At 37.2% G+C, this 144,179-nt stretch overlaps 2 long non-coding RNA genes across 2 annotated transcripts; one reads left to right on the forward strand and one right to left on the reverse strand.

The window, feature by feature from the left end:
- Positions 1-21,905: 21,905 nt before the first annotated feature.
- LOC140622763 (uncharacterized) lies at positions 21,906-55,515 on the reverse strand. Its single transcript, XR_012022442.1, has 3 exons — positions 55,416-55,515; positions 25,033-25,206; positions 21,906-21,956 (listed from the first exon to the last, which is right to left on the reverse strand). It is a non-coding gene; the product is annotated as an uncharacterized lncRNA (long non-coding RNA).
- A 60-nt stretch (positions 55,516-55,575) lies between these two features.
- Positions 55,576-97,656, forward strand: LOC140622819 (uncharacterized). Its single transcript, XR_012022481.1, has 6 exons — positions 55,576-55,692; positions 56,812-57,029; positions 60,182-60,360; positions 79,587-79,654; positions 80,215-80,419; positions 97,555-97,656. It is a non-coding gene; the product is annotated as an uncharacterized lncRNA (long non-coding RNA).
- Positions 97,657-144,179: the final 46,523 nt, after the last annotated feature.

Consider the following 144,179-nt stretch of genomic DNA (forward strand, 5'->3'; position numbering starts at 1 on the left):
ACCTCTTATAAAAACTTGCAATTAACAGCCCCTCTTGTTTTTCCCATCAATAGTTTTGGGGAAGTGTTTTTTCCTTGTGCAATGCCCTGTGCCCTATCTCTCTCTTCCTTTTTCCCCTGCTCCCTGATTAGGGCACCCTCCCCTTTGCAGCACCAGTGATTGTTTTAAATATTGTTAAGGCCTCTGTGTTGGTAGAAGTTTTGATTACATAATCAGATTCTGTCACTTATTTTACAGTTTTTGTGAAAGGTATTTATTAATATGATGATACTTAAGATCACCTTTCAAACGTGGAGGGCTAAAGTGGCAGAATTGGGTGGAGGGGTAGTTGCTCTTTCAGCTTAGGCATGGCCCCCCAGACGGGTGGCAGCTACTTCACTTCAGGCCTAACACGTAGGAAGAGAGATTTTATAGTCTGCTGGAGCTCCATGTAGCTGGTGTCTGCTACTGATGGGAGCAGTTGTGTATCTCATATTTTGAGAAAGATTTATGCACCAATTTCTAAATTTGTGGCTGTATTAACTAACTTCCAATATACATATATACATATTTTGTGTGTTACACCTACGTTCCAGGCCCTGGTTGTTTGCTCAATAGAAGGCTAGGAATGATTGTGCTTAGAACTGATTTCTGTTCTTTTATTTCTTTTTTTTTATATTTTATTTATTTATTAGAGAGAGAGAGAGAGAATGACCAGGGGGCATGGCAGAGGGAGAGGGAGCAGACTCCCTGCTGATCAGGGAGTCCAATGAGGAACCTGACCCCAGGACCCTGGGATCATGACCCGAGCCAAAGGCAGATGCTTAACCAACTAAGCCCCCAGGTGCCCCTGTTCTTTCATTTCCTGATGCCACCAGCTATCTCATAATGGGACCAGGATTTGGCACAGTTTCCATCATACCTCCTTAGTGAGAGCTACAGTGGTTTAAGCATCTAGATCCAGTTCAACCAGATCCATAGAGACTATATGACTCCTCACACTTATTTCTGGACTCCATGGCAGCACAATGCTGGTAGGGTGTGAAATATGTCTTCTACAGTGCCTTTCTAGAATGGCTAGGGAGCAACATGGAATGATGGTATAGTTATCATACCATGGGACCCACTTCACTGGAGGAAGGGAAAGGGTGGTATTTATCAATTGCTTTTTTTTGTTTGTTTGTTTGTTTTGAGTTTCTCAAACATAATCTCATTCTGAGGTAGGGTAGTTTGATTCATGTGTTCTGTCTGGGAGAATTATCATGGGATCCAACAACTGGCTATACTTTATTTTGGAATTGCTGTGAGTTTGGTAATATCTCTGCTTTTTTTATGCTTTCCTTCCTTCTCTGGCTCTTATCACTCTTGTTATGCTAGGATTACACCTTCCATCTCATGAGAGTTTGAACTAACTCCCGTTTCCTCATAGTGAGAGAACAGTTTAAAACCTGGTAATTATGCTTCCAAATGCTAGAGAAAAATAGGAATTTTGTAATTCATGGCAACCAAGTCATTGCTATAAGGCCCACTTTTATAGCTTGTATAAAAAGCCCTAAAAGTTTTGAATTCTTTGGGCTTCTGCTCTTCTGTCCATGGAGGTTTCTGTTCTTGCGATGCCTTAAGAACACCTGATTGAAATTAGAAAAGATCAGTATTTATTCTGCTCTTCCATCAGATGTTGCTCTGGACTGTGCCATATCTGATGATTCAGCCAGATTCTGGAAATCATTCTCTTAGGATGTCCGCAAATAATTACTACAGTTTACCATGAGCCCAGGGGGACATGAGGGCAAGCTGTATACATGTGAATCTAATGATGGCATCAAGCTTGGAGGAAGGTGCTGAGGATCTCTCTCATTAATTCTATAAGTTTCATCAATTGTTACCCCACTAATAAAATTAAATAGAGTTTAGCATTCTTCCAGTCTACCTGATTCTGCTAACTTCTCACGGTTGAAACTTTATTAGATAGTAGGTTGAAATAACAATCCTGTTATTGAATGATATACTAGACTACTTTGAGAATTATGTTTACTCCCTATCAGTTTTCTAGGTTTACTGAATTTTCTTTTTTACACACGGAGAAGGTCCCAGAGGGGAATTTGAGGAAAGGAAGGAACAGGAAATAAGAGGTAGCAGGAAGAAAGTTGGAGCAAACATGAGCTAGATGAGCACTACAACTTTTCTGTCTGGTTATAAAGACAATTTACATTTACTTATTTAAGGGAAGGATTTGACAAGTTGGGACTCAGGCTGAAAGGGCTAAGCATGGTGTAGAATGGGGGATGTCACCCAAATCAACCATAAAAAGCTGATCTTTCCATGAAGTTGATTAACCTGGCTTGTTTACATCATTTAAGTTATTCCCATAGACAGAAGCTATTTGTCTTGGAGACAAGCTATGGTCATGGTACCAGCTAGTAAGATTTAGGTAGTAGATACTATGGTGTACCATCCATATTCCCTACAGGAACGAAAGATGTATTACTTAGCTGCTGGGAATGTTGTGTAGTAGTCCTCTGCTGTCAGCCCCCATCAAGATTACTTCAGCTGAAGATAACTTCCTGAAGGTCATCCCCTCTTCCTGGCACGGACTATATCCAATGGCTGAATGATGTGGAGGTATAAAGACTTGAATCTCTTTCCAATTCAGGGAAGTTTTGAAATATGCCAAATTTAGAAAGCCATACAGTTTCAGCTGAGACTTTCTGTTCTTGTGATATGATCATTGGTTGATTTCCACCTCTGCCACAACTGGGTTTTTGTTTTGTTCTTTGCAGGTATTGATCCAAAGAGCACTTACTAATAGTTGTGCTCCCTACTAATCTTTGTTGAAGGTTGAATTCCCTGGGAAGCTGATATTAAGTTCACACATAACTTTTCTACCCAACTTAAAGGGCTGGGACTCCAGATGTCTTTAGTATCATGATCTTTTACAAGGTACCAGCTCATTCAGAGTGAGTCTGCTGATCCCAGGGAAGTTGGTGGGACTGTGGAATAATTTTTCTTCCGCTATGGATAGTTCCCCTTTACCTGGCTAAGGGTAATAAATTACTTCTCATTTCTTTGGAATGGAACTGATATATTTCTCATGTCACTCACTTTCAAATACTTTTACATATAAAACTCTTTTCTGCTTCAACTTTCAAAGCTTCTTTACACCTCTGTGGCCCATCTGTGATAGTCTCAAGGTTTCAACCAGTACTGAGGTAGTAAGAAAATCCAGCTTTGTACCAAATATAACTACAGGATAGGTTGAGATCCTTTTGTCCCAAAGCCAGCCTTTATTGGATGAAATTGTATGGTAGTGAATATACACAGAGGTAACACATGGCTCTCTTAGCATTAAACTCTATCCTGAGGAAAATCTAGGGGTTATAGCTATGAATGGTTGAATTAGCTTTTATCCTTGACCCAGATTTTGTGACTGTTGTACATTTAAGCCCAGCCATAAGTCTTGAATATTGGCCAAGCAGAGTTCATCATCTTTGGAGGTCCTAATCCATCTGTGAATTTCACCTCAGGATGATGAGAGCAGGCTAGATTTATATCAGTCACCTTTGTGAGGGTGGATCAACTCTGAGGTATGGAAAACCTTTAACTATATGAGAACCCAGATCTTTGGGACACAAGTTTTATTGGCTTGTGAGGAGAGAGTTGGTTAATTGGTCCTTTTTTATTTGAGGGCTTCAAAAAGAGGCAGTGGGAAAGCAGATTCATGGAGAGAATGAGGTGGACTTTAATATGGGAATCTAGGACTAGATGGACTTTGCTATTTTGGATCTTGCGGTATGTCTCACAAGTACTTGAATTGGAAATAAGATTTTTGTGTCTTAAAAAATATTTATTTCCTAGGTCTGTTGATTGAATATCACCAGCTAGAGATGTTGATCAACGTCCATTGCCCAGACTATAATCTCTAAATATTCCAGGTCCACTTTTATGCTCTGGGATAAGTCTGGAATCCTGCTAAGTGGATTTAGCTTAGCAGGATGTACATGTACATTTTAAGAGGTAAATATCTTGTAACCTTCCAAAGCAAGGAAGCTGTCTGTAGTGGAAACTAGAAGAGCTCCATGCATGTCCCTTTGGATTACCTGTGCAGTTTCTGTGAGTCCCTCCCCTGGCTTTATGCTCTTGTTTCTTGCAGCCTGTACCTGTAGCTCTCATTCAGAGAATTGCCATCTGCTAGTGCTCAGAATGAGGACATAGGACGTCAGAAAGACCTGGGGGTTTACTCTGTCATTTCCCTCAAGGGCTCTACTTCATCAGTTGTTCCTTAGTGTTTATTCTAACTTGAAGCAAGAGATTTAGGCTTTTATAGTCTCTGCAGTCATCTGTGTTCCCTGACTTGGCTTCTTCCTTATACCCTAACCTGCTTCCCTACTTTCTTACTGTGCACATAATTCTTCTCTAGGGGTCTGCTTCTGGGAAACTCAGGAAAAGTCATAGGTACTCTAGGATCAAAAGCACAAATATTTCTTTGACAAGTTTTTAAATTTTCTGTACCTATGTTATGGAATTCAGTATGGCCACATGTCTTTTGGTAACTTAGAACCTTAAAACTATTACCATGAATACAGAATGGAGACTACTTCAAAGCCATAATAAATACTCCTGAGGTTGTGCTTACTCTAGGCTGAATGTGAGTAAACAAAATTGGTAATCATAAAAATACTAACCCTGGGATCTAAAATAGTGACTTTGGGATCTGTTCAATGAAATTAGACTTCTTATCAAGTTGTACAATTTAGTCTCTTTAAAAATATCATACGGTGAATCTGGAGATGTTCCAGCAAAGAAGGGACACAGTTTATTTTGGATGTAAATTAAGAAAAATTGGGATATTATAGAGCCAGCCACCTTTTTCTATTTTTTTTTTATTTTTTATTTTTTATTTATTTATTTATTTTTTTTTCAGCCACCTTTTTCTCTTTGTCTTTCCTATGTTTCTGGATTTGGAGGCAGAAATGTCTCCAAATGCCACACCATGGAACCTGAGAATTTACCTCCTCAAAGGCTGCATAGGGGCAGGGTGATGCCTGGAAGAGTGACAGGGCTAGCTCCCTTATAGGATAGATCTATACCTCGAGGAAGCAGAGAACTGAGTAAATAGAACCTTGTGAAAAGGCTTCAAAAATACATTTTCTCCACACATACTTTTCAGAGAAATTTGGATCATGTCTGTTAAGACAGCTGGTAATTCTCCATGGCACCCTGTGTAAGGTGGTGGCCTGCACAGTAACCTATCAGGCTGAGTCTTTGCTTACCTCATTTCTCTTCTTTTCCTCATTTTTTATTGCCCTGGCCTTTCACCTTCCATAAGATGTCATCTGTTAAAGATTAATCTCTGACTGGCTCTGCTTTCTAGAGGATGCAGGCTGACATTTATTGATTATTACCTTGGAGGCAATCAAAAGACACTAAAAAATGGAATTCTAAGGAATTTGCCAAGAGAAAGTGATTAAGTCTATAATTTTATATTCAAATTATTTAAGTATGAAGACGATGTAGGTCATTTCAGAAATATGACTTAGTTTACCTGCATGCTTCTCGATTCTGAAGGATATATAAGTACATTTTTATCTCTCAATTTCCAGGAACAGTACTGAGGGAGGAAAAAAAAAAACTTATTTTTTAAGTATTTGTGGATAATATGGTTGTAAAGGTTAATACAATCATTACAAAAGGATTCCTAAAATAATAGATTTAAATCTAAGGAAGAAAAAATAATTTAAGTAGGGCCCTTTAAATAAAATGACAGAAATCAAAGTAAAAGGATGCAAAAAAAATGTATCAAATAAAAACTAAGTAAATATTTTATTTCATTCAATATTAATACTATCACAAGGATATAAATATTAAAGGAGGCTGAGAGGTAAATTTGATATGATGAGAAATATATCTTACCAACTTGTCAAAAATGTGTATGGGGAACATGCCAAAATAAACAAAGCCAAAACTTTTAGAAATGAAAAATTGACAAAACCAATCATACTGTAATATTAACGTATTTCTCTTGGAAAATAGAAGGTCAAAGTAGACCAAAAATAAGAATATAAATGATATGAGCAACTAACTACCTTGGCATATTTGACTAAGGAAAGTCAACAATCCCCCTAAAACCTCCCAAAAGGAGAAATTACAGCATCACATTCTATGTCCATTGCAGTAAATTAGTAGTTAACAAAGTAGCAAAAAACAATCCTGGAAATCAATTGCCCTTCCAGTTAGTCTAATTTGCTTTTTTCTTAAGACCATTCAGAAATTAACAAAATAAAAACATGCTTTTAAGGATGCAGTTGAAGCAGTACTAAGAAGAAAATTTTATAAAATCATAATTTTTTTTATAAGAAAACAAAACAGATAGAAAATAAATCAAACATTTGACTCCATCTAGGGAAAAAATTAACCCAAAGAAAGTAAATGTGAGAAATGCTAAAGACAAAAGACATTTCTGAGGTTGAAGAGATAGAGGAAACAAATATATGATCAATAAAACCATGAAAGCTGCTTCTTATAAAATATTAGTACAGATGAATTTTGGTTCATGTAATATTGCTTTTAAACATTAAAAAACATAAATATTACACAAATCAGGTTTTGCAATGAACAGAAAGTCTATGACCATGGTCAGAAGAAAAAGAAAAAAGAAAAAGAAAACAAAGAAAGAAAATATCAGTAAAGACACATTCCTCTGGCAAAACCAACTGTTTACCAATGAATTTGAAAATATGGATGGAATGCATAAGAATAATATAAAATTATTTAAAACTGACTTGAGAAAAGATTAAAAGTCCCTGCCAGGACCACTACTGTGAGTATTGGTTAGCATCACACCTGGTCCAAGCCTGCCTGACAGCTGAGTTCTCTTTGGAAACTATAAAGTTAAGGTCAATATGGACTACATGGTTATGCTTGCACCATGAATATCCCAATTTGGGCAACTACTCTGGACTGGTGGAAATGTAAGCTTGCATCCAGGCCTTGGTCCTATATGACTGAAATGGCATAAAATACTGTTGGAAATAGAAGGTGTAACTTTTATACATTAAGGTGCCCCATACGTTGGCTTTCATTCAGGGCAATCATACACACCTCAAATGTGTGAGAGGAAAAGGAACTATAAGCCTGGGTAGCTCTTGGTCCTCTGAACGAGGTACAAGTGCTGCATTTCCTGAGGTGTATCCTTCAATAGAGTTAAATAAACACATCATTAGACTAAAGCTATTTTGTCTCCTGAATCTCATTGCCAATTAGAATCTGTAATAACTACTGACATTATTGGTAAAGAACTACCTCTATTTTTTTTTTTTTAAGATCTACCTCTAAAAAAAAAAGCATGAGCCCTACATGGTTTCACTAACCAGTTTTAAAGTTACTTCAAGGAACAGGGTTTTCCCTGTTATTTAAATGGTTCTGAACCATAGAGTAAAATGCAAAGCTTCTCAATTCATTTAATGGGTCTAGCATAATCATTTTACCTAACAGGACAAGATGAGCACATAAAATAAAACTGTAGGCCAATTTCACTTTTGATGAGAGAGATGGAAATCTTAAATAACATTAGTAATCCTAAATAATATTAGTAAATTTTGCTTATCTTTCAAAATAAAAAATATACAATCTATTTCAGCAGCAATTCTATTCCTAGGAATTAGTTCTTTTTTTTTTTTTTTTTTTAAATATTTTTTCTTTATTTATTTATGATAGTCACACAGGGAGAGAGAGAGAGAGGCAGAGACATAGGCAGAGGGAGAAGCAGGCTCCATGCACCGGGAGCCCGACGTGGGATTCGATCCCGGGTCTCCAGGATCGCGCCCTGGGCCAAAGGCAGGCGCCAAACCGCTGCGCCACCCAGGGATCCCTATTCCTAGGAATTAGTTCTAAAGAAGTACCTGTATATGTACATAAATGGGTAACTAATAATAGCTTTGTAAGTAGGACAAAAAGTGAATTAACTCAAGTGCCTACCAACAAGACAACAGTTAAATAAAACACATTATATCCATTCTATGGAATTTCATAGAGTCCTTAAAGTGGTACAGAGTTTTGAGAATTGAATGGGGATGTATATGTGTATGTGTCCATACATATAAATAGACATACACATATACACATATTAATTTATTTGTGTTTAGACCCTGGGATGTAGAGTTAAAGGCTCAAGGTTTTTTTTTTTTTTTTTTTTTTTTTTTTTAAGATTTTATTTATTCATTTGACATAGAGCACAGGCAGGGGGAGCTGCAGGGAGAAGGAGAAACAGGTTGTCTGCTGAGCAGATAGCTTGATGGGGGGGGGGGTTCAACCCTACTACCCTGGGATCATGACCTGACCTGAGGGCAGACACTTAACCAACTGAGCCACCCAGGCACCCCAGGCTCAAGCTTTTGTTCAGGCTAATCAACCTTGTGCAAATCACCTAATTCTTCCAATCCTGAAGTTTTTTGACTCACACGTATTTCATGAACAGCAATAGAGAGTATTATGTTCATGTATTTTTAGATTATAATATACTCTCCAGATATTAAAGATCAGAATACCCAGAGATAATAAAAAATTATGAATTTAAATGATGGCAGTTTTCCAGGATTATCTTGGTTCAAATTAATACCCAGTAAAGGAACAGAGCCCATGTTAGTAATACCTAAGAGAACATTGACTGGCATATTAGAATGTACTAGAAGAATTAGCCAGTACATCACACTGCCTTTACAGACCATCTTCAGGTATCATATTAGTCTATTTGATTTTAACTTTCACCATGCCCTTCTTATTATAAAAAAAGAGGGATGTAAGTCCATCTATAGTCTAGACCAATAATGATATTTTCCAAGATCATTTTCTAAGGCTATCTTTTGTCTGATTGTTATTTTCTTGGGGCTCAGTACAACATCTTCTCTTCAAACTGTGATAGGGCAATTTGATTTGTTTCTTAGTAGAACATTGCAGGAGTTACTGAAAGACATCGATATTTATGGTCTTAAGTTAAACTAGGGTCAATTTGACAAAACATAATGATAGAGTAAACTACAAGTCATACAATAGAATACTAAAGTTTTGTGGTGTGAAGAGTCTATTGGTAAAGTCCAGTTTTGAGGAGTGGAACAGTTCTGAAAGAGTGTTTTGAAATACTCGCTGTGCTATGGCTATGATTTATTAAGTGTAGAAGACATTATTTGTAACCTGGTACAAGTTTGAACCTCTGACACTGATGTGATACAACTAGGAAGTGAAAGTCAAATATCAAGTCTTACCCCTTAGAATGGCATTTAAAGAATAAAAATGGTTTGTTAAACCTTGAAGAAAGTACTGGCAGGACCAGGAAGGTTTAGCATATGATTGATTCTATGATTGAACAGTCTCAATATTTAATTAAGTCTTATCCTCATCTGATCTGAAATATCTGAGTGGACAGAGGTCATCTCTTCTAACACTCTGATTGTAAAGAATGAGGAATAAGAAACAAGATTTGTTACTTGTTAAAGTAACCTACTTCTACCTACAGTTAGCTAACCCTCAGATCAGCTTAGCCCATTTCTCTTTATGCTGGAAATAACTCCCCCTAGCTCTACTTTAGCCACATCTGTTATGGGTTGAATTATGTCCCTCCAAAAGACATGTTCAATTTCTAACCCCATGTACCTATGGATGTGATCTTATTTGGGAGTAGAATCATTGCAGATATAATTAGTTAAGAGGAGAGTCATACTAGAGTAAGGTGGGCCCTTAATCCAATATGACTGGTGCCCTGATAAGAAGAAGGAAGTTTAGACACAACCACAGAAGGAAGACAGCCATGCGAAGACAAAGGCAGAGATAAGAGTTATGTTGGCACAAGTCAAGGAATTCCTGATACTCCCAGAAGCTGGACCAGGCAAGAAAGCAGCCTCCCTTATAGGCTTTGGATGGAGCATGGCCTTGCCAACACCTTCATACCAGACTTCTGGCCTCCACAATGGCAAGAGTTAGTTCCTCTTGCTTTAAGTTTGTGGCAGCAGCCCTAGGAAAATAATACAACATCTAAAATAGATTTTTGTGACCTTATATGAAAGTGCCATTATATATGTCATAGCAGTAGCTAGATTTCAGCACTATAGGCTGCAGATGATGTAGAGTTCCTGTTGGATTTATTTGGTTAAACCAGAAGGTCTGATGCTTAATTAACTGATCCTCTGAAATCTTCATGTTAGAAACCTTTAGTATCTTAATAATATGAATACATAATTTTAAGTGCTTATATAATGAATTCTAATGGGTTATAACGAATGTGGATACAGCTTGATGCATATACATATTGGCTCAATGTTTGAAAGGTCTGATTACTCCAGATTGTCTCAAAATCATGCATTACACTATTATTCACACTCTGAGAGCTGCCAATAAGGAAGCAGCTCTTCTATAATTTTCATGACTCTTATCAGAGTTAAAAGTCTTCAGTTATGTTTTAATAGCTGTATAACAAAGTCATTATGAAAGATGTACTTATATATAACTTGGCCAGGTGTGCTTCAATATAGTGTAGCCAAGTAAATGTAATCAAAAATATCTGATGAGAGTCAGAGATGCCTCTGTGTTCAGAATAGAGTAGGATAGACACTGGCCTTCCCTATAAATATATGACCTAACATGGGGAATAAGTCTAACATTAGAATAATTCCTATTTAATTACAGGAGTGACAAGTGCTACAAAGATAAGTATAAGTTGGGGTTATATATAAGTGGAAAAACCTGAGCTATTTGGTGGATAGTCAGAAAGATAGAAAGGCAGAAAGATAGCAGAAAGGCATTTGAGAAATTGACGCAGATATTTTTCTGGAGAATGAGTAGGAAGGTCACAGCCCTCATCCAGTCCATCAGTAAAGCCTGTGAGCCCTCCCTTCAAATTGTACCTTTAATGCAACGATTTCATTACCTGCATTGCTTGTTGAATACCCTGATGGTTATTCCAGCACCATCATCTCAGCACCTGGTCTGTTTCAATATCTTCCTAACTGATCTCTTGCTTACATGCTTGTCTTCTTATAGTCTATTCTTATCACAACAACCAGAGTCATTTTTTAAGAATATGAGTCACATCATAGTCATCTTTCCAAAAACTCCATTGACTTCCCAGACTGGAATAAAATCTGAAACACTTAGAGTGGTCAATAAGCCACCTTTCTGACCTTGTCATCTTTTGTCCTCTGTCTCACCCACTGTGCTTTTGCCACTCTGGCCTCCTTGCTGAACTTTGATGCCCACTGAGAGTCTTTATTCTTGCTGTTCCCTCTGCCTGGAATGTTCTTACCAGGATAGCTGGTCAGCTGACTCATGCATTTCATCTCTCTGTCAGTTGTGACCTTTTTAGCAAGATCTTTCTTGATCATCCAGTATAAAGTTACAACACCCTCCTTTCCCTCAGTTATTCCCTGCCTCTCACTCCATCTTTTTTCTTTCTATAGAACCTTGTGCCATCTGACGAGCTTTCACTTGCTTTGTTGCATGATGAAAAGGGGTGATTGAGAAGATCCTACACGGGCAATTGTACAGTAAGGAAAGAAACTCCACTTGTTGAAGGAGTTGAAAGGAGGCCACTGTGAAGTGAGAGCACTGAGGTTAGGGAAAATGGTGAAGGAGAAGGAGGGGTAGGCAGAACCAGATGGGTTACAAAGGGCAAATTAGGAATGGGCCTAAATCCCCCAAGAAAAACAGGTTGCCTCTGAAAGCTTTAAATGAAGGAATAATGATACATGTACATACTACAAAGACTATTCTGTGTGGAGAACAGTTGAGAAATGACAAGTTTGGAGCAGCCCACTATAGTAATCAGGATAGAAGATGATAAGGTGGGCAAGGGAATGGAGAGACAGGGACCATCAGCAATGTTTAAGTCAATGCTTAAGACATTTGGAGAAACTATCAAGGGAGCAGGGGCTAGTGATATCTCTTACTGAACCCAGGAATCTGGAGATAGAGTAGATTTCTGGGTATTGACCCTCAGGCTGTAGAGCAGATCATGACTTCTACTTTAGACATATTGTCTAACACCAAAACTCTTCTGGCAGCCAGACCTATTTATTTAATCATCTGGTTGACATTTCTCTTCATATTTATAGGCATCTCAAAACTTAGCATGCAGCCTGTAGATGGTATTTGAACTTATAGAAAAGATCTTCTAAGGAAATGTATGAGAAGCACACAGATGAGAGCCTAGGACTGACCCCTGAGACATTGCAGCTCATAACAGAGATCATATAGAAAAAGAAAAATCCCCAGAAGATGGCCTTCCCCTTTTGAGATTGATTCGAATCAATTTTTGACAGATGAAGAAACAGATGCCGAGAGCCATGAGGCAACTTTCCTCATCTCATGGGCAGTGAGTTTAATCAAACTGTTTCTGGATCAGGGTAGGGTAGAAAGAATAAGCAAAATAAGAGGAGGTTTTTAAATTCTGATCAAATTCCTTAGTTCATATGACCACTGTTGCTTTAGACAAAGGGTCTCAGGTATGTTCCTCTTTTCTTCCACATGAAATCTATGTCTACCCCCATTTAAAATATCTAGCAAGGGGATGCCTGGGTGGCTCGGCCAGTTAAGCATCTGACACTTGATTTCAGTTTAGGTCATGATCTCAGGGTTGTGGGATGTAACCCATATTGAGCTCCATGCTGAGCAGGGATTCTGCTTAGGATTCTCTCTCTCCCTCTCCCTCTGCCCCTTCCTTCATTCCCTCCACCCCCTTCAAATAAATAAATAAATGAATATTTTTAAAATGAAAAAAATTAAAAAATTAAAATATCTAAGAAAGATACTTTCATTTATCTCTTTTTCAGAAACCATCCTCCTACCCTTTTTACACTAAAAAATTTCTTTGAGTGAAAAATCTTTTAGTTTTTAAATATCTAATATCTGTCTACTTGTTATCTGGTATCTACTTTTCTATGTGATTTCTCCTTCTTCTTATGAATGTATGAAACTCCAGTATCTGCAACTCTTAACACTGCCTGTATACAATAAATTGTTGATAGACATGTATTTAAATAGAATATGCAGAATGTGACAGAAGTGCATTTTAGAAAGTTTAATCCTAGAGACTTTTTAATGTGTTCTAGGGGGAGCTGTAATTCTCACTGTTCTGGAAAAGAACAGATTCACATCATTAGCATTCTGCTCCTCACAGTAGGGGAAAGTTTTGCAGTAAGTTATGCTCATCAGTGTTCCCACAGACTTTTATGAACAGGGCTCACTGAGCCCTTGAAAGCTGCTTCTACCGACTTTATAAAGGATGCAGAAATCCGTTAAGACAAATTGTGAACTACAAATGTAGATCCCGTAAAGGACCCACCAGATCAATGTTAGTAACCCCTCTAAATCTCCTCAAAAGAACCTTGTTATCTCTCTTCTTTAAAGTTATCACAAGATTGTAAGTTAGTACCTCAGTGCCCTTTTCAAAGAGTTTATGTCCCTTGCTCTTTCCCACAAACAACATTTTAGTCAAAATGCACTTGAGCTCCAATTGCTTGATGAAAAATAGGTTACTGCTAGTCATGTTTAGCATTCTTCTTTCTTACCCTTTGGGATAGAATCTCCCTTCAGACTATTTTTCATACAGAATAAGGATTAGTGCCTCTTTATCAATGTTGTCCATATTCTCACTCAGTATACTTTATTATTACTGCTAGAAGGTGCTTCTCAAAGACTGAGTTGTAGAGCTGTAAAAAAAATCAAGCTCCCCAAAGCCAGGGAAAATTGAAATGTCACTCTTTACAAGGAGTTTTAGGAGGGAGACTAAGCATTTACTTCAATACAGACTATCCATTCTATGGCCTAGTTTAGAAACTTTCAAAATCAATTTTAAATCTTTTCTTTATAGCTCTCACAGTCCCTCAATATCATCCCTTTTTTATTATGAAATTGCCTCAGTCAGGCAACACAGGCTGGGGCAGGCTGGGCTTGGGGAGGATAGGAGGGACACTGGTGATGGATTGCTTGTGCAGGCACCATTCCTCCTGCTATCCATAGCACCACAGACCAGCCTGGCTGCTGGCCTCAGCGCACGCCCCAGATGCATTAAGCCTGCCTGCTGTTTGGCAGACATTTCCCTTTGTTTGTGCTCCTTGTGCTGCTCTAATAACCCTCCTCAAGGCCAAATTAGATTTATATGGAAGGGGAAGTCAGCTAGAGGCTTCAGAATGACTATGCTAATTAGAAACCAAAATATAAACAGCAACTCCACATGGATGTATTAAATAGGCCAGTATTCTCCACAGCAAATCAAATTAAGAGAAATCCCATTATCTCGCTCAGGGCTTCTGCATTTTTTTTCCTGACTGCCTGTTTTGATGTTTGAAGAGAATAAGGGTACGAATATATTTCATTATAGGTCTGGTTCTAAACTGTAGTCTCCTTCCCCCTTACCCCAAATTACATTGCAACCAAGCCATTATTCACAATTAAGCCAAACTCATTTTTTTAAAAAAAATCCACTGTAAGTTTATGTATCACCCTCTAAAGATTGTAGATTTCAATGGAGCTGCAAATATTTTATTTATCCTCAATAGCATAGCTTCAGTGTAAACTAGTTACCACAAAGTATTCTAAACAGCTCTCTGAAAAGCCCCATGTATCCTATGAGAGTTTATGTTTATGAATATCTGCTACAGGAAATGAATATTCCACCCATTAATCTCTAACCCTGTGCAGTCATGCTGAATCTACAAGGGAATGTAAAACAAAAGTAACCTGTCTCCTTCTTTAAAATGAATCATTAGTGGTCAGGAAGTTTTTAGGAAATTGATATTGGAGTTGACAAAGCCGCTGGGAAGGGCAGTCACCTTTATAGCCAAAGGTTGCTGATCTAGTAACAGAGGAGGAATTGGTAGTAGAAGGTTTGCTCAAAGGATGGCGTAAGAGAGGGCAAGTCTCCAATAATCATCCTTGAGTGCTTATGTACAAGGCAGTTATGCCAAAGCTGGGGTAGAGAATCCTGGTTCCTTTCTTTCAGCTTTTTTTTTTTTTTTTAGATTTTATTTATTTATTCATGAGAAAGAGCGAGCGAGAGAGAGAGACAGACAGACAGACAGACACAGGCAGAGGGAGAAGCAGGCCCCATGCAGGAAGCCCGACGTGGGACTCGATCCCAGGTCTCTAGGATCAGGCACTGGGCTGAAGGCTGCGCTCTTTCAGCTTTTTATAAAAATATTTTTTTCACTACTCATAGCTTTTCATTAGCTCAATGTGTGATAGGTACTCTAAATGATAGAACACTGAGCAAGTGTCAGTCCATGAGGGGAGGAGTAGAATGCTGCAGAAAAATAAGCCCCAAGAAAACCAGCAGATTGGGGAGACTGGTGCTTCAAGCTGCCGGAAAAACTGTGGTGCTCATTAACTGAGTCCTTTTGGGAAAATAATGAATGTATACTTTCCACCTGATTTCTGGGCCAACTTCATCAGGTGCTATCAACTTTCTTTCCACTCACTGTGAGGACCCTCAATTCCATTGTCTTTGGAAAAGGAGTCACACCCCAAATTTACAAGTCAGGAACAAACCAATCTATTGCAACCAGAAAGGACCAGAATTGTGATAAAGAAAGCAGTGGAGAGGGCAAGCAGTCTGGCAGCAGATGAGAATTCACAAGATTTCTAAAGGACTCTCAATAATGTTAAATATTTTTCACTAGCCATTACTACCTTCAAGAGTGGTAACCATTATGAATACTTAGTAAGTGTATAGAATCTTCTTGCTGAGGTCTTTCCCTCCAAACTTATTACTTTCTATTCTACTTTCTACTCAAACTCAAAGTCCATCTATTCTACCTTTAGTCTAAAGATTCAAGGCCATATTTTTTAAAAGTCTAGACCTGTGCTGCCCAACAATGGGAGCCATTAGCCCAAAATAGCTATTTACATGTAAAGTAATTAAAATCAAATGAAATTAAAAAGTCATCAATCACCGTAGTCATGTTTCCCATTTTCAATATTCATGTGTAGCTAGTGGCTACCATATTTGACTACGTAGATAAGATTTCCATTACCAATTATTATTTGAAAGTTCTATTGGACGGCAGTGTTCTACATAATTCAAACGTGCTAGAACAAAAAGTGTAGATAGTTCTCATAGCCAGGCTTAACCTAGAGAGTACAGAAAATATTTCATACCCTCTAGTAGTCATTTACTCAGTTTTAAGGCTTGTTGAAATGTGGCACACTCTGTGAATCCTTTCCTAGTTCTCCCAGGAAAAGATTCATTAAAATTCATTCCCATTACTTATACTTGTTTGTTTTCTGACCACAAATCTGAAACTTAAGAAGAATTCCATTTCCAAATCTATAGGAAGAAGTAGACAGAGTGAATAATCGTTCTCCATAACCTGAGTATAAAGTGACTGACTAGTAAGTTTGGGAAAGCCAGTCCTTTAGAGAAGGTACAAATTGTTAGCTCTTTCACTTATTATCTGGTGTCCTATGATATTGGTAAAATTAAAGTGTCCATTTTGTAGATACCCAAACAGGCTTAGAAGTAAAAAATACCTATGTCTTAGGGCTTATAAGTATTTGGTTTTGTAATCACCTGACATGGGCTTGCTACATGGTAAGTATTTAAATGGTGGCATTATTGAATCTGAGTCTTATACTCTTAATTTTGAAAATTTTATTGGGATACCAGGAGGGAAATCAAGTTAATATTTTATTTATTTAATTTTTTTGTATATTCTTTTATTGGAGTTCAATTTGCCAACATATAGTATAATACCCAGTGCTCATCCCGTCAAGTGCTCCCCTCAATGCCTGTAATCTAGTCACGCCATCCCCCGGCCCACCTCCCCTTCCACTACCCTTTGTTCATTTCCCAGTACTTTTCTTGTATCTATTTATTTATATTTATTTTTTCAAAATACACTTCTTTCAAAACATCATTTTGGCACCACGTAAGAATTTGTTAGTCATGGGAAAATGGAGGTCTGTTTCTAGCTTGAATTTAAACCAAGCTTTGTTTTAAAACTTTTATCCAAGTTGGACGCAAAGAATAATACATTATGGTCAGAAGGATTTGTCAAAAAGAAAAAATTGAGGAATAGCTCAGAATTATTCTCTAAGCTTTAAAAAGGAGGTAACTTAATATCCTTAACATATTAGACACAGAATCATTGAATAAAGTCTCAGTGATGCAGTAGATGTTCCTTCTTTCAATTTTATCAGTTTGCAAAATTCATGAGGTTAATAAGTATTAAAAATCTCATTACTGTACCATATCAGATAGGGATGTAGCTCGAGGGTGTAATAAACTAGTTCTATTGTTGAAACTCCATCAAAAAGCAAGACTGCACTTACCCAGCATTCTAAAAACCTCCATATCTCTCTGCATACAACTTAATGTAATGAAAAATATTACATATGAAGTTTCTGAAAGCTCACAATTCAAATCCTGAAATTCATTGACTTCGCATATAAAGTTATAGCAGGTAACTATTAGAGTCTGAAAGAGATTCACTATCGGCAAAATGATATTGGTCTCGCAATATATATACACTGGGCAGCTATAGCAATAGCCATATTTTGCTTTTTTGAAAATCCCTGTGTGACTCTGCTGGAACAGTGCTAGTTCTAAGTACTTTGCACAATGTAACTATTGCTTTTTCTTCCTGTAGAGATTGTAAGTCAATATTGATAGGGTTTAATAGCTGCCTATTCCCTTTCCGGAATTAGGGAAGAAGTTTCTCTGGAATTCACCTATATTGATTCTATTAATTCTCCATCCTGTACTTGTCTGCCTCCAACCCTCTCGGCTCACTCTGGGAGCCCATATCACTCTCAGCTAGCTGTCCTCTACACTATTGCCCTGCTCAAATGTCATTTTGTTTTAATACATAACAAATTACCATTAGAAATTTGTTTGAGAGGCCTTACTTATAAAAGGAAATTGAATAGGTGAAACTCATGCATGGTAATTTAACTACTTTGCTGGAATATAAGATATTTGCTCATCAGCCCTTGGGTTATTCTAAATACAAAGCAGAGAAGGTAGGTAGGAAGATATACCACTTCTCAACCTATATTTTTTTGCCTGCTAAAGAACTCTTAGTTTTTCCTGGAGCATACAGTGCTCCATCTGTGATTTTGAAGAGGTTAGGCTCTTACCCTGGCTAATAAATCAGGATTTGTCTAAATGACTCATAGATCTATTTCCTCAGACTGATGTAAGTGGATGCGAAGGGAGGGCAGAGAACATGACTTAGTTTTGGCAAATGAGCTATAGGGGAACATTGTCCTTTTTATTCAGTAAAAGAAACCTAGTCCTCAGCAAAGTCTTTGGAGGAACAGGCCTTTTGCTCCTTCTTCATTCTTTTTGCCTGGAAGTCAAATGAGATGAGCAGAGGTCATCTAGCTATCACAAATTGAAAAGCTGTGGACAAAAACTCAACATTTTAAAAATGTAGGACTAAAGAACCTCGGCCCATGACATCAGTGTTGAGTCTACTTCTAGAATTCTAGAAGTAGAATATTATTATATGAGAAAGATAGCCAGATTAGAGGTACTTGAAAAATGAAATTTTGTGTGTTTTTGCTTTTGTAGCAAGAAGCATTCCTGGGTAATAGAATAGCTGACAAGCATTAGCATTCTGAGGTCAGATTTTATTCCCCAGTGCCAGCACAATAGTTTGAAAACTAGAATCCAGTGCTATCCACCATAGTTGAGTGTGAGTGGACAGCAGTCAAGCTTTGTTTGCATCATTGTATTAGTAAGCTTGGACTGCCATAACAAAACACATGGGCTGGGTAGCTTAAACAACAGAGATTTATTTTGCCATGGTTCTGATGGCTGTAAGTCCAAGATCAATGTGTTGGCATTGTTGGGTTCTAGTGAAGGCTCTCTTCCTGGCTTGCAGATAGCCATGATCTTGCTCCTTATGTGTAAGAGTGTGCTCTGGTGCCTCTTCTTTTTTCTTTTTTTTTTCCTCTCCTCTCCTCTCCTCTCCTCTCCTCTCCTCTCCTCTCCTCTCCTCTCCTCTCCTCTCCTCTCCTCTCCTCCCCTCCCCTCCCCTCCACCACCCCTCCACCTCCCCTCCACCTCCCCTCCACCTCCCCTCCCCTCCACCTCCCCTCCCCTCCACCTCCCCTCCCCTCCACCTCCACCTCCACTTCCACCTCCTCCTCCCCCTGCCTCTTCTTCCCCCTGCCTCTTCCTCCCCCTTCCCCTTCCTCCCTGTTCCTCCTCCTCCCCTTTCTTCTTCCTCCTCCTTCTTTGTCAAAAAAAGGCACTAATCTCACCATGAGAACCCCATTTTTATAACCTCATCTAAACGAAATCTTCTCCTGAAGGTCTTGTCACCATATCATATTGGGGCTTAGAGCTTCAAAATATGCATTTGAATGGGCACATTCTTCAGTCCATAGCAGTACATCTATACTTTTTACTTCTCAGGCTCTCAGCAGTATTCATGAGGTGTATATGAAGAAATGTTTATGTATACCCTAAAATGGGAACGCTACTCCCTGTGCTGGCTTCATATGCTTGTTGGGGCTTATATGATAAGAGGAGAGCTGTTCATGCTTACCAGGTTTGCACTTTTCCAAAGCTTCATCATATTATATTGTTTCCTTATGTAGGTCAGTCACCCATCTTTTCTTCCTGGCCTCTTGCATGGTCTACTTGTTTCCTTGCTTCATTTCTACTCATTTACCTTGTATCTAATCACCTTCCCTAAGAGTAATGGGTATGGATTTCATGGTACACAGCAAATGTGAAAACATTGCAACCTTATGTTTTTTTAGAACTGACCTAATATTTTTGAGTTCCCCATTAAGTATGATCATAAGATATTCTAAATACTTTAAACTCAAACAAGTTATCAAATTAATCATTTCAGATTTAAAGAAGGATAAATCCAGGATTTTACATTTTTTCTATTCATTCCTGGGGCTTTTGACACTGATGACAAAGATGTTGAGAAAAATGAAAAAAATTTCTAGCAGGGTTTGGAGACACCACACAGATGAAGCTGCCTATACCCTGGATTGGTCTGTGGTATGGTTCTGCCTTCCACAGCTCTTTCCTGGACAACTGCAATAGTATCCTTACTGATCTCACTGACGGGTTTTAACTATTAAAACAGTACAGAAGGATACAAAAATAGGAATTTCAAGTTTTCTTCCCAGGCTCCAATCCTACTATTGAGAAGCAATGACTTAAGACTAATTCTGTGGTTTGCATCATAACTTCAAAGCTGACAAGGAACAAAAGAATGAGTGTTTAGACAGAATTTATTGCCTGCTGGGAAAGATGAAGAATTTACTAAATTTACCCAACCTCTTATCTTTTTTACCAAATCTGTTAATTATAGTTACAGAAAAGATTGTAAATGTCAAAGCTTGATTTAAAAATAAATTGTAACTAAGTCTTCCATGCTCTAGTGTATGGATTCAACTCCCAGATAATGAATGGCATTTATCATATTATGTAAATGTTCTTTTAAAACCAATTAATATGAATGGATTCATACAGAAGTAGGCAATCCTAGATTATTGAAAAATAGTTCTTTGAAGGAGACTTTTCCATGTGTTAACATCTAATATATTCTATTAATTTCCATTATCTAACTTTTCTGGTTTCTTATAACTATTCTCTCCCTCAGACCTAGAGTTGGAATGTCTCTCTCTGTTCCTAGACCCAGAGAATATCATACATCCTTGTTTTACCTCTATACCATGTCTATATTTTGAGAAAAGTTTAATATTATTCATGGTGTCAGCTAGTTCCTATGAGGGCCTTGACTTTTAAGTCTACACACTTTTAAGTCTATACATAGCCAAACTATTCCTCGTGTGTGAATGTGGAAATCTAAGTTTTCATGCAGAACTTTGGTGTATGGATGCAAAACAACAAAAACAAAACAAAACAAAACAAAAACAATAGATGCTGTTGCTAAAATATCTGTGGGAATGTTACTTACAAAGGAATTTCCTTCTGAAAGTTGGTATAATCTAGAAATTCCAGTGATAACAAAGTTCTCAATGTATGTGTAGGTATGAATCATATTTTGTTCATCCTTTTCAGTACTTGGGGAATCCTTTCAATCAGGATGTCTTAAAATTAATAAATCATTAATCAAAGTCATGCACACATGGAGTTAAAAAGTCAAATAGTGGTAGAAGGCATAAGAAAAAAAACAATGAGGGGTGCCTGGGTGGCTCAGTCAGTTAAGCATCTGACTCATGATTTTGGTTCAAGTCACAATCTCATGGGTCATGGGGTCGAGCCCTTAGGTGGTAGGAAGTCTACTTGGGATTCTTTCCTTCTACCTCTGCCCCTTCTGCCCTTATGCGCTCTCTCTCTCTCTCTCTCAAAAATAAATATTTGAAAAGAAAAAAGAAAAAACAATGATCTTTTTTTCTATCCTATAATTTTTCCTTTACTATGACAAAGAATGGTTCATCATGCTCAAATTCCAAAGTATCAAGTTCCAAAAATTGAAAAATTTTCAATGTGGTTAATAAAGAGCAATTTTTAAGCAAAAAAAAAAAAAAAACATTAATGCTGTTAACTTTTTATTATTTAGTAGGTTTTAAAGTCAATTTGTAAATTTGCATTGGTTTTATAATTGCATAAAGTCTTCATTCCAACATTTGCTAAATTCCTACAATGTGTAGGGTAATTCTTTGTTTATAACTAAATACCAAGTATATAGCACAAAAATCTTACGTTTATACTGCAAGTGTTATTGACAAATGTGTCTTCCCAAAATTTATATATTGAAACCTAATCCCCAAATGTGAGGATATTTGGAGGTGGGATCTTCGAGAAGTGATTAGGTCATGAGAATGGAGTCCTCATGAATAGAATTACTTCCCTTATAAAAGAGACCCCATGGAACTGCCTCACCCCTTTTGCATGTGAGGACACAGCAAAAGGACAACCATCTATGAACCAGAAAGTGAGTCCTTACCAGGCACTGAACCTGCCGATGCCTTGATCTTGGACTTCCCAGCCTCCAGAACTGTGAGAAATAAATTTTGTTGTTTATAAGCCACTCAATCTGTGGTATTCTTTTATTGCAGCCCTCACTGACAAAGACAATAAGTTTATATATATATATATATATATATATATATATATATATATATATATATATATATATTTTTTTAATTGGAGTTCGATTTGCCAACATATAGTATAATGCTATACTGAGCACCCAGTGCTCATCCCGTCAAGGGCCCCCCTCAGTGCCCATCACCCAGTCACCCCATACCTCTGCCCACCTCCCCTTCCACTACCCCTTGTTCATTTCCCAGAGTTAGGAGTCTCTCATGTTCCGTCACCCTCTCTGATATTTTCCATTCATTTTCTCTCCTTTCCCCTATAATCCCTTTCACTATTTTTTATATTCCCCGTATGAGTGAAACCATATAGTGATTATTCTTCTCCGATTGACTTACTTCACTCAACGTCATACCCTCCAGTTATGAGGAAGACGTTTATTCTTAGCTAAAATCTTAGGCTATTTTTATGCATCAAACATATATTTAGCATACAAAGTATATATATATATATATATATACACACACACTTTGCATATGTATATATACATATATACACGTAAATATGCATATATATATATGCATATTTACGTATATAAACTAAGTTTAACACTGGGTGATTATAAAAGTATTTCCTGTTAATGGGATTTACTGAAGTTTGAGAAGCACTTTCATTCCTTAGGCTTTCACAAGTACCTTCTTCAAATTTCTTGCATTTTCTCTACTGACTCAGAGAAGAACTTCAAAGATTTGCTAACATCCTTGTCTTATTCTAATTCGTCTTCTAGGCACCACTTTCCTCACTGATAAGATGAGAGGCTGCAGATTTACATCAGAAGAGATAAGGCCATAGGTGTCAGAGAAACATTCTCAGAGGCATAACATTTAATTCTCTTGAGCATTAAATACCCTTTTAATACTTTTGTTTACTTATAAAGGGACAGAAGTATCTTCCTGACTGAAATGTCCATTGTTGCTCCCATAGATGACATGGCAATACATATGATCTTCTGCATTTGGGGAATACCAGTTCATACAGGAAACATGCCTGATTTTATTTCCTATCTCAGCAAGAACAAAGTTATGGGTAAGGACTGGGTTTTTGAAAGAGGTTACTATGATGATTGCTTCTATTCTACAGATTTGTTTGATCTAATTTCTTCCAGATTTTTTATCTCTAGATTCAAGAACAGAGGGAAAATCTTACCTGGTTGCCAGAGAGAACTCTCAACTTTCAACACAATGCTTTTGTCAAAGGAAAACAGAAAAGTGACAAATGCAGATACAAATGCAGAGCGGATGAAACATAGCACACCATTCTTAAAATGGAAAGGACATCTACCAGTTACCTATTTTATATGCTCTCCTTTACTTCAGTGCCTAGAGTAGAAAAATAGATTGGGGACCTTTGGGAAGTGGGGTTCAGACTATAAGAATCCTTATTGGCTGTCCTATATAGAGTTAATGACTAATGTGGATGGAGACAGTGGCCAGCCTCCATTTCATCTTAGCATTGTCTGCCACAGTAGCATGAAATCTATTCTAGGCATCTGCAACTGGAGGCAAAACATGCCAATTATTTTTATTGATCTGAGGCCTTCATAGGTAGGACAGCTTGCCAGGGCAGCATATGGAAATTTAGATAAGGAAATGATTGCAGAGACATGGAAAAGCTTCACAATTTGGAAAAGAACCTGTAGGCCTTTAAAAAACGAACAACCACTTGGTATTCCAGAGCTTAGGAGCGCCAAAGACGAATTATGCAGTCGCTGCAATGGAAATTGATTACTAAGCCTTCGATGAGTCACATGCCTTAGGAATTAAGTACTCCAATCTATTATTGTCAGTATCCTGATGGGTCAACCAGGCTGTGAATGGGAATTTGCATTAAATTGATTTGAGTGTTTTTTCTTGAACTAACATCACTCAATCAAGGGACACATTCAGACAGAGCTAGATAAGTCTGACTGAATTTGATTTGGAAAAGCAGAGTAGCAAGGGATTAGCAGGCAGAATTTAAAAGCACCATAAATCTGGCACTACGGGCTGGGCTAGGAAAGCGAGTGAGCAGTCTCTGTGCCACAATCAGGGTGTAGAGTCAAAGCAAATTTGCTTTGCAATTCTGTAGCATGTTGTTTGATACAGTCATGGATTACAAAAATCATAATCAGGTAACACAGAGGACTTTTTCCTAGAGAATTTCAGATCTGAAATGTAAATGACAGAGCATTTGCTACTTGTCCCACGACTGAGCCCATATCTAATGTATAGTTGCCATCTGATGATCTTCTGACCTCAGGTAGGTCACTCACTTTACACGTAAAGAAGCTTTGATGTAAAGAGGGTAAACAGACTAGATGACCTCAGGTCCACTAATGTCTAATGTTATATGATTGTGTGAACAGAAAAATATCAAGTGCCAAATTTTGCTCAGAATTTGATGTTTTTTTGTGGGCTAGATGATGGGATTATACCATTTACTCTGTCCTGGCACATAGATGTTGGTTTATGGAAGGTACGAGTCCTCAGGCTTGGAATGTTTTGAGATCGACTTGTGATGGGTACTAAAAGTTGTCAATGTTGGACTATCGAGTGAATAAACACCTATATCTCAGGAAGGAGTATCTCTTGATTCTTAGTAACAAACTATGAGTAAAGTAAATGAGTTCCTTTTATTTACTGCTAAGTACTCAGGTACACACACTAACAAGGATCCAGATATTTGCATGGAATGGTGGGGAAAGAGCATGTCAGATAGTCCTTTACAGTAGAGAAAAATGTGAATTCTCAGAGAATTTGTAGTATCCTTGCACCTAAACCTGTTCTGAGTAACACCAAGGGGAAATTTTATTCCTTCATTTAAAAAACACACCTAACTTTGAAATATTGTAGTATTGTTTTTAGGTGGTTGAAAGACACTTAGAAGAATCCTAACTCACTAATATTCACCTGTTCTAAGCACTAAGCTGAAAATTTGGTAAAGATGTAAGGTTCCTGGTTTATTGATCAAGCCGACTTGTGGGAGTAATAGCTGACCTCTTATCAGTGTTGAGAGTCTTTTCCATTTCCATCTTGTCTGTTCCCAGGGTTGCCATAGTAACATTATCAGAGTGTCCTTACTGTTGATTAATGCTTGCCAGAAGTCTGCGATGTATCTTAGAATGTACGGGTCTGTGTTGCCACTAGCCTCTTCCATGGCTCTTTCTGCCACTGCAAAGTACAGAAATCTGTAATACTCTGGGAGTCTTTAATCATTCTGGTGTTCATAGGATATGCATCTTTAATGTGTTAGGCTCTATCTTTGCTTGGTTTGATTAAAATACAGGAAGTACCTCATAAAGATTAATATCTTGAAAGTTACTTTGTCCCTCAAAGTTTACTCTTAAGCAGAAGTTGGTAAAGTTTTGCAGATAAGCCATTTGCACAGAAGTACTCATTGTTTGAATGTTAGTTTGGAAGATACAGTAATCAATATTTTTTGCAGCATTGTGCATTGGGGTTGTTCAATCAAATTCCATTCAACTTGAACCACAGGTTCTGTTGAATTCTTGTTTAAACTAGTAGTCTAGCTGTTAATGTTGAAATAGTACACCAAAGGTAAAATTACTGTATTACAATGCTCTAGTGAATGTATGGGGTATACTGAGCCCAAAATTGTGAAAATCTTGTAGAAGCCTGGTAAAAGAAGTTGAGAATCTACTTTTAGGATGTAAAAGTTTGGTCAGGAGGTGATTTTTGAGGGGTGCTTAGGTGGCTCAGTCACTTAAGCATCTGTCTTCAGCTTAGGTCATGATCTCACGGTCCTGGGATTGATGTCCTGCTCCTTGCTTAGCAGAGAGCCTGCTTCTCCTTCTCCCTCTGCCCCTCCTTCTGCTTGTACTCTCATTCAAATAAATAAAATCTTTTTTTGAAAAAAAATAATTTTGAAGTAGCATTAAATGTGTATATAATCCTTACCTATTAAACTTCTACAAAAAGCCTGGGAAAATAAACCCAGAGAGTGTCTTATTTGTGTGTGTCTAGTATAGAGAAGAGATAACCCTAGATTGTCAATACTCAGTGGGTCTGTGCAAGTTTTAGGTGTTCCAGGAGTGTACAGAAGAGTTGTACTAAAGGGTAGGGATTAGAATAAAAGCAAATAGCGAGGATCCATGAAGTGAAATATGGAAAGTAGTTACGAAGCAACTCCAACCAAACCTCTACTAAAATTGGGAGAAATGGAGTTAAGAGCTTAGCTAACATTTCGTCAGCCACTAGGGGGCCTCAGTTGAATGTATGATTTGTATCTAAAGTCCCTTCTCCCTCATTCTGGGCTCTGATCCTCCCCCTCCCCCATCTCCTGGCCCAAGAGAGAAGATTAACAGCTGGTCAGTGTTTATACAGATGTCACGGTCTGACTTTCCAGTTGTATCCATAGTGACCTTCAAAGAGGACAGAAATAGGTGAGAACACAAGCTTGTTTTTGTGGTACCTCCAGCTTAAGAGGGACAGTATTTCTGAACAATAAAACCCTATAGGCTACCTTTAACTGAGGTGCTGTGATGTGAAAATAAATAAAATTTACAAAAGAATAAATCTACGTTTATATTTTTACCATTAACTTCATGGAAAATAAAGATACTCGATAACCTAAAATTCAGCAAAAATAAGTCAATATAATATTATAGTCTAGGTTCTAGAATATATAACCATATCCATATTATAGGCATTGGGTTATGTCTGGCATAACTATTATAAAACATCAAGCTGTTCAGAGACTTTCCTCTGAGGTGTTTAAGCCTTTCTTTACCATGGCCCTCTCAGGCTAGGGATGTAGTAGTTGTCCATTCATAGTAAAAAATGGGCAACAAGTCCCATGAAGTGCCTACCCCCTCCTAATGATCAAGGTCAATTTCCCCTGCCAGGATTGAGACTCTTTTCTTTGCTTGCTAATTCCTATTAACGAGGGAGCCAAAGTGCTAATAAGCCAACTGTAGCTTACAATTCAATAGGATGCTTACTACATACTCTGTGAAAGTGTTAGCCCTTTGGGCACCAGGACTTTTTCATGTTGTGATTTTTTCAGGAGATGCAGAGAAAAGAGGTGTAAATTAAGGCCCCCAGTGAGTCACTGGGAGTTAGGGTAAGTGGCTATGATGAGAGTTATTACTTGATTGGGCTTTTGGTAGTCTATTGTCATCCCCAAAGACCTGTCTGGTTTTTGTAGGGACCAGATGGAGAATTATACAAGGATGTAATGATAATCACCATCCTTGTATCCTTGAAATCTTTAAAGGTAACACTAATATCCACTATCCCTCGTCCCTCAAGTTTAGTGTGATATTATTTGTGACTTACTGTTTTGGCCATCAGTGGGGCAATTTTAGAAGCTTCCATTTATCTTGGCATTAAAAGTTTCATAGTAGGGAAGGGCGTATACCAATATGGGAGTTACACTTTATCAAACATGGTAATTTCAATCATACTTTCTGGAAATGAAGAAATGACCACAGTATAGTTCTTCAGATCAAGCTGACCTATTATAAATTGGACTTTAGCCTGGACTTCATTTATTATTTGGCACTAATATGCCTCCACTCTAACAGGGACCATCATATTGCTTTGAGTTGTCAGGTTTCATGATCAATTCACACCCATTTGCCAATAATCCTCAAAATATTTGGGAATTCTCTTTTCTCAATATATAGATTCCAGAAGTAAATGACCAAAGACCCTCTGGGGAAAGGAATGATTACCATAATACTTGCTGTACCTTTGTAGGATCCTTCATGCTGGAGATTTGGCCACTTCAAAAAATGAGAGCCAAGTTTGAAAACTGGTTCAGGACCAGAAACCGCACAATGGATTGTGTCTCTTTAATGGGGTGTCATCTCACCCTCCTTGTCATCTGTTTTCCTTTTTGGTACAAATTGAAAAGTATCCTTAATGGCTGCCCATCTATCTTGCTTCTGGGTTACCACGTACCATTAACTATCACATTTTTCTGTGGGTTAGGTCCCTTTGTTACTCCAATCTTGCCACTCATTATGATCATTGTGACCCTTTGGTTTGGCTTCTGATAATTAGGGTTTTATCACCTCTATTACCATAACTGAGTCAAGTTATATAACAACTTTTCCAAATATTACCACTAATCTATATAGTAAAACTATGATTTAATATTTTAGTGAGGCTAGTGCTCTTATCAATAGCATATTCCTGCTGGCTTTGGTAAATGGTATTTGTAATGGGCTTTCATGCAGAACATAATCAGCTGCTAGGTCTTCCAACAGGATATAGTATGGCTATTCTAGCATGATTGCTTCCCTAAGCAATTTTTTTTTTAAATTGAAGTTTAGTTGACATACAATGCTATATTAGTTTCAGGTGTGCACATAGTGATTTGTCAATTATATATATTATTCAGCACGCACCATGATATGTGTAGTCACCATGTGCACCATACAATGTTACTACAATATTATGAACTATTTTCTCTGTGATGTACTTTTCATCTTTGTGACTTACTTATAACTGGAAGGATTTTTGTTTACTTCTTAATCTCCTTATTTCACCCATTGCCCCACCCACTTCCCCTTTGACAACTACCAGTTTTATATATTTAATCTTTTTGTTTACTTTTTTTTTTTTTTGGATTCCACTTATAAGAAAATCATATGGTATTTGTTTTTCCCTGTCTGACTTATTTCACATAGAATAATACCCTCTAGGTCAATCCACGTTCGCACAAATAGCAAGGTCTCATTCTTTTTGATGACTGAATAATAACAATCCATTGTAAGTGTGTGTTTGTGATACGTATACCACATCTTTATCCATCTGTCTATTGATAAACACATGGGTTGCTTCCATAATTTGGCTATTGTGAATAATGCTGCAATGAACAAGGGGTTCATAGATATTTTCAAATTAGTGTTTTCATTTCTTTTTTTAATAATAAATTTTTTATTGGTGTTCAATTTGCCAACATACAGAATAACACCCAGTGCTCATCCCGTCAATGCCCACCTCAGTGCCCGCCACCCAGTCACCCCAACCCCCCGCCCTCCTCCCCTTCCACCACCCCTAGTTCGTTTCCCAAGTTAGGAGTGTTTTCATTTCTTTGTTAAATACCTAGTAGTAGAATTACTGGGTAATATGATAATCATATTTTTTTTGAGGAAACTCCATATAATTTTCCACAGTGGCAGCAACAGTTTGCATTCGTACCAACAATGCATGAGGGTTCCCTTTTCTCCATATCCTTGTCAACACAAGTTATTTCGTATATTTCTGATACTAGTCATTATGAATGGTGTGAGGCAGTATCTCATTGGGGTTTTAATTTGCATTTTCCTATGGTTAGTGATGTTGAGCATCGTGTTTTTTTTTCAGTTTTGATTTAAATTCCATTTAGTTAACATACAATGTAATACTAGTTTCAGGTATATGGTATAGTGATTCAAACTTTCATACAACATGCTGTCCTCATCATAAGATATTTTTCATGTGTCTATTGGCCATTTGTCTATCTTCTTGGGGGAAAAGGACTTAGATCCTGTGCCCATTTTTAAAGTGGATTTTTTCTCTTTTTTAAATTTAAATTCAATTAGCCAACATACAGTATATCATTAGTTTCAGATACAGTTTTTAATCATCAGTTGTATATAACTGGGTGATTGATGGACATTAAGGAGGGCACATGATGTGATGAGCACTGGATATTATACACAACTAAAGTGGATTTTTGTGTGTGTATATGAGTGTTGAGTTGTAGGGATCCTTTATATGTTTTGGATATTAATTCCTTATCAATTATATCATATCCCCTCCCATTCAGTAGGTTTCTTTTGCTGTGCAAAAGCTTTTTATTTTTGGTGTAATCTTTTATATTATAGTTTATTTTTGTCTTTTTCTCCCTTGTCTGAGGAGACAGATCCATAAATATGTTGCTAAGGCCACTGTTCAAGAGATTAGTCCCTATGTATTCTTTTAGTTTTTTTTTTTTTTTTAAGGATTTTATTTGTTATTCATGAGAGAGACAGAGAGAGAGGCAGAGACTCAGGTAAACGGAGAAGCAGGCTCCTTGCGGGGAGCCCGATGTGAGATTTGGTCCCAGGACCCCAGGACTGTGACCTGAGTCAAAGGCAGATGCTCAACTACTGAGCCACCCAGGTATCCCTTTTTTAGGATTTTTATGATTTCAGGTCTCACATTAGATTTTTTTTCACCTTAGATTTTTAATCCATTTTGAGTTTATTCTTCTGTACAGAATAAGAAAGTCTCATTCCATTCTTTCATGTAGTTTTCCAGTTTTTCCACTACAATTTATTGAAGAGACAGTTTTTCTGATTGCATATTCTTGCCTCTTTTATCATAGATAAATTGACCATATAACTGTTTATTCCTGGGCTATCTATTCTTTTCCATTGATCTATGTGCCTATTTTTGTGTCATTACCACACTGTTTTGATTTCTGTTGCTTTGTAATATATCTTGAAATGTGGGATTGTGATGACTCCAGCTTTTTTTCCTCTTTTTCAAGATTGCTTTGGTTACTTGAGTTTTTTTTATGGTTCTGTATGTGTTTTAGGATTTTTTTTTTTTGGTGGATTTTCTCTATATAGTATCATGCCATCTGCAAATAGTGATAGTTTTACTTCTTCCTTACCAATTTGGATAATTTTTATTTCTTTTTCTTATCTGATCGCTGTGGCTAGGACTTCCAGTACTATGTTGAATAAAAGTAATGAGAATGGACATCCTTGTCTTATTCCTAATCCTCGAGGAAAAGCTCTCAGTTTTTCACCATTAAATATGATATTGGCTGTGGATTTTTCATAAATAATCTTTATTATGTTGAGATACGTTCCTTCTAAATCCACTTTGTGGAGAGCTTTTATCATGAATAGTATTGCATTTTGTTGAATGCTTTTTCTGCATTTATTGAGATGATAATATGGTTTTATCCTTCCACTTGTTAGTGTGATATAGTACAATGACTGATTTAATGGTTATCAAACTGCTCTTGCATCCCTGGGGAAAAAAATCCCACTTAATGTGGTGAGCGTTTTTCTTGCTGTTGAATTTTGTTTGCTAATACTTTGTTGTGTATTTTTGCATGTTCATCAGAGATTTTGGCCTGTTGCTTTTATTTTCTGTAATGTCTTTGTCTGGTTTTTGTATCAGGGTAATTCTGGCCTTGGAGAATGAATTTAGAAGTTTTCTTCCATCTTCTTGTTTTTGGAATAGTTTGAGGAGAAAAGGTATTAATTGTTCTTCTTTAAATGCTTGGTAGAATTCACCTATGAAGCCCTTCTGATCCTGGACTCTTGTTTGTTGGTATTTTTAAAATTACTGATTCAATTTTGTTACTGGTAGTTGGTCTCTTGAAATTTTCTATTTCTTCTTGATTCAATTTTGGAAGATTGCATGTGTCAGGAATTTATCCATTTCTTCTAGGTTGCCTAATTTGTTGCATATAATTTTTCATAATATTCTCTTAAAATTCTTTGTATTTGTGTGGCTATTTCTCCTTCATTTCTGATTTTATTTCAGTGTCTCATTTTTTTTGATGAGTTTGGCTAAAGGTTTATCAATTTTATTTATCTTTTCAAGGAACCAGCTCTTGGTGTCATTTATTCCCCCCCCCCCCGCCTTTTTTTTTTTTTTTTTGTCTTTATTTCATCTCTGACCTTTATTTCATCCCTTTTACTAACTTTGGGCTTTGTTTATTCTTTGTCTCTTAGTTCCTTTATTTTTTTTTTTTTTAGTTCCTTTATTTTTATTTATTTTTTAAAAGATTTTATTTATTCAAGAGAGACAGAGAGAGAGAGAGAGAGAGAGAGAGACAGGGACACAGGCAGAGAGAGAAGCAGGATCCATGCAGGGAGCCCTACGTGGGACTCGATCCCGGGACTCCAGGATCACACCCTGGGCCAAAGGCAGGTGCTCAATCGCTGAGCCACCCAGGCATCCCATCTCCTAGTTCCTTTAGGTGTTAGTTTAGCTTGAGATTTTTCTTGTTTCTTGAGGTTAACGTGTATTGCTATAAATTTCATCCTAGAAATGCTTTTGCTGCAATCCAAAGATTTTGGACCATTGTTTTCACTTTCATTTGTCTCCATGCAATTTTTTATTTTCTATTTTATTTCCTTGCTGACCCACTATTTCGTAGCCTCGGGAGTGTTAGAACCGTCTTTCTCAAGCATCCAGCTATTTAGGCTGGCAGAAGAAAAATAAAATGGCAACCACCAACACTTTTGTGCCTGGAGAAATTTCCTGCAGGTCCCTGCCCCTTCAGTACATGTTCTAAGATTAGTCAATAAGTTTCCTTCACATATACCTTAAGCACTTTTCAAGATTCTGCTTCTATGTTCTTAGGCTGAGTTATTTAGCAAGCTGGCTCTTTAAGGGCATAAACTTTGCTTCCTGTCACCCTCTGTCTCTCCCAGAGTTAAGCCCAGCTGATTTTCAAAGCCAGATATTATGGGGATTTGTCTTTGTAGTCTCCAGGTTCAGGGAGACTAATGTGGAGTCTAATCCTCTTGCTCCTCTTGCTCCTCTGTGCTTGTGATGTCCTCCTATTTGTGATTAGTTGCACCAGGTGCTTTGGTTCCTGACTCTGTCTCTGCCCCTTTTACCTTTCTTGATGTTATCTTTTCTCTGACTCACTGTGGAAAGTCTATTCTTCCAGGCTTCGGGTCCTTTTCAGAGTTGGTTGCATACGTATAATTGTTGCTTCAATGTGTCTGTGGGATGAGGTGAGTTTAGGATTCTTCTACTTTTGCCATCTCCCCTGTAACAATCACCAGACATTCATTTATTTTTCTGTGCTTGGAGAATATGAAATTGTGTGGAAATGTGTCCCTCTGAACCACCTCTCTCATTAGTAACAAGGGGGCAAGAATGCTCTGGCATTTCCTGCTTTTTCCTTACTTTTTGGAAGGCAAAAGTGCACAGGGATCTGCTGTGTACTTGTCCTTCCTTAAGCCTTTTAATTCCTTTCTCCACATCTTCCATGGAAGTTCTTGCATTTTAACCTCTTCAGCCTAAGCCATTCTTTTTTCCATAATTTTAGGAGTCATTGTAGAAACATGTTCACCCCATTTCCTGGAATTCTTGCTAGGGTGTATGTATTTCAGGAGAGCACTCTCAAGTCAATATCTTTCTTAACTAATTTTAACACTCTAGAGATGAAGAATTTTTTGACTTGGGAGTATTCTGGTCCCCTTGATCAAGCACACTCGTAATATAACCCCATGTGTACTCCTCTGATTCCTGCTCATACTCACTGGCTGTGCTTTGCAGCTTTTTGTCTAATAATCCTTTTCTTCCCTCTTCAAGCATATCCTCATCTGGGCCATGCTGCTAGCTTTAACAACTGGACTGCCACCTTGTGCTAGGGTCTATGTGTTCCATGTGCTACCAGTAATGGGGTCCTCATTGCTTGCCAGGCAGTCTATAGTGATTCAGCTACAAAGTCCCTTCTTGTTATCTGCTTACTGTTTCTACTACTGACTCTCCTAGGTTTGGTTCTCCAAAAGCAAATGTTAGGATGAAGTTTGGGGTATAGTTATTAGGAATCAGTATCTGTGAAAGAGAAAGGAAAGAAGCAGGGTTAGAAGCAGAAGTAAAAATGCTATGTAGACCCAACAGACCTTTGGCTAACCTAGCAGAGAGTTCTGAAGCAACTACTGCCAATCTGAATTGTCATAACTCAGAGCAGAGTTTTTATACTTCTCCTTTAGTCAGTCCCCAGATGTGGGCACTCTGGGGATAAGAATGGCCTTAGGAAAGGTGTCTCTTTGCTCTTCAGGCAGAGTTTGAAGGGTTTGACATCTGCAGGCTGTTTGCATTATTTACTATGGTTGGTAGACATGGAAAAGGACACTTTCTTTCAAAGAAAGACTTGCTGCCAGGTTGCAGTCAGCAAACAACCATGTTTTATACAAGCAGTTTCTTTTGAGAAGCTAAGGTCAAGAGTCACATGGTAAAAGGCAATGTTGAAGAAAAGGGATTGTCTTCCTAGATGAAATGTGATGGAACACTAAGATCAGTAGGTTTAGTAAATAACTAGGGTCTAGTCTGACTTGACTCCATCCTAGCTCAACTCTTGTTTCCAATATGTCCTTCCCCATTTATATTTGAAGGAATGAGTACAAAAATACCAGCTGGCCTGCCCAGAAATCAAGCTCACAAATGCTGTCTATTTATGTCACTTGAAGTGCTCCATAAAAAAGACCAACCAGTCAGTACATGGGAACTGGGAGGAAGTATTGGTCAGTGTCAATACTTTATCAGCCCAGCAGTCTTACAGGGACAAAAGAAGTGGGTTTCCATTCGTTTCTTCTACTCACACTCACATCTAGAACCCTGCACATAGTGGTTTCCTCTTGATATTGATGGAAATCTGGGGGCTGGAAACCCTGCAACTTTCTCTGATAATAATTGATAACAATCAGTTCTAGGGTTATAATACTTCCTGGGGTATAATATAATAAGAATTTGTTGTGTAGCATGGGAAGCCTTGGTATTTCTACATGAACATTTATATATTTTATGAAAGAAAAATCTCTGCAAAAGCTTATGTTCCAGATGGTTTCATATTCTGTGAAGAAGGCTACCTTATACAGCAAATCTATGAAACTATGTACTAAACGCTACTTCATTTTTGTAAAAAAAAATTGTTTAAAAAATTTACATAAATGCTCTCCTATTGTGTATCTTCTAGAATGTGCATGCTCCAGTCTCTTTTCTCCCATGTAATTTTTAAAGATTGTCCATGCTCATATACACAGTATATGAATGGGCATCTGTGTGCATGTTTATGTGTATATACATATGTGTGTGTCTCTGTGTGTGTATAACATAAACACATACATATATCTGCTGAGAAATATGCTATTGATTGTAGCCTAGTTTATTCATTTTTAAAATTGATATTGCATTTATTCCTATTTTTCACTATTATAAATTTTGATGCAATAAACATTATCGTACATGTCTGATACACATGAAATTCTCTAGAAGCATACATACATATACCCTTTAATTTATAAATTTTGGAGAAGAAATTTGGCAATATTTTTAAAGAGGCTGTGCCAATTTATAGTTCTAAGTGCAGTCTGTAACAAAATCCAGAAATTCCAACTCAGTTTTGTCAGTCTGATCAGTGTCTATCTTAAGGTAAATTTATTTTAGGTTTCTCTGATAATCACTGGGGTTGATAATGTCTTGTGACCATTGGCCATTTTGATTTCCTCATGAATTTTTCTCATTGTTTTTGCCCATTTTCCTACTGGTTGACTTTTCTTGCTAATTTCTAGGAATACTTCAGTAATGCTGAATATAATCCTTTGCTGTTTTTGTTGTATGCTTTCTTAATCTGTGGCTTGTTTTACGTATAAGGTAATTATATTTGTCACATAAAAAAACAAATAGTTTAAACAATATTTTTTAAATTAGTTTTGTTTGCTTCATCTAAGAAATCCCTTCCTATTGGGAGTTCATCAAAACACTCCCCTATATTTTCTTTCAGTTTTGTAAATTTCCTTTTCACATCCAAATCTCATGGAAGACTATTTCTTAAAGAAAATTGTATACATCTCAAAAGTTATCTTTATGCTTTGTATACATTGTATACATTGTATACATCTCAAAAGTTATCTTTATAGCAAGGATTTGGCATTTTTTGAATGGTTCTTCTCCAATAATTAGTAATGCCACCTCTGTCAGGTATTAGACATTTGGGGCCCTCTTCTGTGCATTATGTTCAGTGCAATTGGTCAGTTTATCAAAACCCGCTGTGTCTTCTCTCTACCAACACACATACTTTACAGTAAGATCAATAGATTGGAATTTTTCTTTGTTGGCCAACCTTATTTCTAAGTCTTGACAAAGATCAAAAGAACTGCAAAAGTAAACTTATAAGATACAGAGATTTTAAACACCCTATAGGTTAGAGTGTTTATTTTATTCATAAATATTTCAGTGCGTTTCCAAGGACTGATTTATTAGATTTACTTCAAAATAATACGGTAATAGGGAAGTAAGTGGGATATAGATGAAACAAAATTGGCTCCGAGTTAATAAATGAGGCTGCATGATGAGTACATGTGGCTTTATTAAATATAAAAGTAGACAAAATAGTAAAAGCTCTTTTATACTTATTGCAGAAAATTTCATTGACTTCTTATTTAATTGCATTGAAGTCTGAGACCATGGCCTACATATCAATTTTTTGGAAACAAAAAGAGACTTTATATATACTTCTACATCACACTGTACATCACAAATATATATAAATCAAATTTTATAAATGGTCTATTTTTGTTAGCTGCAGGGTTTTCCTAGACTGGGGTTGCTAATGCCTTGTGACCATTGGCCATTTTGATTTCCTCATGAATTTTTCTCATTGTTTTTGCCCATTTTCCTACTGGTTGGCTTTTCTTGCTAATTTCTAGGAATACTTCAGTAATGCTGAATATAATCCTTTGCTGTTTCTGTTGTATGCTTTCTTAATCTGTGGCTTGTTTTACATATAAGGTAATTATATTTTTTTAATATAATATACTTTTTTTAATTTAGAGTATTCTTTTTATTATTTATTTATTTATTCATGAGAGACACACACACTGAGAGAGAGAGAGAGAGACAGAGAGACAGAGAGGCAGAGACACAGGCAGAGGGAGAAGCAGGCTCCATGCAGGGTGCCCGACGTGGGACTCGATCCCCGATTTCCAGGATCATGCCCTGGGCTGAAGGCAGCGCTAAACCGCTGAGCCACCCGGGCTGCCCAAATTTTCTCTATACTTACCAATTAATTTATCAATGTGGAAGAATTATAATAGAAAAATAAGGAAAAATGGAAAAATCTATAATCATAATATAATCTGCCAGTTCTTACCTTCTATTGAGGCTATGTTCATCGCACATACAAATTCATGGTACATTTTCTATCAGTAAAAATGTATTGTTAGGGATAAACACCTCATATTAATATATGACAACTCAGTCATATATTTTGACATTAGCAATATTTTAATATTTGATAATTGCATCTCTTCTATTAATTTATTTTCAAACTCTGGTCCTAATCAACCAATAACCACTTTTTAAAAAGCCAGTCAGATTTTTTTTCCTTTGTCTTGTGTATCTAATTGATACTAGTTTTTTTTCCTTGAAGTAAGATGGTATATAACATTATATTAGTTTCTGGTGTACAACATTATAATTGGATTTTTGTATACACTACAAAGTGATCACCATAAGAAGTCTGGTCATCACCTGCCACCATACAATTGACCCACTTCACTTCATTCACCTTCAACAACTACAAATCTGTTCTTTATGAGTTTTATTTGTTCATTTGTGTTATTGTTCAGATTTCACATAAGTGAAATTATACAGGACTTTTCTCTGACTTCTATAATAATGTCAAGCTGCATCTGTGTTGTCACAAATGGCAAGCTTTCCATCTTTTTATGGCTAAGTAGTATTCCATTTATAGACACACATATCTCACATTTTCCTTAACCTCTCTATTACATATGTAACCTACGTATTAATGCATATGTAGGTTATCTCCATATCTTGGCTATTATAAATAATGCTGCAATGAATATAGGGCTGCATATAGCTTTTTCAATTAGTCTTTTCATTTTTGTCAAATAAATACCCAGAAGTGGAATTGCTGATAGTTCTATTTTTAATTTTTGGGGGAAGCTATTTTCCACAGTGGCTATAGCAACTTACATTCCCACCAATGGTGTACAGGGTTTCCCTGATAATTAGTGATATTGAGCATCTTTTCATTTGCTTGTTGGCCTTATGTGTGTCATTTCTGGAAAAATATTTAGATCTTCTGCCCATTTTTTAGTTAGATTTTTTATTAAGGTCTTCATATACTTTATTAACTCATCAGAAATATGATTTGCAAGTATCTTTTTCCATTCATTAGGTTGCCTTCCCATTTTGTTAATGGTTTCTTTTGCTATTCAGAAACTTTTTATTGTGGTGTAGTCCTAATTCTATATTTTTCCTTTTGTTGTGTTTGCTTTTGTTGCTTTTGCTTTTAGAATCATATACAAAAATTCAATGCCAAGACTGATGTCAAGGAACTTACTGCCTATGTTTCCTAAGAAGTTGCATGATTTCAGGTTTTACATTCAAGTCTTTAGTCTATTTTGAGTCCATTTTTGTGTACGGTGTAAGATAGTGGTCTAATGTTCTTCTTTTGCATGTGACCATTTTTTTTTTCCAGTACCATTTATTGAAGAGACTGTTCTTTGTCCATTGTATATTCTTGGCTCCTATTAATTGATCATCTATATGTGGGTTTATTTCTGGGCTCTCTATTCTGTTCCATTGATTTACATGTCTTTAAGGCCAATATCATAGTGTTTTGATTACTATAGCTTTGAATAGTTTGAAATCAGGAAACATGATACCTTCAGCTTTTTTTTTTTTTCTTTTTCAAAATTTCTTTTGCTATATGGGGTCTTTTCTGGTTCCATACGAATTTTAGAATTTTTCTTCTACTTTTGTGAAAAATACTATTGGAATTTTGATAGGGATGACATTGAATCTGTAAATCGCTTTAGATAGTGTGGACATTTTAACAATACTAGTCAATACTAGTTCTTTCAATCCATAAAAGAATATCTATTTATTTTTGTGGTCATCAATATCTTATGGCTTTCACTATACAGATCTTTCACCTTCTTGGTTAAATTTATTCCTAAGTATTATTTTCTTTTTAACATTATTTTGTTTTGTTTTAGTTTTATTTATTTATTTGAGAGACAGAGTGAGCATGAACTGAGGTGGGAGGGGGAGGGTTGAAGGAGAGGGAGAAGCTGACTTCCTGCTGAGAAGGGAGCCCAATGTGGGACTTGGTCTCAGGACCCTGGGATCATGACCTGAGCCAAAAACATACACTTAACTGACTGATCCACCCAGGTGCCCCAATACTATTGTTAATGGGATTGTTTTCTTTTCTCTTTCTGATAGTTTGTTATTACGGTATAGAAATGCAACAGATTGCTGTATATTGATCTTGTATCCTGCAACTTGAGTGAATTCATTTATTCTAACAGTTTTTGTGTAAAGTCTTTAGGGTTTTTAATATACAGTATCATCTTATGTGCAAGACATAACAGTTTTACTTCCCCCTCCCAACTTTTATGTCTTTTATTTATTTTTCTGGTCTAATTGCTATGGACAGGACTTCCAGTACTATGTAAATAAAAATAGAGATGTGGGGATCCTTCTCTTATTTCTTATCCCAGAGAAAAATATTTCAGCTTTTTGTGGTTGAGAATGATAACTGTGGGCTTGTCACATATAGCTTTTAATAATAAAAGCTTGAGGTACCTTCTATCCCACTTTGAGAGTTATATTATAAATGGGTGTTGTATTTTGTCAAATGATTTTTCTCCCTCTATTGAAATGATCATATGATTTTTATCCTTCATTTTATTAATGTGATATGTCATGTTGATTGATTTTTTGGATTTTGGATCATCCTTGCATCCCTGGAATTAATCCAATTTGAGCAGGGTGTGCAATTCTTTTAATGTATTATTAGTTTCAGCTTGCTAATTTTTGTTGGTAATTGTTGAATATGTTCCATAGGAATATTGGCCTGTAATTCTCTTGGTTTGTGCTGTTCTTGTCTGGTTTTTGTATCAAGATCATGCTGGCCTCATAAAATGAGTTTGGAAGCATTTCCTTCTGTGCAATCTTTGAAAGAGTCTGAGAAGGATAGGTATTACATCTTTGAATGCTTTGTGTAATTTACCTGTGAAACCATCTGGTCCTGGACTTGTTTAAGAAGGTTGTAAGGGGGAGTATTTTTTAATTACCAATGCAATATCCTTATTAAAATCATCCAAGTTTTCTTTCTTAATGATTCATTCTTGGAAGATTGTATGTTCTTAGGAATTTATCTATTTCTTTTAGGTTGTCCAATTTGTTGGTGTATAATTACTCAGAAAAGTTTCTTCTGGCCCTTTGTGTTTCTGTGGTCAGTTGTAACTTCTCCTCTTATTTTATTTGAACCTTATTTTTCCTTGGTGAGTCTACCTAAAGGTTTGTCAATTTTATTTGTGTTTTCAAAGAACCAGCTCTTAATTTCATTTGATCTTTTCTAATTTTTTAGTCTCTATTTTTAATCTGATATTTATGATTTCTGCCCTACTAACTTTGAGCTGCACTTGTTCTTTCTCTAGTTCCTTTAGGAGTAAAGTTAGATTGTTTGAGGCTTCTCTCCTGTATTGAGGTAGCCCTGTATTTTTATGAGCTTCCCTCTTAGAACTGCTCTTACTGCATTCTATAAATTTTGAAAGTTGTATTTCCATTTTATTTTGTCTCATTTTTTGATTTCTTCTTTGATTTAATGACCCATTCATTGTTCAGTACCATATTATTTAATCTCCACGTTTGTGACTTTTCCAGTTTTTTTTTTAATTGATTCCTAATTTCTTACAATTTTGTTTGGAAAAGATGCTTGATATGATTTCCATCTTCTTTTTTTTATTTTTTTATTTTTATTTATTTATGATAGTCACAGTGAGAGAGAGAGAGAGAGAGAGAGGGGCAGAGAGAGGCAGAGACACAGGCAGAGGGAGAAGCAGGCTCCATGCACCTCGGGAGCCCGACGTGGGACTGGATCCCGGGTCTCCAGGATCGCGCCCTGGGCCAAAGGCAGGGGCCAAACCGCTGCGCTACCCAGGGATCCCTGATTTCCATCTTCTTAACTTTATTAAGACTTTACCTAACATGTAATCTATTCTGGAGAATGTTCCATGCACACTTGAGAAGAATGTATATTCTGCTTTTGGATGGAATGTTTTGCATATAATTCTTAAGCCCACCTGGTCTAATGTGTCTTTTAAGGCCAATATTTCCCTGTTGAGTTTCTGTATGATTGATCCATTGATGTAAATGGGCTGTTAAAAATCCCCCACTCTTACTGTATTGCTGTCAACTTTTCCCTTTATGCCCGTTAATAGTTACTTTATATGTTTAGATGCTCCAATGTTGGATGCATATATACTTACAAATGCTATTTCCTCTTGTTGGCTATATCCCTTTTTCATTATGTAATGCCCTTCCTTGTATTTCATTATAGCCTGTTTTAAAGTCTTTTATCTGATATATCTATATAGACCTTTAGTTTCATTTGCATGGAATATCTTTTTCCATCCCTTTATTTTCAGTCTGTGTGTATCCTTAGATTTCACGTGAGTCCCTTGCAGGCAGATTATTGATGTGCCTTGCTTTTTAATCCAGACACTCTGTGTCTTCTGGAAAATTTAGTCCATTTATATTTAGAGTAATTATTGATTTAGGTGTACCATTTGCCATTTTGTTAATTATTTTTTGGTTGTTTTTGTAGTTTCTCTGTTTCTTCTTATCTGGCTCTCTCTTATAGTTTGATGACTTTCTTTAGTGTTATGTTTAGGTTCCTTTCTCATTATCTTTTGTGTATCATATATAGGTTCTTGCTTTGTGGTGACTATGGGGTTCCCATACATATAATGTATATATATGCCTGATAGCAACTTAAGTTTGGCTGCATTCTAAAAACTACATTTTACTCCACCCCTTTCATGCTTTTTGGTTTTGATGTCACATTCTATGTCTTTTCATTGTGTTAATTAATGTAGTTATACTTTATTTTACTGCTTTTGTCTTATAATCTTCATACTAGTTTCATAGGTCATTAACCAACTTTTTTTATTGTATGTTTGCCTTTTCTGGAGAGACTTTTTATGTATATGTTTCCTTGTTACTAGTTAGTGCCTTTTCTTTTCAGCTTAAAGAAGTCCCTTTAACCTTTTTTGTAAGGCTAGTTTATTGGTGATACAACCTTTACCTTTTACTTCTCTGGAAAACTATATCTTTTCAATTCTGAATGGTAATATTACTTGGTAGAGTATTCTTGGTTGTAGGTATTTCCTTGTACCACCTTGAATATATCATTTCATTCCTTTCTGGTCTGCAGAATTTCTGAAAAATCAGCTGAAAGTCTTATGGGGGTTCCATTGCATGTAACAAGTTGTTTGCTGCTTTTAAGGTTTTTTCTTTTTCTCTTGATGTTTTCATCATAATGTGTCTTGCGTGGATCTCTTTGGGTTAGTATATCTTATTTGGACTCTCTGTGCTTTCTGGATCTGCATGTCTGCTGCTTTTTCCAGGTTAGGGATGCCTCAGCCTCTATTTCTTCAAGTTTTCTGCCATTTTCTTTCTCTCCTTTTTCTAGGACTCCTATAATGTGAATATTATCTTGATTGAAGTTGTTTTATAGGTCCCTTAAGCTATCTTCACTTTCCAAATTCTGTTTTCTTATTGCTGCTCTGTTTGGGTGAGTTCCACTGCTCTTTTAGGTCACAGATCTCTTGTTTGTTTCTTCTGATCTGTTGAACCCCTCTAATGTATTTTTCAGTTCACATATTGTATTCTTCAGCTCTGTGACTTCTTGGTATTTTTTGTATTTTCTGTCTTGTTGAGTTCCTCACTGTGTTCATTTTTTTCATTTATTTTTTTCTTGAGTTTCGTGAGCATCTTTATGATCATTATTTTGAACTCTTTATCAGGTAAATTACTTATCTCAATTTCACTAAGGTTTTTTTCTCAGGGGTTTTATTATTTTGTTTGGAACACTTTGTACTTTACTCTGTACACTTTACTCTCATTTCATTTGTCTCTTTGTATCTTTTTCTATGTATTTGGCATGACAGCTATTTCTCCCAATCTAAAAGGAATGAACTTGTGTAGGTTATGAGCCTTATTATTCAACATTTCACTAACTTTTGGTTGTCTCTTAGACCTTTGAGATTGTCCAAGTAACCTGATTTATTCTTGACAGGTCCTAGCCATTGAGGGTTGGGCCAAGCTATCAGTGGGATCTCAGTCAACATCTAGTTTCTGGCTGATTGGAAGCTAGACCCTCACACAATAGCTTTTAAAGGATGCAAATATATACAGTTATGTGTGGCTAAAGTTATAACCCTTGCTGGCCTTCAAACCAGGCAATTGGGAGGTCTCCCTTTGATGTCAGTTGCAAAAATCAGGGCCCCAGATAAGTGTATCGGTTCCTTTCTGGGAAATACCAGCAAGCTGTAGTGAAACAGAGGGAAAGGGCAAAGATGGCATTTGTGGGCAATGTCCCCTGAGAGTTCCTCCATAGCCCCTAGATGTGTAGTACTCCTAAAGCATGCCCCTCAGAATGAAACTCCAGGATAAGTAAATAGGCCTTTTTCACAGGAAGACTGGGGAGTGTGTTTTAGTCTACTTCTGTGTCATGTCCAGGTTGTAGTCTGCCAGGAACTGTTTTTCCTATTGTTTCTGTCTCATGGGGTCCAGCAACATAGTCCCCACTGGCTACAAGAGCCAGGTACTCAAGGAGCATCTCCTCTGTAGGCTGTGTCCACCAGTTGGCTTTACTGGGGCTGTTGGGAAGCCCATGGTCAGGGTGAGCCTGCTAGATTCCAAGGGACTATAGGAGAATTCATGTGCAGGGCAGCCCACAAGCTGAACTTGGGCTTAGGGAGAGCATGTAGGTAGGGCAAGCTCAAAGGCTACAGTGGGGCTAGCATGCTGACTTCAGCACACAGCAGGAGATCCAGGTGGTGGTACAAGTCCTCTGGTGCTAGCAAAGTTGAGAGAGAGCAAAATGGCACCTGCCAGTGCACCAGCAAGGTGGAGTGAGAGTGTAAAAATGTCACCCACTAGTGCCTCTGTCCCTGGATAAAGTCCCAGTAGACCCATGCACCTCTAGCAGATGCTTTAAAATTAGCCAGTGAATCTCTTCCCCATATCACCTCAGTGCTTTTCAAAGTGCTGCTTTTATGTTGTATCCCCTTATAAATGAGTCTGTGTGTGAGCCCTTTATGAGATTTTCCATTTCCCATAGCTTTTTGGGCTTCCTGGTTATAAGCCTCACTGGTTTCTGTTTGGGGGGCTCATCTCTCCAGTGCAGGTCCCAAGTGTTGGGGTGCCTGATGTGGGGCTTGTACCCTTCCTCAGGGAGATACTCCATATTTGTGAGATCCCTCCAAACTGTGGGTTGTGTAACAGTGGCAGGGGTTTTCAGTGACACTGCTGCTCTGCCTCTCCTATTTGTCTCAGTGTGGTTCTTTTACCCTTTGTTGTGGAGATGTTCAGATAGTTTTCAAGTATTTTCCAGAGAAAATTCATCCATATGTAGATGTAGACTTGATATTTCTATGGGAAGAGGTGACTTCAGAATTTTCCTGTGTTATCTTGAATGGCCTCCCAGGTGATCTTTTAAAAATATACTTAATCACTACATTTCATGATTCCACCATCTTAATTTTTTAAAAACTTTTGTCTCCCCTAAATCTTTTCTTGACTTCTTGGGATTGATTGAATTCTTTATTCTACTTTTCCTGAGTTGGGATTTATTGATTCTATATCTAGCATTTTAGTTCTCTCTTTTACGTGTTAACATGAGTATTGACTTAGAGGAAGATTGATCTACACTTTGTATTAGTCAGGAAGAAGATAAAGATGGAAAGTATTCTAATGCATCTCTTCCTTCACCTTCCATACTATTGCCAATATTTTAGTTGTCTATCACTAGCCTCCTAGTCAAACATCACTTATGCACCACTTCACATGCTCTCAGCCTCATTTGTCTTTTATTATCTGTACCACAGCAACTAGTTCTATGTGGACATTGTGCCACATACCTTTTGCCTCCTACACTGAGATACTTCTTGGAGCCCTCACATATTTATCCTGGAAGTACAGATAACACCTTGAAGGGCAAATCTTTGTTCATTTCCATTGACCAAATAACCACTGCCTCTACTTTTTCCCTTCACCCACAGAAGGTCCTTAGATATGTTTTATACAGCTTTTTGGGGAAACTTTCATTGAGGAGTCAGTCGTATTGGGTTTTTCTTACCTGCTTCATTCTCCTTTTCACTCACTCCTGTAATCTAAGATCATCCTCTCCAATAAAGTAGTAGTATAAAAGACCCCATCTTGGGCTCTGGTAGTTAAAGATTAAGTCCCTGAGACCTGAGATGGGGACTTTGAGATGGATGATCTTGAGAAATCTAAAACTTTGGAATGGCAGATGCTGTTACCTAAATTCACCTAGAGCAGGGGTGGACAGTTCCCATGTATATGGATAATCTATTATTTCCATACCCATACATCTCTGCTTCTCTGCCTGAGGGCTTTCTCTAGCATTTTGGGAGCTTCCTAAATGCATGTGAAGAGCAGTCCAGAAATGCTGGGGTGAAATGCCCCTGGAAAAATCTTCAACCAATGAAAAATGATAGTTGGTGGACAACTGCATATTCTACAAGAATCTCTAAATCAGGAGGAAGCCATCATTTCTCACAGTGGTGAAACACTTAGTAATGGACTCTTCATTGCATTTTCTCCCCTGTCTCTTCCCTGTCTCACTTTCCCCACTTCCTTATTGGGAACACGTAGTTTATTTGGGAGGTGATCTCAAGAAACACAAGACTTTGCCTCTGATCTATGTTTAGGGAAATCCATACTAAGATAACCCAGATTCCTTTGCACCCAGCAGGAGGGCAAAGAAAACTCTTTGTCCTTGCCAAAGGAGAGCACACTCTTTTAGCCTAAAGCAAAGACTCTACTTTTCCCTGAAGACCGTACAAAGACTTTTTGAATTAGGTGACTTACATGATGATACTTGCTGTTCTCCAACACTTTAGACCTCCCAAGAGAATAACCAGATCTCAGCACAGCCTGAACATTGAAAGTACTACTCTTGTGTCAGGAGGAGACAGCATGCTAAAGGAATTGGAGTACCTGGCTAATATGTAGTCTAGGAACCAGGAAACCTCAGGCAGAAGAGTATCTTGAAGAAGTTAGATAAAGGAAGGAAATAATAAAGGCTAAATAAAGAAGAATTTATGGACACAGGATCCCTCAATCATGGCTTGGGAGTCAATGTACTGGCAAGGACACTTGCAGCCAATCCCAAGAATCTGTAGGGGGAATGGCTTGTTTATTTATTAATTAATTCATTCATTCATGATAGACATAGAGAGACATAGGCAGAGGGAGAAGCAGGCTCCATGCCGGGAGCCTGATGTGGGACTCGATCCCGGGACTCCAGGTTCACACCCTGGGCCAAAGGCAGGTGCCAAACCACTGAGCTACCCAGGGATCCCCAGGGAATGGCTTCTTTAAGCTTACCCTTGTGTGTTTTCTGAATAGATTCCCTTGGATGTCCCACGTTGTGATATCAGAAAAGCCCAAAGCAGGAAAAGGAGAGGGACACCATGCAATGCGGTAAATAGGAAAAAGTGGTAGATGTCTCTATGAAACTGGCACAGGGACTGGAATGGGACATGAAGTCAAAGATTTTGAAAGAACCTGAAGTGATGTACAAGAGGTGCTCCACATACTGGGGGTTTTCTTTCTAGTATGTTTAGTAGAGCTCTAAGCCAAGAGTTTGAGATTTTATGTAAGGAACTCCTTTTACTTGTTTTAAGTAAGCTATTTTTTTTAACAACAGTTTTAGATTTACAGAAAAATTAGCGATATTACAGAGTTTTCCCATTGTGTTTTGTACCCAATTTTCCCTGTTATTAATATTTTTCATTAGTATGGCACATTTGTTAAAGAGTAATGAACCAATATTGACATATTATCAATTAAAGTCCATATTTTATTCAGATTTCCATAGTTTTTACCTAATGCCCTTCACCTTTTTTGTTGTTGTCGTTCCAAAGTCCCGTCAAGGATACCATGTTACATTTTAGCTGTCATGTTTCCTTAGGTTTCTCTTGGGCATGGCAGTTTCTCAGAATTTCCTGGTTTTCAATTACTTTAACAGTTTTGAGGAGCACTGGTCAGATATTTCAGAAAATGACTCTCAATTGAGATTTGTTAGATATTTAATTCATGATTAGGTTTAGGTTATAGGTTTTGGGGAGGAAGATGACAGAGGTAAAGTGCCATTTTCATATAAAAGCTATATACTATCATCATGATTTCTCATTCTTTATTTTGACCTTGATTACCTAGTTGAGATCATGTTTGTCAGGGTTCTCCATGTTAAATTTACTGTTTTCTCTCTTAGTCTCTGCCTCCAGGAAAACTGAATCTAAGACATATTCCTATTTAGTGATCTTGTCATAAAATCTGATACTTTAAATTATACCTGGTCTAATAAAAAATAATTTACAAACTTTTTCAAATTACTATAAAGATAGATTGATAGATTAGACCAATCCATCATTGATTTATAGATATTCTTACAGATAAGATAAAGCTTGGAAAGTTCAATAATTTGGGAAGACAAAGTGGGGATAATGGGAAAATAATGCTCTACTTTGAGGAGTAGTGCCTTTTCTTTTATACCATGATTAGAGAGCTAAGCCAGAACTGAATATACAAGAAAATTGATTTTACTAGTCAACAATAATTTAAAAGTCTCTTATAATCTGGTTTGGATTTTAAAGTGATATCTTAGCTGAGTGGAATTGACAGGGGACCAATATTCCAGAACCATCAATTTTGCAATTCTCAGATCAATTTTATTTGTTGTGAGATGGTATAAGACTCTGTTTAGTCTTTAGGACTCTTTGTGATGTCATAACTATAAGTACATATGGACTAAACTATCCAATGGTTCAATTAATCAGTATGCAGATAATTCTCAATAAATCTGTTTTAGATTATAACACTGATTTTTACTTTCAGAAAATGTTTTCCATGCTATATGAACTTGTAGAAATGCAAGAAGCAGATGTCCAGGTTTTCCCCTTCTGTCAATCCTGTGGTAAGCAGTGCTGGGATGCTGATGAAAAATTCTCTCTAATCTACATGGCTTTATTCTATAGATTATCAAACTACAGCTCTGTGGAAATAGGCCAAGAAATGCAAATAAGCTACTAGCATTTGAAAAGGTTCATTATATGGACTGTGCTAACACTGTAGTCTATATTATACTAAAGAATATAATTCAAAGATTCCTTTAGATCATTTTTAAAGGAGCACACAGGGATAAAGAAGACAGATATTCCTCATAGGTTACCATATCTTCTTCTATCCTCATTGATACTAATGTGGCTTTTGTCTGAGGCCTGAACAATATATACTCCTTATTAATCTGTTCCATTATCACATTTAATTCATCCCATACTATGTTCAATTAACCTTTGTAGGACATTACATTATTCAAATAAGTCTCCTTAAACCTATGGTATCATTTTGTTTGGAGGACAGAGGAGGTGACCATCTGGTCCCAGGTTCTTCCTGTTTCTACTTCATGAGTAGTTATAGCCATATAGTTATATTGATCTCCCAGAATACTCTGAGCATTTTGAGCTTTGCCTTTGTTTGTAGTATTACCCTACCTGTCTCCCAGTGGATTCTATACGTCTCCCAGTCTTGTTAAGAGTCTCACTTTTGTAGCCTTTTCTCAAATGCCATAATTTCTTTATTCTGCTACTCATTTTACACTTCAGGATTGCTAATAGGTAAGCATATCCATATTGATATTTTATTCCCACTACTCCACACTAGTTAGAAAGAAGATATCCAATTGCATTATCATAGTAATCTATAGGAAAGCAGTATCTCTTTTTGCCAACTCTCTGCTAATTATATATAGATTTAAAGAGGTCAATCCTAAAGGCCAGTGAGTTCCTCAGAAGATGATTATTTTAGAGAACTAGTTCATTATTTGTCTTTTGAATAGATAAGTATGGATAATAAGGTTCTTTCCTTGTTTAGGGGTATATACCAATAGAAAAGGATTATAGCCCCAATCAAGATTAAAAGAGAATTTCTTTTTAGTTCATAATATTTACAAGTATTTCAACTTGCATATGAACATGAGGCACTTATCTCAGGCTACATGTCCAAATCTTTAGAAACTTGAAAATAAATATCTCCATAAGTATATATTACATAATGTGGTGGCTACTATATGTTACCAAGATCCTTGTTCAGAAATAAAGGACTGATTGCCCAGGTTTGTTGAGAGTGCTGTGTGCATATACCTTTCAGCTGTCAGCCTTCTTTATGGCTTCCCTAGTGGAAGAGAACAACCTTGTCCAAAGCCATGCCTCTTTCTTGGATGGTCTGTGTCCAATAAATAATTGTCCTGGGAGTATAAAAGTCTAGCCTTCTTTTTTCCAGCTGGGGCAGCTCTGAGGAATAATTTTATCTTTAGATCTTCCTCCAGGGTTAGCTGAGGTATTCTATTCAGACAGCACTGAAGCTTGACTTCTCCCTCTGCTCAGTTCTGCTTGATTCCTTTCTTTTTTGCAGTTGAGAATCCTGAGAATGCTCTTTAAAAAAAAAAAACTGTCTGTCTGCAAATAATCTTCATCTCTGAGTCTGCCTATTTCACATTGAGTTTTCAGAAAGCAGGAAACACAATGAACACTGTGATGTCTCCATTTTGATGAAGTTTTTGCCTTCTCTTACAAAAAATAAACCCTTTTGTCCTATGGAGCAGGACACAGTAGGATAATAGAGCAGCCTAAGCTGAATCAGAACCTTGAAATGCAGTATAACCTGAGGCCACTAGACTAGAGCCTGCAAGATCCAAATAGAACATTAGTGGTCATTATGTATCTGGTATAATAGTAGTAATACCCATGTTTTTCCCACCTCCCCTATTTAATAATTCTTAAAGAAGAACTATCCCCATTTTACATTGAGCTTAGCCACTTATAAAGTATCTGGATTTTTTTTTTTTTTTTAGAGAGAATTTATCTGCCAAGAGTTAGAGATATGCCTGCTTAGAGAAAGTCTAAATGGCAGAGAAAAATAGGTCAATCATGCTCCTAGAAATTGATTGCACCAGCAGGTTATGTGTTTGGAGAGTAAGGGCAGTTTAGTAATATTTGAAAGCATGCCCACAGAGTGGGGGCCATGAGTTTAGATGGGGTTAAGTGCATTCTCTACTTCCCTAACTGTACCATTGTGGGTGGTAAAGAGAAGAACTGATCCTTTGTACTTTTGTATGGATGAATGGTTGAATTTGTTCAAAGCTCTTTAAAAGGTCCCAGCAGGCATGTACAAAACAGAAAAGGAACATGTCAAACTGAACCTGACTTGTACATTGATCCCAAACTAGCCTTCCGAGGCTCTGGGGTAAGATGAGCTCAGGGGTGAAACTCTCTCCCTACCCTTAATGAAATCTCGCTTAGGTGATCAGAGTTGAAAATAAATAAAAGCTTGCATTAGTACTAGAAGGTAAAGAAGGCTACTACAACATCTAGTGCATTTCTTGAAGTTGTTGAAGTGTGTAACCAACGTGGTGAGATAGAAGTCAAGAGTGGCCACTGACTTGCTACTGTGGGTTAATAGCAATGGCTACTTACAGCAAGGGGAGCTCAGTCTTTTAAGTCTAAACCAGTGATGCTTCTTCCTGATGGATAGGTACTAGGAAGGAGGCAAACTATGGTTGCCACCTTAGAGTTCAATAAAACTGGATTAAGAAAGTCAGTCACTTCTGGCATGGCAACTTCAAACAGTGAAAGTCACACAGTCTAAGTCAGTTTATATACTCACTTCACTCAACCTGGAAATGTCAACAGAAAAAAAAAAATGTTGAGAAGATCTAAAACCCTGGAACATGTAAGAGCTTAGTTCTATTTCATCCAAGAAGACTCAAGACTCAGGTGACCTATTATGCAAAGTAGACTTTTCAAGGAAAAGTCTTATACCTCCCTTAGCCTTTAGACTCTTTCTATAAGAGCTATTGTCATCAAATAGTTTACCATTTCTCACTGATTAAAGATTTAGCTAGCAGAGAGAAGTTAAATATCCGGTTCAGTGAAGGTAAGGACATATGGAAAGAAGGATTTCTCTAAAATGCATACAAAAATCAATTTGACTGTTTTGTCTAAGTGACAAATTAGAATTATGAGACCCATATAGCTCAAATATTTAGGTTACTAACAGTAACTAAAGGTTACAGACTATTTTGAGTGAAGAATTTATATATTTATGAAGAAAGCCTGTTTCTTATCTAAATTATTAAATGTTGAATGATTTTTTTTAAAAAAAGAAAATAATGTACTCGTTTCACAGTAAGGCATCCTACCTCACTCATTCAGAATGATTCAGTGAAGGACTACCCATGGTGGTGAAGTACGACTCCCTAGACTAGATTAAATCCCCTCTGTTTTACTCCCATTGTGCTCCAAACATCCCCTCATATCACTCTAATCTCTCATTCTTGTAATTCGTAATTGTGTCTTATTTTTTCCTGCTAGGCATTACAAACCATTAAGTCAGGGAGTATATAATGTGTCTCTAGAGTCTAGAACATAGATGACATACACCATGTGACACTTTTAAACATTTTTCCTATGATTCTTATCATTCAAGTTTAGACTTTTGAGAGAATATGAACTTTATGGAATAGTCAGAAAGGAGAAAGAAGAGGATATATATAAAATGGCTACACTTAAGAAAGAAGGAAATGAAGCTGTAAGTTTAAAATATCATTTGATTCTTTTGCCTTAGTGGATGTATCTTGCAAGAAGTTACAGTGGCCGAGTTCAAAAAGGGTGTTGCCTGTGTTCCATTTGCAAATGACATATCAGATAAAGGGCTAGTTTCCAAGATCTATAAAGAACTTATTAAACTCAACACCAAAGAAACAAACAATCCAATCATGAAATGGGCAAAAGACATGAACAGAAATCTCACAGAGGAAAACATAGACATGGCCAACACGCATATGAGAAAATGCTCTGCATCACTTGCCATCAGGGAAATACAAATCAAAACCACAATGAGATCCCACCTCACACCAGTGAGAATGGGGAAAATTAACAAGGCAGGAAACCACAAATGTTGGAGAGGATGCAGAGAAAAGGGAACCGTCTTACACTGTTGGTGGGAATGTGACCTGGTGCAGCCACTCTGGAAAACTGTGTGGAGGTTCCTCAAAGAGTTAAAAATAGATCTGCCCTACGACCCAGCAATTGCACTGCTGGGGATTTACCCCAAAGATACAGATGCAGTGAAACGCCGGGACACCCGCACCCGGATGTTTCTAGCAGCAATGTCCACAATAGCCAAGCTGTGGAAGGAGCCTCGGTGTCCATCGAAAGATGAGTGGATAAAGAAGATGTGGTGTATGTATACAATGGAATATTCCTCAGCCATTAGAAATGACAAATACCCACCATTTGCTTCAACGTGGATGGAACTGGAGGATATTATGCCGAGTGAAGTAAGTCAGTCGGAGAAGGACAAACATTATATGGTCTCATTCATTTGGGGAATATAAATAATAGTGAAAGGGAATAGAAGGGAAGGGAGAAGAAATGGGTAGGAAATATCAGAAAGGGAGACAGAACATGAAGACTCCTAACTCTGGGAAACGAACTAGGGGTAGTGGAAGGGGAGGAGGGCGGGGGGTGGGGGTGGATGGGTGATGGGCACTGAGGGGGGCACTTGACGATATGAGCACTGGGTGTTATTCTGTATGTTGGAAAATTGAACACCAGTAAAAAATAAATTTATTATTTAAACAAAAATAAAATATCATTTGATGTAATAATAGAATGAACACTGAAGGCCATTCTTAAGAAGCTTGCTTATAGTGCAGATGAAGAGAACCTATCTTAAGTTGGAAATTAATGTGGCTCAAATCTTAAGACAGTGTCATCTTACAAAGCCAGACTTCTCAATGCAAAAGTAATGAGAAGCAATTCCATTCTTTACAATTACTCGTCTCATGAAAGACCTTAAATGGAAAGAGTGGCCCACAGAAACAGTTGCTGAAATATGCTGCCCATCTTTTTGATGCCTTTCCATCCTTCCACAATGTATAAACTTTTCTATTCACTGCCAATGGCTTTTTTTCCCCTCCTCCTGGCCTTTTTATTTTTTAATAATAAATTTATTTTTTATTGGTGTTCAATTTGCCAACATACAGAATAACACCCAGTGCTCATCCCGTCAAGTGCCCCCCTCAGTGCCCGTCACCCATTCACCCCCACCCCCCACCCTCCTCCCCTTCCACCACCCCTAGTTCATTTCCCAGAGTTAGTCTATGTTCTGTTAAGTAAGCTTGCATTGGGAGTCATGTGTATGGTGAAAGAGAGTGGTCTAGTTTCATTCTTCTGCATGTGGATGTCCAATTTTCCCGGCACCATTTATTGAAGAGACTGTGTTTCTTCCAGTGGATAGTCTTTCCTCCTTTATCGAATATTAGTTGACCATAAAGTTGAGAGTCCACTCTGGATTCTCTATGCTGTTCCACTGATCTATGTGTCTGTTTTTGTGCCAGTACCACACTGTCTTGATGACCACAGCTTTGTAGTACAACCTGAAATCTGGCATTGTGATGCCCCCAGCTATGGTTTTCTTTTTTAAAATTCCCCTGACTATTCGGGGTCTTTTCTGATTCCACACAAATCTTAAAATAATTTGTTCTAACTCTCTGAAGAAAGTCCAAGGTATTTTGATAGGGATTGCATTAAACGTGTAAATTGCCCTGGGTAACATTGACATTTTCACAATATTAATTCTTCCAATCCATGAGCATGGAATATTTTTCCATCTCTTCCTCCTGTCCTTTGGTCTTTGATCCTTTCTTCTTGGAGAAAAAGCTCATTTTCTCCCTATAAAGAAATACTAAACCTTTCTGTAAACTTTCCACTGTCTTTCCTTTAGGCAAGAACATTTATAGGGTTCTTCTTATAGGTTGGAAGAAAGAAGTCTTACTCCCAGGCTGTTAATTTTTATATTGTCATAGATTAAAGTAGGTCTGTTTACTTATTACTTCTGTTCCATTGTTATGGTATCTTCCTGAACATCTGTTCTAGCTCCCATATCTATATTTCACCCATAATATCCTCTCTGATCATTTATTTGTCATGTATCTAGGAAGTAGGTAGTTAAGAATTAGGCAAAGATATCCTGTCAGTCTATAAATCCTTTCAATCCTCTTACCCCCATGGTGCTCTCTCCTGGATTTCTATAGCATTGGCACATGGCTTGCAGCTAGGCATGGAATGCAGCAGCTTTTATATCCAGTTCCAGCAGAGAATGATTGGGACCTTTAAAGAGCTGTTATGGATGCCTAAGCAGGCAATTTGGCTAAGCTGAAAAGAAAAATCTATATGTCTATACTTATGTACCTAACAAAGACTCAATGCATCTGAGCTGAGGGAAAGGATCATGTCATAGGGTGACTTTATCTTGCTTCAGAACCTGCCACGAGAAAGCTCTCTGGACTCCTGCAGAATTGAGCCATGGTAGATTCTAGGAACTTAATTCCTAGGCCTTATAGTTTGCAAAGACACTCTATGGGCATCACTGATAGATCTGTTGTATATGGACAGTGGGTCTCTCCAGGTGGCCATAGAGTTTATGGCTTTATACATGGGTCATTCATGTTGTATATAGTCTTTGGAAAGGATAAAAGGATCAAACTGGACTGTTGGCTTTATGCTAGTAGTCTTGGATAAACAATTTTCTCTCCTCTGGGCCAGCATTGGAATGAAAACATGGTTCATTTGCCCCATGACAACTTCTCTCATTCAATTGGGTTAGTCAAGTCAGGAATCCATGACTCTTTTATTATTGCTATTATCAAGTAAGGACCAGTCTGAGATTTGGCCCTATTCCCTTTCAACCTGCCTGCAGTCAGTTTTGAGGGGTCCAGGTTTTGTAAGAAGTTGAATTTTCAGCAAAATCCCTATTCATTTGGAACTTTAAATATTAAGTCATGCTCTTTGTGTATTTCAGTATTTTCCTGGAGACTGACTTCTTCAGTGCTGCTAGAATGTTATAATACTTAATGAATTGACTTCTCTAACATGGCTTTGAAGGCAGTTTTTCCTCAAACACTAGGCAGCCTACTATAGCATAATCTCATAGGCTTTTGAGTCAATCCAGGCCCACCCTGATGAAAGAAGTGAGTTTTAGGATCTTCACTAAAAAAAATAGAGATGCCAAAAAATAAAGGCAATGGGGATATAAAGTACTTAAGAATTACCATGTATTAGTAGTAGTGCTAAGCCAGTGATTCTCCTTTCTTAGCCCATATCTTGTGATTCTCCAGTTCAGATTGTCATTCAAGGGGCTCAGGAAGTACCTCCCATTGACTCCCAATTCACTGGCCAATGTCCAGTTATCTAAACCTAGTACAAACAAGTACTTGGTATGTTTTTGTCAGTAAGCTGCTACCTCAAGATCCTATATAACCATAACATAGTTGACAGGATTACATTAACTCAGATCAATTTTTGTTACTCATAAATGCCACTCAAGATATTAAATGTACTTCTCTATTACATACTTCCCCTAGTTAAAAAGGGCTATATGTACTATTGGCACATTGGAAGATGATTAAGGACAGGACATTTACTTCAAGATGTCTAAAACCTTAATCTCTGTAGAGGGCTTGGCATCTGCTATCTCAAAATGTACCTTACCTTTCTATTATATTGCTTTCTGACTTGGCAAAGAAAATCCAGTATGGCAAGAGTGAGGCCTGGACCCTCTGTCCTTAACAGAAAGAGCTAGTTGTATGTGGTCACTGGTGTTTGGTTATCTTTCTGGGTGCCTGGCAACCCCATGGAACTTGTAGTAGGGAAACAAGCTGGGCCATAACTTATTCCATTGCTTTCTTAGCTTCTCTGCATGATCTCACTGGAGCACCACTGAGTGATTTGTGAAGAACTATAGGAGGCTTTAGCATGCTAAGGAGAGGTATATTCACATAGTCCGGCATGGAATGCCAGAATGAATAGGACAACCTCATTTCCTATGTTTGATTACTATGATTCATCCAGTTCTTCATGAGCCTCAGAAGAGTGGTATCCAAGCATGGCTATCACCTTCAAATCTAGTCAGTGTGGTATCACTAGAGCACAAACAAATGAGTTTTTATGTGGGATGTTTCCTGGGATGTTACCACCACTTTCTGGGTTTCTGCCTTATTAAAAATTAACAGCTTTATTGAAGTATAGTTGGTGTACAATAAACATTTAATATATGTAACTTAGTACATTTTGAAACATGTATATACCTGTGAAACTATCAAAGCATTATTATGACAGGAATGAATATATCTATCACTGCCAACAGTTTTCTCCTGCCACCTTCTAACCCCTCCTTCCAACTGACTTTGTCTCTATATATTACTTGGCATTTTTTAGAATGGAATCTTAGAGGATGTACTCTAAAAAATTATGGCCTATGTCATTTAGCACTATCCTATTGAAATTCAGCCATCTTGTTGAATCTATAATTTGTTCCTTTATATTGCTGAATAGTTCCACTGCATGGATATACCACAGTTTGTCTACAAACTCATCTCTTGATGTATACTTGGTTTGTTTCCAGGGTTTGGCTATTACAACTAAAGCTGATATGAACATTTGTTAGCAGATTTTTGTTTGGGTATACACTTTCACTTGATCTTACCCAAAAGGCTGAGAAGTGATTGGATAGTCACTTCCATTTATCTTGCATGAATATCTGGGTATGGAATAGCTACATTACGTAGTAAATGTGTGTTTAACTTATTTATGAAACTGCCAAACTCTCTTAAGATGTGGTTGTTCAATTTTATCTTCCCATGGGCAGTATATGAGAGAGAAATTTGTTCCATTTACTCAACACTTGATATGAGTCAGAACTAAGAGGGCAAAAGTAAACTGCATGAGTACCCCTCCTGCTTGCACTAAATTCTAAATGTACCATTCCCATCTTAGAAGGTTGGACAAGCAAAGTGACAATCACTGTGACTTAATGGCCATTCTATTTCTATCAGGCTATAGTAACACCAAAAGCTGTTTCTCAAAGGCATATAATTCTCCTTTGCAGATGATATGGCCTTTCTTCAGAACCCCAGGGGCTTTCCAGAAAATCTACAATGAAATATTTCTCACCATTGACACCATCAGGTCTGCTAAATCATCTGACTGAAGAAGTAAAACTGCTTGCATCATAGTCTGGACCTGCCAAAGAGTACCTTTCTGCTCTAGGCTCCACTTAAAACTGGCAACCTTTTGTGTCACCTATAGTCCAGATCAGAATCTCAGGTGAGGGATTTGCTATCCTCAGAACACAAGAAGGCTGACCAGACCTTGTGCTTCCTTCTTTGTGGCAAGGCATGCAAGATACAGAAATCTGTATTCTACTTTGGAGGTATCCAGGCACATTGCTGTTTACTAGATCTCTAGAAGCTTTATTAAAGTTATAGATTTTTGAATCTTGGAGGGGTTCCTCTCTTGCCTTCCAGAGAATACGGTTCTTATGAAAACTTTCCATATAGTACCCAACTCACACACATCCTGCCTCATCAGCATGTTTTCATGCATATATGGATCAATATGATATTCTTTCCGTATTCCAAGATGGACATAGTCCAGATTTCTTCTAATTATATTATGACAGGCAAGGAAGACATACATGGTTTACTTGTCCTTTCCATATGAATTAAAATTTCCCCAGGGATATTTTTGTTATTCTTTCCTAAATTATATAGACAAAAAAAATACATCTACCTAATCAATGGCTGTATACAACTTATTCATTAATGTGCTTTCACAATGATACTACCTCCACCACAGCAGCCACAATTATGGTTTCTACTTGGCTGAGTTTGCAGTACTATAGAGAGTCATTTTTTGGATTCACCTTTACCATAACATAATGAGTCATCCCATAATCTGCCTTGGTAACTCAGGCATTTCTACATTGTTCTGCATGGGTCACCATTTTCCCTAGGCTTCAAAGTGCTTACTTTAGCAATGAGTTTGCTCTATCCTCTAGGATGGAGAGCAGGGAAGGATGTTAAATCTTATGTATCCAAGTCAATAAATTATTGCTTATTTAGCAGTATATTTCATTCCTTTTGATCAAGAACCCTCAAAATCCAATACTACATATACAGCCCTGGTCAGCACCTGCTAACTACTACTTACAGTTTTCTATAGTTATAATCTCTTTCTTCCCTGTTGCCCATATATCCCTCATCTTGTTATAATGGGACAACCCTAATTATATGCCTGAAGGAAGTTTTTGCTGAAAGCTGCTGCCAGCTGGTGTTGGAGAAGACTATACCATATCTTCCCGAGGATGGGGGTGGGATTAGTTATAAGAAGGAGTGTTAAACAGTAGCTCGGGAGGCTCTAATGGTATAGGGAAGTCTGTAAACCACAATCTGTAGTAGTATCCAGCTAGCTATGCCTAATCCATATCAGATTACTAGGTTTTCCTGACCAGGGCCATAGTCAAAAGACCTGCCTTGACTGAGGGTGCAACTATCTTTGAAGCTCAGCAACTTTAATTTGGTCTATTCCTTGGCTGTGTCCACTCTGTCACTGCAGGAGATAAGAGCCTCTTTGAAAACTATAAGAGGGACCTTTTTGCACTCATATTTAGCCTTTAACTACTTGTTAATCACTGTTATTTTTCTGAGGGTATCAAGTCATCTCTGAAGATTTATATAGCCAATTCTAAAAGTGTGAGAGAACAATGCATACATGGGCAGAAGCCTGAGTCACAGCACAACAAGGATGTTCCACCAACCATGATATTTTCTCACATGATGATTGGTGAAATCTTTATTAGTGGGGCTGCCACCTTATGTCATGGATTATTCATGCCCCACATTCCACTCAATATGGAGTCATCCTTACCAGTCTGGTAATGAGTGCCCTATTCTCAAAATCCTATCTTTTTTCCTGCTTTCTCAGATAACTCCTGTTACCAACTGTATTGGTTTTGGTCCTTTGGGAAGCATATGCTAAGAGGTTAGAAGTACAATAAAATTATTGTGAAAGATGAAGGGGAAAAGAGGAGGAGTAATCAGAGAAAGACTTCATATCATGATTATGCTCTCATGCCTGTGAAAGGAAAAGACAAATAAAAAAGATTGGGAAAGCAATAACTTCAAACTATGTTGCAGTTCTGAGAATGCTCTGGAGTTCCTGTCTGGGCTGGCAAAGACTGTGATTGCTTATAGAAAAGTTCCCTTGCTATTTGTAACAACATGGATGGACCTAAAGAGTACTAGGCTAAGTGAAATATGTCAGGCAGAGAAAGACAAATACCATATCATTTCACTTATATGTAGAATCTAAAAAAAACAAAACAAATGAAGAAACTCTTAAATGCAGAGAACAACTAGTGGTTACCAGAGGAGAGGCGGGTTGAGAGAGATGTGTGGTATAAATAAAGGAGATTAAGATGTACAAAAGTCCAGTTATAAATAAGTCATAGAGATGAAAGCTACAGCATTAGGATTATTGTAATAACGTTGTATGGTGACAGTGACTACACTTATTATGGTGAGCACTGAGTAATATGTAGAATTGTTGAATATGTTGTACACCTGAAACTGATATAACATTTTATGTTAATTATACTACTTCAATAAAAAAATTAGCATACACACAAAATAAAACAATCCACGTTTAAGAAAAAGTCCTTATTGGGCAGAAATGTCTTGGGTTTGGTACCACTGCCATGCTCAGTCATTGCTAGGAGCTGTTCAGGAGAAATAGGAATACTCCAGGGGATCCTAAAGGAACTCCTTACAACTAATACAAATTCTTACTTAAAGGGAAGTTAGAATGAACATCCATGCTGCCATATGGCCTGAAGTACCAGACAGTACCAAATCCTAGTGAGCTAATGCTATCACAGGAGACAGAAGACAATTTAAGTGTTATTATTTTTAATCCAGAAAAGAGCAACAAGGTCTCTCTCTAGAACTTATAGAGACGATTTTCTATTTACACTCTTAAGTAGATGAATGAATGAGATAGTTACTGATTTTCTGGCTCACTAAAGAAAAATTTAAAAGCACATAGTAAAAGAGACAGAAAAAAGAGAATTGGAAGATAGATCTAGGACACATTAAGAGAAGTTCCAGGTGGGGTCAGGTAGATATGTACCACTGATATGGAAGAAAGGCAATTTAAATAGAACAAATTTTCCATGAAACCAAGACTAAAAGGAGTTTGAAATTTGAAAGTACTTAATAATTTCCAGGATGGATTAATGAGAAGAGATATAGTTAGGTGTATCTTAATAAATCTTTTCTGAATTCCAAAACAAGAGTTTGAAAGTTTCCAAATAGAAAAACAATGAACAAAGAAAAAATAAATGAGTAGCAATATTGTAGATGGGATATCACTTTTGTTTACCTTCTAGACTGACTGAACAATATCCTTGCTTCATATAGGACTGTTGGATTCCAGTCATTTTATCTTGGAGACAAAAAATGAAGATATAATCTGAGAATTTAGGCATATCTACTGATAGCATACATTACCACATTTGAAGAAAATATTTGAAAAAGTCTTCAAACCACCGAGCAAGAAGGGAGACCAACATAAAGGAAAATACAGAAAGGAAACAATGGTAAATAATAAACCTTGAAGTATAATTGAATCTAAATGAATATTGGGCTAAATGCATATTAAGTCACACATTTGGCATACGTAAATGCCAAATGAGGATAAACTATAAGGATAATTCCTATGGACTATTATTAAAATTACTAAACTATTTCAGCAAATCTAGAAGTTTTCAATGGGGTGGAAAGAGATGCCTACAATGAAAAGTAAAGTATAAAAGCATTCTAAATTCTTGTGGCTAGAGGCAGTGAGAAGCAGTGGTGAGGGAAAGAAAAGTATTCTTGGGTCTTACCAGTACCAAAGTAGCAACTATTCTACTAGGTTATTCTTATAGTCATATCTTTGACTTGAGAAGAAAGAAAGAAAGGTAAGCATTAATGAACTGGAAAAGTGTATAGTTAATAGCAAATTGATAAAATCAGAAAAATATTGGAAAAATGATATAAAGATGAAAGAAATGAGTTAAGTATTCATTATATTAAATACTGAATAGAATTCTCTTTCTAGAAGACTGTCAGACTGACTTAAGACAAACCCAGCTATATGCTTTCTATAGGCAATAGTCTTAAGTCAGCAAATTTTAAAAAAAGGCTTGGTCAAAGATATTGCTGACATGCAAATAAAAAAGCAGTAGTGGCAATATTATCAATGCCTAGAATAAATTAATGATATAGTATGATTATGAAGTCATAAACTCATATTATAGAACACATTATGGAATGTATATAAAGCAAAGCATTATTAGAAATGGAAGAGCTTAACACAAATATATTTATAGTAGAAGACTGTTATATCTCATAACTGGACAGATCTAAAATACTGTAAGGACATAGAAACTAAAATGATAACAGTATTATTATCTGAAGACTGCTTCTCATAATTAAACTTTTAAAATAACTTTTTAAAAGTTTTTATTTAAATTCCAGTTAGTTTACATACAGTGTATTAGTTTCAGGTGTACAATTAAGTGACTCAACACGTATATACAATACCTCGTGCTCATCACAAGTGTTCTCCCATCACCTGTTTAACCTGCCTCCACTTGTGGCAGGGGGGCCCTCTGGTAACCCTCAGTATGTTCTCTGTAGTTTAGTCTGTTTCTTGGTTTGTCCCTCCCCCCGCCCCCAATTTTTCTTCTTAAATGGCACATATTAGTGAAATCATATGGTATTTTTCTTTCTCTGACTTATTTCACTTAGTATAATATTCTCTAGCTCCATCCATGTTGTTGGCAAGATGTCATTTTTTTTTTATGGCTGAGGAATATTCCATCGTATATGTATACCACATCTCCTTTTCCATTCATCAGTTGATGGATGGACTCTTTCCATAATTTGGCTATTGTTGATCATGCTGCTATAAACATTGTGGTGCATGTATTCCTTCAGATCAGTATTTTTTTATCCTTTGGGTAAATACCCAGTAGTGTAAATGACCCATGTAAATGGGTCATAGGGTAGGTCTATTTTTAACTTTTTGAGGACCCTCCATACTGTTTCCATAGTGGCTGCACCAGTTTGCATTCCCACCAACAGTGTAAGAGGGTTCCTCTTTCTCATCCTCACCAACATCTAGTGTTTCCTGACTTGTTAATTTTAGCCATTCTGACAAGTGTGAGGTGATATCTCATATTCTTGATCATACACAAAGTTAGGAGATAGTCTAGTAAAATTATTTCCTTGTCACTTTTAGGTTATCAGCTATTGAGAGATAATCTACTCATTCATCCCTGGGAGGTAGTTCTCCAGCTGTGTTTGAGTCTTGGCCTTAATCGTGTAGTTGAAATAATCTGAGAACAGTGACTGCAACATAGAAGCCATGTGCTGTCTCTACTGCCTCACATTTGACTTACTATATCAGTTTTAGAAGGTTGAACTCTTTTTTTATTCCATTTATAAGGTGAGATCATTGATATTTGTTTTCTCTGATTTATTTCACTTAGCATAGTGTCCTCAAGGTTAATCTATGTTGTTATAAATGGAAAGATCTCCTTTTTCATGACTGAATGATATTCCATTGTGTTTTATATAGATTTAGCTATAGATCACATTTTTTTTTTATTTGTTCATCCACTTATGGGCACATTTTGTTTCTATATCTTAGTTATTATAAATAAAACTGTGATGAAAACTGGGGTGCAGATATCTTTTTGGGCTAGTATTTTCATTTTCTTCAATAAATATAGTGAAGTGGAATTATTGGACCATATGGTAATAATTATATTTATAATTTTTTGAGGAAATTCCATACTGGTTTTCATAGTGACTGTACCAATTTACATTCCTACCAACAGAGCACTTTACTCCCCAATGCTTGGCAACACTTGTTATTTCTGTCTTTCTGATAATACCCATTCTAACACAGGTGAGATGATATATCATTCTGGTTTCAATTGTTTTTCCCTGGGTTTTGCTGATGTTGAGCACCTTTTCACGTGTCTGTTGGCTATCTACATGTCTTCTCTGGAAAAATATTATTTAGATCATCTATCTTTTTAATTGATTATTTTTTGCTATTCAGTTGTATGAGTTCCTTATGTATTTTGAATATTAACCCCTTATCAGATACATGATTTGCAAATGTAATCTTCCACTTAGATTTTATTTACTTTAGTTCAGTTAATGGTTTCCTTTGTTATATAGAGGCTTTATAGTTTGATGTAGTTCTACTTGTTTTTAGTTTTGTCGCTTTTGCCTTTGGTGTTACCTCCAAAGACTCATTGCCCATCCTGATGTTAAGGAGATTACTGCCTATGTTTCCTTCTAGAAGTGTTAGGTTTCAGGTCTCAAGGTCAAATCTAATCATTTGGAGTTGACTTTTATGTATACTGCGGGATAGTGGTTCCATTCATTTGTTTATATATGGCTGTCCAGTTTTCCTAGCACAATTTATTGAAAGGACTGTCTTTTTCCCATTGTATTTTCTTGCCTCCTTTATCATAAACTAATTGACCTTATATGTATGGGTTTATCTTTGGGCTCTATTCTGTTCCATTGATATATGTGGTGTTTTTATGCCAGTACCATACTGTTTTATAACTATGGCTTTGTAATATAGTTTGAAATCAGTAAACGTGACGTCTCTAGATTTGTTCTTCTTTCTAAAGATTGATTTGGTTATTCAGGCTTTATTGAGGCTCTACTTCTGATAAAATGAGATTGGAATTTTGATAGGAATTGCTTTGAATCTATAGATAGCTTTGAGTAATATAAACATTTTAATAATTTTAATTCTAATGCATGACCATGAGATATCTTTCCATTTATTTGTTTCTTCTTAAGATTTTTATTTATTCGTGAGAGACACAGAGGGAGAGAGGGAGAGACATAGGCAGAAGGAGAAGCAGGCTCCCTTTGGGGAGCCTGATGTGTGACTCAATCCCAGGACCTCAGGATCACAACTTGAGACAAAGGCAGATGCTCAACCATTGAGCTATCCAGATGCCCCTATTTGTTTCTTCAGTATCTTTCATCAGTGTTTTATGGTTTTTAGTGTATAGGTCTTTCATCTCCTCATTAAATTTATTCCTAAATATTTTCTTCTTTTTGATGCAATTGTGAATGAGATTTTCTTAATTTTTGAATTTCTTAATTCTTTTTGAGGGTTCATTGCTAGTGTATAGAAATGGAATGGACTATTGAATTTTTCTGTCCTAAAATAGTAGGAAATTTATTCTAACACTGTTAGAGTGGAGTCTAGGATTTTCTGTATATAATGTGATCTGTCAGTAAGGACACTGGCACTTCTTTCTTTCTAATTTGGATCTTTTCTGTTACTTTTTTTCCTGCTTAACTGCTCTGGTTGGGATTTGTAATACTATTTTGAATAAGAATGGTGAAAGTGGGCATCATTTTCTTGTTCCTGATCATAGGGGAAAAACGGTTAGCTTCTCACCATTGAGTATGATGTTAGCTGTGGGCTTGTCACATATGTTCTTTATTATGTTAAGGTATATTTCCTCCACATCCAGTTTAGGTTTTTGTCAAATGCTTTTTTTTTTTTTTTTTTGGTCAATTGAGATTTTCATGTGATGTTAATTATTTTGTCAATGTAGTGTATCACGTTGGTTGATTTACAAATGTTGGACCATCCTTGTATCCTTGGGATTCCACTTGATCATAGTGTATGATCCTTTTAATAGTGAATTTAATTTTTTCGAGAATTTTTGCCTCTATGTTTATCAGGGATATTAGACTAATTTTTTTTGTGGCATCTGTATCTGGTTTTGATATTAGGGTAATGCTGGCCTCTAATATGAGTTTGGAAGTGTTTTTTCCTCTTTTTATGGAAGAGTTTGAGAAGATTTTGTGTTAATTCTTCTTGAAATGTTTGGTAGAATTTACTAGTGAAGCCATCTAGTCCTAGGCTTTTGTTGATTGGAGGATTTCAGTTACTGATTTTATCTTTTTAGTAGTAATTGGTCTGTTCAGATTTTGTATTTCCTTGATTCAGTCCTGATAGGTTGTATTTTTCTAGGGATTTATTCATTTCTTCTAGGGTAGCCATTATAATTGTTCATAATAATTTGTTAATATCTCCTCAGTTATCAGTTGTATCATCTTTTATTTCTGATTGTATTTGTGTCTTCTTTTTCTTGGTAAATGTAGCTAAAAGTTTGCCAATATTGTTTTTTCAAAAAACAAGCTCTTAATTTTATTGTTCTTTTCTATTATTTGTTAGTCTATTTGATATTTATTTCAGCTTTAATGTTTATTTCCTTCCTTCTACTAACTTTAGACTTAGTTTGTTCTTTTTCTAGTTCCTTGAGGTGTAAATTTAGTTGGTTATTTGAGATCTTTCTTGATGTAGCCATTTTCTATTATGAACTTCCCTCTTAGAACTCCTTTTGCTGCATACCATAAGTTTTGGTATGTTGTATTTCCATTTTTGTTTCAAGATATTTTTAAAATTTTTCATTTGATATTTTCTTTGACTCATTGGTTGCTCAGTAGCCTGTTGTTTAATCCCTAATCATTTGTGAATTTGGGAGATTCAAATTTTAAGTTGAAGAAGCTCATTCACTCATATGGTGAAAATTTGAATACATTTATAATGGCATTTACAGGGCCATCACTGTGTTCTAATATCTAATTAATTACTTCTAGCTTGACTTCAAACTGGGAGAAAGTAGCCAACATCGCAGAATTAATGGGAGAAATGTTTACCCAGTTTAAACAAAATCTAAGTGGCTCAATAATACCACCTGCAATTGCTTTTTCTTTTACTCTATTTTGATGTCCTTTCACCCTTCCCATGACTAAGGTTTCTACCATGAATATGGATATATATATATATACACACACACACACACATATATATATATATATATGTAAAGCAGCTTCCAGTTGAAGATTAACTAATGTGTAATGTATTGTGTCTCTTGAACCAAAGTCAGAGGATCCTTATCTTTAGCTTTCATAGACACAAATGAGGTGAAATCCTCATTCTAGACCAGACTTGGATAATATGATCATCTGTTCTCCGCTCATGTTATCACCTTATGTCTACATCATATGAAAAATTTGGGTGATATTGGCATTAAGATAAAGTAGGAAGCATACAGAGCCAAACTTGCATCTACTTTGAATTCACAATTCATTTTCAGTCACTGAATTAATATGCCTATTCTTAAAGTGACTTGATCAAACTAAAACAGAGATACCATCTGTCTGTAAACTCATTCAGGGGGAATAGTAGAGACAATGAAATAAATTCATAATAACATGGCTGACCTCAAATGAGACTAATTTTTTTTTTAAGATTTAAAAAATTTATTTGAGAGAGCTAGAGCACAAGAGGAGGGGAAGGAGAGAGAGAAGCAGGCTCCTTACTAAGTCTGATGCAGGACTTGATCCCAGGACCTGAGCTGAAGCGAGATGCTTAGCCAACTGAAACACCCAGGTGCTCCAAAATTATACTAATTCTTCAAGGAAAAAAAATCCTAAGGCCATGCAAATATGAAGTAAGCATTAGAACATGCAGAGACAAGACCAGATTGTCAGCAGTTCTGGTATTGAGATTTAATTCACAAGAGTTTCTTGTATTTAAAATTCCCCTGTACTCCAAATCACAGAGGAGTATGATTATCCCATCTATAGGACTGCCTTATCTTTAGGCAAAATTTTAATTCTCTCAAGTTGCTTCTACAAGCACTTCTAGTATTAGTAGTACTTGTACCCTCCATCTTAAGACATAGTAAGTTGATCATGCACATAGAGAGGACCCCAGAGAGTTTGCTATCTCCTATTAGATTCTCCTCTCTTGCCCTCAGGAAGATTTTCAAAGATGTCTGAATCATTTTTATCAAGAACCCTTCATGGTTGATGGCCACTATGTGTATGAGTGATGTAGGAAACACTGTAAGCTTTTTCCATAAGGTCAAGGAAAACAAGGTCACAATCTTTAGCCAATGATGAGGTGGTCTTTGGTTAGAAGATATGATAAGAACATTAGAACTGGTCTCATTTAGGAAATAGGATAGACTCTAGATTATAAGCAAGTCCAACTAGTAGACCTCTGGCTAGTTTTCCTTCTATATCTCACAGCCTGTCTCATAACCAATCGTGGATAAATGATATAGGCCATTCTACAATGTCAAGTGCAAGAGGCTAGAGAATCATGTGAATTGGGAGGTATAGCGGCTTCAGAAAGCATTTCTGAAGACTTATAATCCAATTCAATCATGCCTTCAGTGTCTAGTGGTATCTTTGTCAGAAACATCAGTAGGCCAAGCAGCAAGCCGTGAGGAAGAAAAGATATTCTGGCACATTCCATCTTACATCCAGTTCATTATCAACAGGAATGATATCACTGCTGCGGGGGTAAAAATTTGTTGTTAGGAGCAAAAAAAAAAAAAAATCCTGTTATTTTTAGTTATAAAGCACACATACGTGTACACACACACCTATATACACATACATATATAATTCATTAACAATTACACAGTATATATGTCACATTTAAAATATGTGCCCAAAAATATTCCTTGGGGAAAGATAATGATAAAAAAGGATTAAGAAACACTGATTTATATTGTAGTGATTTAAAATAGTATTAGTTATAATTCACATAACATGAAATTCACTTTTTTTTTTTTTTTAGGTGAAGTCTCTGTCACAGAATGGTAAGTCTCCATATATAGTCTAATGTTATCATGTACTAGTCTATTCACATAAGGAAGTAAGTTCTAAGTATGAAAGAGAATGATCTACCCAACTAAACAGGGGCAGTGTGCATGATGCTTAGTCTGTGTGGGAGTTTACCTGGATGAGAGTTCTGGTTTTGCCACAGACCACGAGTTATTTGGGCAATTTACTGCACCTTTCTAAGACTTCCCTTTAAACTGAGCTTTTTTTTTTATTGATGTAGAATTGACATATAGCATTATATTGGTTTCAGGTAGTATTTTATTTTTTATTGCTGTGTAATATTTCAATGCATGAATATAATACATTTATCCATCCTTCACTGGATGGATATTGGGTTGTTTCATTTTGGGGTTATTATAAAGAATGAAGCTATAACCATTAATGTGCAAGTTTTTGTGTTGTGGACTTATGTTCTTATTTCTCTTGGATATATACATAAGAGTGGAATTAGGGATCCCTGGGTGGCGTAGCGGTTTGGCGCCTGCCTTTGGCCCAGGGCGCGATCCTGGACCCCTGGATCCAATCCCATGTTGGGTTCCTGGTGCATGGAGCCTGCTTCTCCCTCTGCCTATGTCTCTGCCTCTCTCTCTCATAAAAAAAAAATTAAAAAAAGTGGAATTAATGGTCATGTTGATCTTGTATTTTGGAAATGTGCTGGACTTATTAGTGGAATCCTTAGGATTTTTTATATACAAGATACTGTCATCTACAAATATAGTTTTACATCTTTTCTTTCCAATCTGGAGGATTTTTGTTTTCTTGTCCAATTTGCCTTCGCTATAACCTCCATTATGATGTTGAATAAAAGTAGTAACAGCAGAGTTCCTTGGCTTGTTCCTGATCTTAGGGAGAAAGCATTCAGTATTTCACTACGAAGTGTGATATTAGCTGTGAGTTTTTCATAGATGCCCTTTTCCAGGTTGAGCAAGTGCCCTTCTAAGAATGTTGAATGTTTTTTTTAATCATGATAGGGTATTGCATTTTGCTAAATAATTTTTTCTGTATCTATTGAGATGTTAATGTAGCTTTTGTCCTTAATCTATTAAATGCCATGGATTGCAATTTATCCATTTCTCATATGCTAAATGAACCTTGCATTCCTGGGATATATCCCATTTGGTCATGGTGTATAATTCCTTTTATACATTTCTACATTCAGTGTGCTAGTCATTTTATTAAGGATTTTGTGTTTATATTCATGAGTATCAGTATGTAGTTTGCTTTTCTTGTGATTTTTAATTCTGGTTTAGTATCAGTGTAATACTGGACTAATACAATGAATTTGCTATATTTGTTTTTTTCAGAGTTTCACATTAATTTGTTTTTAAATATTTGGTAAAATTCACCAGTGAAGTCATCTGGGTCTAAACTTTTCTTTAGGAAAGTTGTTGTTGTTGTTCTGGAAATTTACCTCTTTCTATTCAAGTATAATTAAGTACAGTATTACATTAGTTTCAAGTATACAATATAATGATTCAAAGATTCTATACATCACTCAGTGCTCATCACCATGAGTGGACTCTTTATTCCCCTGACCTATTTCTCCCTTCTCCACACTCACATTTCCTCTGGCAACAACCAGTTTGTTCTCTACATTAGAGAGCCTGTTTTTAAATTTTTCTCTTTTCTCTTTTTTTCTTTCTTAAATTCTACATGAGTTAAATCATATGGTTTTTTTTTCTGTGACATTTCACTTAGCATTATATCCTCTAGTTTATCCATGTTGTTGCAAATGACAAGATTTCATTTTTTATGGCTGTGTAATATTGTTATGTGTATATATACATGTATATACACACACATATACATACCACATCTTTATCCATTCATCTTTTTATGACACTTGGATTGATTCCATATCTTGGCTATTGTAAATATTGTAAACAATGCTGCAGTAAACATAGGGGCACACATATTACCTTTTCCAATTATGGTTTCATTTTCTTTGAGTAAATACTCAGAAGTGGAATTACTGGATGTATGGTGATTCTATTTTTCATTTTTTTAAAAACCTCCATACAATTTTTCATAGTTGAGTATACCAGTTTATTATCCCACTAACTATCTACAAGGGTTTCTTTTTCCCCCACATCCTCATTTGTTATTTCTTTGTTTTTGATTTTAGCCACTCTGATAGGTACTAGGTGATATCTCATTGTGTTTTTTCCCCAATATTAAGCATCTTATTTTTTGTATATTTTTTATTGGAGTTCGAGTTGCCAACATATAACACCCAGTGCTCATCCCATCAAATGCTCCCCTTAGTGCCCGTCACCCAGTCACCCCATCCCCCCGCCCAAAGGAGAGAGAAAAAGTGGGAAAAATCATTCTGGTTTTGATTTTCATTTCCCTGATGATGAGTGATGTTGAGCATCTTTTCATGTGTCTGTCGGCCATCTGTATGCCATCTTTGGAAAAAGGTCTATTCAGGCCCTCTGCCCATTTTTCATTTGGATAAGGGGGAGGGTGTTGATGTGCACAAGTTCTGTGTGTGTGTGTGTACAATTTTTAAAAAGATTTTAAAAATTTATTTATTCATGAGACACACAGCGAGAGAGAGAGGCAGAGACACAGGCAGAGAGAGAAGCAGGCTCCATGCAGGGAGCCTGATTTGGGACTCGATCCCAGGTCTCCAGGGTCATGCCCAGGGCTGCAGGTGGGGCTAAACTGCTGAGCTACCGAGGCTGCCCTGTGTGTACAATTTTAATAAGTTCTTTATATATTTTGGATATTGACCCCTTATCAGATAAATCACTTACAAATATCTTCTCCTACTTAGTAGGTTGTCTTTTTGTCTTGTTGATGGTTCCCTTCGCTGTGCAAAAACTTTTTATTGTGTTGTGTGTCCAATCATTTTATTTTGCTTGTTTCCCTTGCCACAGGACATATAGAAAAAATGTTTTTACTGCTGATGATAAAGAGATTACGGTCTCTAGTTTCTTTTAAGAATTTTATGGTTTCAGGTCTCACATTTATGTTTTTAATCCATTTTGTGTTTATTTTTGTGTATGGCATAAGAAGTGATCCAGGTTTATTCTTTGGCATGTAGCTGTCCTGTTTTCCAAACACCATTTGTTGAAGAGACTATCTTCTTCCCACTGTGTATTCTTGCTTCCTATGTTGATTAAGTGGCCATATAATCATGGGTTTATTTCTTGATTCTTTATTCTGTTCCATCAATATATGTGTATATTTTTGTGTCAGTATTACTGTTTTGATAGCTTTGTAGTATATCCTGAGATCTAGGGTTGTGATACCTGAAGTTTTATTCTTTTTCAAGATTGCTTCAGCTATTATGGGGCTTTTGTGGTTCCACATAAGTTTTAGTATTACTTGTTCTAGATCCGTGAAAAATGTTGGCATTTTGATAGGTATTGCATTAACTCTGTAGATTGCTTTGGGTAGTATGGACATTTTAAAAATAATTGTTCTTCCGATCCATGAGCATAGAATGTCTTTTCATTTCTTTGTGTCCTCTTCATTTTCTTTCAGTATTTTACAGTTTTCAGAGTATAGGTCTTTCATCTCATTAATTAGGTTTATTCCTACATATCTTATTATTTTTGGTGAATTTGTAAATGGGATTCTTAATTTCTTCTTCTGATGCTTCATTATTGGTGTGTAGAAATGCAACAGATTTTGGTACATTGATTTTGTATCCTGCAACTTTGCTAAATTTATCAGTTCTAGCAGTTTCTTTGGTGGAATCTTTTGGGTTTTCTCTATATAGTATCGTGTAATCTACAAATACTGGAAGTTTTATTTCTTCCTTACCAGTTTCTATGCTTTTAATTTCTTTTTGTTTTCTTATTGGTGTGGCTAGGAGGTGGCGAGAGTGGACATCCTTGTCTTGTTCCAATCATAGAGGAAATGGACTAAGTTTTTCCCCATTTAGGATGATGTTTTCTGTGGGTCTTTCATATAAAATGTATGTAATGTAATAAATGTATTTAATGTAATAAAAATTGAGGTATGTTCCCTCTAAACTTAATTTGTTGAGGGTATTTAATCATGAATAGATGTTATACTTTGTCAAATGCTGTTTCTGAGTCTGTTGACATAATCATATGGTTCTTATCCATTCTCTTATTGAAGTGATGTATCATGTTGATTTATTTTCAGATATTGAACCATCCTTGTAGCCCAGGGGTAAACTCCACTTGATCATGGAAAATGATTTTTTGTTCATGTATTTTTGGATTTCTTTTGCTAGCATTTTGTTGAGGATTTTTGTCTCTAAGTTCATCAGGGATAATGGGTTGTGGTTCTCTTTTTTAGTAGTACCTTTATTTGGTTTTGGTATCAGGGTAATGCTGACCTCATAGAATGAATTTGGAAGTTTGCCTTCTTTTTCTATGTCTTGGAATAGCTTGGGAAGAATAAGTATTAACCATTCGTTAAATGATTGGCAGAATTCCCCTGTGAAGCCCTCTTGTTCTAGACTTGTTTGTTTAGAAGACTAAATCTAAAGTTTTTTGATTATTGATTCAATTTCTTTGCTGCTTATCAGGCTATTCACATTTAATATTTCTTTGTTTCAATTTTGGTAGGTTATATGTTTCTAGGAATATATCCATTTCTTCTAGATTGTCCAATTTGTGGGCATATAGTTTTTCATAATGGTCTCTTATAACTGTTTGCAATTCTGTGTTGTTATAATCTCCTCTCTCATTTGTGATTTTATGTACTTTCTCTTTTTTTCTGATAAGTCTGGCTAGAGGTTTATCAATTTTATTTTTTTTTCAAAGAGCTCCTGATTTCATTGATTGATTCTATTTTTTAAAGTCTTGATATCATTTTTTTCCTGTTCTAACCTTTATTATTTCCTTCCTCCTGCTGGCTTTAGGCTTCATTTATTGTTCTTTTTCTGGTTCCTTTAAGCTTAAGGTCAGGTTATTTGAGACTTTTTTGTATCTTGGGGGCTTCTATGGCTGTAAACTTCCCTCTTAGAACTGTGTCTGCTGCATCCCAAAGATTTTGGTCCATTGCTTTTTCATTTTTGTTTCCATGTACTATTTAGTAGCATGCTTTTTAGCCTTCATGTATTCATGGTCTTGCCAGATTTTTTCTTGTGGTTGACTTCTAGTTGCATACTGTTGTGTTCAGAAAAGATGAATGGTATGACTTCTATCTTCTTGAATTTGTTAAGGGCCTGTTTTGTGGCCTAATATGTAACCTATTCTGGAGAAAATTCCATGTGGCGCTTAAAAAGAACGTGTATTCTGCTGTTTTAGGATGGGATATTCTGAATATCTCTGTTAAATCTATCTGGTCCATTGTGCTATTCAAAGTCACTGTTTCCTTACAGATTTTCTGTTTAGATAATCTGTCACTTGATGTGAATGGGGTGTTAAATTCCCCTACTACTATCATATTATCATTGGTTTATTCCCTTATGTTTTTATGTTATTATTATGTTATTATGTTGTTATATGTGTTTGCATGCACCTATGTGTGTGCATAAACATTTAACAATTGTTATATCTTCTTGTTGGATAGTCCCTTTTATTATTATCTAATGTCCTTCATCTCTTGTTACTCTTTTGTTTTAAAATCTAGATTGTACATTATAAGTATGGCTACCCCAGCTTTCTTTTGACAACCATTTGTGTAATAGATGTTTCTCCATCACCTCACTTTCAATCTATAAGTATAAGGCCTGAGTCTCTCTTAGGCAGTACATAGAAGGATTTCTTTACTTATTCTATTACCGTATGTCTTTTGATTGGAGATTTTAGTCCATTTATATTCAAAGTAATTATTGATAGGTATGTATTTATTACCATTTTATTATTTGTTTGTGGTTGTTTTCTGAAGATTTTCCCTAATCCTTTATTGTCTTTCATGTTCTGCTGACCTTTCTTTAGTAGTTTATTTGAATTTCCTTCTCTTTATTCTTTGCATATTTTTAGTGATTTTTGATATATGGTTACCATGAGGTTTGTATATAACCTCTTCTGCATTTAATAGTCTATATTAAGTTGATGGTCCTTTAAATTTGAAGCCATTCTTTTCTCCTATGTTTTAGGTATGTTATTTTATCCTTTTTGTGTGAGTTCCTTGACTGATTTTTTTAAACAAGTATTCATTTTTAATGCTTTTGTATTTCACTTGTGGTCCCTCCTGCCCATTGAAAATATTCCCCTTAATATTTCCTGCAGGACTGGTTTAGTCACAATCCCCTTTAGTTTTTATCTAGGAAATTCTTTTTTTTTTTAAATTTTTTATTTATTTATGATAGGCACATAGTGAGAGAGAGAGAGAGAGGCAGAGAGAGAGGCAGAGACACAGGCAGAGACACAGGCAGAGGGAGAAGCAGGCTCCATGCACCGGGAGCCCGACGTGGGATTCGATCCCGGGTCTCCAGGATCACGCCCTGGGCCAAAGGCAGGCACTAAACCGCTGCGCCACCCAGGGATCCCTATCTAGGAAATTCTTAGCTCTACTTCTATTCTCAGTGATAGCCTTGCTGGATAGAGTATTCTTGGCTGCAGATCTTTCCCAATCAGCACTTTGAAAATATATCCTGCCACTTCCTTCTGGCTTGCAAAATTTTTGTTGAGAAAATCTCTGGCTAGCTTTATGGGATTTCCCTTGTAACTTATGGGTTTCTTTTGTCTTGCTGCTTTGAAAACATTTTCTTTGTCACTGTATTTTCTAATTTCTAGTTTTCAGCTATTATGTCTTCAGTAAAATTTTCTGCTTCCTTTTCTCTCTCTTCTTCTCTGGGACTCCTATAATACAAATGTTACTATGTTTGATTGAGTCGCTGAGTTACTTAAGTCTCTTCTTGTTTTGCAGAATTCTTTTATGTCTCTTTTGTTAAGCTTGGTTATTTTCCATTACTCTGTCTTCTAGGTCAACTAAATCATTCCTTTCCTTCTTCCATCCTACTGTTCATTCCGTTAAGGGTTTTCTCATTTTGTTTATTGAGCCATTTATCTGCAATAAGGGTCTCATTCATGTCTTCTACTCTTTTCTCAAGACCAGTGAGTATCCTTATGATCATTGCTTTAAATTCTCCATCAGGTGTGTTACTTATATCTGTTTCACTTAGATCTCTGGCTGTGGCCTTGTCTTGTTCTTCAATTTGGGATAAATTTCTCTGTCTCCTCATTTTGTTTGTTTCTCTGTTTCTTTGTGTTAAGAAAGTAGTGATTTCCCGAAAAAGAGGTTCTGGAGAGTCCCTGTTCACCAGAACCTGGTACTATAGGACAGTATTCCTATTGTGTCTGAGTTATTTTTCCTTTCATTGAAGTCATCTGTACTGACTCTCTGCCTGTTGCGGGTTGCTTGCTCTCTATGGTGTTAATGGGACCCAGGCAGGATAGCTCTGAGTGGGAACTCAGGCTGGGGAACTTGGGAGTCCAGTTGGGGTTGCACAAATGGACATGGCATGTGGTGGCTGCAGCGCACACAAGGGTTGGGCTCAGTGGTGGATGGGCACAAGGCTATGGCTTGGATGCAGTGAATGGTAGCAGCTGTCTGTGTACCTGGTAACTGGGCAGGGTGCTAACAAAATTTACCCTGAGCACAGGGCCAAAGCTAGTAGGCCCGGAGTGGGCAATTCTGCAGAAGACTTCATGGGCCCGTGGCATGGCTAGGAGGTTAGTTAGCAAATGTTTGTGTAGCCCTGCCTCCCACAGGTAGCTCTGTTTATGCTGGGAGACAGGGAAGAAAATGGCACCTTCCCTCCCTAGGTTTTTAGAGAAGTCCCCAAAACACTCAGAAATCAGTATGAACAGTTCTGTCTCCCACTTGCCCCTGATATTGTGTAAACAGCCCTTTTTATGTTGCCTGTCTGCTGCAGCCCAGCTATTGCCCTCCTGGCTCACCCAGTACTGAGTCAGCTGACTTCTAAAGTTCTAGGCTTCAAGTCCTACTGGTTTTAAAAACACAAAATTCAGCCTCTCTGGTTTTTAAAGTCAAACATTATGGGGATTAATCCTTCCCATGTGAGGTCTGTTTCTCAGCCCTCCCTGTATATGGCTCTGTCCCTCCTGTAGGCAGCCTCCCTTTGCCTTTCTGACCTTCCTAACCCTATAGATACAGTTTCTTCTAGTACAGAGAATTTTTCAGGCCACTCTCCAGTTTCTCGACTTGGAAGGGGATGATATCTGTTGTAAAGGTGGGATAGGGAGAGCTCAGGGTCCTCTTACTCTGCCATCCAAGCTCCTACTTTGAGGTTTTTTTTTTTTCCCCGCTCCAGAAGCACATAGACTGATCTTCCTCTTTTTTTTTTTTTTAAATCCATTTAGCCACTCGATCTTTTGATTGGAGAATTTAGTCCCTATAGTTAAAGAAATTACTAATAAGTAGACTTATTTACCATTTTGTTAATCATTTCCTACTTTGTCTTTCTTCCCTTGCTATGATCATGGTGATTTGAAGATTATCTGTATGGTATGCTTAGATCACTTAATCTTTTTAAAATCTTCTCTAGGTTTTGCCACGTGGTTACATGAAGCTTGTATGTTAAAAAACAACACCACAACCTAGCCACCTGGGTGGCTCAGTCAGTTAAGCATCCAGTTCTTGGTTTTGGCTCAGATCACGATCTCAGGGTTGTGAGATGGAGCCTGATGTTGAGCTCTGTGCTCAGCATGGAGTCTGCTTGAGATTCTCTTTTCCTCTAAAATTAATAACTTATTTAAGTTCAAGTGCATTATCAAGCTCTATATTTTTATCCCCACCCCATGTTTTTTTGATGTACTATTTAACTTGTGTATCCATTAACACATTATAGGTATTTTTATCACTTTTGCCTTTAGCTTTCATAGATTTGTGTTTGACTGGATCCCACCCATTAGATTACCTGACTTTATGCCACACAAAAGCTACCAGTGAAATTTATACTTTAAGCTCAAATAAAAGGGTTCTCATTAGTAATAGGAAAATATTAAAGAGTTTTATTATTTATCAGAAATCCTGCCTATTGGTGATGAACTCCTTCAGATTTTGCTTGTCTGAAAAGCTATATTTCCTTCAATTCTGAAGGACAATTTTCCGTTGTTCTTGTTGGCAGTTTTTTTTCTTCCAGTACTTTGAATATGTCATGCTACTTGCTTCTTCACTGCAAAGTTTCTGCAAAAAATCTGATAACTTTATAGGTGTTTTCCTTGTATGTAACAGGTTGCTTTCTTTTGCTGTTTTTTAAGATTCTCATCTTGGTTTTAACTTTTGACAATTAAAATGTGGTTTGGTGTGAATTTCTTTGGATTTCTCTCTGAATCAGGGTGATTCTTTTTTTCTTTAGCCATTATTTTTTCAAGTAAGCTTTCTGCCATTTTTCTTCTCTCTCCACTTTCTAGAACCCCAATAATGCAAGTACTGGTCCCTTTTGTGTTATCCTATAAGTCCTTTAAGTTATCTTCACTCTTTTTCTTTTTTATATTTTATTTAAATTTAATTAATTGCCTCTGAAACTAATAGTACACTACATGTTAGAGTCAGAATGGCTAAAATTAAGTCAGGAAGCAATAAATGTTGATAAGGATGAGAACAGGGAATTCTCTTACCCTGCTGGTGGGAATGCAAGCTGGTACACCACTCTGGAAAACAGTATGGAGGTTCCTCAAAAAGTTAAAAATACAGCTACCTTATGACCCAGCAATTACACTCCTGGGTATTTACCCCAAAGATACAAAGTGATCCAAGGGGTCACTTGCACCCCGATGTTTATAGCAGTGATGTCCACAATAGCCAAATTATGGTAAGAGCCCAGATGTACACTGACAGATGAGTGGATAAAGAAGATGTGGTATCTATATACAGTAGAATATTACTCAGCCATCAAAAAATTGAAATCTTAACATTTTCAGTGATGTGGATAGAACTAGAGGGTATCTTGCTAAGTGAAATAAGTTAATCAAAAGACACTTATCATATGGTTTCACTCCACATAGGAATTTAAGAAACAAAACAGAGGACCATAGGGAAAGGGAGGGGAAAATAACTTCATTTTTTAATTCCTTTTTATCCCTCAGTTCCATTGGTTTGTCTTCAAGTTCACTTATACTTTTTTCTGCTTCATCTAATCTTCTGTGACTTCCTCTATTGTATTTGTGATTTCAACTCTGATTTCTCTTTGATATTCTTATATTTTCTATCTCATGTTGAAGTTCTGTTTGTTCATGCATTGTTTTCCTGACCTCAGTGACATTTTTAGGACTATAATATGTAACTTTTTATCAGATAAATCATTTACTTAAATTTCACTAAGGACTTCTTAGAGATATTATCATTTTCCTTTCTTTATTTGCTGCTTTGCTACATTAGGTAAACTACTGATCCCTCCTAGTCACGAAGGAATGGCCTTGTATAGGAGGTGAAACTTCATTTATCCTTGTCCTAGATTATTATTGTCACCCAAAACTTTGTTATTGTTCAAATAACTCTGTTTTTAGGTCTTATGTATATTCATAATTGGGAGGCACTATCAGTGCCCCAGAAGGTAAGATATTAGTAAGTACGTAGATCCATACTGATTTGAAGCCAGACCCTCAGGCAGCAGCTTTTAAAGTGTACCAATGTACTTCTTTCAGTGTTTGAGTGGAAGATGGGTATTTTTTTCTGCTCCTTCTACATTTTGCTTGGGGTAGATAACCAGTTAAGAAATGTTTATTTGCTGACATCTTGTTTAACCCATGAATATAAGCCCTACTGGCCACCAGAACCAAGCTACCAATGAATATGTCCTCTGGTTTATAACCACAAAAGTCAGTATGCCCAGTGTGTGCAAAAGCTCCTTTTTGGAGACACTGATGACCTGGGATGAACAGAGTATAAGCACAAAGATGACACCTGTTAGCCTCCCTATTCTCTTAGAGGACTGCAGTAAGTCCTGAGATGTGTGTTTAATTAGAACCCTGATTCTTAGGTTATAGGTGTAAAAAATAAGGTAATAAACCTCTTTCATAGAAAGATGATATTTCTGTCTGCGGCCTCTGTACTGTGCCTGGGTGTGTAGCCAGTTAACTATTTACCTGTTTGTTACAGTTCCCGGGAACTCTTGAACATAAACTCCACTGGCCATCTGAGCCAGGCAATCAAAGGGCATCCATTGGTTGGCAGCCACAAAAATGGCAGCACAAGATTTGTGCATAGCTCCTTTCTGAAAAATGCCACTAATCTGAAGCAAGGCAGAGAGCATGAAGACTGTGCCTGCTAGCCTCCACTGCAGAGTATTGCCGTTGTCCTCATATGTACATTTAATTAGAAGCTTGCCTGTCAGACTGAAGATTTTAAGATAAGCAAATAGGCCTATTTCATGGAAAGACTGGGTGCATTTCAGTCTGCTGCCTATGTGCTGTACCATAGTGGGTTAGCCATGATGAATCTATGAGAGCTCTTTAAGAACTGCTTCTCAGTTTACTATTGGCTTCTTCTCATGGCAAACCTCAAAGGCTTTCAAAGCTAGATATTTTGGGAACCCATATTTCAGTTGTAGATATTAAATTTTAGGATGCCAGATATGGAGTTCAAATGCTTAACTCCTCTGGAAGGATTTGGGAGTTGAAAGTTTCCTTCAAATTGTAGGTTGCCACACATGGAGTAAGGTTTATGGTGAGACTGTGTCTCAGCCTTTCCTACCTGTATTGATGTGGGTTTTTCTTGTTCACCTGACATGTAAGTCACTCACCCAGTTTTTGGAAAGAATTATTCTGAATGTAGCTATAGATTTAGTGTGTCCATGGGTGGAGGGGAGTTCAAGATCCTTGTATATTGCTATCTTGAACAGAACTTAGTTCCTACTTTTAAATTTAGCTTCTAGGAGCACCTGGGTTGGCCAGTCAGCTAAGTGTCTGCCTTCAGCTTAGGTCATGATCCCAGGGTCCTGGGATTGAGCCCCACATCAGGCTCCCTGCTCAGCAAGGAGCCTGCTTCTCCCTCTTCCTCTGCCTGCTGCTCCCCCTGTTTGTGCTCTCTGCCTTTCTCTGTCAAATAAATAAATAAAATCTATTTTTTTAAAATATGGCTTCTGAGTAGTCACCCCTGAGTCAGTATAATTTAGTCATCTGCTAATAACTGGTCAAATTATTATCTTAAGTTCCTTACCTGTATGTCTTCCAACATTTTACAGGGGATCTATGTGATAAGGCCAGTCTTCAACCTTTTATTTCTTCCTTGAACACAATCTCAAGATGAAAGGTGAGAAACTTCTTTACCATGAACCATACAGATCCTAAGGAATAAGATCAGGCTTTTATAGGCTTCCTGTGGCTTTCTAATTTTCCAGAATTCCCTCTTAAATTCCTGACTAAGCTCTTGTTTTCTGCAACTAAAATCACAATCTTAGGCAGGTGTGATATTGCCAGCAGATTATATTGTTTGGGTAATGTTCTAGGGTTAGAGATATTCCCCCGAGATGAAATCAAACCGACAAAATACACTTGAAATAGAGATTATCCAGAATGCTTAAAGTTGGGACAAATTATTGGCTGTGCTCTGGGGATGGTACATTTAAAGCAGCTGCAAAAGAGATCATTAACTTTGAGGCTATTGGATTTTATAGCTACTGCACAACCAAGATGGTTAGAGAGGGGAATGAGAATAACCCCAAGTTAAAAATTTAAAAAGATAAAATTAAAGAAGAAACTCACCATTTTAGTGAGGTTCACTATTTCCTCTGGGATAGGATTTTCAATTCAACCGCTTATTTCAATTAATTACTAGAGTTCTGAAATGACTGTTTTTCCTTGCTTTGCCAGTTTTTTCATGGTTTTTGTGGAAGAATTCACCAAAGTTCTCATTCTACCATCCTGGAAGTCAATCTTCACGCAGCCCTTTGTGTTTCAGTACAGCTTGTGGAGACAACAGACTCACTAGCATAGATAATCTGAGGCAACTAGATTGGATGAGCTGAAGAAAGGCCCATGTGTCTACCAGGAGTGTAGCAAGGAGAAGCCAATCCAGGTAGCTGAGACTTTATCCTTTGTTCCTCAGGTAAATCTCAAAACCCTGGACACAGTAGAGATTTCAACAGTTTAGCAGTATTAGTTTAGTTTGAGTAGTAAAAGAGGGCACATCAACAGCTGATTCTATTGGAACTCTGAGAAATATCCCCTTTTTCTATCAACGATAGCAATTGTAACTGTGACTATGGCTTCTGACTCAAGTGACTATCTCATTTCTCAGCTTTTCTTTCCTTGGAGCTTTGAAATATCACTCAGCTCATAGACAGTAGCAGCCTAAATGAAAAGTGAGTGTTAAATCCACAAAGGATAACTTATACCAATGAAGGATAGGAGTGAGTACATAAATGCCCATCTCCTCTTCTTCAGAGGGGGCATCTGTGAACCTGTTTTAGGAGGTGAAAGCTTTAAAGAACCTTATCTGACAGTATGTGTAACTGAGGAGAGGCCATGAACTCCTGGGTACTGCCCCATGTGAGGATAATAGACTGAATAGCCAGTGGGAACTATGATTATGGCTGGACAAGGAGGCAGGTAGATAATAATATAGAGATTAGGGGTAGGGCAACAATGGTCTAGTGGTAGTCCATACTCTACATAGTACTTCACTCTCTAAAAGTTTCTACCCATTAATAGGTAGACATTAAAGATTTCAGCTTTTGAAGGAAAGAAAGATAATGGGACTTGGCAAAAAAAAATATATATATATATAGTAAGACCTGGGGAAAAATTGTGAGAATTCACTGGTAGAATTATGTTCATTTTAGGGAGATTTTTCAGATGCTTTTAGATTCTGAGTAACAGCTGCTTAAAGTCACCACCTGAAAGTACGAGTTTTGGGTGGCAAATAGCTGAGCACAACTGAAACTGTACCTTTCTGATCTAAAGAGGTTACATATTTGCCATTTTGCAAAATACTGCATTCATTTTGTGTGTAGAGATTAAGTCAATGATATTACACACAAGAGGAAGCTTGTTATTTCTGTATGCAAATGAACATTAAGGTAGCAGTTAGAAAATAGAAACAGATAAGTAAATTCAGACCTACTCAATCTCAAAACAGGATGCACTTTGACTTAAAAGGCAATTGCAGGAGGCACTGAGCAACATTTAACCATGGTGAATTGACTTCTGGCTAATAGGGTACTCATTATACCATGGTTGATTGTAATAAGCTTTCCTGGCACTTGAAATTTTTTTCTTCTTCAAAACTAGATTGATCAGTGGTCCTCTACTGCTCTTAACAGTGAAGTTTCTCAGGGAGGGAGAGCTCTGGTTGCCCAGATAACCACCCTTTATTTATGTCCTTTCATGCACAGCAGGTATTGTTTTCATTTCTTTACCATACATGAACCTCCAAAATTTAGACAATATTTCCACATGGTTTTACATCATTATGATACATTTACCAGTAGTGAGAAGAAAAACTTCTTTAAGGGAAGTTTAAACATTTTTATCAAATGGACCACACTGCCTTAAAAAATAACTTTTGCAGTTTCTGTACACCAATAATGTAGTAGTGGAAAGGGAAAATAAGGAATCAATCCCATTTATAATTGCACCAAAAACCATGAAATACCTAGGAATAAACCTAACCAGAGATGTAAAAAAACTTCTACTCTGAAGACTATAAAACACTGATGAAAGAAACTGAAGACAACACAAAGAAATGGAAAGACATCCATGCTCATGGATTGGAAGAACAAATATTGTTAAAATGTCTATACTATCAAAGCAATCTACACATTTAATGCCATACCTATCAAAATACCATCATCATTTTTCATAGAGCTAGAACAAACAATCCTAAAATTTGTATGGAACCACAAAAAGACCCTGAATAGCCAAAGCAACGTGGGGGGTGGGAGGGAAGCAAAGCTGGAGGCATCACAATTCTGGACTTCAAGTTATATTACAAAGCTGTAGTGATCAAAACAGTATGGTACCAGTACAAATATAGGTCACTAGAAGAGAATAAGAAACCCAGAAATGTACCTACAACTATATGGGCAATTAAGTTTTGACAAAGCAGGAAGGAATATCCAATGGGAGAAAGACAGTCTTTTTAACAAATGGTGTTGGGACACCTGAATGGCAGCATGAAAAAAGATAAACCTGAACCACTTTCCTACATCATACACAAAAAAAGTTCTGAATGGATTAAAGACTTAAAGATGAGATAGGAAACTCAAAATTCTAGAGAATATAGACAGCAACTTTGTGATATTGGCTGGCTGTTGCAGATTCTTACTAGAAATGTCTCCTGAAGCAAGGGAAACAAAAGCAAAAATAAAACTTGGGGCTTGAGCAAAATAAAAAGCTTCTGCACAGCAAAGGGAAGAATCAACAAACTAAAAGGCAACCTACAGAATGGGAGAAGATGTTTTGCAAATGACATAACTGATGAAGGGTTAGTATCCAAAGTATATAAAGAACTCATCACCCAAGCACAACACCCCAAAACCAAATGAATTAAAAATGGGCAGAAGACATGAATAGACATTTTTCCAAAGCAGATATCCACGTAGTCAACAGACACGCGAAAAGATGCTCAACATCCACTCATCAGTGAAATACAAATCAAAACCACAATGAGATATCATATTTGTCAGAATGGCTAAAATAAAAAAACAAAACAAACCATAGGTATTGGTGAGTATGTGGGGAAAAGAGAACCCTCCTACAGTGTTGGTGGGAATGCAAACTGGTGCAGCCACTCTGAAGAACAATATGGAGTTTCCTCCAAAAGTTAAAAATAGAAGTACCCTATGAACCAACAATTGTACTAGTAGGTATTTACCCAAATACAAAAATATTTATTCGAAGGGATACATGCACCTTGATGTTTGTAGCTGTATTATCAGTTGTAATGCATCATATGTCACGTATAGTTTTGTTGATTTGGGTTCTCTGTCCTTTTTCTTTGGTTCATTTAACTAAAGATTTAATTTTATTTTTCCAAAGAATGAACTCTTAGTTTATTTCTTCTTTAATCTTTATTTCTCCCATTTTGTTAACTTTGTTCTAATCTTTTTTCCTAGTTCCTTATGTTAAATTGACTGCATTCCATAAGTTTTAGTATATTTTGTTTCTATTTTGGTTTGTGTCAAACTATTTCCTTTTTAACATCGTCTTTGATTCATTGGTTGTTAAGGAAAGGGTTCCATATATTTGTGAATTTTCCAGTTTTCCTCTAGTTGTTTCTTGTTTCATAGCATTGTGATCAGAAAAGATACTTGATATGATTTCAATCTCTTGAGTTTGTTAAGACTTGTTTTGTGATCTAACATATTGTCTATTCTAGAAAAATTTTTGATATGTACTTGAGAGAATGTGTATTCTCCTGTGTTCTGGATGTTCTGTATACATCTATTAGATTCATTAGACATAGAGGGCTGTTCAAAGCCATTATTTCCATATTGATTCTGTGTCTGATGATCTATCCATTTTTGAAAGTGGAGTATTAAAAACCCCAATTATTACTGTACTGATATTTATTTATTTATTTATTTATGATAGACAGAGAGAGAGAGGCAGAGACACAGGAGGAGGGAGAAGCAGGCTCCATGCCGGAATCTGATGTGGGACTCGATCCCGGGACTTCAGGATTGCGCCCTGGGCCAACGGCAAAAACTTGTTCCTGAGTTTTTTCAGGAAACTCATTATTGCTTCTTTATTTCTGAAAGAAAAGTTTTTTCAGTCATAGAATTCTTGGTTGACAGTTTTTTCCTCTCAGTATTTTGAATAGGTCAGTCTATTTTCTCTTCTGGTCTGGAAAGTTTGGAGTCTTTGAAGGCTTGTAGATGTGGATATTAATTTCTCTCTCTGGTTTTGGCAAGAATTCAGCCATTATTGTTTTAAATTTACTTTCTACCTTTTGTCTTTTCTATTTCTGGAATTCTCATGAGGAGGATTTTTGTTTTGTTTTTATTGTGTCCCATAGTCTTGTCAGCTTTCATCACTCTTTTTTTTTCTTGTTCTGACTAGCTCATTTCAAACAACCTATATTCTAGTTCACAGATTCTTTCTTCTGCATACTTAAGTCTGTTGTTGAAACTCTAATTCTTCAGCTTAGTAATTGTATTTTTCAGCTCTAAGATTTCTGGGTTTTATTTTTTTTGTTTATTTATTGCTCTTATTGTGCTCATGTATTGTTTTCCCAATTTCCTTCAGTTAGCTGTGTTTTTGTAGCTCACTAAACCTAAGAGGTTTATGCTGAATATTTTGACAGTTTATAGTTCTCTATTTATTCAGGACCAGTTTTTGGAGCTTTATTATGTTTTCTTTGGTGGTGTCATGTTTACCTGATTCCTTTGTGATCCTTTATTCCCAACATAGGAATCTGCACATTCGAATAAGCAGTCTCCTTTTCCACAATTTACACACTCAGTTTGGCAGAGACAGTCCTTTACCCATCCTCCTAGTTTGGAGTTCTAAATGTGTCAGTTGGTAACATCCTTGGGCAGGTGAGGCTTGCTATCAAAGTCTGCAAACACTTGGGTTGGACTGCTGGCTTTGTTTTCTGTCCAAGCGAGGCTCTAAGTCAGGTTCCTTGATTGTTTGGGTTCTCTGGCCAGGTCTTCTAGAACATTCAGCCAAGAATACTCTATCCAGCAAGGATTTCATTCAGAATAGAAGGAGAGATAAAGAGCTTCCAGCATAGGCAGAAACTGAAAGAATATGTGACCATTGAACCAGCTGTACAAAAAATATTAAGGGGGACCCTGTAAAAGAAAGAGGAAGCCCAAGAAACAATCCACAAAAACAGGGACTGAATAGGTATTACGATGACACTAAATTCATATCTTTCAATAGTCATTCTGAACAGGAATGGGCTAAATGATCCATCAAAAGAGAGCGTTGGACTGGTTAAAAAAAGCAAAATCCATCTATTTTCTGTCTAGGAGACTCATTTTAGACCTAAAGCCACCTACAGCCTGAAAATGAAAGGGTGGAGAACAATTTACCATTCAAATGGTCCTTAGGCAAGACGGCGGAAGAGTAGGGTCTCCAAATCACCTGTCTCCACCAAATTACCTAGAAAACCTTCCAATCATCCTGAAAATCTATGAATTCGGCCTGAGAATTAAAGAGAGAACACCTGGTATGCAACAGTGAGAAGAGTTCACGCTTCTATCAAGGTAGGAAGACGGGGAAAAAGAAGTAAAGAAACAAAGGCCACCAAGGGGGAGGGGCCCCGCGAGGAGCCGGGCTGAGGCCGGGGCGAGTGTCCCCAGGGCAGGAGAGCCCCGTCCCGGAGGAGCAGGAGCTGCACCGACCTTCCCGGGCGGAAAGGGGCCCGCAGGGAGGTGGAGCAGGACCCGGGAGGGCGGGGATGCCCTCGGGTTCCCTGAGACAGTAACAGAGCAACTGCGCCGAGCTCCCTAAGGGCTGCAGCGCGCACGGCGGGACCGGCGGGACCCGGAGCAACTCGGAGGGGCTCGGGCGGCGGCTCCGCGGAGGGGGCTGCGCGGCCCCGGGAGCAGCTTGGAGGGGCTTGGGCAGAGGAAGAGGCTCCGTGCGGAGGGGGCTGCGCGGTTCCAGGAGCAGCTCGAGGGGGCTCGGGGGCGGCTCCGCGGAGGGGGCTGCGTGGCCCGGGAGCGCGAATCCAACAGCGCAGGCTCCGGAGCACAGGGCGGCGGGACACAGCCCAGGATCCAGCCTCCCCCGGGACAGGCAGAGGCCGGGAGGGCCGAGGACAGCGAGGACGCTCCTGCCCCAGCTGAGCAGATCAGCGGCCCCGCCCCGGAGCCTCCAGGCCCTGTAGACCGAGAGCTCAAGAGTTCCTGCGGGGGCTGACTCCAGGTTTCCAGAGCTGGCCCCGCCACTGGGGCTGTTCCTCCTGCGGCCTCACGAGGTAAACAACCCCCACTGAGCCCTGCACCAGGAGGGGGCACAGCAGCTCCCCCAACTGCTAACACCTGAAAATCAGCACAACAGACCCCTCCCCCAGAACACCAGCTAGACGGACAACTTCCAGAAGCCAAGGGACTTAAAGTACACAGAATCAGAAGATACTCCCCGATGGTTCTTTTTTTTTTTGTTTTGTTTTTTTGTTTTTTTGTTTTGTTTTGCTTTTTGATTTGTTTCCTTCCCCCACCCCCTTTTTTTCTTTCTTTTTCTTTCTTTTTCTTCTTTTTTTTTTCCGTTTTTTTTCTTCCCTTTTTTTTCTCTCTTTTCTTTCCTTCTTTCTCTCCTCTCTTTTTCTCTTTTTCCCAATACAACTTGCTTTTGGCCACTCTGCACTGAGCAAAATGACTAGAAGGAAAACCTCACCTCAAAAGAAAGAATCAGAAACAGTCCTCTCTCCCACAGAGTTACAAAATCTGGATTACAATTCAATATCAGAAAGCCAATACAGAAGCACTATTATACAGCTACTGGTGGCTCTAGAAAAAAGCATAAAGGACTCAAGAGACTTCATGACTGCAGAATTTAGAGCTAATCAGGCAGAAATTAAAAATCAATTGAATGAGATGCAATCCAAACTAGAAGTCCTAATGACGAGGGTTAACGAGGTGGAAGAACGAGTGAGTGACATAGAAGACAAGTTGATAGCAAAGAGGGAAACTGAGGAAAAAAGAGACAAACAATTAAAAGACCATGAAGATAGATTAAGGGAAATAAACGACAGCCTGAGAAAGAAAAACCTACGTTTAATTGGGGTTCCCGAGGGCGCCAAAAGGGACAGAGGGCCAGAATATGTATTTGAACAAATTCTAGCTGAAAACTTTCCGAATCTGGGAAGGAAAACAGGCATTCAGATCCAGGAAATAGATCCCCCCCTAAAATCAATAAAAACCGTTCAACACCTCGACATTTAATAGTGAAGCTTGCAAATTCCAAAGATAAAGAGAAGATCCTTAAAGCAGCAAGAGACAAGAAATCCCTGACTTCTATGGGGAGGAGTATTAGGGTAACAGCAGACCTCTCCACAGAGACCTGGCAGGCCAGAAAAGGCTGGCAGGATATATTCAGGGTCCTAAATGAGAAGAACATGCAACCAAGAATACTTTATCCAGCAAGGCTCTCATTCAAAATGGAAGGAGAGATAAAGAGCTTCCAAGACAGGCAGCAACTAAAAGAATATGTGACCTCCAAACCAGCTCTGCAAGAAATTTTAAGGGGGACTCTTAAAATTCCCCTTTAAGAAGAAGTTCAGTGGAACAGTCCACAAAAACAAGGACTGAATAGATATCATGATGACACTAAACTCATATCTCTCAATAGTAACTCTGAATGTGAACGGGCTTAATGACCCCATCAAAAGGGGCAGGGTTTCAGACTGGATAAAAAAGCAGGACCCATCTATTTGCTGTCTACAAGAGACTCATTTTAGACAGAAGGACACCTACAGCCTGAAAATAAAAGGTTGGAGAACCATTTACCATTCAAATGGTCCTCAAAAGAAAGCAGGGGTAGCCATCCTTATATCAGATAAACTAAAATTTACCCCGAAGACTGTAGTGAGAGATAAAGAGGGACACTGTATCATAATTAAAGGATCTATTCAACAAGAGGACTTAACAATCCTCAATATATATGCCCCGAATGTGGGAGCTGCCAAATATATCAATCAATTATTAACCAAAGTGAAGAAATACTTAGATAGTAATACACTTATACTTGGTGACTTCAATCTAGCTCTTTCTATACTCGATAGGTCTTCTAAGCACAACATCTCCAAAGAAACGAGAGCTTTAAATGATACACTGCACCAGATGGATTTCACAGATATCTACAGAACTTTACATCCAAACTCAACTGAATACACATTCTTCTCAAGCACACATGGAACTTTCTCCAGAATAGACCACATATTGGGTCACAAATCGGGTCTGAACCGATACCAAAAGATTGGGATTGTCCCCTGCATATTCTCAGACCATAATGCCTTGAAATTAGAACTAAATCACAACAAGAAGTTTGGAAGGACCTCAAACATGTGGAGGTTAAGGACCATCCTGCTAAAAGATAAAAGGGTCAACCAGGAAATTAAGGAAGAATTAAAAAGATTCATGGAAACTAATGAGAATGAAGATACAACCGTTCAAAATCTTTGGGATGCAGCAAAAGCAGTCCTAAGGGGGAAATACATCGCAATACAAGCATCCATTCAAAAACTGGAAAGAACTCAAATACAAAAGCTAACCTTACACATAAAGGAGCTAGAGAAAAAACAGCAAATAGATCCTACACCCAAGAGAAGAAGGGAGTAAATAAAGATTTGAACAGAACTCAACAAAATCGAGACCAGAAGAACTGTGGAACAGATCAACAAAACCAGGAGTTGGTTCTTTGAAAGAATTAACAAGATAGATAAACCATTAGCCAGCCTTATTAAAAAGAAGAGAGAGAAGACTCAAATTAATAAAATCATGAATGAGAAAGGAGAGATCACGACCTACACCAAGGAAATACAAACGATTTTAAAAACATATTATGAACAGCTATACGCCAATAAATTAGGCAATCTAGAAGAAATGGACGCATTCCTGGAAAGCCACAAACTACCAAAACTGGAACAGGAAGAAATAGAAAACCTGAACAGGCCAATAACCAGGGAGGAAATTGAAGCAGTCATCAAAAACCTCCCAAGACACAAGAGTCCAGGGCCAGATGGCTTCCCAGGGGAATTTTATCAAACGTTTAAAGAAGAAACCATACCTATTCTCCTAAAGCTGTTTGGAAAGATAGAAAGACATGGAGTACTTCCAAATTCGTTCTATGAGGCCAGCATCACCTTAATTCCAAAACCAGACAAAGACCCCACCAAAAAGGAGAATTACAGACCAATATCCCTGATGAACATGGATGCAAAAATTCTCAACAAGATACTGGCCAATAGGATCCAACAGTACATTAAGAAAATTATTCACCATGACCAAGTAGGATTTATCCCTGGGACACAAGGCTGGTTCAACACCCGTAAAACAATCAATGTGATTCATCATATCAGCAAGAGAAAAACCAAGAACCATATGATCCTCTCATTGGATGCAGAGAAAGCATTTGACAAAATACAGCATCCATCCATTCCTGATCAAAACTCTTCAGAGTGTAGGGATAGAGGGAACATTCCTCGACATCTTAAAAGCCATCTATGAAAAGCCCACAGCAAATATCATTCTCAATGGGGAAGCACTGGGAGCCTTTCCCCTAAGATCAGGAACAAGACAGGGATGTCCACTCTCACCACTGCTGTTCAACATAGTACTGGAAGTCCTAGCCTCAGCAATCAGACAACAAAAAGACATTAAAGGCATTCAAATTGGCAAAGAAGAAGTCAAACTCTCCCTCTTCGCTGATGACATGATACTCTACATAGAAAACCCAAAAGTCTCCACCCCAAGATTGCTAGAACTCATACAGCTATTCGGTAGCGTGGCAGGATACAAAATCAATGCCCAGAAGTCAGTGGCATTTCTATACACTAACAATGAGACTGAAGAAAGAGAAATTAAGGAGTCAATCCCATTTACAATTGCACCCAAAAGCATAAGATACCTAGGAATAAACCTAACCAAAGAGGTAAAGGATCTATACCCTAAAAACTATAGAACACTTCTGAAAGAAATTGAGGAAGACACAAAGAGATGGAAAAATATTCCATGCTCATGGATTGGCAGAATTAATATTGTGAAAATGTCCATGTTACCCAGGGCAATTTACACGCTTAATGCAATCCCTATCAAAATACCATGGACTTTCTTCAGAGACTTAGAACAAATTGTTTTAAGATTTGTGTGGAACCAGAAAAGACCCTGAATAGCCAGGGGAATTTAAAAAAGAAAACCATATCTGGGGGCATCACAATGCCAGATTTCAGGTTGTACTACAAAGCTGTGGTCATCAAGACAGTGTGGTACTGGCACAAAAACAGACACATAGATCAATGGAACAGAATAGAGAACCCAGAAGTGGACCCTGAACTTTATGGGCAACTAATATTCAATAAAGGAGGAAAGACTATCCATTGGAAGAAAGACAGTCTCTTCAATAAATGGTGCTGGGAAAATTGGACATCCACATGCAGAAGAATGAAACTAGACCACTCTCTTGCACCATACACAAAGATAAACTCAAAATGGATGAAAGATCTAAATGTGAGACAAGATTCCATCAAAATCGTAGAGAAGAACACAGGCAACACCCTTTTTGAACTCGGCCACAGTAACTTCTTGCAAGATACATCCACGAAGGCAAAAGAAACAAAAGCAAAAATGAACTATTGGGACTTCATCAAGATAAGAAGCTTTTGCACAGCAAAGGATACAGTCAACAAAACTCAAAGACAACCTACAGAATGGGAGAAGATATTTGCAAATGACATATCAGATAAAGGGCTAGTTTCCAAGATCTATAAAGAACTTATTAAACTCAACACCAAAGAAACAAACAATCCAATCATGAAATGGGCAAAAGACATGAACAGAAATCTCACAGAGGAAGACATAGACACGGCCAACATGCACATGAGAAAATGCTCTGCATCACTTGCCATCAGGGAAATACAAATCAAAACTACAATGAGATACCACCTCACACCAGTGAGAATGGGGAAAATTAACAAGGCAGGAAACCACAAATGTTGGAGAGGATGTGGAGAAAAGGGAACCCTCTTACACTGTTGGTGGGAATGTGACCTGGTGCAGCCACTCTGGAAAACTGTGTGGAGGTTCCTCAAACAGTTAAAAATAGACCTGCCCTACGACCCAGCAATTGCACTGTTGGGGATTTACCCCAAAGATACAAATGCAATGAAACGCCGGGACACCTGCACCCCGATGTTTATAGCAGCAACGGCTACGATAGCCAAACTGTAGAAGGAGCCTCAGTGTCCATCGAAAGATGAATGGATAAAGAAGATGTGGTTTATGTACACAATGGAATATTACTCAGCCATTAGAAATGACAAATACCCACCATTTGCTTCAACGTGGATGGAACTGGAGGGTATTATGCTGAGTGAAATAAGTCAATCGGAGAAGGACAAACATTATATGGTCTCATTCATTTGGGGAATATAAATAATAGTGAAAGGGAATATAAGGGAAGGGGGAAGAAATGTGTGGGAAATATCAGAAAGGGAGACAGAACGTAAAGACTGCTAACTCTGGGAAATGAACTAGGGGTGGTAGAAGGGGAGGAGCGCAGGGGGTGGGAGTGAATGGGTGACGGGCACTGGGGGTTATTCTGTATGTTAGTAAATTGAACACCAATGAAAAATAAATTTAAAAAAATGGTCCTCAAAAGAAAGTTGGGGTAGCAATCCTCATATCAGATAAATTAAAGTTATCTCAAAGACTGTAGTAAGAGATGAAGAGGGACACTATATCATACTTAAAGGGTACATCCAACAAGAAGACCTAACAATCATGAATATTTATGCCCCTAATATGGGAGCTGCCAAGTATATCAATCATTTAATAACTGAAGTAAAGAGATACTTAGATAAAATACAGTAATAATAGGAGATTTCAACATGACACTTTCTGCAAATGACAGATATTCTAAGCAGAATATCACCAAAGAAACCTGGGCCTTAAATGATACCCTGGACCAGATGGATTTCAGAGATATATACAGAACTTTCCATCTGAATGCAACTGAATACACTTTCTTCTCAAGTGCACATGGAACTTTCTCCAGAATAGACCACATACTGGGCCACAAATCAGGTCTCAACCAATACCAAAAGATTGGGATCGTCCCCTGCTTATTTTCAGACCACAAAGCTTTGAAACTAGAATTCAATCACAAAAAGAAATTTGGAAGAAACTCAAACACGTGGAGGTTAAAGAGCATCCTGCTAAAAGATGAAAGGGCCAACCAGGTAATTAGAAAAGACTTAAAAAGATTCATGGAAACTAATGAAAATGAAGATATAACCATTCAAAATCTTTGGGATACAGCAAAAGCAGTCCTAAGAGGGAAATACATCACAATACAAGCCTCCTCAAAAAATTGAAAAAAAAAAAAAAAAAAAAAACAACCCTCAAATACACAGCTAACCTCGCACCTAAAGGAATTGGACAAAGAACAGCAAGTAAAACCTACACCAAGCAGAAATTAATAAAAATTCGAGCAGAACTCAATGAAAGACCAGAAGAACTGTAGAACATATCAACAGAACCAGGAGTTGGTTCTTTGAAAGAATGAATAAGATAAACCCCTAGTCATCCTAATTAAAAAGAAAAAAGACTCAAATTAATAAAATCACAAATGAAAAAGGAGAGATTACAACCAACACCAAGGAAATACAAATGATTTTTAAAATGTATTATGAGCAGCTATATGGCAATAAACTAGGCAATCTAGAAGAAATGGATGCATTTCTGGAGAACCACAAATTACCAAAACTGGAACAGGAAGAAATAAAAAATCTGAACAGGCCAATAACCAGTGAGGAAATTGAAGCAGTCATCAAAAATCTCCAAAGACACAAAAGCCTAGGGCTAGGTGGCTTCCCAGGGGAATTCTATCAAATGTTTAAAGAAGAAATAATATCTATTTTACCAAAGTTGTTCTGAAGGATACAAATAACGGAATACTTCCAAACTCATTTCATGAGACATTACTTTGATTCCAAAATCAGACAAAGACCCCACCAAAAAGGAGAATTATAGACCAATATCCCTGATGAACACGGATGCAAAAATTCTCACCAAGATACTAGCCAACAGGATCGAACAGTACATTAAGCAGATTATTCACTGTGACCAAGTGGGATTTATTCCTGGGATGCAAAGGTGGTTCAAACTTGTAAAACAATCAACATAATAGGTCACATCAAAAACAAACAAAAAAACCCCAAGAACCATAATATCCTCTCAACAGATGCAGAGAAAGCATTTGACATCCATTCCTGATCAAAGCTCTTCAGAGTGTATGGATAGAAGGAACATTTCTCAGCATCTTAAAAGCCATATATGAAAAGCCCACAGTGAATACCATTCTCAATGGGGAAACACTGAGAGCTTTTCCCCTCAGATCAGGAACACCACAGGGATGTCCACTCTCACCACTGTTATTAAGCATAGTACTAGAAGTCCTAGCCTCAGCAATCAGACAACAAAAAGAAATAAAAGGCATTCAAATTGGCAAAGAAGTCAAACTCTCCCTCTTCACAGATGACATGATACTGTACATAGAAAACCCAAAAGACTCCACCCCAAGATTGCTAGAATTCATACAGCAATTCAGCAATGTGGCAGGATACAAAATCAATGCCCAGAAGTCAGTGGCATTTCTATACACTAACAATGAGACTGAAGAAAGAGAAATCAAGGAGTCAATCTCATTTACAATTGCACCCAAAAACCTAAGGTACCTAGGAATAAACCTAACCAAAGAGGTAAAGGATCTATACCCTAAAAACTACAGAACACTTCTGAAAGAAATTGAGGAAGACACAAAGAGATGGAAAAATATTCCATGCTCATGGTTTGGAAGAATTAATATTGTGAAAATGTCTATGCTACCCAGGGCAATATACACGTTTAATGCAATCCCTATCAAAATACCATGGACTTTCTTCACAGAGTTGGAATAAATAATCTTAAGATTTGTATGGAATCAGGGAATCCCTGGGTGGCTCAGTGGTTTAGTGCCTGTCTTTGGCCCAGGGCATGATCCTGGAGTCCCGGGATCGAGTCCCACATCAGGCTCCCTGCATGGAGTCTGCTTCTCCTTCTGCCTGTGTCTTTGACTCTCTCTCTCCTCTGTGTCTTTCATGAATAAGTAAATACAATCTTAAAAAAAAAAAAAAGATTTGTATGGAATCAGAAACAACCCCGAATAGCCAGGGGAATAATGAAAAAGAAAACCAGTGCCGGGGGCATCACAATGCCAGATGTCAAGCTGTATTACAAAGCTATGATCATCAGGATAGTGTGGTACTGGCACAAAAACAGACACATAGATCAATGGAACAGAATAGAGAACCCAGAAGTGGACCCTCAACTCTATGGTCAACTAATATTCGACAAAGCAGGAAAGACTATCCACTGGAAAAAGGACGGTCTCTTCAATAAAGAGAAAATTTGGTGCTGGGAAAATTGGACAACTACGTGCAGAAGAATGAAACTAGACCATTCTTTTACACCATACACAAAGATAAACTCAAAATGGATGAATGATCTAAATGTGAGACAATAATCCATCAAAATCCCAGAGAAGAACACAGGCATTACCCTTTTTGAACTTGGCCACAGCAACTTCTTGCAAGATACAACCATGAAAGCAAAGGAAACAAAAGCAAAAATGAACTATTGGGACTTAAGATAAAATGCTTCTGCACAGCAAAAGAAACAGTCAACAAAACTAAAAGACAACCTACAGAATGGGAGAAGATATTTGTAAATGACCTATCAGATAAAAGGCTAGTATCTAAAATGTATAAAGAACTTTTTTTTTCTTTTAGAATATAGAACTTTATTTTGGTTGCAGAGATTTTCATTAGCATTTGGTTCACAGAAAAGTCATTACAAAATAACAAAGGCAACCCTTTGTACAATGACTCATATTGGGGCCACCAGAGAAGTGCAAAGAACAGTGCTGGGGATGGGAGGTGCTGGTGCTCTTGTGCCGAAAGTCCTCAGAGAGAAGCCAGTGCTCCTGGCTCCCTCTAGCTACTCCCCTTCCACCCTGCCCAGGAGAGCAGCTCCGAGGGCCTGGCACAACCAGCCTGGGAAGCCACTGGCAAGGTACACAACAGCGACCCCGACAGGCTGGTGAAGGCCCTGCATGAAAGGCTGAGAGGGAGGGGGTTGCTCCAGCTGAGCCAGTCTTGCATTCAGCCCCCCTATCAAGCAGGTGGGATCTGAGCCCACCTGGCGCTGGAATCCTGACACATTCACAGTAAAGCCCTTTGGGAGGCCCTTCCTCCCCTCACCCAGGCTACTAACCTTACCCTGTGCCTGGGCTGGGAACTCAAACTCAACACCCAAGAAACAAAAAATCCAGTCATGAAATGGGCAGAAGATATGAACAGACATTTCTCCAAAGAAAACATACACATGGCCAACAGGCACAAGAGAAAATGCTCCATATCACTTGCCATCAGGGAAATACAAATCAAAACCACAATGAGATTCCACCCCACACCAGTGAGAATGGCAAAAATTAACAAGACAGGAAACAACAAATGTTGGAGAGGATGCGGAGAAAGGGGAACCCTCTTGCACTGTTGGTGGGAATGTGAACTGGTGCAGCCACTCTGGAAAACAGTATGGAGGTTCCTGAAAGAGTTAAAAATAGAGCTACCCTATGACCTAGCAATTGCACTGCTGGGGATTGACCCCAAAGATACAGATGCAGTGAAATGCTGGAACACCTGCTCCCCAATGTTCATAGCAGCAATGTCCACAATAGCCAAACTGTGGAAAGAGCCATAATGTCCTTCAACAGAGGAATGGATAAAGAAGATGTGGTCTATGTATACAATGGAATATTACTCAGCCATCAGAAAAGGTGAATACCCATCATTTGCTTTGACTTGGATGGAACTGGAGGGTATTATGCTGAGTGAAGTAAGTCAGTCAGAGAAGGACAATCATCCTATGGTTTCACTCATATGGGGAATATAAGAAATAGTGAAAGGGATCATAAGGGAAAGGAGGGGAACTGAGTGGGAAAAATTAGGGAGACAAATGATGAGAGACTCGAAACTCTGGGAAATGAACAAAGGGTTGCAGAATGGGAGGTGGGGGGGATGGGGTAATTGGGTGATAGGTACTGAGGAGGGCACTTGATGGGATGAGCACTTTGTGTTATACTATAGGTTGGCAAATTGAGCTTCAATTAAAAAATAAATTAATTAAAAAAAAAGATATTACTGGCACTCCTCTAGATCAGATCTCCTATGCAAGGCAGGTTTTCATGCTGAAGGGTTAAAGTTTCATACTCTGGTCATAAACCAGTTGCCTCATACCAATAGTTAATGTCTTATCACCTCCAACTATTACCTGTATATCATGAATGTTTTTCTCTAGAAAATGATGTTTCTATACTTTGATGAAGTTAGAGAGAGAAATTGAATATATACTGTGGCCCAGGACCCAAGGGGCATAAGTTTTATACTGAAATATGTATTACAGATTCAATGACTAGGGTAGATTCCAAAGTCACATGGGTCAATAGATCACAGATTTACACTAGCAATTCTCCTGCTAGGCAGCTCAGAGACAATATTAAATCTAATAATTTTTGAGGTTCCTGTTCAAGATAGTGGTTTAGAAGGCTCCTGAACATACCTCATCAACAGCTACATACAGAAAAATTCCCTCTGAAAGAAATTCAGAAGCTAGCTGAGCAACTCCTACACATTGGATGAACAAGAAAAACAAAACAAATCAAAATTTGTAGGAGAAGCTGAGACAGTCTTATCACAAATCACATAATAAGGAGGGAATTCACAACTCCCAGCTTCACCCTGAGGAGTAAAGGGTTTGGATCCCACATTTGGTGCTCCAACTTTTAAAAATATTATTTAAGAGATGGGTCCCCCAAACATCAAGCTCTGATGGCTCATGTAAGCTCTCAAAAAGACCGTCATGGTGAGACCAAACAAATCCTTTAAGAATTAATGTCACCATCACCCAGCACAAAGGCAGCAGACTGATATGTGCCTAGTCTTTCTGTAAAAGATTCCTATTTGCTTATCTTAAAATCTTCAGCCTGAAGAGTAGGCTCCTAGCAACTAGGGGCCAACAGTAATATTTTGCAGAGACCAGGGAGGAGAGCCGACACCACCTTGTCCTCTCCTTCTGTCTTGCTACAGTATCTTCTAAAAAAGTGCTGTGTATCTGTTGGCTGTCTCAGTTTTTGTGGCTTCCACCAGTGGACATACCTTGTTAGCCTAGATGTGGTGACCATTAAGGTTTACATTCACAGGTCTCATAGGACTGTAACAAAAAACTATCTTTAATTAGCTATACTTCAGGGCAGAGCATAGAGGTAGCACATAGAAATGCCCAGTCTTTCCATGAAAGAAGCATATTGCTTATCTCAAATTGGAAGACTTCCCCTCAGGTTGGAGCCTGTAACACAACCTTAGGGGATAAATACAATGCTTTCCAGAGATGGGGAAGGCTAGAGGTGTCATAGTCATACTCTTTCTTTGGCTTTCCACAGGAATCTCAGAAAAGAACTTGTGCACACATCTGGCACCATAGCTTTAGAGGCTGCCATGCAGAGGACACATCCCTTGATAGGAGTCAAGAAAAATGAAGAAACAAAAAAAATAAAAATAAAAATAAAAATAAAAATAAAAATAAAAATAAAAAAAAAGAAAAATGAAGAAACAAGAATATGTTCCAAATGATGGAATTTTTTTTATTAAAAAAAAGACTTTAATGGAGATAAATAAATCTGATAAAAATTTGAAAATAATAGTCATAAAGATGCTCACCAATATCAAAGTTCTTTAATACATTTTGGATTTATTTTTGTGTATAGTGTAAGAAAGTAGTCTAGTTTTAGCAGCTTATTTCTAGATATTTCTCCTATGGCATGGGAGACAAAAGCAAAAATAAACTATTGGGACTACATCAAGAAAAAGAAAGCTTTTGACAGCAAAGGAAAGAACCAGCAAAACTAAAAGGCAACATTATGGAATGGGAGAAGATATTTGCAAATGACATATCTGATAGGGAGCTAGTATCCAAAGTATATTTTAAAATAACTTGTATAACTCAACACCCAAAAGGCAATCTAATTAAAAAATGGGCAGAGGACATAGACAAAAAAGTTCATTGTCAAGGCAATGCAAATCCAAGCTACAATGAGATATCACTTCACATCTGTCAGAATGGCTCAAATTAACAACACAAGAAACAACAGGTGTTGGTGAAGATGTGAAGAAAAGGGAACACTCTTGCATTATTGGTGGGAATGCAAACTGTTACAAGTCACTCTGGAAAACAGTATGGATGTTTCTTAAAAAGTTAAAAATAGAACTACCCAATGACCCAGCAATTGCAATACTAGGTGTTTACCCAAAGGATACAAAAATACTCATTTGAAAGGATACATCCATCCTGATGTTTATAGCAGCATTACAGAAAGATACCCAATGTCTATCAATTAATGAATAAAGATGATATGTGATATTATATATATATGTATATATAAACTCAGCCATATAAAAGAATGAAATCTTGCTATTTACAATTATGTGAATGGAGCTAGATAAAGACAAATACCATATGATTTCACTCATTTGTGCAATTTTAGAAACAACAGACAAACATAGGGGAAACAAAAAAATTGGCAGACCAGGAAACAGACTCTTAACTGTACAGAACAAACAGAGTTACTGGAGGAGAGGTGGGTGGGTGATGGATTAAATAAGTGATGGGTATTAAAGAGGGCACTTGTGATAAGCAAAAGCTGTTCTAAGAGAGAAGTTCATAGCAATAAATACCTATATCAAAGATCTCAAAACGTTTATACCTCAAGGAACTATAAAAGAAGAAACTATGCTCAAAATTAGTAAAAAGAAGGAAGTAACAAAAATTAGAGTGGAGATACATGAAAGAGACTAAAAAGACAACTTCAAAACCTTGCTCTTATTTTTATAATTTCTGAAAAAGATGGACAGAATTTTAGTTATATTCAGAGAGAGAGAGAAGACAGAAGATAGAATGGCACACAAAAACAAAGGATGAGAGAATATATGAACAATTATACACCAACAAACTGAACACCCCAGAGAGATGAATAAATTCCTAGAAACATACAACCTACCAAGACTGAGTCATGAAGAAATAAAAAATCTGAACAGACTATCGTTAAAGAGACAGAATGAATCATAGTAAAAAATCTTCCAAAGAACAAAGCCCAGGGCCAGATGGCTTCACTGGTGAATTCTGGCTAACATTAAAGGAAGATTTACTACCAACTCTTCTTAAGACTCTCCAAAAGTTAAGATGAATTTGGAAGCTGGCCAGCATAGCCTTGATATCCTAGCCAAAGACTCAGCCAGAAAAAAAAAAAAAAAAACCAAAACACAAAAAACTACCTTCAAGCCAATACCTCTGAAGAACATAGATGCAGAAATTCTCAACAAAATATTAGCAAGCTGATTTCAATAGCATATTAAAGGTATCATAGTGTGATTTATTCCAGGAAACTAGGATGCAACCTCCACAAATTAATGTAATACAGTACATTAACGAAATGAAGGATTAATATCACATGAACTTGAGAGATGCATAAAAAGCTTTTTACAAAATTCAGCATTCATCCATGATAAAAACTCTCAACATAAAAAGGCTGTATATGGCATGCCCACAGTTAATATTATACTCAATGGTGAAAAGCTGAAAGCTTTTTCCTCAAAGATCAGGAACAAGACAAAGATGCTTATTCTTCTCATTTTTATGCAACACAGTACTAAATGTCCTAGTCAGATCAACTGGGAGGAGGGTGGAAATCATCTTAATTGAAAAGGGAGCACAACTGTCTGTATTTGCTGACATATTACAAAACCCTAATGATCCCCTGAAATCTAGAATAAATTAATCCAATCAAGTTTTAGTATAAAATCAATATACAAATATCAGCTACATTTCTATACTAATAACAAACTATCAGAAAAAATGAGAAAACACTCCCATTCATAATTACATCAAATAGAATAAAATGACTAGGAATAAATTTCATCAAGGTTAAGGAATTTGACATTTAAAGACACAAATAAATGGAAAAGCATTCCATGTAAATGAGTTGGAAGAATTGATATTGTTAAAACGTCTACTCTACCCAAAGCAATATTCGGTGCAATCCCTATCAAAATTCCAATGGTATTTTTCACAGAAATAAAACAATCCTAAAATTTGAACCACAAAAGATCCCAAATAGTAAAAGAAACTTTGAAAAAGAACAAACTGGAGGTACCATACTTTCTGATTTCAAACTAGGTTAGAAAGTTATAGTAATCAAAATAGTGTGGTATGGGCATTAAAAACAGACACATAGATCAGTGGAACAGAATAGAGAGCCCAGAAATAAACACAAATATGGTTAAATTATGACAATTGAGCCAAGAATATGCAATGGAGAAAGGATGGTCTCTAAAAAATGGTGGAAAAACTAGGTAGACACAGGCAAAAGAATAAAAACTGGATGAACATACACAAAAATCAGCTTACAATGGATTAGACTTGATACTTGAAACCATTACCCCCAGAAGATAATATAAGCAGACAAAACAGACTGTGACATTGATCTTGATGATTTTTTAGATTTGACCCCAAAAGCAAAGATCAAGAAGTGATACAACATCAAACTAAAAAGCCTCTGCACAGCAAAGAAACCATCAAGAAAAAATGCAAAGGCAGCCTGCCATATGGGAGAAAATATCTGTAACCATGTATCAAATAAGGGGTTAATATTATATATATATATATAAAATACATTATATATTATAACATAATAAAATTATATAATAATATAACTATATTATCTTATAATAAAATTATAATATATTACATATAACTATAATATATATTATATAATTACATAATTATATATTATACAGTATACATTAAACATAAATATTAAATATAACTATATTATATAATTGTAATACATAATATAATATAAAATTATATAACTATAATTATAATTTTATTATTATAATAATATATTATATTATACATTTATATGTAAAACTCCTACATTTCAATAGCAAAAACACCACAAATAGATTGGTAAAAGGTCTATTTACTTCTTTTTCCCATTTTAAAGAACACTAGGTGGCCAGCAACTAACATTTGAATGAATGGATAAAGAGAATGTGACTAGAATTCTGCCATTTGCAACACAGTTGATGGAACTTGCAGGCATTATACGAGGTGAAATTAGACAAATACTGCAGGGATCACACTTATATGTGAAATCTAGAAAACAAAAATAAAACTTCACAGATACAGTGAATAGATTGATAGTTGCCAGTGGTGAGTGAAGGGGGTCAAAAGATGCACACTTCCAGTTTTAAGATAAATAAGTCCTGGGCTATAATGTACAGCACAGTTATTGTATTTAAGAATACCTTATTGTATATTTGAAACTAGCTAAGGGTATAGATATTAAGAGTTCTTATAAGAAAAAAAATGTAACTATGTGGTGATGGATGTTAACTTACTGTAGTAATCATTTCACAATACGTATATTCTATGTCAAGAATATCTCAATAAAAAAATCTGGTAAATTCCTAGGACTTACTTTAATATCCAGTGAGAGTCCCAACACCATCACACATGAACTCCATATACATTTACCAGTTCTGCTTCGGGATTTCCTGGTTCTGAAATAGAAGTTGAATCTTTAATCTTGCCCTCTTTGATTCCTGATTGTCTTTCCTAAGTTCTGCTACCTTAATTTGGTAAATTTCTTGAGAAATGATCTCATTCCCCATGAATATCTAGAGGACTTAATACACGGATTCATATCAACAGCTTAGGATGCCTTGAACAGCAGTGAAGCTCCACAGACCTTCATTACACTCCATTCACTAGGATAGCATTCTATTTGCATATGCCTCATAGAAATCAGAGTACAGTCTTAAAGTACTGGAATCTGTTTCTATTCAAGTTGCTCTACATAAAGGATAGCATTCCAGTTTAAGAAAAAAATTTGAAGATCAAAAGTAAATACTAAAAATTTTCCATACAACCACACGGACCTCACTGATAACTTCCCATTTCTGAACTCACCATAGTTACTGAGGTTCAATAAGGAAATATTCTCAAAGTTGACAAGCTAGAAGAACCTTCAAGTAAAAGCTCCTATGGAGTATTGAAAAAGGTCTTAACACTGAAGTGAGAGACTTCTTTGGACCACAGCTATTCTGACATTATTTTAAGACGTATAGATGTTTTAAATTACATCAAAGATATTGGGGATCTGAGATGGCAACGTGGTTTGCAGTGAGAGGCTAGGTGGCTTTTCGTGGAGCTGTATTTTCAGAGAAAACATACTTTCATATATTAAATTTCTATGAGGAGTAGTATTAAGAGAGCCTCCTCCCTCCAGCACTAGTCCCTCAGTCCCTTCTTGGAATGATGTCTTCCTCCTGAGAGAAATAATTTTTAGGTTTTCAGTGTTTCTGTCTACCATACTAGGGAGACTGACTTTAATTTCCTACTTCCACGATCATCCCATCTGTTTTATTCATTCCTTTTATACACATGAGATGTTCCTATACTGCACTATATAAGGTTATAATATTTGATTTCCAACCACCCAGCTAGAAAATATACTTGTAATCTCTATGGATGACCTTGTTTCAGACATTATGTAATTTGTCTTGATTGCCATGGGGGTTAAAAGTAAATTTATAGAATGTTTTTAGAACTCTGCCTGTGACCAAGTCTTCAATAAGTCTGTCGTGAATTAATTACAGTTTAAATTAGAGTAGAGTGAATATTCCTAAAGCAAGAGGAAGAGATGATTTCCAGATGTTCCTATCTGCCATTTAGTCTCAGTCTTGATTTGTTCAGTCACGTGTTAGAATATAGATATAGTTTGGCAGAGAGAATAAAGGCCCTATTTGTCAATACTGATCAAGGTAAGGTAAGGGCCTTGGATCACTACTCATGTATTTGCTTCTGGGTCAGGATGACCCAGTTATAAAATAGCAATTGATAATAGTTGAATAAAAGTCTCTCAGTGTTGACTAAATGATGGAAAGTTTTCAACTTCACATTGGAGGCCTGACGTGTAACTGTTAGGAGACTAAATTAAGATTTCACCTTCCTAATTCTATATTATCTTAGATCTCAAGATAAAACTATGCCGAGGGAATTACCAAAATATGCTAGCCAAACTCAATGAAAATGTACATCAAATGGTTACTTTTACACCTCCCAGAGCAATTTGCAACACCCTAGGTCTCAATTATTTAATGTATAGTTGATCTCCACCCATTAACTTTTCATGATGTTGTTAACTGATAATTTGGTCTAGCATGAACTAGTAATAGTCTATAAAGTACCTTCCTCTTAAGGACAGAAATATATATTTTTGTTGCCCCATCTGTATAAAAAGTGGTGGCTTAATATTTAAAAGTGCTAAGTGAATTTTTTAATTCAAGACTCAGTCTGCTTTTATAATTCCTGTTGTAATAAGAACAATTTTAGGAAGAACCTTTCACAGGACCCTGGTTTCTTACATCAAGTGGGAAAGTTTCTTAAGTCTAAGAAACCTCTAAGGTATATGCTTAGGGTGGGAGAAAGGGAATGGAGGTTTAGATACTACAAAGTAACTTCCAGATTTCTCAATGCTTTCTGAAATTTACCAGAGAAGACCCTTCAAATTTTGTCAAACAAGTAGTCTTTGAAAATAAATGCAATCTTATATTTATCTGAGAGGACTATAAAGAGTGTTAGAAAATTATTGGAGGAGAAAAACCCACTCAAAGCTGTTAGCTCAGGTCTTTACTAAAAGTTAAGATCAGCTGAAGAGGACTATTCCTCAAGGAACAGGTTAGCTTAAGGTTTTTATGGAATATATTGAAGAAGTATTAAGTTCACTGTTGTTCTCAGAATTTTTCACTGTTTAGATTCTCAGAAGGTATGAAGAAGTTGAACTTCAGTTAATCATAAGACAGATGCAAGACTGGGGCTTTGGCTTTAGCAAATGGTTGGTCAATTTGAGTTTAGTAAGGAGGGTAGAGAAAAAGAGGTGGGAACAAGGTCTTGTAACTGAAAAATTATTAGTCCTTCAGCCTCTTTCACAGTAGACATATACCAACCGTGCCAACCCACCATGAGATAAACATCATTTTCTAAAACCAAAGATTTTAGTTAGCACTCCAAAATTTTAGCACTCCAAAATCCAAGAGTAATTAAGGGAATGCTGGTATTTGAATGTAACCCAGATTTTGAGTACATCTTTTGCCATATGATAAACTGCCCTATCAATGAGTAAATGAGGAATGTAGCTGCCATGGAGGTGCTTTTCAGTACTTGCTGGAGTACCTTCAATATTTGCTGGAGATGGGACACTTCGGTGGCTCATTGGTTGAGCATCTGCCTCTGGCTCAGGTCGTGATCCTGGGGTCCTGGGATCGAGTTCCACTTCAGGCTCCCTGTGGGAAGCCTGCTTCTCCCTCTGCCTCGGTCTCTGCATTTCTGTCTATCATGAATAAATAAAATCTTTAAAAAAGTACTTGCTGGAGATGGGGCAACCCAGTTGGCTAATTAGCCCACTGCATAATTTTGGATGCTCTGTATCATTCATGACAAGGGCTACTCTCAGCCACTCTCAGTGGAGCTACTTAAGCTGGGCAATCTCTATATGACCTGAGCTAGGATTCCTTTCACTTCCAGAGTTTGCTGGTAGTAACTAGTTTGGCAGTGCACCATTAGCTTCCTTTCCTTCCCCATCTCATCTCACTATATTTGTATTTCCTGAAGACCACTTCCCAAATAAACTACTTGTATTTGTGTCCTTGTTGCACTATCTACTGCTAAGGAAGGTTAAACTAAGGCAGCAGGCAACAGAACCTGTTTGCCCCACTTGGGTATTGCTAGGTTTAATGTATGGGTAATAGAAATAATATAGAAAGAACTTACCTGGATTGGGATTGATATCCATTTCCATTTTTGTATGTCAATACCTTGCTTTTATGAAGGTTAACATAAATAAAAGGTTAATAGAAGTGTCTGTTGTTGTCTCATTTCTGTCTTGTTCAGTATTTGGGGCCCCTCTGGTTACAGCAGTGAGGAGCTAGAAGTAACGCAGTCTTAAGCTTTGAGAAAGAAGTTTCTGCTACAAGTCTCAAAGGAACACAATCCTCTAGGTCATTTTTTCCTATTCATTTACACAATGTTTGTACTCAACATAATGTAGAAAGGTTGACCACTCTTGACAAAGCTCAACATCAGGATTTCCCTGGCACAATGACTGACTAAAGAAGATATATGTACCCCATGTTTATTGTATCAGAATTTTCAATAGCAAGATGCAGAAGCAACTCAAGTGTTCATTAAAAGATGAATGGACAAAGATGTTGTGTATATATATGCAATGAAATATTACTCAGCCATCAAAAAGAATGAAATTTTGTCATTTGTAACAACATGGATGGACCTAGATGGTAAAATACTAAGTAAAATATATCAGGCAGAGAAAGACAAAAGCTATAAGATTTCACTCATATGTAGAATTTAAGAAACAAAACAAATGAACAAAGAAAAAACAGAGACAAAAAGTCCTCTTAAATCCAGAGAACTAGTAGTTGCCAGATGAGATAGGTGGGGAGATAAGTGAAATAGCTAAAGGGGAGTAAAAGTACACTTGTCATGATGAGCACTGAGTAATGCATAGGATTGTTAAATCATATTTTACACCTGATACTAACATAACAATGTACATTAATTATACTTCAATAAAAAGGAAAGGAACTAACTTAAGTAACTCTGGAAAGCAATATTTTGACTGGCAATATAAAAAAAGGGTTAATAAAAATTATATAAAACAGTAAAAAAAAAATAACAACCCTGAAGATAATTTCAGTTAAGCTACCTAGTAATAGGTTTTCTCTCCTATTTTATAAAAGTAAATTCAAAGTCTACTTCTGTGGAGAGCAAAGACCACAGAAGTTAGCATTGAAGTCTAAATAGAGATCTGTTTTAAGCAGAATGTTCTGCTATTCTGCTATAAGAAGTACATATTTTCCTTGCCTTTTTATATTTCTCCCTATCTGCCATAGGTGGGACTATCCCTCTGAAGATGTTCTATTTGGTTCCTTGAAAGATCCCAGATTATACTTGGGTCATGCATTTTTTAATAATTGTCCTGTACAGTCTGGCAACTAAGACCTGGAGTTCCATATTACATATCCAAACTCTCCAGGACTCTTTCCCACCAAAGCCAAGATAACTCCAAATGATAGGTAATAATTCTGCCCTAGCCAGATTTTAAAATTCACATTCATCTTCTCAAATACTGCAACAGCTGGTTTATCTATCACGTACCTTCTCTATATTGAATGGACTCAACATTGCCTTGCCTCTAAAACTGTTTTCGAAATTCCACAAATCTGAGGCCTTTTAAAAATTTTTATTTATTTTAGAGAGAAAGAAAGTACAAGCAGGAGGGATAGGGGGAGAGAGAGTCTCAAGCAGACTCCGCACTGAGCACAGAGCCTGATATGCGGCTCAATCTCACAACTCTGAGATCACAGCCCAAAATGAAACCAAAAGTCTGATTCTCAACCAGGTGCCCCAAAAGTTAAGCATTTGTATCCCCTACCTAATGCATTAGAATCTCAGACCAGAAAAAAAAAAAAAAAAAAGGAAGAGTCAGAGAAGAGTCAGGTGATGACATTCAGTAGCATAAGGAAAAATTGGTAAACCATCCAAATAGATGACATTAGGATTCCTTTAGGGCCCCAGTAACACCTACCATTGCAATATCTGTGGAACTGCAAAATTCATATGTCAGAGCAGACGTAAACTATGGATGCTGGGTTCATGGGTAAACTGCTCTGATCACAGCACTTTTCAGTGAGACCTAGCCAATGGGCAGTTTAATGCATGTACTCATGGGGCAGGGAACATTTATTTTAATTTATTTAAGATTTTATTTATTCATTAGAGAGAGAGAGAGAGAGAGAGGCAGAGACACAGGCAGAGGGAGAAGCAGGCTCCATGCAAAAAGAATGAAATTTTGCTCCATGCAGGGAGCCCAATGTGGGACTTGATCCCAGGACTCTGGGATCATGCCCTGAATCAGAGGCAGACACTCAATCACTGAGCCACCCAGGTGTCCCGAACATCTATTTTATTAAGATCACTAAAAAACCAAATCACAAGGATCAAGCTCCAATGGATAGGAAGTCCTGAATCCTTCTCTTGACTCTGGTATTGAGCCAATTCAGTCCTGGATAGAGGACTATGTCTTACGTTCTACTAGTGTGTCAAGGGGTTGATTTAGCTTCCTTATACTAAGAAAGGCAAAGTGATAAGGGACATCTTCAGTGCTTTAATAGGACTCTGGGAGAAGGCTGAGTCTATTATCTTTAGAGATTTCTAACAGAAGGGACAAGTCTGCTCTGAATTCAAGAAGTAGTTTTCTCCTTCAGGCAGGTTATATGAATCAGGAGCAGAACGGTTTGACCCCTGCTTGAAGGAGGAGGAAAATCTATCACTAAAAAAGACGGTAATGCCACTGGATCGAGGAAAAAAAGAAAGTCAAATTCTTTGATGTCTTTGTAATGTGCCAACTTGGCTAGGCTGAAGTACATTTTCCACAATTCACTTTGTGTGCTTCTGGTTAGAGTGAGCCACAAAGGAGAGTTGTGGGATACTTGGGGCAGAAAGGAGGCAGCGGCCATTATGTAGTTGACACATATTGTTACTGATCTGCTGACTTTTCTCTTTGGCATAAAATAGTTGCTGAGCCTGCAACTACTTTATGAGCTCCAAATAATCCACAGCTCATATAAGCTGCCTATTTTTGAACCAGAGACTCTGAGAAAATTCCAGTGGCCCCATCAGGTATAAAAGGGTCTATTTAGAAAGGTTCAGTGGGAACATCATTTGACAAGATCTTCTTTGTAGGACTAAATGTCAAGTTTTCCTTTCAGATTCCTTGTAGGAACAGAAAACACTTGGCTGGAGAACATACTAAATTAATAAAAATCTGAGGGATATTATAGAAAAATTAAAAATAATTGAACTAGAGCTATATACAGCTTGGAAACGGATAGAAACAAATCCCTAACAATTATATAGCAATACTTATTTATAATATTAAAATGATCAAGACTAATATTGCTTAGGTACTTATATAACAGAAAGGACAGATGAAGATTATAATGTTGATTGGGAAAGGAAGGAAAACAGGATTTGGCAAGAACATGTGTATATGTAATTTATTGGTATACTCTAGTTTGGGGATTGGATTGTGTGCTTGTTATTTATGTATATGAGAATAATATCCAATATTTTCAAGATGATGAATCTTGGGCTTGTTCACTACCATCCAAACAGGTCAACCCTCTGATATCCCAGAACTACCAGTATTTATGATTTGTCAACAATGGCCACATCTAACTTCTCTTTTCTTAGTCCAACAGCAAATAGTCCAATTCTTCTTCTACCAAGGTTTTTAGGGAACCTTTCTCTGGCTTTCAATTGTTTCCTTTGAACATGTTGCTGACCAGCATTTGATAATTTGAGCACCACAGTCAAACCCTTTGGGCCTCCAGCGTTGCCAGTATGCCTTATAATTACTGAAAAGCCTCCAATGACATGAACAGGAAGCCAACTGTATACTTGAACATAATAATCAATACATTGGGAAGTATTTACATCAGTTTTAAAATTACCATTTAATGAGTCTCAATAAATCACTTAGTGACACAGTTTTAGTTTCATCCAAAACAAATGTGTGTCCTTTCAGGAATACAATAAGGCTTAGTGGAGATGCTGTTAAGCCATGTAGCAAGTCACTAAACTCAGCAGTTGGGGCAAGGTCTATTCCTTAAGCTAGGGAGCCCAGGCACTGATCTCTACCATACACAAAGTCAGGGTCACAAGTGCCTGATTCAATGATCTCCAAACCAGAAGGAATTCAGACAAATTTATTTCATTATATATTATAAAATCTGAGATTAAGCAGGTTTAACTTCATCTTAAATAAAAATTTAAAAAGGATCTTAAAACAAAAATAGACATACAATGTATAAAACCTTATGTATTGCAGCAAAAGCAGTTCTAAGAGGAAATTTCATAGCAGTAAATGACTATCAGGAAACAAGAAAGATCTCAAACAAAGTAACTTTATGTACCAAGGAACCAGAAAAAAACAAACAACCCATAGTTAGAAGGAAAGAAAATAATGTGGATGAAAGCAGAAATAAATGAAATAGAAAATAAGACAACAGAAAAATTAACAAACTTTAGAGTTAGTTCATTGATAAGATAAAGAAAATTGACAAGTCCTTAGTTAGACTAATCAAGGAAAAAAGAGGATCCAAATCAATAAAATTATACTCAGTAGCAATTGAAGAGCAATTACAAATTATAGAAAAGAAATACAAAAAAGATAAGAGGCTACTATGAAAAACTGTATACCAAAAATCTGGACAACTGTGGAGAAATGGAAACATTCTTAAAATATACAACCTATCAATACTGAATCAGAAAGAAATAGAAACAACAGACTTTTACTAGTAAGGAGATTGAAGAAGTAATCAAAATCTCCCTAAAAGAAAAGCCTAGGGCCAGATGGCTTCAAAGGTGAATTTTACCATATATTTAAAGAAGAATTAATACCAATTCTTCTCAAACTCTTCCCAGAAATTGAAGAGGAGCTGGGGATGTGGTAAGAATGCAGTGATTTCAGAATATGCTTGAAATAGACTACCATATTTATATGGTTTTATATGTGAATGTCTTGGTAACCACCAAACAAAAACCTATGTAGATACACACAAGAACAATAAAATAAAGAGAAAGGAATCCAAACATAGCACTAAAGAAAGTCCTCAAATTGCAAGGGAAGAGAGCAAAAGAACAAAGACACGGAGAAGAACTATAAAAACAGGGGAAAAAATAACAAAATGGCAATGAGTTCATAGTTATTAATAATTACTTTAACTGTAAATGGATTATATGCTCCAATTAGGAACATGAGTTAATGATGGATATAAAAGCAAGACTCAACTATATCTTGTCTCCAGGAGGCTCACTTTAGACCTAAAGACACATACAGAGTGAAAGTAAAGAGATGGAAAAAGATATTCCTTACAAATGGAAATGAAAAGAAAGCAAGATAGTGATACTTTGATCAAACACAATAGACTTTAAAAAAATATATTTTATTTACTTATTTGCCAGAGAGAGAGAGAGAGAGAGAGAATGAACACAAGTTGGGGGGAGTGGGAAAGGGAGAAGCAGGCTCCTCGCTGAGCAGGGATCCCAATGTGGGACTTGATCCAAGGACCCTGAGATCATGACCTGAACCAAAGGCAGAAAGATGCTTAACCAACTGAGCCACCAGGTGCCCCCACAATAGACTTTAAAACATACTATAACAAGAGACAAAGAGGGAATTATGAAATGATAAAGGGATCAATCCAACAAGAAGATACAATAATTTTAAGTTTCTACTCACCGAACATTAGAAGCACCTAAATATATTAAGCAAATATTTATAGACATAAAAGGAAAAAAAACAACAGTAATACAATAATAGGATAGGATTTAATATCTACTTACATTAATGGATAAGTCATCCAGACAGAAATTGAACAAGGAAATAATAGCCTTCAATGATGCATTAGATCAGATGGAATAAATATATACAGAGCAATTCTTTCACAAAACAGTAGAATGAATATTCTTTTCAGGTGCACATAGAACATTCTCCAGAACAGATCTTCTATTAGAATACAAAACAAGTCTCAATAAATTTAAGAAAATTGAAATCATTCCAAGCATCTCTTCTGATGTAATCACTTGGAACTAGAAATCAAGTAAAGAAAAAACTGGAATATGCTGGGAAGATGGCAGAGTAGGAGGACCCTAAGCTCACCTTATCCCAAGGATGCAACTATATAACACTCTTATCAGTGTTAATTACCCAGAAAATGACCCAAAGACTGACAGAACAAACTCCATAACTAAATGTAGATCTGAGGCCACACCCAAGAGGGTAGGAAGGGCAGAGATGCAGTGTGGAGCTAAACAGACCTGTGGGAGGTACCCAATGGTTTGGAGAGGGGAGAAAAACAAACTATCATACTGGGGAGCCCACACCAGGAAGACGAATCCCCATAACATTTGACATTGAAAACCACAGGGGCTGAATTTTCCTAGTCCTTACCATCATTTGTAATTAAAATATAGAATTTTAAAAATCAGGGGACTCAGGTCTGGGAGAGTGAGAGGAAAAGAAACGCTCATCCTTAGAGAGACAGCGTATAAGCAGCAGTTTGAAAAATCCAGGGGGCAAACAGGAGGTAGATGTCTACTCATCTCGGGCATGTCCTGGAAGGATAGAGATTGTTGGGGGACTCCTCTAGGAACAAAGTTGCTGACAGGTGCCATTTCCCTCCCTAGCTACCTGTGAGAACCAGAGCATCACTGACATCTACCTGACTTGCTTACACCACTACCCTGCCTCCCCATACTTCAACAGATCCAGCCCCTCCAGCCAGGCTTGCCTCAGTCCCTGCTCTGCAGGTTCCCTCCCATAAAGGACCAGCAGCAGGCAAACCCTACCAATATCAACTACCTCAACTCCCTTGCATTTTGCAAATCTGCCCCCTCCAGTCACACTGGCCTTGGTTTCAGTGGTAGCAGCTCCCCTCCCCCAGCAGATCAGTGTGAAAGCCTTGCAAATGCTGCACATCCCCCCCCCCCCCCACACACACTGCAAATCCACACACCCCCAATATGGTCTTGTCCAGAGTCCATCCAAAGCAGTATCACAAGTGTGGAAGAGTGTAAGCAGCTCCAACAGGGGCCAGCACCACTCCAAATATACCCCTGCCCCAGGAAGAGGGAAAGATAACCATACACACCAGTTAGACAGTAGCTCTAGCAGTGGGATCAGGGTAGATAATTGGTCTTACTGCAGGCCCTACTCACCAAAGAGAGCTTCTCAGGAGACAACACAGGGAAAATGCTTGCAGTTTTGTGCTAGTCCATCTTTCAAACATGTAGTCTGACTCAATGCAAGCCCAAGGGAGCCCCAAACTGACCTATTAAGACCATAGGGACCAAACAGTGCCCACAACAGGCCGATGACTGTCCTGAAGGGAAAAGTGGCTCAACCACAACATCCGGGTACACACAACACACAGGAGACACCACCGAAGTCCCAGACTAGTGAACAGGGGACACACTGCCGTGCAGGCACTACAAGACCTCTTCTTCATGAGGCCACTACTTTCAAGAGCAGTAGATATAGCTGACACAACACACACACACAGACAAAATGAGGAGACAGTGGACTAGGTCCCAAATGAAAGAACAAGACAAAATTACAGCAAGAGAACTAATTGAAATGGAAATAATGTGCCTAACAGAGAATTTAAAGTAATGATCATACCTTCCATAATTTGGCTATTGTTGATGATGATTCTATAAATACCAGGGTGCAGGGGTGTCTGGGTGGCACAGTTAGTTAAGTGTCTGATTCTTGATTTCAACTCAGGTCATGGTCTCAGGGTCATGGGATGGAGCCCTGCATTGGGCTCCATGCTCAATGTGGAGTCTGCTTGAGATCCTTTCTTCCTCTGCCACTCCCCCACCCCTCATCCTCCACCATATGCCCACACTCTCTCTCAAATAAAATCTGAAAAACAAAAACAGGGCAGCCCGGGTGGCTCAGTGGTTTAGCGCTGCCTTCAGCCCGGGGTGTGATCCTGGAGACCCAGGATCGAGTCCCATGTTGGGCTCCATGCATGGAGCCTGCTTCTCCCTCTGCCTGTGTCTCTGCCTCTGTGTGTGTCTGTCTCTCATGAATAAATAAATAAAATGGTTTTAAAAAATAAATAAACAAAAACATCAGAGTGTATGTATCCCTTCAAATGAGAAATTTTGTATCCTTTGAGTAACTAGTAGTGTAATTACTGTAGGGTGCTTCTATTTTTAACTTTTTGAGGAAACTCCATACCGTTCTCCAGAGTGGCTGCACCAGTTTGCATTCCCACCAACAGTGTAACAGGGCTTCCCTTTCTCTGCATCTCCACCAGCACCTGTTGTTTGTTAATTTTAGCCATTCTGACAGGTGTGAGGGGATATCTCATTGTAGTTTTGATTGTATTTCTCTGATGATGAGTGGTGTTGAACTCTTTTCATAAATTTGTTGGCCAGAGGGGTCTTCTTTGGAGAAATGTCTATTCATGTTTTCTGCCCATTTCTTAATTAGATTATTTGTTTTTTGGGCATTGTGTTTTATAAGTTCTTTATAGATTTTGGATACTAGCCCTTTATCAGATGTCATTTGCAAAGATCTTCTATTTCATAGGTTGTGTTTTAGCTTTGTTGTGTCCTCTGTTGTGCAGAAGCTTTTTATTTTGATCAAATCCCAGTGGTTTATTTTTGCTTTTGTTTCCCTTATCTCAGGAGACATATCTACTAAGTTTCTATAGCTGATGTCAAGAGATTACTGCCTTTATCCTCTAGGATTTTAATATTTTCCTGTTGCACATTTAGGGCTTTCATCCAATTTTGAATTTATTTTTGTGCATGGCATAAGAAGGTCATTCAGTTTCAGTCTTTTGCATATTGTTGTCCAGTTATTTCAATGCCATTTTTTGAAAAGACTTCTTTCCATTGGATATTCTTTCCTGCTTTGTCCAAGATTAATTACCCATATAGTTTTGGGTTCATTTCTGGGTTTTCTATTCTGTTCCATTTATCTATGTGTTTTTGTGCCAGTACCATACCGTCTTGATCGCTACAGCTTTGTAATAGAACTTGACATCTGGAATCGTGATGTTTCCACCTTTGCTAACACGGTAGTGTTACCTAATCCACATTGAGTCTATTCTTGCAATACTTGCTCTGTTTGATAGATTTCAGAACATGATAGAAATATTACAGAACAGGAAAAAGGTTGTGAACCAGTCCCAGAATGCTGGATGGTCCAACTTTTATTAGGAAGAGGCCTTAAACTTTAGTAATTTGTTTTTTCTTGGATTTGAATAGTCCTACTTTGAAAAGCCACATAAAATTAAACCAAAGTTTCCAATCCTAATTCTGCTTGAAAGTCCTCCTCAAAGTCTCAGCACCCACGGAGCTGCAGCACCAGAAACTGATAAGTTATCATCTATTGATTAGGACAATTGACTGGGCTAGACATTAGGAATTTCCAGCAGCATTCCAGTGTGACTTTTATATTTTTTAAGTATTTATTTATTTATTTATTCAGAGAGAGAGTGAGAGAGTGAGAGAGAGAGAGAGAGAGGCAGGCAGAGACACAGGCAGAGGGAGAAGCAGGCTCCACGCAGGGAGCCTGACGTGGGACTCGATCCCCGGTCTCTAGGATCACGCCCTGGCCTGAAGGCGGTGCCAAACCACTGCGCCCCTGGGGCTGCCCCCAGTGTGACTATTAAAGGGTAATAGAGCCTGAAATTATTCTCCCTTGATCTTAATGTTAAGATTATGCAAGGGAAAGTTTTAATACCATTATTTTTGACACAAAAGGTAAAAATGGCAGGAGGGTTTTAAAAAATGAAGTTTTGGGACACCTGGGGTGCTCAGTGGTTGAGCATCTGCCTTCAGCCCCGGGCGTGATCCTGGAATCCCGGGATCGATTGAGTCCCACCTTGGGCTCCCTGCAGGGAGCCTGCTTCTCCCTCTGCCTCTGTCTTTGCCTTTCTCTGTCTCTCATGAATAAATAAATAAAATATTTTTAAAAAATGAAGTTTCAATTCAGAAAATGGTAGGTAGCACTGACCCGAGTTTCCTTGACAGATAAGAAAATGGTGGTCCCTGTGGTGCATGACATCCATTTGAATGATTTTCTTATGTTAAGTTCTCAAAGCAAAGGGCCTACAACCAGAGTGCTATGTAATTTCCAACTTTTCTACAAACTTAAGTGGAAAAAAGCTCTTTTAGACTGCAATATTGAATGATATCTCCTGGTTGAGAAGATTCAAGTAGATTTTTTTGAATCATGTTTCTTTTGGAATACATAACTTTCCTCAGAAAATACATCTTTCTGTCACAATTGTCAGATGCTTCTTGCTATTTGGGTTTTCTGACAAGCTTTTGGTTATAAACTCTTCCTTAGAGCACACAATCAAATGGATCATAAACCAGTAAGCAAAAGAGATCTTTAGAAACAGTACAAGGTGTTCTTTGATTTCTATACTGTGTTTCTAGATTAGTCTATAATATCGTATGTATAGGTGACAGCTCATTTCCAATTTCTATCATTGTTAGTAGGGGTTTACTGGCACTACTCTCTTTGACAATGTGTCAGATGAGTGTTCATTTCGCAAGTACCTTTTGGATATTCCAGAGCCCATGCCTTCATGTTCAACACCTTCAAAAGCCTTTCCAGGAGATTCCTTCTCCCAGGGGTGAAGATTAACCTCTACTCCTGAGGTCATTGGTTAACACCTCTTTGACTGAATATTCAGAAAATGGTAGGTAGCACTGGGATTAAGGAGATTGCAACGTGAAGTCATAGTGAATCAGTCAGCATTATCTTCAACCCTGTCCATTAGCTCTAAGTATGAGCCTAGTAAGTTTGTCTTAGTCTCTGTAAGCACAGAGAACATCTAGATAAAACAAGATAAACATCAAGATAAAAATTAATTTGGCTATAAAAACAGATTCAAACTATGAGAAGAATTAATCATGCTCTCCACACAGATTCAATTAGATTATACACAGCACCTCATTTAAGTATGAGTGGCGTTGATATACTAGAGTAAAATTCTAAAGGCTAAGACCCAAAGCCAGAGGCATTCCAGATGTCCTAAGTAAAATCCAGCCATGAACATTCTTCTCTCCAGAGAGACCAGTTTATTACAGACATATGAAGGCAGAAGCTTCAGTAAGTATCTATATATAAAAAAGATATCAAGTACCAGGTATTCAATATCACTTGTCTGATGGTTCAGGAAGTGGACTATTTAAAAGCAAAGACTATCATTTACAGTGGCATAGAATTCAACAAGATATTCCTCTATGAAGGTCTCGATGAAAACTGGCAATTCTGGATTTGCAACAGGGAGACAATGGGATCTTGCTAGAGGTTTTGTTTTTTTGTTTTTTTTCAGCTAGAATGGCCTATTTGCTCTGTTCTCTTAATGACCCCAAAAAGGATTCTAATTGTGAGGTCATCCACCAGTTTATTCCAGTTCCTCATCTATTTCTTTGACATTGTGTTATAGGAGCTTAATCCTAACAGGAGCTGCTTCTTACACATCAGCCAAGATTAGAGAACCTTCATGTTGGGCCAATGGCATGACCCCTCCAAATACTAGTGAGTTACACTACAATGGTCTCAAAGCAATTCAGAAATTTGTAGCAGACTATGTTGAGAAAGTTAGGGAAGAATGATCTCACTCTCAGATTGTCTTCCATTAAGCTATCCAATACTCTTTAACAATAAACCAACTGCAGTGCTTCTGGTGCATTACCACACTGAAAGGCCCCTACTGATGGTGTAATGCTGTGTACTTTTAGATCGCCTTTCCTAATCATAACACGCACATGTACCAACTTGTATGCTGCTAGGGGCGGAAAGGAGGGTGGCAAAGGTACCACTTTTCTCCTCCCTTTCCATAGGATCACAAAACTTGTTTTCAGAGAAGTGGCTGTTAGGATACTGAAGTTCATAGCCTTTCTACCCTTTGTAGCTATGGGATAAAGAAGCCATTTGCAATACTATTTTGCTTTGTAGCTCTCCCTGTTCATGAGCCAAACCTGCTCCAGATCTACAGACCTTTGCTGATAGACCATATAGCAAATTGTGCCCATCTGTTAACTAAATGAACATTTCCAGGAGAAAAAAAAGGCATTGGAAGGGAAAATTATAAATACTAAAAGTGGAAGCTAATCCAGCCTCTGACTGGAGGAATACATTTTGGAAATAAGCCCTTTTAGGAATATTTATTACAGGAAGGCATTTATATTAAGGAAATAAGACTCAAGTACCAAAGAGGAAGTTTTTCACATAATCCAGTCTGTCCAGAGTTCAGCTGCCTGAGGGATCCACTTTTCTACTACAGACATTTGTTTTACAGAGCCTAAAGAGGGTTGAAGTACATTGGAGCGGTGTTCCAGGTAAACTGTCCTGTCTCTAATTCCCTCTGCTTAGGAGCTGAGGAGGGTGAGGGACATTCCAGATATTTCATATAAATGGAATTATGCAATGTATGACTTTTTGCATCTAGTTTCTTTTATGTAGCATAATGTTTTCCAGGTTCATGTAAGTTGTAGCACGTATTAGTACTTCATTCTCTTTTATAGCTTAGTAACATTACACTGTATTTATACCATGTTGTTTATTCATTACTGGTTTTGGACATTTAGGTTGTTTCTACTCTTTGGCTATTGTGAATAATGCTTCTATGTAAATTTTGTACAAATATTTCTTAAAAAACGTTTCTTGATCTTTTTGGTATATACCTAGGAGTGGAATTGCTGATTCCCAGGGTAATTTTATGTTTAATTTTCTGAGGAAGTGCCAAACTTTTCCAGGAGTTTCACCATTTCATAGTACTACTATCTGTGTATAAGGTTTTTAATTTCTTCATATACTTGCCAATAGTTTTTTTTTTTTAGTAGCCATGTTAGTGTGTGTGAAGTTGCTATCTCATTGAAGTTCTGTCATTTGTCATTAGTTCCCAAATGACTAATAATGGGGAATATTTTTTCATGTGCTTGTTAGCCATTTGTATATCTTCTTTGGAGCAATGTCATTCAGGTTCTTTGTACATTTTTTAATTGGGCTGTCTTATGTTGATGAGTTCTAAGAGTGCTTCATATATATATATTTATATATCATATATACTAGACTCTAATCAAATGTATGATTTTTTATTATTTTTTCCTGTTCTGTAGATTATATTTTCACTTTCTTGATGGTGAACTTTGATGCATGAAAGTTTTAAATTTTTGTGAAGTCCAATTTATCTATCATTTCTTTTGTTACTTATGCTTTTTGGTGTTATATCTAAGAAGCTGTTGAAAAATTTAATGCCACAGCGGTTTAGTGGTTTACTTCTATGTTTCTTCTGAGTTTTATAGTTTTATTTCATATATTTAGATCTTTGAACCATTTGGAATTGGTTTCTGTATAAAATGTGAGGTAAGGGTCCAACTTTCTTTTTTTTTTTTTTAAGATTTTATTTTATTTATTCATGAGTGGCAGGGGGGGGGGGTTGGGGGGGAGAGAGAGAGGGGTAGAGACACCAGCAGAGGGAGAAGCAGGCTCCATGCAGGGACTCGGATGTGGGACTGGATCCTGGGTCTCGAGGATCATGCTCTGGGCTGAAGGTGGTGCTAAACCGCTGGGCCATTGGGGCTGCCCCCAACTTCATTCTTTTGAATCAGTTATCTCAGCACCCTTTGTTGAAGACATTCTTTCTGCATTGACTAGTCTTGACATATTTGTCAAAAATCAATCTTAGATGTATGAATTTATTTCTAGACTCTAAGTTTTATTCCATTTATCTATAGGTCTACCCTTTTTTTAAGGTTTATTTTAGAGAGAGAGGACGGGGGGGGGGGAGGAGGGAGAGAAAGAGAATCTCAAGCAGTCTCCACACTGAGTGCAGAGCCTGATGTGGGGCATTATCTCATGACCCCAAGATCATTACCTAAGCTGAAGTCAAGAGTTGGACATTCACTCAATTGTGCTAACCAGGCACCACAATCTATATGTCTATGCAAATACCACAGTTTGAATACTCTAGCTTAGTGGTAGGGTTTGAAATCAAAAAGTGTGAGTCCTACAACTTGTTTTCAATTTTGCAAGATTGTCTACTTAAGATTTTTTGCAATTCCATATGAAATTGCATATGTTTTTCCATATATGCAATATTTGCTTTTTCATGTATATGCAATATTTGCTCATTGAGACTTTGAAGTGAATTGTAGTAAATCTATAGATCAGTTAGAGTAGTGTTGCTATTGTAACAGTAATAGGTTTTGGAATCTATAAACAGAGGTATCTTTCTATATATTTAGGTCTTCAATTTCACTAAATTTGTTTATTAAGTCTACTAGGTTTTTTTTTTTGTTTTTTTTTTTTTTGAGATTCCTTAGGACTGTCTCCATATAGGATCATGTCCTCTATGAATAAAGATAACTTTAATTCTAATGTGGATGCCTTTTATATCCATTTTTTGCCTAATTGTTCTGGACAGAACTCCCAGTACACTGATGAATAGAAGTAACAAAATTGGGCATCCTTGTCTTATTCCTGATTGCATAGGGAAAGCTTTCAGTCTCTCATAGCTGAGTATGTTATTAAATTTATGTAATTTTCATAAATGCCCTTCATAAATGTTGCGTAAGTTCCCTATATTTCTAGTTTGTTGAGTATTTTACCACAAAGGGATGTTCGATTTTGTTAAATGCTTTTTCTGCATCAGTTGAGATAATCACATACAGTTTCCCCTACTGCTTTGCTTTATTAATGTGGTATATTACACTGATTGGCTTTCATATATTAAGACATTCTTGTATTCCCAGGATTAATCCTATTTGGTCCTGATGTATAATCTTTTTAATATGCAACTAGATTTGGCTTGCTAGTATTTTGTTGAGAATTTTTGCATTTATATTCATATTTTTTTTCTTTAGGATGTCTTTACTGACTTTGATATCAGATTATGCTGTCCTCATAGAATAAGTATTACCTTCTCTTATTTCTGGAAAAGTTTGAAAAATATTGGTGTTAATTCTTTAAATCTTTGGCAGAATTCACCAGTGACAAGTAGAAATTTCCCTTTGAACACTTTTTTGGTAGCATCTCTTAAATTTTCTTACACTGTTGTATTTCTTTTTCATTTGTCTCAAAGCATTTTCTAATTTTGCGTGTGATATCTTCACTAATCCTTTATTCAAAAGACTGTTGCTTAATTTCCACATATTTGTAAAATTTCCAGTTTTCTTTCTGCTATAGGTTTCTAGTTTTATTTCACTGAGGTAAAAAAAAAAAAGATACTTGGTATTATTTAAGAATTTTAAAATGAGAGTGATGTCAGAAATATGGTGGAATAAGAGATTCTAGCCTTTGTCGCACAGAAAAATATCAATTTAATAGACATTTGTAGGTGAAAATACCTTCATGAGAGCTCTGGAATCCAAGTGAGAGGTTATGGCACTTGAGTAGAGCACAGAAATGAGAGAAGATCCATTGAAAAATTTACAGAAGAACATTCACTTTTCTTAGGGCACCTGGGTGGCTTAGTTGGTTAAGCATCTGACTCTTGATTTTGGCTCAAGTCATGATCTCAGGGTTGTGAGATTGAGCCCTGCATTAAGTTCCATGATGGACATGGACCCTGCTTAATATTCTCTCTCTCCCTCTCCCTATGCCCTTTCCCATTCCAAAAATATTTTAAAGGAAGAATGCTCACTTTCCTAACATCACCCCTTCCCCAAGTCAGAATAGCACACTGCTCAGAGAACTCCCCTCAGCCTGCAAGTTCTCCCATGGTGGAAAAAGTAAAGTGAATATCTGACCTTCCTTAGCCTTTCAAGGTGCTACTTGAGAGGACTACTTCTGTTATGCCTCACTTAGAACTCTCAGGAAACTGGCATGACTAGATCGCCCAAGGGCAGGCATAAAAGGAGGAAGGAGGAGAGCCTCTCAGCAATTAGCACATGGATCTCAATAGTTGACGTTTGATTCCCTGACAGCAGATCCACATGCCTATGGACCTTGGCACTGGTCTCACCTGTCCAGATACTAGTACCAGGACTGGCACTTGGCCTGCCCACACACAAACCCTGGCAATGGGCACCCTGTGGATCTTGCCAACTAGCCCACCTATGGACTCTACCACTTTTAACCCTCGTTTAAAAGATTATTATTATTATTTTTAAACTATAACCACAAAATTTCTGGCTAGGCTAACTAGGAAGACCTTTCCTTGACAAAGCAAATCTGTAGAGACTGGAAGATGTGAATTCTTATTCAAACATGCAGATATCAGTTGAAGGCTACAGGATCAGGAAGAATTAGGAAAACGTGATTTTGAGTGAGAGTGAAGAAAGCCTGAAGAATTTAGGGATTACCATTAAGTAAAATAATATATACATTATGAGAATCTAATGAGATGAGAAATAGAAAGGGGCAGAAATCTTATTTTAAAAAAATAATAACTGAGATATTCCCAAATCTAGGGAGGTAAATGGACATATAGATTCATAAAGCCTTAAAAAAAAATCAAAATAGGTGGAATAAAGAGGTCGTCATCAAGATACATTTTAATTGTCAAAAGGCAAAGACAGAATTTTAGGACATCAAGAAAAACATAACTCATCACATATAAGCCCTCCCATTACACTATTAGCAGATTTCTCAACAGAAAACTTGTGGGCCAAGAAAGATTAAAATTATATATTCGAAGTGCTCAAAGGAAAAAAAAAATGCCAACAAAGAATACTATAATGAAAGAAATATTTTCCAAGACAAAGACTGAGGGAGTTCCTAATCACTAGACCTTGCCTTAAGAAAGTGCTAGAGGGAGTTTTTCAAGTCCAAACAAAAGGATGCTAAACAACACAAAAGCATATGTAAGTATAAATGTCACCAGTAAAGATAAAAATAGAGACAAATACAGACTAATATAATGGTGTAATAACAGTGCATAAGTCACTTTTAACCCCAGTTTAAACAATTTTTTAATTTTTATTTTTTTATTTATTTTTATTTTTTTTATTTATTTATGATAGTCACAGAGAGAGAGAGAGAGGCAGAGACATAGGCAGAGGGAGAAGCAGGCTCCATGCACCGGGAGCCCGATGTGGGATTTGATCCCAGGTCTCCAGGATCGTGCCCTGGGCCAAAGGCAGGCGCCAAACCGCTGCGCCACCCAGGGATCCCCTAAACGATTTTTTAAATGATTAGAATAGCTATAACCACAAAATGTGTTACTAAGGTATATAATATAAAAAGAAGTAAATTCTTGACATTAATGACAAAGAATGTGTAGGATGAATAAAAGTATAAAGTTTTTGTTTGTAATTGATGCTAAGTGTTAATTAGTTTAAAATAGATTCTTATAACTATAAGAAGTTTTATAATGTCATGATAACCACAATGAAAAATCTTATTAGGTATATGAAGATAAATACAGGAGAATTAAACTTTTTACTATAAAAATCATCATATCACACAGAAAATATGGCAAGAGTGGAAGAGAGGAACAAATGAACTGCAAAACAGACAAAACAATTAAAAAATGGCAGTCGTAAATCCTTATCAGCAATTACATGTAAATGGATTAAACTCACTAATCAAATGATAGAGAGTAGATAAATGAATTTAAAAGAAATATATGCTATCTACAAAAGATACACTTTATATTTCAGAACAATCTGAAAGGGATGCAAAGGATATTTTATGTAGATGGTGACTGAAAGAGAACAGGAGTAGCTAGCTATATCAGACAAAATAGACTTTAAATAAGAAACTACCATAAGAGACAAAGAAGGTCATTACATAATGATAAAAGTGTCGATTCACCAGATAGATCACACACACACACACACACACACCCCTAGCCTTGAAGCACCTACCACATAAGGCAAACATTGACGGGTCTGAAGGGAGATATACAATGATAGCAGAAGACTTCAATACCCTATTTTGAATAACCCAGACAAACAATCAAAAAGAAAACAGCAGCCTTGAACAGTAATACAGACCAAATGGACCTAATAGGCATATATAGAAAATTCTACCTAACATCAGCAGAATACATATTTTTCTCAAGTGCACATGGAACATTCTCTAGGATCGATCACATGCTAGATCACCAAACAAATCAATAAATTTCAGCAGACTGAAATCATTCCAAGTACCTCATCCAACCACATGGAATAGCATGATAAATCAACAAAAGAAGGAAAACAGAAAAATTAAATACATAGGAATTAAACATATTCTGTTAGAATTATCAGGTCTAAGAAGAAATCCTAAGGAAAAATGAAAAAATACCTTGAGACCAATGAAAATGAAAATACAACATATCAAAACTTATGGGATTCACTAAAAGCATGAATAAAAGGGAAATTTATAGAAATAAGTGCCACCATTAAAATGAAAGCTCTCAAACAACCTAAATTTACACCTCAGTAAATTAGTATAAGAACAAACTAAATCTCATGTTAAAAGAAACTAATAGAGTACAGCAGAAACAAATCAAAGATTAGAAAAATAGAAAAAAAAATGAAATTAGGAGGTTTTTTTTTTTTTTTTTTTTTTTTTTTAAACAAGTTGATAAACCCTTAGCTAGATTAAGAAAAAAAGAGAGAAGAGTCAAATTAATAAAATCAGGACTGGAAAGGGAGACATTACAACTGATGCCATGGAAACTTAAAGTCATGAAAGACTATTGTGAACAATTATACATTGACAAATTGGCACTTCTAGAAATACATAACCCACCAAGAATAAAAAATGATAGAAAAATCTGAAGATACCAATAACAAGGTTATTGAATCAGTAATAATAAAAAAAAAATCCCAAAAGGAAAGCCCAGGACCAGATGGCTTTACTGGTGATTTCTACCAAATATGTTAGAAAGAATTAAAGCTAATATTCCTTAAACTCTTCCAAATATAGAAGAGGAAACACTTCCAAGCTCATTTTATGTAGCCAGTATCACCATGGTACCCAAACAAAAGACACCACAAGAAAACCACAGGCCACTATCCTTCGTAAATTTAGATGTAAAAATCCTCAACCAAATATTAACAAGCTAAATTCAACAGCAAATTAAAAGGAATATACCCAACAATGAAGTGGGATTTATCCCTAGGATGCATGACTAGTTCAACATACACAAATCAATGTGATAAACTGCATTAACAAATGAAAAGTAAAAATCCTATGATCATCTCAACAGACGTAGAAAAGCATTTAAAAAAAGTCAATATCCTTTCTTGATAAAAATTCTCAACAAGGTAGGTATAGAAAGAACTAACCTCAACACAATAAATTGCATGTATAACAAGTGCACAGCTAACATTATACTCTGTGGTGAAAAATTGAAAACTTTTTTAAATTAAAATTCCAGTGTAATATTAGTTTCAGGTGTACAATTTTGTACACTTTCAAATTTAACACTTACATACAACACCTGCTGCTCATTACAAGTGCTCTCCTTGAGAAAATGAGTAGGAAATATCAGTGAGGGTGACAGAACACGAGAGAGTCCTAACTCTGGGAAATGAACAGGAGGTAGTGGAAAGGGAGGTGGGTGGGGGGTTGGGGTGACTGGGTGAGGGGCACTGAGGGGGGCACTTGACGGGATGAGCACTGGGTGTTATGCTGTATGTTGGCAAATTGAACTCCAATAAAAAAAACAATTAAAATTAAAAAAACAAAAAACCCACAAGTGCACTCCTTAATCCTTATTACCCATATTTAACCCATCCCCCCAAACTTTTTACTTAAGATATGAAACAAAGCAAGGATGCCTACTTCACTACTTCTATTTGACATAGTACTGGAAGTCCTAGTTGGAGAAGTTAGGCAAGAAAAATAAATTTTTTAAATGTTTAAAATTTTTAAAAAGGTTTATTCATTTGAGAGAGAGATAAAGAGAGACCCAGTGTGCATGTGAATAGGAGGAGGAGCAAAGGGAAAGGGAGAGAACCTCAAGCAGACTCACCACTAAGAGGGGAGCCCTACTTGGGACTCCATCTCATAGCCCTGAGATCATGATCAGAAGTGAAATTAAGAGTCAGACACTTAACTGACTGAGCCACCCAGGTGTTCCAAGAGAAAGGAATTTTAAAGCATATAAATTGTAGAGGAAGAAATTATCTCTTTGTAGGTAACATAATCTTATATGTAGAAAACCTAAAGACTCCATGAGTAATCCTACTAGAATAAATGAATTCAGTAAAGTTGTAGAATACAAAACCAACATATGATAGTTGTATTTCTATACATCAACAATAAACTATTTAAAAATGAGATCCCATTCATAACAGCATCAATCAATCAATAGAAACACACACTTAGGGCAGCCCCGGTGGCGCAGCGGTTTAGGCCACCTGCAGCCCGGGGTGCGATCCTGGAGACCCCAGATCGAGTCCCACGTCGGGCTCCCTGCATGGAGCCTGCTTCTCCCTCTACCTGTGTCTCTGCCTCTCTCTCTCTCTCTCTCTCTCTGAATGAATAAATAAATAAATATTTTAAAAAATAATAAAATAAAAAATAAATAGAAACACACAACTTAGGACTAAACTTGTGAAAACTGTGTACACTGAAAAGTATAAAATACTGATAAAAGAAATGAAAACAAATAAGTGGAAATAAATATCATGTTCATGTATTAGAATATTAAGATGTCCAAATTATGCCAATCAATCTACAGATTCCAAGCAATCCCTATCAAAATTGCATTTTTTTATAGAAATAGCAAAAACAATCCTAAAGTTCATATGAAACCACAAAAGACTCTGAATGGCCTAGGTAATTTTGATCAAGAACAAAGCTGCAGGCATTACATTTCCAACTTCTAAATTTTATTATAAGCTTCTATAATCAAAACAATATGGTACTAGCATAAAAATGGATACATCATACCAACAGAACAGAAAGGGAGCCCAGAAATAAACCCACACACATACTGTCAATTGATTTTGACAAGAATGCTGTGATTCTGTGCTTTGGAAGAAATATATATTTGGTCTTCATCCCAGTTTCTGGCACAGTGTTCCCTCAAAACCTTGAAATTTCTTGGGCAGCCCGGGTGGCTCAGAGGTTTAGCACCACCTTCAGCCCAAGGTGTGACCCTGGAGTCCCAGGAGCCCGACATGGAGCCTGCTTCTCCCTCTGCCTGTATCTCTGCCCACCCCCCCCCTTTGTCTCTCATGAATAAATAAATAAAATATTAAAAAAAAAAACCTTGAAATTTCTTAAGTGTTGAGAGTGATAAAGGTGCCTTTGTTGTGTTAGTGAGGTGACTTTTGCAAAGCACCTAAGGATGGATGCTGATGCATCAAACATGTGTTTAGAGGGTTGGAACTTTCAGCCTTCCCCACCAGCGCCAAACTCCAGAGAGTTGAGATAGGCTGGAGATGGAGTTCAATAAATGGATTTAATGAATTTTGGCTACATAACAAAGCCTTTATAAAAAATATAAAAGGATGGGGTTTAGAGAGCTTCCAGGTTAGTGAAGAGAGGTGCTAGGAGAGTGGTGTGCTGGGATAAGTCATGGAAGCTCTTCTCCCTTTCCTCATACCTTGCCCTAGGCATCTCTTCTATCTGGCTGTTCCTGAGTTATATCCTTTTATAATAAACTGGTGATCAAGTAAGTAAAAACAAACAAAAAAAAATTGCCTATCTAGTAAGTGGTTCTGTGAGCCACTCTAGCAAACTAATCAAACCTGAGGGGGAAGGGGAGGTTAGTGGGAGCTTCTGATTTATAGTCAGTTGTTCAGAAGCATAAGTAACAACCTATACTTGGCAACTTGTGTCTGAAGTGGGGAGGGGGACAGTCTTATAGGACTGAACCCTTAACCTATGAGATCTGATGCCCTGAGTATATAGTGTCAAAATTGAGTTGAATTATTGGATATCCTACTGTCTAAGAATTGGTTGGTGTTCTGTAATAAGCACGCCTACCCCTATACACACACACTGGAATTGGGTCCAGAAACCCAAAGGAGGTGCCAAGAATATAAATTAGGGAAAGGATAATCTCTTCAATACATAGTTCTGGGATAACTGGATATACAAAAGAATTTAAGTGGACCCTTACCTTATGCCATACACAAAATCAACTGAAAATGGATTAAAAACTTCAATGTAAGACCTGAAACCATTGAACTCTTAGGAGAAAACTGTAAAATAGCTTCATGGCATTGGCCTTTGCCATGATTTTTTGGATAGGACACCAAAACCCAGGCAACAAAAGCAAAAATAAGTGGTATTACATTACACTAAAAATCTTATAAACAGCAAAGGAAACAACCAACAGATGAAAAGGCAACCTATAGAATGGGAGAAAAATATTCATAGACCATATATTTGATAAAGGTTTATGCCAAAAATATATAAGGAAATCCCACAACTCAATAGGAAAGAAAATATGATTTTAAAATGGGCAGGAGAACTCAATAGATATTTCTCCAAGGAAGACATACAAATCTCCAACAGGTATATGAAATGGCACTCTACATGATTAGTCATTTAGTTTCTGTTGTTTCCATCTTTAGGGACTTTAGGCCTTTAACATAAAAGAGTTGTCTCTTGTGCATTCAGTAAAGAAACTGAATATACAAAAGAATGTAGCTCCACTGTGCTTACTAGTAAATTCTGAAACTACTTTTGGCCTGGTTGCTGTATGGAGAAGATAAAGCACTATGTAGTCCGTGTAGCTCAACACACCCTGAGTACATAGTTGGACAACAAAAACATATTTTTCAAGTTAACAATAAACAGCAATGTCCACAATCCTTATGACAATCACCTGTTTTCTAAGTGATAGGTTTGTTGTTTCCTATTATCTGTATATCACCCTTATCCACTACAAATGAGAATTTAAGTATTAAAATGCCATAACTTAATGAGGATTCTTATTAACCCATTTCTCTAGGCAATGAGATTCTTATTACACTCAGACCATAAAGTGATTAGTGCCTGAATCCATTTCTGAAGGTCTGTTTTCTAGTACAACCTCTGATATCAATTGCTTTAGTATGGGTAACCCTCAAAACTGTGGCCTAAAATACGGACTTAAGTGCAATTATTTTGAGAGGTGACACAAGAATGGAAGATTGAGGGAGCAGAAAATGTTGAGAAACAGCCAGTGTAAGAATATGTTAAGATGATCAGTATGAGCAATGAAGAATTTGACTCAAGCAGGATCTTTTGAGAATCACACAGGATACCCACATGTACAGTTTGACTTTGAAGGCTATGACATTGATCCACTGGCTCTCATCACTATGTTGTTAATGGTTTCCCCCAAGGGTGTTAACTGTGCATGTCTATTTTATAATTATGTGGGTATCCAACAGGATTACCTGACATTACATGGCCCAGGGAAATGCATAGTGGATGCTGACATAATATGCTCTCAGCAAGACAGGAATGTGAATTTCCATGGACTATCCACCACAGGTGAAATCAAGTGAGAAGACAAAGGGGCATCAGGCTTATCTGCAAAGAGAGATATCTGAGAAGACTGAGCCATTACGAATGTTAAAGTGATGGAAGAATTTCTGATGTCTATTAAGAGGCCAGAAATATCATGCAAGTATCCATAAGGGAGACAGACTTTCCCCCCTCCCAAGGCCTCTTAAAAAACAATGCTGTCTTTAAATCTATGGATGAATCTTTTAATGTTGATTTGGTTTAAGCTGGGGGATAAAGGATGTCATGCATTACACAGAGGATCCATTCTATCAAGATGAATAAATGAAATGTGTTTAAATAGGTTTTAATTTGTTAAATGTAAACATTTAATGAAAATGCTATTTATTTTGTTCATACGGTGGTTGCAGGATTGAGAAAAATCAATTCACAGCAGTCCACTGAGTGAGAACTAGAAATGATAGTTAAGTTCATTTTCTAATGACCTTTGTCTTTAAAGCTGTCAGTTATTTCTAACTACATTATCTCACCTAGCAATAACAGCTCAAATCTATACAAAAGCCCCTTCATGAATTATGGTAAAGGTCAAAATCCTCCAGGATAATGAGTCTGGGCTAGGGATTGGAGCAGATTGCCTCATACATAAGCTTACCTTTAACTAGTTAATAGGAAGGAAGCTTTCTGATGACTTCTGTGGTTGAGCTCCAGTAATAACAAATCATCCCCCAAGCTTTGTTTTTGGTTCTTGCTTGTCTGGAGTACTGTACGCAGGAAGTGACTATTATTATTTCCTATATTTGGTATTATAAATATTTGAAGAGATAATCTTTGCCTTGTCATCTTTTTAATCTTAAAGTTTTCAATATGTTTATATAAATATTCTTATTTTTTTAATATAAATATTCTTATTGTAAAATCTTCAAACCAAGTATCTTGATTCTGCAACTAGCCCAGATCTTGGGCCATTTGCTTAATTTCCTTAAGCTACCTTCACTATATCCCATATGTTTTCATTCAACCAATCTAGAAGGCACAGGGAGATGTTTTTTGAGATGTTAAAATAAAGGCACAGGGAGGCATCACTTGGGACTTAGTAAAAATCATATAGTTTGATGAAATTTGATATTAATCTAGTAAGCTTTACCTGAGCTGGAGTGGGAAATTGCTTTTATTGAGCTGGAGGAGAACTATCATGCCATCTGACTCACATAGGTTGTAGGAAGCTCTTGGCTTTCATTCTTTGGCAGAGTAGACTGGTTGGCCCTGAACTCTGTCATCTAAGAAGGATACATCTAGAAATACCTTATAAGCTTATGAGATAAGGACTCATCAAGAAGCTCATAGAGGACTTGGGGATGAGATAAGGACTTTCTTCTCATGAGGTTTCAGGGGAGGCAGGAAGTTTGTTCCACACCTATTTTATATAAGCCAACTCAGACTAGCAGAATGTAGTAAGGCCAAATAAAGAACTAAAGTAGCATATTGTGGAGTCTGAAGAAGGGCCGGATCTTCCTACCCCAATGGATCCCCTCATGCCTTAGTTTCTAAATGGTGTCTTGTCTCAGTCAGGATTTGATCAGAGAAGCAGAATGGCTATAAGTAATATAGAAGAAGCTATTTAAGGATTAGAATTTGTACAACTGTAGTAGCTCTTGGAGAATTCTACACTAATATGTTGTCTATGCATCTGGTGTTGAGCTGGAAAGCACTCTAGGTCAGTTGGTCTGGTAGTTGGAATGAAAAAGTAAATGCAAAGTGGAAAATGGCGAGGAGGAATGAACCATATCATTTTATCACCACTTTTAACCACAATGAAATGGATGATCTATAGTCTTTTTTTTTCCAGAGCTACTCATGAGCCTGGTCTAGGAGTTGGAATCTCATGGACCAGAAAAGCCTCAGGCTCCCCAAAAGATAAGCCAGCAGATCAATAATGAGCAGCACAAACTCCCACAGGGCTTTCACCACATTAAAATAATTATTGGTTTAGTTCTTCCTTCTATAGCTCATGCAAAAATTATTTTGTGGTTGTCTATAACCCAGAGTTGTAATGTTTAAGCCTCATAGGCCTTATGCTATGAGGGCAACCTATCATTCGCAGGGCTGCAATCCTATTTCTTTCTGCACTGCTAGAGGTCACTTGCACCTTTCAAAGCTTTTTATCTATCTATCTATCTATCTATCTATCTATCTATCTATCTATCTATCATCTCCTAGTCAGTTGTTCCAGTGCAACAGAGGAGGATTTGAATGGAGAGAATGAAGTCTGTAGATAAAAGTGAAGATGGATTGAGGGAGTATAAAACATGCAGTGAAGGAGGGGAGCATGATTAGCTCAGTGTTGGCATTCTTCTGAGCATGACACTATGAAATTATCCCTTCTGTTTGGGAGAGAGAGGACACAGAAAAATGAATCAATTATTGGACTGTCTCAATGAACAAATGTGATTCTGGTTAAATCTATTTTGATATCAGTTTGGATCATCCAGCCATTTGGAAAGGAAAGGGAGGCTTTTCAGCATTTGATTAAGGCAAGTAGAATGATAGTTGCAGTTACTTTGTTCCAAATCCTGGAAAAAATATCAAAGGAGGAAATGGAGGAAACAAAATCAAAGGTGCTTATGTATAATGGCAAATATATATATATATATATATATATATGTTTTTTTAAAGATTATATTTATTTATTCATGACACAGAGAGAGAGACAGAGAGAGAGAGGGGGGCAGAGACATAGGCAGAGGGATAAGTAGGCTCCATGCTAGGAGCTTGACATGGGACTTGATCCCGGGTCTCCAGGATCACACCCTGGGCCGAAGGCGGTGCTAAACCGCTGAACCACCCGGGCTGCCTGCAAATTATATTTTTAATATTTGTCAACAAAATATTTTCAAATTCTCTATTTAGAAGTAATTATTAAGTATTGCTCTGTCAGGTATAACAAGAATTATTTATGTACATCATGCACTTAACTCCTCATCCTTGCAAAAAATAGTTATCTTCTGCATGCAAGAAGCTCTGGACATCAGGAAGATGGCAGAATAGAAGCTTCCAATTCTCTTATCTACACAGAAACACTGATTTTAACAACCTCTCGTGGATAGACAATCTCTATAGGAGCCAAGACATTTACCTCAGAGATTCCAGCACCCTAATGGAGCAAAAACTCATTGAAGGGGATGAGAAGAAAGTTTCACTTCATGGTGGTTCAGCTCGGTGCTAGGAGAGACCCATTTTGCCTGTGGTTTCTCCTGTGAAGTGAGCACTGGGCTTTTCCAGCCTTGTGGGATGCTATAAAAGAAGTACACTTCCATCTTGCCCCAAGAACACTGAGGGGATTGGCACAGCTGAGTAATCAGAGAACAGCTAGAACAGGGTGAAAGGGTTGGGGACTCACAGAAACCAGCATCTGGATCTCAACAACTTGCCAAAGATCCTACTAACAAGCTTGTGGACTCCACTCAGATCCCTACTCATGATCCCATAGGATGCCTGACCTATGGATACTTCTCCACCCTGACTAGTAGTCATGCAGAGCACTCCACACACTGTCTCTCCTGTTGCTGGCACCTTGCATTCTCCTGCGGATGGTGTCTGTAAGCCTCTGCAAATTGTGCTTATGAGCCTTCACAGATGGCATGTGCAAGCCCCTGCAGACAGCATATGGATATACAGCAGCTAGCATAAAAATACTGAATTGAGAGAAGGCATACAATCTTAAGTACTTCAAAGTAGTACCTTGTAAGATAAATGAGGCTTTTCAGCACCTTGCTTGGATTTGTGTGATCAAGAGAAGGCACACCATCCTAAGATTTCTCCATAAGGGAATAAGAGAGTGGAGTGGGAAGAGCCATTGGAAAGATCTGGGACACTCCCACATTCTCTAGCCAGGCTGCCTGGTGAAAGTTTTTTCTTTCACAAAGCCAGATCATTTGAAATTATTCAGTCAGCGGAACAGAAAGAAAAAAAATGTACGAAAGGGAGTTAACAAATGAATCAATATGTATTACTGAAGTCCCAGAAGCTGTAGAGGAGAAAAGGTGCAAGAAGTTTATTTGAAGAAATAATGACTGAAAACTTTCTAAATCTGGGTAGGAAAATTAACATGAAGCCCCCTCCCCCCCAAAAAAGCCCCAAAGACTTCGTGAACATAAAGAGGTCTTCACTGAGACATGCTTTTATCAAACAAAAGTCAACTCGGAGAATTTTGAAAACAAAAAGAGAAATGTGACTTGTCACATACTAGGGAACTCCCATGAAATTATCAATGGATTTCTCAGCAGAAACTTTGGAAGCTGAGAGGAAGGGAGAGAGAGAGGAAGGGAGAGAAAGAGGGAGAGAGGGAAAGAGGGAGAGAACAGATTAAAAGTGTTGAAAGAAAAAAATTCCAATCAAGATTACTATACCCAATATAGCTGTGTTTCAGAAATGGAGATTTAAAAATTCCTGAACAAAAGTGGAAGGAGTTCATCACTGCTAGACATGCCCTACAAAATGCTAAAAGTTGTTCAAGTTGAAATGAAATGATGCTAATTAGGAATATAATAACATATGAAAGTATAAAACTCATATAATCAAATTCAAAATACTCAATATTGTAATGGTGGCACATAAATCAAGTTTAACTACAGTTGAAATACATGGATGGAACTGGAGGGTATTATGCTGAGTGAAGTAAGTCAATTGGAGAAGGACAAACATTATATGTTCTCATTCATTTGGGGAATATAAATAATAGTGAAAGGGAATATAAGAGAAGGGAGAAGAAATGTGTGGGAAATATCAGAAAGGGAGACAGAACATAAAGACTCCTAACTCTGGGAAACGAACTAGGGGTGGTGGAAGGGGAGGAGGGTGGGGGGTGGTGGTGAATGGGTGACGGGCACTGAGGGGGGCACTTGACGGGATGAGCACTGGGTGTTATTCTGTATGTTGGTAAATTGAACACCAATAAAAATATATTTAAAAAAACTACAGTTGAAATAGTATTAAAAGTAAATATGGCTACAATAGTTTGTTAAAAATATACACAATATAAAAAGGTACAAACTGTGACATCAATAACAAAATGTGTATGTATGGGGCAAAAACAGTTTTGTATTCAATTAAAGTAGTTTTCAGTAAAATTTACTGTTATGACTGAGATATTCTGTGTATGCCTCATGTAATCATAAAGTAAAACCTATAGAAGATATACAAAAAAGATAAAATGAATCAAAGCATACCACTACTACAAAAACAATAAAATCACAAAGGAAGACATCAAGAGAAGGAACAAGGAACTACAAAACAGTATGATAATAAAGAAAATGGCAATAATAGAACTTTTTAATAAAGATTTTATTTATTTATTCATAAGAGACACAGAGAGAGAGAGAGAGAGAGAGAGATGCAGACATAGGCAGAGGGAGAAGCAAGCTCTCCTGCAAGGAGCCTGATGTGGGACTCAATCCCAGACCCCGGGATCATGCCCTGAGCCAAAGGCAGATGCTCAACGCTGAGCCATTCAGGCCTCCTGGCAATAATAGGACCTACCTATAACTACTTTAAATAGAAATGGCTAAAATTTTCCAGTCAAAAGACAGAGAGGCTGAATGGATAAGAAAAAACATGATGTAACCATACACTATAAGACTTTTTTTCTTTTTTCTTTTTTTTTTTTTTTTTTAGTGAAGTATCATTAATGTATAGTGTTATATTGGCTTCAGGTATACAACATGATTCAACAATTCTATACTCTGTGCTCACCATAAGTGCAGTCACCATCTGTCACCAAACAACATTATTACATTCTTACTGATTATATTCTCTATGCTGTGCTTTTTCTGTGACTTATTTATTCTGTAACTGAAACTTTATACCTCTTAATATCCTTTATCTATTTCACCTATCCCCCCCACTCTCTTTTGTGGCAAGCACCAGAATGATTACTACCAAAAAGACATGAAATAACATGTGTTGGTGAGGATGTGGAGAAAAAGGGACTATTAAGCACTGTTGGTAGGAATGGTAATTGATGCAGCCATAGTGGAAAACAGTATGAAATTTCCTCAAAAAATTAAAAATAGAAATATACGATCCAATAATTCTACTACTGAGAATTTACCCAAAGAAAATTAAAACACTAATTTGAAAAGATATATGCACCCCTATGTTTATTACAACATTATCTGAGATAGCCAAGATATGGAAGCAATTTAAGGGTCTACCAATAGACGAATGGATAAAGAAGATGTGGTAGTATACATAATGGAATATTTGGCCATAAAAAATGAGATTTGGTCATTTGCAATAACACAGATGGACCTAGAGAGTATAATCCTAATTGAAATAAGTCAGACAAAGAAAGACAAATACCATTTGATTTCACTTATACATGGAATTTAGGAAACAAAACAATTTAACTATTGAAATATATATGTATTGAACATTGGAACACCTAAATATATAAAGAAAATATTAACAGAACTTATAGAAACAACAATACAGTAAGAGCAGGGGGCTTTGATACCCTACTTTCAACAGTGGATAAGTTATCTAGACAGAAAATCAATAAGGAAACAGTGGACTTAGACCAAATGGAACTAATAGATATTTTTAGAACATTCCATTCACAGCAGCAGAAAACACATTCTTTTCAGGTGCACATGGAACATCCTCCAGGACAAATATGTTATACCACAAAACAGGACTTAACAAATTAAGAAGATTGATATTGTATCAAGCATCTTTTCCAACCAATGGTATGAAACTAGAAGTCAATTACAAGAGGAAAACTGGAAAATTCACTAATCTGTGGAGATTAGTCAACTCCGTAATAAAGAACCAATATGTCAAAGATGATTTCAAAAAAGAAATCAAGAAATATCTTGAAGCAAATGAAAATTGAAGTGCAATATATGAAAACTTATGGGATACAGTAAAAACAGTTCCACGAAGTTTATAGTGATAAATGCTTATATTAAGAAAAAAGAAAACTCTCAAACAACACAACTTTACACTCAAGAAACTAGAAACAAACAGAAAGAACAAACTAAGCCCAAAGTCATGGAAGGAAGAAAAAAAGATCAGGACAGAAATAAATGAAATTGAGACTAAAAAGACATAGAAAAGATCAGTACGACTAATGGTTGGTTTTAGAAAAGATAAACACTGATAAATCTTTAGCTACACTACAACAAAAAACCAGAAAGACTAAAGAAGTGAAAGAGAAGACATTACATCTGATAACAGCAATACTAAAAATCATGAGAAACTACTATGAACGATTATATGCCAACAACTTTGATAACGTAGAACAAATGGACAAATTCCTAGAAACAGAGAGACTATCAAGACTGAATTGTAAAGAGAAAGAAAACCTGAATGGACCAATAATGAATATGGGGATTGAATAAGTATTTGAAACTTCCCCAAAAGTAAAACCTCAAACCAGAAGGTTTTATTGGTGACTTCTAGCAAATAGATAAATGATGTTTTACATCAGTCTTTCTCACACTCTTAAAATATTGAAAGGAAAGGAATACTCCTAAAGTCTGTTTACAAGACTGTCATTACCTTGATACAAAAACTAGATGGACATTACTAGAAAAGAAAATTACAAACCAATATCCTTGGTGAACATAGATGCAAAAGCCATCAACAAAATACTACCAAGCCAAATTCAAGTGCACATTAAAAGTATCATATAGCATGACCAAGTGGAATTTATCCCTGGGATGCAATGAATCATTTAATGTACAATTATCAATAAATATGAATAACTATTTTAACAAAATGAAGGATAAAAATCATATGACCAACTCAGTAGATGTACAAAAACCATTTTACAAAATTCAACATTGTGTCCTAATAAAAATAATTCTCAAAAAGTTATGTATAGAAAGACTTACTTCAATGCCATAATGTCCATATATGACTGCTAACATTATGCTCATGGTGAAAGGTTGAAAGCTTTTCCTCTAAGATCAAGAACAAGACAAAGGTGCCCACTTTCACCATTCCAATTCAACATAGCACTGGAAGTCCTAGGCCAGAGCATTTGAGTACCAAAAAGGTATAAAAGGCATCCAAAATCCAAAAGGAAAAAGTAAAGTGAGCTCTATTTTAACATGACATGTTCTTATATAGAGAAATCTAAAGACTCCAAAATACAAAAAACTGTTGGAATAAATAAATTCAGTAAAGTTGTGGGATACAAAAATCAACATGAAAAATCTGTTGCATTTCTATACAATAACAACTATCTGGAAAACAAATTAGGAAGACAACCTCTTTTATAATAGCATCAAATAGAATAAATACTTAGGACTAAATTTAACCAAGGAGGTTAAAGATCTGAACACTAAACTATAAAACATTGATAAAATTGGACCATCTTTTAATACTATACACAAAAAACAACTCAAAATGGATTAAAGGTCTAAATGTGAGACCTGAAACCATAAAAAAAATCCTAGGAGAAAACACATTAATTAATTTCTCTGACATCAGCCTTAGCAATACTTTTTTTAGATATGTCTCCTCAGGCAAGGGAAACAAAAGCAAAAATAAACTATTGAGACTATATCAAAATAAAAAGCTTCTTAACAGCAAAGGAAATGATCAACAAAATGAGAAGGCTACCAAATGCTACATCTGATAAGGGGTTAATATACAACTCAATACAAAAAATATAATTAAAAAATGGGAAGACCTAAAATAGGCATTTTCCAAAGACAGAGGGCAAATAGCACATGAAAAGATGTTCAACATCACTAATCATCTGGGATATGCAAATCAAAACCACAATTAGAGATCACCTTAGACCTGTTAGAATGGCTTTAAAAGAAAAAAAAAAGTTGGGACTCCTGGGTGGCTCAGTAGTTGAGTGTCTGCCTTCGGCTCAGGGCATGATCCTGGGATCCCAGATCAAGTCCCACTTCTGGGTTCCTGCAAGGAGCCTGCTTCTCCCTCTGCCTCTCTGTGTCTCTCATGAATAAATAAATAAATCTTTTTAAAAAAGAGAAGTAATAACAACGTTGGCAAAGACATGGAGAAAAAGGAATCCTCACACACTGTTGGTAGGAACGTAAATTGGTGGAAAACAGTATGGAGGTTCTTCAAAAACTTAAAAATAGAAATACCATATGATCCAATAATCCCACTATTGGGTATTTACCCAAAGTAAATGAAAACACTAATTCAAAATGATATGTGCATCCCTATATTTATTACAACTAAGATATTTAAGCTACTTAAGTGTCTATTAATAGACAAATGGATAAGAACGATGTGGCATATATAAAGAAAGGAATATTACACAGACATAAAAGGATGAGATTGTGCCATCTGAGATGACATGGATTTAGAGGGTATTATGTTAAGTGAAATAAGTCAGTCTGAGAAAGACAAATACCATGATTTCACTCATAAGTAGAATCTAAGAAAATAAAAGTAAACAAAAACAAAGGCAGAATCAGACTTATAAATACAAAGAACTGATGATTGCCAGAGGGGAGGTGGGTTGGGCAAAATGGGTAAAAGGGAGTGGGAGATACAGTTTTCTCATTGTGGAATGAATGTCACAGGAATAAAAGGCAGAGCTTAAGGAATATAGTCAATGATATCATAATAGTGATGCATGGTGACAGATGGCAGCTAACCTTGAGGTGAGCATAGCATAATGTATAAAATCATCAAACCACTATGTGTACACATTATACTAATGCATCATTATGTGCCAACTATACTCAAAAAATGATGAAAGAAATTGAAGATGATACAAATTGAAAGATATCTTATGTTTATGGATTGGAAGAATATAGTTAAAATGTCCATACTACTACAGATTCAATGTAATCCCCATCAAAATTCCAATGTCAGTTTTCACAGAAATAGGAAATAATCCTAAAATTCATATGCGGTTGTAAAAGACCTTGATAAAATAATTTTGAGGAGAACAACAAATCTGGAGGGATACTTCCTGATTTCAAATTTTATTACAAAGCTATAGTAATCAAAACAGTATGGTACTGGAATAACAACAGATATATAGAGCAATGGAATAGAATAGAGAGCTCTGACGTAAACCATAAGCATATGGTCAACTAATCTTTAACAAAGGTACTAAGAATATATATATTGGGGAAAGGATGGCCTATTCAATTGATTTTAGGAAAACTGGATCTCCACATGCACAGAATGAAAGTGGACCCTTATCTTACATCATACACAAAAATCAACTCAGATTAAATCCTGGAGAAACATAGGAAAAATGTGCATTGACATTGCTCTTAGTAGTGAATTTTTGGATGCAAACCCCCAAACCCAGGCAACAAAAGCAAAAATAAGTGGGATTACATCAAATTAAAAAGCCTCTGGGAAAAAATAAATAAATAAAAATCCTCTGGGTAGCTCAGTTGGTTCAGCATCTGACTTTGGTTCAGGTCATGATCTTGCGGTCCTGGGATTGAGCCCCAGGTCAGACTCCATGTTCAGTAGGGAGTCTGCTTTTCCTCTCCTTCTGCCCTGTCCCCCATTTGTGTTCTGTGCCTCTCTCAAATAAATAAAAAAATATAAGCTTCTACACAGCAAAAGAAACAATTAACAAATGAAAAGATGACATTTGGAATGGGATAAAATAGTTGTAAATCATGTGTTTTATAAGGGGTTAATATCCTTTATTGGGGTCTCATACTGGGTCGCCTATTCCTCTGCCCTAAAACCCAACAGGACCAGGTACCACAACTACTGACAGCCCTTTACCCCAGAATCCACTGAAATTATTCAAACTAGCCAATCCAGCCTGTTTACCCTGCCTTGTTTTTCTTTCCCATGTTAACTTTAATAAAGGCTCAAAAGTCAATAAGAGCAAAAATAAGCAGAGGATTATATCAAACAAAGGCTTTTGTACGGTGAAAGAAACCATCAATAAAATGAAAAGGTGACTTACAGAATGGGAAAGAAGTATTTGCAAATTATGTAGCCCGTAGGAGGTTAATGTGCAAAATATATAAAGAAGTTACACAATATTAAAAAAATTAAAAAATGGAAAGGCCTGAATATTTCTTTTCCAAAGACATAAAGATGAACAGGCATCTGAAAAGATGTTCAACATTGCTAAACATCAGTGAAACACAAACTAAAACCACAATGAAATATCCTTTCACACCTGTCAGAATGGCTATTATCAAAAAGATAAAAAATAACACATGTTAGTGAGGATGTGGAAAAGAGGAAACCTCTATACACCATTGGTGGAAATGTAATTTGGTGCAACCAAAATGTCCATCAATCGATGAATGGACAAAAAGATGTGGTATGGATGTGTGTTTATATGTATAATTAAATATTACTCAGCCATAAAAAAATGAAATCTTACCATTTGTACTGGCATAGGTGTACCTAGAGGGTATTATGAAGTTAAAAAGGTCATACAGAGAAAGACAAGTACCATATGATTTCATATATATGTGGGATCTAAAAATCAAAACAAACGACGCCTGGGTGGCTCAGTGGTTGGGCATCTGCCTCCGGTTCAGGGTGTGATCTTGGTTTGGGGATCACGCCCTGCATTGGGCTCCCTGCAGGGAGCCTGCTTCTCCCTCTGCCTATGTCTCTGCCTCTCTCTGTGTCTCTCATGAATAAATAAAATCTATTAAAAAACAAAAATAAAACCAAAATAGAAACAAACTCATAGATACAGAAAACAAACTACTGGTTATCAGAAGGGAAGTGGTTGGGATTGGTGGGCAAAATAGGTAAAATGAGTTAAGAGGTACAAACTTAAAATTTTAAAATAAATAAGCCTTGGGGATGTAATGTAAAGCATAGGAAATATTGTCAATAATATTGTAATAGATCTGTATGGTGACAGGTAGTAACTAGACTTATTGTAAGAGTCAGCTCATAATGTATAAAAATATCAAATCATTATGATGTATGCCTGAAACTAATAGGATATTATATGCCAATTATACTTCAATAAAGAAAATTTTGTCCAAATTTAAAAGCTCTAACATTTCTCCTTGCTCTGTCTCCTGACCAACCCTGTTGTCTTCCCCTGACATGCTACGCTGTGCCTCCTGTGCTGAGCCTCCTATTTCTAGAGATCTGTATAAAAATTTCCTTTTTCATGACAGTCATTTCTTTGTGACTCACCATACTTGATTAAAACAGAGCCTAAATACATTTTTAAAACAACTTCTTTTACAGTCTGTGTAATTTGATGACCAACTCTCACCTCGCAACTACAAGACAGACACTAAGCCAAATGTTAGGGAGCCACAGGCTTGCTCACATCAGAATTCTAGGCAAATGATTTACTGAGTAAATGAATAAGGTTATTTGATATTCACAAAACCGTTACACAAAGAATGGGTGTTTTGATTTTTCAAATGACAACAATGAAGCTCAGAGAGGTTCAGGACATGTGTGAGGTCACACAGCTGAAGGTGAGTTGCATAGCCAAGCCTATCTGATGGTGGTATAGCTGGAGATCCCACAAGAATGTCCTGCTCTTCCTTTAAGTCTTACTCTGGAATGTGCACCATGACCAGGAAGACAATACCAGAAGGGAACTTTAATTAAATTTGGGGAAAGGAGCAGATGTGAGAGGTTTTTTCACTTGGTGATGGGTGCTGACATTGATGCTATTGGCTGCTGTCCCAGAGCAGGATGTATGGTGTCTTCTTAGTCTTTTGCTTCTCCTGGAGAAAACTCACATGCCCAGGGGCGTGTTGCTGGAGCTCATCTTCAGGGGTGACTCCTCATGTAGCTTCTCCATCTGTTTCTCTATCTTAATTTAGCCTGGGCTCTTCCCATGAAGTAATAGGACAGCTGCTAGAAAATCTCTTTGCTTTTGGTCCACTTTGTCCACAAACCTGATATTAACATGCAAGCTGGGTAAAGCTTCAGTACCCTTCTTATTGGCCATTCTTGTCATTGATGACCATCTTATCCTTGAAGCAGTACAAGGCTGAGGGTATGAGCTCGTTTTGCATCTTCTCCTTGGCTACACTCTGCACCAGGGTCTCACCTTTCTTCTGAAACAAAAGAAGGGAGGTTGCCAGCTTTCTATTCATGATGAGCTCCTCAGCCAGGATGACGGTAGGAAGGAAATGCATCCTGCTGCTGCTTCAGTTCATCCAGATAGACTATATTCCATCTGATAATCTCCTCCCCATTGAACTCAGAGTAGAGATTGTCCTAGTGTTCCTCCTACAGTTCAAAGTCCACAAGCTCCTCTTGCTGCCCCCGGTCAGCCCATCATTGGGGTTTCCCAACAGGTTTCAGCAGAATTTCAAAGTATTGATAAACATTATGGCATTCTCTCACTCGAGGACTTCATTGTTCTGTCAGTCTACTGGCAAAACCCTAGTTTCTACATGCTCCCCACTACCTTGTTGTCATTATCTTGCAACTTGTGTAGTTGCCTCAGCTTAGGACCCTTCTTCAGCTGCTTCTGCAGTGCCATCTATTCTTGATGTATTCTAGCACCTATGAGGACCCCAATCACAGAGCTCCACACTCTGTCCTCTTTATCAACGATCTCTATGTTCTACGCTTGGGAGTCATAACAGTGTGGAGTTGAGGCATTGGCTACTTTTCCTCCTCCCCTTGGGGATACCTATTCATCCTTGGCCAACCAATGTACACCCTGGCCTTGCAATCCATAACAAAAGTCTCTCTCTGGAATCTGATTCCTACAGAACAGCAAGTCATTACTCTGAAAAGCCACCTCTTACCTCTCCTTACAATTTTCTTCTCTCCACTTTATCTGACTAAAGGTAACTACCTCAATGGGAGGGAGGTGCTCAGAGATGAGTTGGGACTTTACTTTGCTCAGTAAATAAGCCTAAGCCTAAAACTAGGGTTTCACTGGATCCCTAGCAGTTCCCATTACCTATGGCTATAAGCAAATTTGCCCTGGTTTAAAGGGCAAGAGTGTGCACTCCTCAGTGCATTTGAACAGGATTGCTCTGAAATCCTATAAATTCTCTTCTTCTACAGGGGGCAGATATCCAGGCTTCCTCTTCTGCTGCTCCATGGTGTACCTGCCCAATTTCCACCAGGTTCACATTCACCAACATACAGTCTTCCCCCTATAAAACATCTTTGTCCTGACCAGGCATATCTTTTTTGAAAGGGATTGAGGATGTGCTTCCTGGAAAGGCTGTGTAGGTGACTCCAAGGACTGTATAGATAGATCATGCTGCTTCTGCCAAACCCTGTTCTCCACCAGACTGCCAACACCAAATTCTTGATCCATCTCCTCCAGTAAATTGGCCGTTTCTCTGCTGAGTACATCTGAAGCTGCTGGCTTGGCTCAGTCCATCAAGAGGATTTCTCCAGTGTCTTTTTCTTCCCCAGTTTCGGGGGTTCAGCAGGCATTTTTCATTGGCAGGTGCCAGTTTCTCCCAGTTGCCATAAGGCCATGAAACAGAAGATGTAGGCTGTAACTGGCCCTTTCATGGCACCTGGCTACTGGTTGAGGGCATTGATTTCCAAAGGTATAAGCTGCAAATTTGCCCCACGTTTATTGGACTCTACCATGCTGAGTGATGGGGCATTCTCCTGGGTTGAATTTGGAACTGGCAGCAGCAGTGATCTCACAAAGGCTGTCATGCCTTTCCTGGTTCAGCACACACGCTGGATGGGCCCCATCTGCTGTACTCCCACATAGGTGTGCAGGCATGGGCCTCAGCTCCTTTCTGTCTTTTATCTAAAACTTACATAATAAAAATAAAAAATAAGTTTAAAAGTTTCAAATAATCTTGGGCAAAAAATAAAATCCTTGACTTCCAGCGTAAAAGAGACAGAACAGACAAGACCACCAGATCGACTCTGCAGAATTCTCCACAGCTTGTGATGATCACTTCCATACAGTGGGTATAGCAGCACCAGGCCTCAAGAGCCCTTTGTAACCCAAGGCCATGCTTTGCATCCTGTCAAATCTATCAACAAAGCGTTTGATGTTTTTACCTTTGGAAGAGTGATTAGTTGTTCAGGCCTCAGAGAACTGAGGGAGGTGTTTAAAAACTGTCCATTGATTTCACAATCAAATTGATAAAAAAAAAGAGGTATATAACACCAGACTTGGGTTTTGTGTACTTTCTTTTAATAGAAAAGGACCATACAATTGTCTGAGTTCCTTCCAATTTTAGAATATGTGCTGCTGAAGCAAGCACCAATTGTGTGCATTCCTTAAAAAAAAAAAAAAAAAAAAAAAAAAGTCATTCATAGGGCTCAAACAAAGGCTGATTGTGAACATCTACTTCCCAATCTTGTTTGGGAAGCAGTTGTCATGATTTGCCACATCTGTGATCTTAAGGCAATAACTAACTAATAAATATCTTTTCCTAATTTTAGCACTTTTCCAGTTTGAGGGCACGGGGATCTCACACATTACAAACCCTAGACACTCTTGGTTATATAAGAGTAAAACTGCTGAGAAATCAATAAGAGTCGAGCTTTAGCTTCTGCAGTGCTATTACCACCATGTCCAAAAACTAATCTAAAACTCCTAGCAGGGCCTCAGAACTGCTTAGCTGAAAATGTAAAAGGAATATCCACACTTTTAAGGGATTAATGATATGATTTTTTTCACCTAAGGAAAAGCCCAGTTATGCCTTTTTACAAAGAAATGTTCCAGGTTAAATGGAGCTGGGTATAAGTAAAATGGCCCCTTTGAATTTCAAAATGCCTCTATTAAAATTCATGACTTTATAGAATATTCGGCTTAGGAATGTGATAGAACTGGATTCTGATCTTAGTTTATCATCTAGCACCTGGAGGATTGTGCAAACACAACTACAAAGTATTTTGTTTTGTTTTTAAATCCTACTTAGATCACTAAACTGCCTGAAGGTGGGTGGGGGGTGTTAAGGAAAAAAGATGGGAGAATATGACTATTTCTGGAGTGACAGGTTTCCCCTCTTATGAAGTATCTGATTAGCCACTGGAATCCGGAAAGCGTGAGGTTGGCCTCCCACTTGCTT

The sequence above is a fragment of the Canis lupus genome, chromosome 32 (genome assembly GCF_048164855.1).
Source record: "Canis lupus baileyi chromosome 32, mCanLup2.hap1, whole genome shotgun sequence".
Lineage (NCBI taxonomy): Eukaryota > Metazoa > Chordata > Mammalia > Carnivora > Canidae > Canis > Canis lupus.